The following is a 121,896-nucleotide window of genomic DNA, read 5'->3' as shown; positions in this document are numbered from 1 at the left end:
AAGACCCTGGTCTCAAGAAAAAAATACATAATTTCCAAGTGTATCAGAAGTTTGCCAGAAAAAGAACAAGTAAGTGCAACTCTTACATGCAAATCAAATGTAACAATTAAAGAGATAAATGCTCTCAATGATTAGTCTCACCAAGTCTGGTTACATGCATGACCACTCAGTCCAGGTTGATTATTCATATCACTTCGTCAATGTGCTCCCTTTTCTGAGTAATGCTGAATAACCACAAATTTTACTTTGGAAGATGTTCTTTTTCCAAAAATCCATACAGATCATTCCCTCCCTATAAATACCTATTTTCTTCAGACAGAGAGCAATTCCACTGATTAAGTTTTAGCTTTCATTGTCACAATTTCTTTCTAGTAATTTAATTTCATTGAAGATACAACCTTTGTACTTTGGCCAGACTCGGTTGTTCCCAAACCTCTTCTGCTACTCATTTAGAGATAATAAAATGTCTAGTTTCACTAGTTGTGTTTTCACTTTCAAGTTCGTTCTGACTTTCTTAAGCTTACATTCTAAAAACATGAAATCAGCCATAGATTATGTGGTTTTCATTCTTTTGTTTTCAAGGTGTGGTTCCCAGGCCACTATCATTGGCATCACCTGGGAACCTATTAGAACTGCAGCCTCTGGTTCTCCACCCTAAACCTATTGAATCTGAAATTCTGGAGGAGGAACCCAGTAACCTCTGGTTTAATGTGCCTGCAGCTGATTCTAAGGCATGCTAAAGAGCCACCATATTAGTTAAATCTCACTAGATGACTAAAGTGAATTTGTCTAGAGGGCTGTTGAAATTATTGAAAAATATGTAATCTGCTTAATTAAAAACAATATGGTCATTGACTGGAAATATTTTGTTGTGTATGAAAAATCTGTTAATCATGTTAATATTTGCTATCATTGGGAGAAGCTGGATGGACAATGCATAGTACCTCTCTGTACTATTTTTATTATTTATTTATTTAGAGACAGGTCTTACTCTGTTGTCCAGGCTGGACTGCAGTGACACAATCTTGGTTCACTGCAGCCTCAACCTCCAGGACTCAAACAATTCTTCCACCTCAGTCTCCCGAGTAAGCAGGATTACAGGTGCATGCCACCATACCAGGCTTTTGCTTTTTTTTTTTTTTTTTTTTTGCAGAGATGGGGTCTCACATGTTGCATAGCCTGGTCTTGAACTTCTGGGCTGAAGTGATCTACCCACCTCTGCCTCCCAAAATGCTGGGATTACAGGTGTGAACCACCATGCCTTACCTGTACTATTTTTATAACTTGTTGTGAGTCTATAATTATTTCAAAATTAAAAATTAAAAAACCTTTAAAATATATTTTTATTATTAAGGGAATTTGCTTTCATATAGGAAGAATTAAGGTAGCCTCGTGGCACATAAATGAGAAAACAAAGATGTTCACCTATGCTATCTGTGTTTTACTGAAATCTCCCTTATGCTTTTTTTCATCCTATCAGTGAGAGGGAAAGTGAGAAACACATCAGTTCTAAAGATCCAATGTCTACTTGGGCACTATATGACAAACCAAAAACAAGTTGATATTCCCCCCAAATTAAAAAAATTGCAGAATATGTAATTATATTCACAAAAAGTTTTGTAATTAATAAATATCAGAGTTTAATTCACATAAGTATAGGTGTTAAGTTTTACAGATTTTCAACAGGATTGTGCTTCAAAGGATAAAATTGACCACATTAAAGGTTGGATGATTTTTCTGTTCTTGCCCTCAAAGGAGCAGGTGCCAAATGGAATTAGACATGCAAAAACTATGCGAATTTCAGACATTTTTAAAGGAACTCTGTGTGAAAATTTTCCATCATATATGGTTTGAGACCAAAACATTCTAATATGGTAAAAATTAATAGCTTTCATACACACAGTAAAATACCCAATGTAATTTTTTCATGACTGTGCAACTCATGTGTACTGTATATTGCTGTATACTGAAGGACACAAAGCCCCAGCCCAGGTCTGGCAGTGCCTGTAAGAGCAAGGCTACAGACTCCATCAGAGCTCTCTGATGATCAGGTGTTCACACAGTAGCCATTAATGGCCTTTTCATTTGTTTGTTTTTAATTAATAAACTTTGTCTTAGAGCAGTTTTACGTTTACAGAAAATATGAGTGGAAAGTACAGAATTCCCATATACTCCCTGTCCTCACTCCGTCTCCCTACCCTCTACAGTTTCTTCTGTCATTAGCATCTAGCGTTAGTGTGGTACATTTAGTGAGCCAGTATTGATACATTATTATTAACTAAAGTCTACAGTTTATGACTGGGTTCACCTTTTTGTGTTGTACAGTCTATGGGCTTGACAAATGTATAATGACATGTATCCACCATTACAGCATCATAGAGATCAGTATTATTGCCCTAAAAATCCCCTGTACTCCACCTATTCCTTCCTTCCTCCCTTACTCACTCCCGCCTCAAACCCTTGGCAACAACTGTTTTTTGTTTGTTTGTTTGTTTTTTACTGTCTTCATAGTTTTGCCTTTTCATGTAGTTGGAAGCACAGTATGTAGCTTTTTTAGATGTGTATTTAAGACATGTATTTAAGCAATCTGCAGTTAAATTTCCCCCATCTCTTTTCATGACTTTGTAGCTCATTTCCTTTTATCTTTGCATGAATGTACCACAGTTAGTTTATCCATTTACCTATTGAAGGACATCAGTATTGCTACTCTGTGCCCCCTCCCCTTTTTTCTTTTCTCTTATTTTCACAGGGGTTCAACTGTGGCCCTTTTAAAGATCAAAAACAGCACTTTTATGAGGTATTACCAACTTATTTATTAAGTACTCCAGTGTGATTCTCACTTTATGCAGAAGGAAATATAGCAGGTAGGATAGGCAGAGATTTTCTCCATTCCAGACTCAAGAGAGTCCCAAATCTTTCTAGCACAAAACAAAGCTTTAATCATAGTAAGTAGGGATTTCTGAAAAGAACTTAATGTTTATGGCTGTTTCCACTTTAATCTCAGCTACTAATTAATACCCTTTCAGCAAGTAAACTTTGAGACTCAAGCCTGAATCAAACTTGTATTTCTAAAACTTTGTAAATATTGTTGGTAGTTTTCTAAAGAGATGTTCACTGAAAATAACAACAGAAGGTAACGCTGGATTGTAGGAAAGGTATTCATTTTCTTCTAGCTTTCCAGTAAATGGAGATAGACTTTTAAAATCCATTTCCGCCCCAAGAGAAACAGATGGTTTTCTCTTCCTAGCACACCTGTGTTACTGGTTACCCTTAGTCAGACAAAGCTTTAGACACAAAAGACTCGCACTGGTTTACTAAAAAAAAAACCTGTATAATTATAATACACATGTTCTTCTACAAAGTGTAAGAGAACTGAGGTGTTTTCCAGTTTTTTTTAAAAAAAACTACAATTGTCATTAATAAAAGATTTTACTTAAAAAATAAAGGGAGATCAACTGCCTTTTATTCTAACCACAAAAGTAAAACATGTTTGGTCAGGTGTGGTGGTTCACACCTGTAATCCCAATACTTTAAGATCTGTTGAACCCAGGAGGTTGAGGCTGCAGTGAGACGTGGCTGTGCCATTGCACTCTAGCCTGGGCAACAGAACAAGCAAGACCCGGTCTTTATATATATATATATAATTTCTAATAGTTGTTATCTAATAAATTTGGTTATTTAGTGGCAATGAAAATCAAGGCAAACTAAAGAGTGCAAAACTGATTTATTTTTGCATATACACTGCTTTCAGCTTATAGTCCTTGTAAATTCTTCTTCTGCAGTCTAGTAGTATACAATGTTGACCTTCTGTATCATTTACGGAAAACAAAAGGAACTCAAGAAGTGAAATAGCATAACAGTATGCTCCCTTTGTGAAAATTATGTAGCCACCTGTGTCCCCAGTTATAGTTTAGGTATTCCACATAATAGTGGGGATAGCAAGCCACTCTAACTTAATGCTTTTCCATTGTTTCCTGAGGAACATGGTAAATTCACACACCTACTCAACTAAATCTCCAGGTTTTGCACTATACCAGGGGCTCTAAAGAATGTGATGAACAGGCAGAGAAAAAACCTCTCCATATTCTCTCTGAGCAGAGAAAATAGGTAGGTGCCATCCTCACTATTTTGCAGAGAAGACTAAAAAACTAGATCAGAAGTATAGCATATGTAGGTTTATTGCCATGGTATAGATTTTTTTGGATTTTTATATTGATTTTCAAAACACGGAATTTTTTGTTAATTTTTTAATTCATCGGAGACATAATACAATATATACAGATTGTATATAAAAAGAATAAGTGGAAACTTAGGCTTAAGTTGCATCAATAAACAGACCTAACACAGTATTTTTTAGTCTTTATTATCTGTAAAAAAGAACACAATTCAAGAAGAGAAGAACGATCGTATTTAATCTAGCTCTCCTCTCACTCCCTTCTAGCAGAATAATCTTTTTACTTAATGTGTATGTCTGTGACACAATCTGCTCTTGTAAGACATACAATCATTCACCCAGATCCAGCCATGAGTAATGCAAGATGAAAAATACACACGTGAATTTCTTCTTCCTGTAACTTTAATTGTCTCTTAGAGAAAGAGTAGAGGATGCCAAACCTTTGTATAAATCAGAATAAAATGTGATTTTAAAAATGTGTATAAAATCCTGTCTTGTCCATATAGTTACTGCTTGGTTCAGGTGGATGTTTTATTTCCTAATTAGATTGTAAACTCCTTTTGGGGAGTGAATTTATCTCATCATCTTTTTTTATTCCCTTATAGTATATACAATGAATATTTGTTTACAGATTGCTTTGCAAGGCTTCAGGTAAATGAGCTAAAAGTGATGAGAAGCATGTAATAAAATATACTCATAATAAAAGTTAGTGCCTTGAAACAATATTACTCTATATTAAATAATTCTGAGGACAGGCTCAGTAACTCAGGCCTGTAATCCCAGTACACTGAGGGGCTGAGGTGGGAGGATACTTAAGGCCAGGTGTTGGAGACCAGCCTGGGAAACATAGCAAGACCCATCTCTACAAATAATAATAATAATAAAATAAATAAATTTAAATGTTAGCAGGGCATAGTGGTGTACATCTATAATTCTAGCCACTCGGAGGCTGAGGTGGAAGAATCGCTTGAGCCCAGGAGTTCCAGTTGACTGAGAGCTATGATTGCCACTGCATCCAGCCTGGGTAACAGAGAGAGACTCTACCTCTAAAAAAATAAAAATAAATTCTGGGGCAATGGCTCACACCTCTAATCCCAGCACTGTGGGAGGCCCAGCGGGCAAATCCTTTTAGCTCTCCCGTTGGAAGCCAGCCTGGCCAACATGGTGAAACCCAGTCTCTACTAAAAATACAAAAAAAATTTACCCGGGCATGGTGGCATGTGCCTGTAGTCCCAGCTACTCTGGAGTCTGAGGTGGGAGAATGGCTTAAACCCGGGAGGTCGAGGTCGAGCCAAGATCATGCCACTGCACTCCAATCTGGGCAACAATGTGAGACCCTGTCTCAAAAAAAAAAAAAGAAAAAAAAATATATATATATATATAAAATAAATATAAAGTTTAAAAATCTGAAAGACAGGGTTTATTTGAAAATAAAGACATTTCTAAGTTTTCATAGAGTGCAGTGAACCTCCACTAAACATAGGCCATTATATATTCTGCATATGTATATTGTATACATATATGTGTGTGTGTGCATTCCCTATCATGTTTGAAAATAACTTTTTGTCCCAAACATGATAAATAATCAAGAATAGAAATATACCATTTTATAACTGTTTCACTCTTAGGTAAGACTAAATTATTAAAAACTTTTGTTTTTCTTGCAAAAATAACAATAAAAATGGAAATTTGACCATCAGCTATTTGTTCTCCCATAAAAGGCTGTCATTGCATATATCTCTAAAGCTAAACTGGAATTTTAAGTTTTCTTTGCCTCCCTCTTTAACTACAACCCTTTATATTCAGAGGAGCAAAGAGTGTAGTGTCTGTTTCTGAAACACACACACACACACACACACACACACACACACACACACACAGCTTCCAGATGGCAGGTGATTAAAAGATATTTACTGCATGCCTTTTTCTTTCAGTGTTTTACTTAGATGCTTATACAAATCAGTAACAATTTGAAGTTTTCGTAGTAACTTATGTTAATACCACTATCCTAGATAGGCCTTTACTAATGGATTAAGATATGGAATGCTGTTAAATGCATAATAGTCTTAATTTAAAAAAAATATTTTTAATGCTATAATAACTATTTACAACAAATGCCTGGATTGGCCTACATAATAAACTGTGAGTTAATTATACATAAAATAGATTGACCAGATTTGAACACTGAAATTCTAAAATTAAAAAAATAGGCTGTGAATTTTATAACTACTGTAGTATGAGTATTTCAAACACATGTTTTGGTGGTCAGATTTTTTTTTAAATAGGAATCAACATAGCACACAGAAAAAAAAAGGTAGTAAGAAAACCAATGATTTGCATGATCTACTTTTGCCTGAATAGTCCATCCTCTGCCAACTAAACATATTCAATTTTTCTGTATCTTGGAACCAATCATTAAAATGATGATAATATTTACTAGGCACTTACATGCCAGGCACTATGGTAGTTCATTGAATCCTTAAAACAACATTATGAAGTAGATATTACTAAAGCCATTTTACAAATGAGAAACCTGAGGCCTAGGAAAAGGTTAAATAACTTGCCCAAGGTCATGGAGCTAGCGATTCAAATCTAGCTGCTCTAGCTTTACAGCTGACATTCAAATCTAGCTGCTCTAGTTTTATAGTCTACGCCCTTAGCTCCTGTTCCATTGCTTCAAAAATATGTATGGAGCAAGGACAACGTGTCAGGTACCCTGCTGGACGCTGAGGAAAACATAGCTGTGTATTTTCTGACCCCAGTGTAGCCTAGTAGGAGAGACAGACAACAAAAAATAAGACAAATGACTAAAATAATTACAGATTTATGTGTATGGCTACAGCACAGGCATACAGCTCCTAGGCTTGGGGTGGCGCTGAGTCAGATGGTTCTTCCTGACATCACTGTGTCATCTAGTTCCTGCAGTAGCATCTCTTTTATGTTCTTCTGTCCTGCACTGTCTCAGTTTTCAAGAAGGTTGAAGTAACAGAATACAGGAAAGCATTTGATTTGTGTCATTGACAAATGTGTCAGCTGAATTGTTGATCTAACCCATAACAGAAGCTAGAGGGAATTATGCCAGAAGGGATGATTCCAGTTCCATTACAGAAATTTACTGCCTCCCTCAGAAGTCAAATTACTAACCCTCAAAGTACCCCAACTGGGCATCAGGCCCACCTGGCATGTAGGGCCATGCGTGTTTAGTTTGTACCCTGGTATAGTGGCTTTCAGTTGATGTAGACTAACTGATTATTATCTTATTTATGGCTAATTTTATGATTTTATGGGGGCATCGTTTTGGAATAAGGTCCAATTGCATCTTATGGCAAGAGCTACACCTCTGAGGATATTGTCAATCAGATTTATAACTCCATTTAAGTGTAGGGCTGTTTCCACCATTGAAGTATGTACATGATTATTTAAATGATACACAGGATTGCCTTTAATTGCTTGACTGGAACAGGTTCCTTCCACAGTCATGTACCGCATAATGACATTTCAGTCAATGATGGACTGCATGTATGACAGTGACCCCATAAGATTATAATAGAGCTGAAAAATTCCTACTGCCTAGTGATGTTGTAGCTGTAGTACCATCATAGTGCAACACATTACTCAAGTGTTTGTGGTGATGCTGATGCAAACAAACCTATTGTGCTGCCAGTCTTAGAAAAGTATAATACATGCAATCATGTACAATTCATAATTCTTGATAATAAATGAGTATGTTACTGGGTTATGTATTTACTATGCTATACTCTTTATCATTATTTTAGTGTTTACTCCCTCTACTTATTAAAAAAAAAGTTAACTGTAAAGCAGCCTCAGACAGGTCATTCAGGAGGTATTTCAGAAGAAGGCATTGTTACCACAGGAGAGGACAGCTCCATGTGTGTAATTGACCCTGAAGACCTTCCAGTGAGACAAGATGTGGAAGTGGAAGATAGTCATACTGATGATCCTGACCCTGTGTAGGCCTAGACTAGTGTGTGTGTTTGTGTTTCAGTTTTTTAAAAAATGTTTTAAAATTAAAAAATTTAAATAGAAAAATGTTTATGGAATAAAAATATAAAGAAAGGAAACTTTTCGTACAGCCTGTACGATATATTTGCGTTTCAAGCTATTACAAAGAGTCAAAAGCTAAAAAAAACTTTAAAGTTTATAAAATAAAAAAAAAAACACAGTAAGCTAAGGCTACTTTATTATTGAAGAAAGAAATTTTTAAATAAACAGTGTAGCCTAAGTATACAGTATTTACAAAGCCGATAGTAGTATACAGTAATGTTCTAGGCCTTCACATTCACTCACCGCTCACTGACTCACCCAGAGCAACTTCAAGTCCTGCAAATTCCATTCACGGTAAGTGCCCTAAATAGGTATGCCAATTTTCTCTTTTATACCATGTTTTTACTGCACCTTCTCTATGTTTAGATAGGTTTAAATACACAAATATTTACTATTATGTTACAATTGCCTACAGCATTCAGTACAGTACATGTGTAGAGGTTTATAGGCTAGGAGCAATAGACTATATCATATAGCCTGGGTGTGTAGTAGGCTGTACCATTTAGGTTTGTGTAAGTGCACTCTCTGATGTTTGCACATGATGAACTTGCCTAACGATGCATTTCTCAGAATGTATCCTGTCATTAAACAATGCACATGTACTCACTGGCTGTCTCCCTACGCATGATCTCCACGAGGAATCTTAGAAATCGCCATACCAGCAAAGAAACAAATCCAGATGGTCTCCACATGTGGTCTAGGCCTTAGCGCCTCTGTAATACTTCAGGAAGCAAGTCAAAGCACTTATACAAAATCTGTATCTCTGAATGTTGTTCCACTTGAGAAATGTATTGGTTTTCTAGGGCTGCCATAAGAAAGTACCATGGAACATGTGACTTAAACAACAGAAATGCATTTTCTCACAATTCTGGAGGCTAGAGGTCCAAGATCAAGGTGTCAGCAAGGCTGGTTTCTTCTGAGGCCTCTTGGCTTGCAGATGGTTGTCATCTCCTGTGTCTTCACATGTCTCTCCTCTGTGTCCTAATCTCTTTTTTACAAGGTAACCAGTCATAGGGCCCACTCTAATGGCCTCATTTTAACTTAATTACTTCATCAAAGGCCCTATTTTCAAACACAGTCACATTCTGAGGTTCTGGGGGTTAGGACTTCAACAGATGAATTCTGGAGGAACACAAGCCAGCCTGTATCAGGAGAGTTCATCAGATGGGAGAGCATTCCCTGACCAACATGTCATTCAGTTATAGAGCGTAGGGGTTCATGGTAACTCCTCAATTCCTGAACAGTTTCCAAGGCTGGCCTAGGGCAACAGCCAGGTCTGCTCCCTAACGCTTTACACAGGGCAGCTTCCTCCAGCAAGTGTTTGCTAGAGGGGTGTGCATCCCGGGAAAGGAAGTGAGGTAGTAAAAATAATATCGAATCATATACAGAAAGTGACTCAATGTGCTTGCAGTTCTTCTGAGGAAGTCCTTGAACAGTACCAGTTTGTTAACGCTTTTAACTATGCTAAAATGCTAACTCCTCCTACCTACTCCCTAACCTTTTTTTTTTTTTTTCTAAACAAACAGAAATCAAGCCTCAGGCTCAAGAGCCTTTGGCAAGCAGCAGCAACTAGCCTTAACTAAATACTTTTTAAAATTGTTTTCTGTTTGTTTTCATTGAATTAATGAGGTTGCCTTGCATATCTATTTGTGGTAAATGATACAGTTTCTTAAAATTAAAATATTAATATGATTTTATTTAACAAATATTTACATTTTAAGAAGTGAATCATTTCCAAAAATATTAATGATAGCACAGGTGGTAGGCAGATATGGAAAAATCATGAAGGTAGTCTACAAGGGATCTAAAGTCTTGGAAATGCTGCTGTACCATAAAAACAGAAATACTGGTTTTAGTGACTCTTGAGTTGTCCACTAAGGGACACTTCTTAGAGCAATGGCACTTCCAGCTCTACCCTGAGCCACCATTCTCAGTACGGCAGTCAACACTTGTTTCCTGGGCCTGGTTGGTTTAAAGGCAATGTCAACTTCTTGCAACAATGACTGGGCCTGAGCAAGTCAGCTGTGGCATTCCCCTAGCCACAGGACTAGTTCAGAAATGAGCACGAGGGCCAATGAGAGCCAGTGAGATTCCAGCTGCTTGGAAAGAAATGTTCTTGCTTTTAGGAGAAAACTCCTAGAAGAGACATCCCCTCTTTCTCTGGCAGTCTGGCATGCTGTTGCAATGCCCAGGACTCTTACAGCCTGGCTTCAGGGAGGGAAGCTGACCTGAGAATGAAACAACTTAGAGAAGACAGCACAAATGAAAAATTTGCACTAATCCTAAAACCCTTCCTACTTCTAAAGTATCAAAGGCATACATTTTCTTATTCTGTAAGCCAATTGGGGTAAAGTTTTCCATGTCTTGCAGCTGAAAGCACACTAATACTGATACAATATATATAATATTGAAGAATTATTCAAAAATATATATGTATCATCTAACTTACCACACCATAGGTTTTGTGTGAATTGAGTTTCGCTTCATAGGTTGGAATGAATAAGAAAAAAGAAGTGGCTTTAGTCTATCTAGTCTTGATTGAAGTTAATTACCTAAAATAGCATCTTAAATATTAATTCTAAAAGTTTCCATTAAATACAGCATCATAACATGGTTAAGTTATAAGAGATGATGGCTTTTAGCAATCACAAAATGTCAATGATTTTCAGCAAATCTCAATAATAGGATTTATGCTTAAACTATGTTTTACCTGTATTATCCTTGGGATCTCATCTGAAAATATCAATGCTGATAAGAAGTGATTAAAATACATTCTTTGTGAATAATTTATGTATCACATCATCACGCTGAAGAATTACATTAAAGAGAGAGTTCAATAACTATAGCAACACTGGAAGAATAATCCTTATGTTTTTTAAAGTGGTGTCTTTTCAGATGGCTCATTCAGTCCTTTAAATTTATTGAAATATTTTAAAACAGCAACATTAACACTACAAAATTTAAGGTGAGTTCCTTTTTCCCTCTTTAGTAAAATTATGTTATATTCTATTTTGTAATTCGCATGTCTAGGAAGTCAGTACCTTTAGAGTGTGGGGAGGAGAGGAGGTGATGAAAAACAGATGCAAGATAATCACGCGATGATTTTCTAGGAGAAATGTAACTGCATTGAAAGTATATGTTTTTGAAGATTACTTAGGTGCCAAAATAATTGTGGCATACCTGTATTACATTTTGATAGAAAAATCATCTGACCTTCAAACATGCTTATTTGGGGGTTTCCAATTTCTCTTCATTAAACTCAGCAGTATTTATTTTGCAGACTGCAGATCCACAGGCATATTGCCACCCATCTTCCATTATTTACTTATATTTAATTTGCTAGATTCATACATTTCTACATATTATAACAGCATATGGCCACAGCGGAAATAAAGTATTCAAGCTGGCTGAATATTGATCATCGAGATTTAAATTGATTTCCATTTTGCTGACACAAGAAAGTAGGAAAAAAGATTGCTACACCAAAAGAGAAAGCTCTTAAATTAAGGAAAAATGCATTAAATTGGCTCTATTCTTTTTGGTTGCGGAGTTCATGTTTGAGATTTTAGGAGGGAGGGCAATATCTGAACTACCAACTAATTAGACAACTAATATGAGATGATTTGTAGGTTCTACTTCTAAAAATCTAAAACATTTGAATCCAAGGAGACTTTGTTTAGGGGAAGAGGGCTTGTAAACAAAATATCTTAATGAGTAAAGTTTTGATTGAAATAAATGCCATAGATGGATATATTATTAACTTTGAATAAAGCCACGGTCAACCTATTTGGGGGGGGGGGAGATGAAGAATGTAGTGAATAATTTTTCTCTCATTACTGGATATCTAGTTCAAATATGTTTGATTTAAATAGATTTGAAGTTAATGAACAAGAAAAACTGCTATGAAGTTCCACCTCTTTGTATGAAAATGATAACATTAGGGACCCATACTCATGAAAACCAGGTTGGGCAAGGAGAAAGGTAAATTGATCTAGGCAGAAACACTTTAGGGGAAAGAACAAGAAAGGAAACATGACCGCACTAGTAAGATGAGTGCTCCCTAAGCTCTACTCTTAGAAGTGGTAAGTTGACTATTTGCATGGGATGACAATTGGATCTATTGAGCTGCATTTGTTATACCATTTAATGCTTTTTAAGTGGAAGCAAACTCAAGCCCTGGAATGTCTGCTCAGTTTTCCTAAAACTTAGAAGCTTACTTTAATTTAAAAAAAAGAAAAAGAAAAAGAAATCACCAGCAAACTCTACTGAAAATAGGTATGTGATAAATTTATTTGATTCCCCTGTGTACATTCAGAGGTAAATTTTTCAAGATAAACAACAATGTGGATTGGGGCATTTGAAATTTGAGGAAACTCCCGGGAATCTTATGGTGCCTGATGGTTCTACTTTGGTCCAGTTAGGAAACAGGAGAAAGACCTTGAAAACCTCTGATTTCCACACAAAAATTGAAGTTTAAAAGTTTGACAAACGGAGAAAGCTACTAGCCAAATACAATAAAATATTATAACATTTTATTGTGAAGAAATGAATATTCCAAGAAAGTGTGTAATATTTTGATTCATTTACTTTACAAAAGAGGATATTACTCAAATATATCATGTCGGGTTAGATTTCACAGTCAGTCCATCTACTGGCTAAAATCTATTATGTATCATATTGAGCGCTTATTGTACTCCAAGCACTATCCTAGGCCCTGGGGATAGAATGTTAAACAGGTGAACAAACAAGATGCCTATCTCAGGTAACTTAATAGATTGTACTTCATTGGCACTTGTCTAGCAATATAATGACACTAATTTAAACAAGGATTTAGGATGCACTATATCAAAACTCTTAAAATTCACAACAAGGAAATAATAACAAACACATTTGATATATGTGTGTGTGTGTGTGTGTGTGTATATATATATTTTTTTTTTAAGACGGAGTCTCACTCTGTCACTCAGGCTGGAGAGCAGTGGCGTGATCTTGGTTCACTGCAACCTCTGCCCCTAGGTTCAAGCGATTCTCCTGGCCTCAGCCTCCCAAGTAGCTGGGACTACAGGCGCCTGCCACCAGGCCCGGCTAATTTTTGTATTTTTAGGAGAGATGGGGTTTCGCCATGTTGGCCAGGGTGGTCTCGAACTCCTGACCTTGTGATCCACCCATCTTGGCCTCCCAAAGTGCTTGGATTACAGGCATGAGCCACCACACCCTGCTAATAAAATATCTTTTTAACTTCACCCTGCTCAATAGACATCATTTTAGTGTGTTCATATTCCTTGATAGAGATAACAGAACCCAGTTTGTTAATAAATGCTGCCTGGATAGTGGACAAAACTATAATAGTCTCTATCTTGATCCTTTGTAAATGTTATATAAATAAGAAGTAGTAGAAGTGGCTGACAAATACATAATTTCAAAAAACATTCAGAAAATGCCACTCACTGTATCAGTGGGTATTCGTTTAAGTTCTTCAGATGTCTAGATTTTTAACCCCCCTCTCCTCCCCCTCCCTTCCCTCTCTCCCTCTCCCTCTCCCTTTCCCTTCCTTGTCTCTTTCTTTCTCTTGTCCCCCTCTCACTCCCTAATGGAATATCCTCTGGTTGTCAGGCTTCTTGTGGTACTGCCAATGAAAACACTAATATAACATATAAACTTAATATTATATCTCTCCCTTTTCTTTCTTTTGTTCAATTTTTCCTCTTTCTCCTAACACTTATAGTTAGACATATTTTCCAATGTTAACCTATTTACCCTTATCCCTGATATTCCTCCAAAATCATCTGTTTACAGTCACCTTAATATTTGAGCCTTTTCCCAAAGCATTACTATAAATTTTTCTCTTCTCCTCCAGTGCAATAAATAATTTCCTTTCACATTATCAAAAAGCTTCTGAAATCAAATAAATACATCATAATGTTTTTCTTAATGTATCAAAGAATGGCTGGCAATTTTCTCAAATGCAATCTGAGTAAGACAATCTCACAGCCACATTTCTTTATCTGCACTTAATTATGTATTCATTATTGTCTTCTACACATATAAGAATTATATCTCTATTACTCTATCACTGGTGTAAAGTTCTAACATAGTTATAAATTTAGCTTCATTTATTTATTAAATGGGAATTTATTGAGTCTTTACTATAAATTTATTCAAGACACTTCTAGGCACTAGGAATATGGTAATAAAAAAGACACTATTTTATAAGTTACTATAATTTACATTTATCAACTTTTGGAAGATTATATTTTTCTGGTTAATGTTAAGCCTGTAAATGTTGATATTACAGACTCTTAGCCAGAAACTTTTTTTAAAAGAAATCACTATTTTGTACCTCTGATTTCACTAATCTGGGATATTAATCAATTTTATGATTAGCAAAAGTACTTCACATTCATAACCATTTATAGAGTACACTAACATCCTGTTTTCACACTCAGCAATTATAAGGGTACCTCTCAGTTAAACATTCAGCCAAATGTATCTGGAGTACTAGAATATCCAAGTGAAACTTCCTAAAAATTTCATTCACTATATTGATGTAACAACGATTTTAACATGTAATTGGAATAATAACTTTAATCTTCTTCTACCCCATGGAGCATAATATGGAAGTAGCACATTACTTCCTCTTAAACATTAGGAAATGTTCCCCTTTTACTAATCCAAACAGCTTTTAATGTGATCTGGCTCAAGAATGTGGGTGATGAGCTTCTCAAAGTTTCCCCAAGTTACTTCTTAAGTGCAGAGGAGAGTTAACATGGACATGGTTTCTGTAGGTTGAAGGCTGAAGATGTAATCCAAAACAAATTTCTCTGAGGTATTATATTTTATATTTAAAAATCATGCAAGGCCATGCGTGGTGGCCAATGTCTGTAATCTCAACACTTTGGGAGGCCAAGGCAGGCAGATTGCTTGAGCCCAGCAGTTTCAGACCAGCTTGGGCCAGATGGCTAAATACCGTCTCTACAAAAAATCAAAAAACTAGCTGGTCATGGTAGTGCATGCCCATAGTCCCAGCTACTCAGGAGGCTGAGGTGGGAGAATCATCTGAGCTCTGGAGATTGCGGCTGCAGTGAGCCATGATCATGCCACTGAACTCTAGCCTGGCTGACAGAGTGAGACCCTATCTCCAAAAATAATAATAAATAAATCATGCAAATGTTTATTGTATCCGCATAGTTTCTATTTGTTTTATTATAAATACAATGTTTTAATTTCTTACCATTGATGAACATTGTTGCTCTACAACATGATATACTGTTTCTACTCCAGTTTCCTGGCACAGCTCCATGTTCTCAGGGTAATTTGAGAATAACTTGGGTAGCTTAACACAAGCACTCAGAAGACCTGAGCTCTGATTGTTATCAAATCGCTCAGGTTATCAAACTTCAGATTTTCTCATCTGTTAAAAGATGGTAAATCCCCTGCTTTTCCTCCCACAGTGTTGCTTAGGAGATCAAAAGGGGCAATATGTATGACTGGTTTATTCAACAATCTGAACTTGGGTCAAGTACAAATATGAAATAGTTCAATTTTTCTCCAAATATTGCTTTCAGCTATGTTCCACTGAATCTCTTTTTCCCATCCCTTAATCACAACTTTGTCAGATACCATAAGCTTTCTGATCACTTCCAACTATTAAAATGTCAGTTCATTCCATTTTGATCGAATTTAAAATTTCATCTCATATCTATTTGAAGTCTCATCTCCTCCTACCCCGCCAATTTCAGCAAAGTTTCTGTCTGAGGGACTTGGATTCGGGTGGGAGCGGGATCAATTTTTTTCACTCCTGTTTTTGGGAGCCTTTTCCTGGGGATCAGAGACAGACTACAAATATCCTTAACTTAGCCATGTGGCTGTGTTCCTCACTTGTCTCTTGCTCTTTTTCTGTTAAAGATCCATCAGTCGCTGATGCTAAGTGGATCCCAGCTAAATGTAGAGTCTCTCCTGGGACACGTGTTATTTCTGGGTTGATGTTGCAGAGTGGTGGAGTGGGGGGTCCCGGTGCCATATATTCTGTTCTGAGAGACCTGCATAACTCAGTGACTTCTGACATCTGCTCACCTCTTTTGAAACCAAATCAGTTCTTATTTTGGATTCTATACCAGGTAACGTTATGCTGCTTCAGTCTTCTCACCGGGTGGCCTGTCAACTTGGACACCAAAATCACTGAAAGTGACCTGCCGTTATATTCTTTTCACCCACAGGAATCTCACACATTTTTGCCACAACAAATTTGGACACAGGCTGCTAATCAATTCATCATCTCTCTCTCTCTCTCACACACACACACACATACACGCACAGTCTTTCTCTCTTTTCTTTCTACTCAAGCATTAATGGTGAATTGCTGATTAGCAAGTTCACTCATCTCTGTGAGAGGTTCCCTTTACCTGCCCTCTTCTACCTGGCTTGGGGTGAGAAAGGGAAGTGCTCCCACCTTCTAAACAGAAAAGACCTCAGGCTTATCACTCAATACTCCTCTGCTCATCATCTAGTAATATAAAGTTAGGTGGTGCTAAGTTGATGGCTGAGGGTAGCAAAGTCAGTGTCATCTCCTCTTACCAAGACTGGGAGTGGTATCTGTGCCTCAGTTTCCTTGGGTGTTCTTTAGAGAAGGGGGACACAACGCCTCTTTGTCATCCCTTGGGTCATAGGTGATAATGTGTCTGGAATTGGTGGGTTCTTGGTCTCACTGACTTCAAGAATGAAGCCGCGGACCCTCGCGGTGAGTGTTACGGTTCTTAAAGTGGCGCATCTGGAGTTTGTTCCTTCTGATGTTCGGATGTGTTCCCAGTTTCTTCCTTCTGGTGGGTTCATGGTCTCGCTGGCTCAGGAGTGAAGCTGCAGACCTTCGCGGTGAGTGTTACAGCTGTTAAGGCAGCGCGTCTGGAGTTGTTGGTTCCTCCCGGTGGGCTCGTGGTCTCTCTGGCTTCAGGAGTGAAGCTGCAGACCTTCACGGTGAGTGTTACAGCTCATAAAAGCAGTGTGGACCCAAAGAGTGAGCAGTAGCAAGATTTATTGCAAAGAGTGAAAGAACAAAGCTTCCCCAGTGTGGAAGGGGACCCTAGCGGGTTGCCACTGCTGGCTCTGGCAGCCTGCTTTTATTCTCTTATCTGGCCCCACCCACATCCTGCTGATTGGTAGAGCCGAGTGGTCTGTTTTGACAGGGTGCTGATTGGTGCGTTTACAATCCCTGAGCTAGACACAAAGGTTCTCCACCTCCCCACCAGATTAGCTAGATACAGAGTGTCCACACAAAGGTTCTCCAAGGCCCCCACCAGAGTAGCTAGATACAGAGTGTCAATTGGTGCATTCACAAACCCTGAGCTAGACACAGGGTGCTGATTGGTGTGTTTACAAACCTTGGGCTAGATACAGAGTGCCAATTGGTGTATTTACAATCCCTGAGCTACACATAAAGGTTCTCCACGTCCCCACCAGACTCAGGAGCCCAGCTGGCTTCACCCAGTGGATCCCGCACCGGGGCTGCAGGTGGAGCTGCCTGCCAGTCCCCCGCCGTGCGCCCGCACTCCTCAGCCCTTGGGACTGGGCGCCGATGGGACTGGGCGCCGTGGAGCAGGGGGTGGCGCTCGTCGAGGAGGCTCGGGCCGCACAGGAGCCCACGGAGGGGGTGGGAGGCTCAGGCATGGCGGGCTGCAGGTCCTGAGCCCTGCCCCACGGGAAGGCAGCTAAGGCCCGGCGAGAAATCGAGCGCAGCAGCGCCGGTGGGCTGGCACTGCTCGGGACCCAGTACACCCTCCGCAGCCGCTGGCCCGGGTGCTAAGCCCCTCATTGCCTGGGGCCGGCAGGGCTGGCCGGCTGCTCCGAGTGCGGGGCCCGCCAAGCCCACGCCCACCCGGAACTCGCGCTGGCCCGCAAGCGCCGCGCGCAGCCCCGGTTCCCGCTTGCGCCTCTCCCTCCACACCTCCCTGCAAGCTGAGGAAGCCGGCTCCGGCCTTGGCCAGCCCAGAAAGGGGCTCCCACAGTGCAGTGGTGGGCTGAAGGGGTCCTCAAGTGCCGCCAAAGTGGGAGCCCAGGCAGAGGAGGCGCCGAGAGCGAACGAGGGCTGTGAGGACTGCCAGCACGCTGTCACCTGTCAGTAACACTAAGGCAATAAATAAAAGTCACCATTCAACTTGCTGTTAACTGTTACACTTGCTAGAACCTGCTTAGAAACATACACATTTATGCAAATACAAAGCATTATGTTGGCAGCAGAAACACATACCATAATTCAGGAAGAACAGTTTTGTGGCTGATGCAATAGTCAAGGGATAGAGCTTTGTTATACCCCTTGTGAAATGGGTGACTCAGCTTACTAGCTGCTGGCTGCGGAAACTTCTTGTGCAGTTGCTTAATATATGATGGAGGCTTTTCTTTTCTCTGAACCCAGGTTGTATGTTTAGAACCTTCCTCTGAATTCAAAGGGGAGGGGGGTTACTATTGACTGTTGTTATAATTTATTTATTTATCTATTTTGTTCCTTGAAACACAGAGAAGTAGGGGATAGTTTTATAACCTTCAGGTGTACTTGTAATGTCAGCATTAAATAGAACTCTTCTGCCAGAGATAGCCTGTAGTACAGAAGATTCTGTGTTATCATTTACTGGGGTCAGACTTTTATGGGCCAAAACACTCAACCAGAGCCTGGGGAATTTCTTTAGCAGACAGCTGAGTAGGCCGGCACCAGCTCTTCCTCTGCTATTGGCTCCGGGGTGTCAAAAGAAAGATTTTTGGATGAAAAAAAATCCACACACATCAGACATTACACAATAAGTGAATCAAAGTCCCACAATGTCATATAATGTTCCTCAATGTCACAGTGTTACAGAGAGGGATTCCAGCATCTACCATCTGTTCCAATCTCTACTCCTAAAATGAAGCCCATTCACAAGTCATCTGTCTCTAGAATGTGGTCATTTTACCAATGGCATAGTTTTTTCAAAGCAAACCTGAGCAGCATTTTTTGTTGGCCTGAAACCCTTTGCTGTAGTTCCAGAATGTCCCTACCTCTGCCTTTCCTCCATGGAGTAGGGAGCATTCTCCCACCCTCCACTCTATACCTTGCCTCAGGGAGAGCCACTGTGACACACACCACAACAGAGTGGCTCAACGCTCATCTCAGTCTAAAGTAATCCCATGAAGCTTACAACACAAAGGACAGTGTGCAAGAAATGTTGCTTTTCTTTATACTCAAATTCAACCCCAATCTCCTTCTGCCAATCAACAGGAAATTCAATCTCAGTAATCACTGGGTCTTCCCTCTCCACATACAAAGTGCTGGGCAAAGGTGCTGGAGTTCTCACACAGAGCAAATATTGGGGGAGGCCTTGCTGGCTCTTGCCTTACTGGTCACTGATAAGCTAATACCCAAGCCAACCTGCTGAGTCTGTCAAATTAGGGCATAAGAATCTATGCCAAGGATAATAAACCAGGACCTATGGTCTCACTTCTCTAGGGTTCCCACGGGGCCACTTTCTGTGTCTGTTCCCTGCCCAAGGCTCTGCCAAAGAGTGGAATGTTGGTCCCCACTACACTTTCCTTCATCCTGTTTCTTCCTAGCTTTAGGCAATCTCTTTTATTTACTGCCGTCTTTTCTCTGCCCTGACATCTATCACAACCATCTCAATGAATTTGGCTGAAGGTAACTAACCTGTGGCTGGCAGAAGTGTTTGGTGATTTTTTTTGAGACAGAGCCTTGCTCTATCACCCAGGCTGGAATGCAGTGATGCAATCTTGGCTCACTGCAACCTTGCCTCCCAGGTTCAAGCAATTCTCATGCCTCAGCTTCCTGAGTAGCTGGGACTACAGGTGTGTGTCACCACGCCCAGCTAATTTTTGTATATTTCATAGAGATGGGGTTTGGCCATGGTGGCCAGGGTGGTCTCAAACTCCTGGCCTCAAGTGATCTGCCTGCCTTGGCCTCATAAAGTGCTGGGATTATAGGCATGAGCCACTGCACCTGGTCTGCTTTTTGTTTTTAAACTAAATTTCATTATCGGCATTTAAAATTTGCATGAGTTCACATAAAAATCTGTAATTCTATCTCCTTATGAAACTTACAATCTGTCTTATTGCATGGCAATGATCAGCGGGAGCAGAGCAGGGCTGCTCCTTGAGACAGCTGTGTGCCATACTTCTGCCCTCACCCTGCCAGCCCACTTCACTACTTGACCATACCTGACCTGCAGGATGGTTTGACTTTGGCATGCTCTATTGTGGTGTTTTCACAGAAGTCAGGGAGATATTATGCATTGCAGACCTGTATCAAAATATCTCACATAACCCATAAATATGTATACCTACTACGTGCCCACAAAAATTAAAAGAAGCCAGGGAGATAGGAGCTGTTTTGGGGATATCACCAGTAGAATATAAATATAGGCCAAGGTGAGGGAATATAAGGGTCTGGTTACCTTTGTAGAACCAAAGAAAGGGAACAAATTTCAAAATAATCCCACAACAAATTATCCCTCCATACTAACAATAAAACTAGCTACCACGTTTGGCGATTTCATCGTGTCCTAGGCCCCTCACAGAAGCAATCCCATTTAATTCTGACAAAAACCATGTGAGGAAAGGACTAATACCCTGTTTTACAGATGGAAAAACAGGTTCAGAGATAAGTGACTTGGCTAAGTCACAAAGCTAATAAGTCATGGAACCTGAAATTCAGGGACATATGACTCTTTGATACTGGGTTATCTTGCCTCTCTTATGATAGATGTTAGAGGCCCTTCTTCCAGGGATCAAAGATGCCTAAATTAATTGCCAAGTTAAATTACAGTAGATCCTGAATTGAAAGGGTTCTGTCTTCTTGACACTAAGCGATGAGGACTAGTTATCACTTTCATGCCCATTGCCTCTTTCTAATGGAGGCAATTTTAGAAGCACCTCTTGAAGTTGGGTCTGGCACCATGCTTTTACAAACTGCAGTTATTCAACAGATGGGCTAATTTTATTAGTCTTTGGGAGCTTGCCTAAAATTTTATGAAGTGTGTGTGTATTTGTGTGTATACAGTGGAAGAGGCTGAAGAAGAGAAACATAGCTCATCATTCCTCCTGTGGTGGTCCACAGAAGTGGTTGACGAAAAAAAATATAGAGAAATCCTACAAAGTAAAATGTTTTTCCAAAAGGTAAAACAACTACAGCAAAGAAAGTCTTAAAATATGTCAGAATGCTTTGTTTTATTCTTTTTTTGATAGAAAGTTATGGAAATAGAAAGCCACCTAATATGATTAGTTACTAGGTTGACAAACTAATAAATTCAGAATCAAGCCTTTCATCAATTCTGTCAGTTTCACCCAGGCGTGGTGGCTCACACCTGTAATCCCAACACTTTGGGAGACCAAAGCGGGTGAATCACCTGAGGTCAGGAGTTCGAAACCAGCCTGGACAACACGGTGAAACTTCATCTCTACTAAAAATATAAAAATGAGCTGGGTGTAGTGGTGTGCACCTGTAATCCCAGCTACTCAGGAGGTTGAGGCAGGAGAATCACTTGAACCTGGGAGGCGGAGGTTGCAGTGAGCTGTGAGCCAAGATCGTACCACTGCACTCCAGCGTGGGTGACAGAGCAAGACTCCATCTCAAAAAATAAATAAATAAAATAAAAAACCTGTCAGTTTAAATTTATAAGCTTATAGTGTAATGAATCTCATATTGTCTTATAGATAAAAATTACATGTTACTAGCATTTACTTACATATTTTGAAACAGTAATTGGTACTTTATTAACTTACAACAAGATTTTCCCTCATAAATTTAAGCTTAAATGTGATGATTTATACTAGAACTGAAGTTACTACTGTTTAATATCACATATGAAAGGAAATTAGATTATAGAAAAACAGATATAGATGATGATAGGATTATAATTCCATTTCTAGATGAGGAATTTCATATCATTGATTTTGTACATTCTGTTAGAGGAAGCACCAGGCCAACTAAATTGGTGACTTTTCAGTAGCTGTGCTGAAAGTGATTTTAGAAATGATGTTGTTCAGGAGGAAAATCCAAATAAAGGGAATCATGTGAAATTTACTACATGAAAAAGTTTCTTTGTTAATTTTAATAATCTGTCAGATTTTTTATGACCTAAAACTATTCTATGGCATACAGTAATGGTTTATAATCTAGGTGTGAAGCCCTGCTAGATATCCTAAAGCAAAACAACAAGGTATGCTGATGGACAGTTCCTGGCTCTTTTCACAGCTACTACTTAAAGTCTGAGATTGTTCATATAAAAAATAGTAACTAAGTGGCATTTACTACATTTAAGTCCTGCACTAAAGAACCATGCATACTATCGTTTTATAGCTGAAACTGAGGCTCAAAGAGGGAAAGTGATTTGCTTAAGGTCACCTGACATGCAAATAGCAAAGGTAGGTCCCAAACTCTGATCTTCTGGGGTACTCATTCCATCAGAGGTACTTGGGCCTCTCTTTGTCTATAATGCTAAGTACTGTCTTGCACCACTGATAACATTATACTTCGCTTGTGGTTAATTTGTTTCCTAATCTTTAAGTGTTGTTAATGTGTACATATTTATTAGACTTCTCAACAGAGGATATGTTAAACCACAACATTGGTATTATACCAACAAAATTCAGACTGTGGTAAACTCTGCAGACACGACCAGTTTCTTCAATAAAGAATTTCAAGAAAAAAAAAAGAAGGATTGGGTACCTCCATTAGTCCGTTTTCATACTACTATAAAGAACTGCCCAAGACTGGGTAATTTCAAAAGGAAAGAGGTTTAATTGACTCATAGTTCAGCATGGCTAGGGAGGCCTCAGGAAACTTATGGTCATGGCAGAAGGCAAAGGGGAAGCAAGGCACCTTCCTCACAAGGCAGCAAGAAGGAGAAGAGTGAGTGAGTAAAGGGGGAAGAGCGCTTAATAAAACCGTCAGATCTCCTGAGAACTCACTGACTATCAGGAGAATAGCATGGAGGAAACCACCCCCATGATTCAATTACCTCCATCTGGTCCCTTCCTTGACACTTGGGGGTTGTGGGGATTACAATTCAAAATGAGATTTTGGTGGGGGCACAAAGCCTAACCATATACATTAAAAAAGACAAGAGACATACCAACCATTGTATTTTGGAACTTGTTTGGATCCTGATTTGAAAAAACCGACTGCAAACAAATTATTAGACAATCAGAGAAATTTGAACAGTATATATTTAATGGGATTAAGAAATTTTTGTTAATTATTAAGTGTAATAATGGGATTGTGGTTAAATACTTAATATTTTAAGATTCTTTAAGAAGTCGTTATCTTTTTTTTTTTTTTTTTTTTTGAGACTGAGTCTTTCTCTGTGGCCCAGGCTGGAGCGCTGTGGCATGATACCGGCTCACTGCAACCTCTGCCTCATGATTTCAAGCGATTCTCGTGCCTCAGCCTTCTCGTGCTTCAGCCTCCCAAGTAGCTGGGATTTCTGGCTTGCGCTACCACGTCTGGCTAATTTTTGTATTTTTAGTAGAGACGGAGTTCTGCTATGTTGGCCAGGTTGGTCTCGAACTCCTGACTCAAGTGATCCGCCCACCTCAGCCTCCCAAAGTGCTGGGATTACAGATGTGAGCCACTACCACACCTGGCCAAAAAGTCTTCATCTTTTAGAAGTACGTATCCAAAAAGATGAATTGATGTGATGTTGGGGATTTCTTTAAAAATAACACAACAGATGAAGATGATTGGTCTTAAGTTGATAATCGTTGAAGCTGGGGTCTGGGTAACTGGGGGTTCATTATATCATTCTGCTTTCTTTAAAGTATGTTTGACATCTTCCACAAAAATAATGCATTGTTCAATGATGAATCCAAAGTAGATCATTACTTTGATTTTACATTGAATAGTGCTTCATTTTAAGAATGCCTGTGATAGGACCTGAAAGGGCCTTAGAAGTAATTAGTCCAATCTCTACATATTCCTCCTTTTCTTTTGGGCAGAAAGCAAAGAAGGAAGAATAAAGAAGAGGAAGAAGAAAACAATAGTGATATTATATTATTTGCTCTCAAAATAACTTCTAAATTTCCAAAACAAGGAAGCAATAGAAGAAAAAGAAAACAGCGAGATATTATATTTGCTCTCAAAACAACTTCTCAATTTACAAAACCAGAAAGTAATAGGAGAAGCCGCACTTATGTCCACTACCTAGTGCTATCTCTGCAGCTTTATTTTATTATGATTTACTTTTGTTTTCCGAAGCAGAATTTTTCCCAAACTTAATAGTGTCCACGATCGCTCCAACCAATTCGGTTATTTAAGTTTCAAGCTAGATAACCTCCAAAAGAACTTTGCCTTTGACTTGAATACATGCTTCTTGCAATTTGAGTAGTGTTTAGGAGGCCGTTCCCTTTACAAGTCTTGAACCGTTTCTTAAATCTGAATTTGGGAGACGTTAAGGGGAAAGGGTCGGCAGACAGCACCTCAATGCCTTGTTTATTTTTGGTTTTGAGTTTGCTAATAACTTTGTCATCGGGGGTGGAAGAACCTTTATATTTCATTGCCCACGTGACAGTGTTTTTGTTTTAGGGGTAATTTCTAAGGGACAGGAAATTCTCGGGGAGTTTACGTCAGCTTTAACAAGTACAGTAATTACCGTATTGAAGCTACTTGTTTTCAAAGGTCGGAAATTTGAGGTGCCGCGTGAGCACGATTTAGGGACTTTAGAGTTTAGATTTAAGTCATTATTTTTTTGTGATTTAATTTTTTAAGCAGTGTTGACACTGGGTACGTCAACTAAGCTAGGTTTTTTTGTTTTTTTAATCCCCACTAATATAACTCTCAGGTTGTGGCTGAAGCATAAAGCAGGTAATACGCTACACTCACGCTCCTTAAAGGCTACGCAGCTTCAGGAAGCGTTTACAGCAGTAGTGCGCTTGCGCAGCTGGTCCCACACCAAGTCGCCCGCCTCTCCTCGTCCGGCTAGCAGAGGGCGCTGTGAGGTAATGAAGGCGTCCTCCTTAGGGCTCTGGAACAGAGCGTAAAAGGGCGGGAGGCGAAGCTCGCTGACGGGCGTTCTAGCCTTGACTGCTCTGTCTCTATCACCCGTTGTCCTCCAACCTCCCCTGGGCACTGGGCCTGCGGGCCTGGTTGCTAGGCGGAAGCTGGGCGCGGCGGCGGCCGCTGCGGCCGCCCGGGCGTTTGAAAAGCGGCTACGCAGGCGGCAAAAGGTCCTCGGGTGGCGGGCTTGTCTCTGCTTGCAGACTGGCAGGGCTGCAGCGTGGCTTTTTCCTTGAGTCGGGGCACAGTTAGGATCTGGGCTGGCGGCCCGAGGCAGAGGAGCCGGGCGCGCTGCAGCAGACGGCGGTGGGACCTGGCTGCGGAGCGGGGTCCGGGCATCAGGGACCGGGGGCGGGCAGTGGGGGTCCCGCCGGGGGTCCCGGATTACCCGCGACTCAACTGGACCTCACTTCCCCCCAGCCGCCTTCGCCCCCGGACCGCTCACCGCAACCATGGTCTCCAAATCCGACCAATTGCTCATCGTCGTGTCCATCCTAGAAGGTGAGCAGCCTGAGGCTTGCTTTTGCAACTGCTGCCTCCCGAGTTTTAAAAGCTTAGTGTGGGACCGAGGCCTTGTTAACCTTAAGAACCCTGTCATCTGTGCTTTTGTGGTCCCCACAGACTTGTTCAAAGTTGTACGTAGTGAGGTCTGTTAGGCAATTGATTTAAAAATCTCTCCAGGGATATGAGCGCTATTAGGGATAAGTGATATTTAGCGTGACTAGCCGTAGCCCCAGAGAATCTAGAGAAAACGATTTTCATCCAAAGCAGCACGTCGATGGCTTTTATATATGAGCTGAACGTGGTCCTGAGAAGCGCGTTCTGATCAGCGGTTCCCAATAATAGCACTTGTAAGAGCTTTGACTTGAATACAGGCTTCCTGCGATTCCAGAAGTGTTCCGGAGGCAATTCCCTTTACACGTCTTGCTGGAGGACTCAGGGGACTACAGTTCTTAAGAGGGTGTATTATACATTCCTTAAAAGGTGTGTTTTGGATGAATGACATTGGTTTATTGGGACTCATTGAGTGTCAGACACTGTGCTGGGAATGTAAGAATGAAACAGTCCTGATTCTAAAAAGCTAAGGATGTAGCAAGGAGAGTGTGTCAGCAAATAATTCATCAGGATGTGGAAGACCCTAATGAATGACCACCTCTGTCTAAGGAAACTGCGGAAGTTTCACTAGAGGAGGTGGCATTTTTTGGGGTCCTACAGATGATTAGGAATTTGTCAGGTGAAAAAAGGAAGGGCATTCCAGGCAAAGAGAAGAGCAGGGAGCACTTAAAGTATGGAAAAGCAAGACACGTTTTGCCTTGCTTAATTAAATTCACTCAGTAAACATTGGTTAAATTCAGTGTGGTTGGAGAACAGATTTGCAAGAAAGTGGAGGGCATAGGAGATAACAGGTGAATTGAGGACACTTTACGAATAGTATGTTAAGAAGGAGTCATCTTGAGCCAGAGCAGAAGCCTGGCTGCATTTTTTCCCCCATGGGAGAGTGTTTTATAAAGGCCTGGCACTGTGTGAGGGATGAGAGCAAAGGAAACATTGTAATCCTAATCTTTGAATTTTGGAACAAGAGACTGACCAGAAAAGCCATAAAGATTTGGAGCACTATTAACTGTTAGTTTACTTATTGTTTAAAAACATAGGACTGAAATAACCTTAAAATTTGGTTAACAACAGTTTTTAGACTTATAACTGACCATGCTATGAGGAAACAAATACCTCCATTCCCTCCAAGGATGTAGAGGTCTGTCCACGTGGGGAGATCACAGGACACAATATGTTGGGGTATAATATTTAAAATATGTGATATGTACTGTAAATATAGGTTTGAGGGTAGGGTGGGTGGGATGGCTGAAGTTCTTTAAATAATAAGTGAGCTTTAGATATGTGACAATAGAATTCTATGGACAACCCAGGCCAGTCTGACAACCCAGGACATAAATGCAATTCATTTGGGGAAGCTAGTTTTAGAGCAGCAGAAAATGAGGTCCTGAGAGAGGCCTGTTAGTGCTAATTGGGAGAGCTGTGCGATGTGTGTTAATATTCCTAATACAGAGTTTCAAGTGAGAGCCTCAGGCTTAAACTCAAAAGGTTAGCAGTCAAGGTCTTTCTGACCAGCTTGATTCCCAACCAAGTAGCTTGTGCCGGGGTGAGCATGGTGGGTGGAACATTGAAAAGATCAGCAAGATGACCAGGGTAGAGGAAGGTGAATATTTAGAAATGTCATGGTAAGAAATGAGCTTGTACAACTGGAGCGAATAGGCCTCAGAGGATCTTGAAAGCCAGTTTAGAATTAATGTTCCAAGAAATAGGTTGGCAGCATATATTCCTAAATAGAATGCTTTTCTTGAGTTCAGTTTAGTAGCAGTGTGCAAGGAAGAGAACCTGGAGTCAAGGATGTCTGTTAGGTTGTTTCCACAAACATACCCAAAACTAGCATGTGGTCCTCCCTCCAAACTATTCTTCTCTCTTGTTCGTACTGTATTTCCATTCATCATAACCATGCTGTTGCCTTAAGCCAAGAACCAAGGAGTCATCCTCAGCCTGGATTCACTCTCCATTTCTAACTTCCAAATGGTCATCAAGTATAATTGATTTTATTTTCTGAATAATAATAGATTCTACATACGAGTTTTTGAATGAATGAGTTTACATTGTGAGTGCCTTGGTAAGGGGCCCTCATTATCCACCTAACTTACTGTAATAATCTTTTCAGTAGTCTGATTCTTCAATGTTTTCTTCCTTTCCAGAAACATCTAGACTTCCTCCTTTACTCCCTGGGGATGATCTTTCTGAAATGCAAATCTGATTTTCTTAAAGTCCTTCAGTGTCCTAAAGGATAATGTCTGTATTTCTTAGAATGGCATACATGGCCCTTTGTGGTAGACCTCTTGCCTACCTTTTCAGTCTCATTTCCCCTCATGTATTCTCATCCCTTTGGCTTGGTGGAGGACTCGGGGGACTACAGTCCTTAAGAGTTAACTTGCAATTTCTTGACTACACTTTTAGAAATGCCCTTTATTTAAAAGAAAATGGTTAAGCTTTTACCATGAACAAAATTTGGGCTATGTACTAGATTCCAAGGATGAAAAAGACCATTTCTGTTATCTCTGTATCATTGTCTGCAGCAAGGCAGGCATCTGTTTGTTCCCTTCACATCCTCTGTTCTCAAGCTTGTTGGAAGCTGCTAGTTATAATAATATGGAAAATATAGGTTCTTTGACATATATGACATTCATTTGGGGAAGCTAGGTATCTTTTGGAGCAGCAGAAAATGAGGTCCTGAGATGGGCCTCTGTTAATGCTAATTGGGAGAGCTGTGCGATGTGTGTTAATACTCCTAATACAGAGTTTCAATGAGAGCCTCAGGCTTTAACTCACAAGGTTAGCAGTCAAGGTCTTTTTAACAGCTTAATTCCTACACTTCCCCCACAAGTAGCTTGTACCAGGGTGAGTAGCAGCAGGGATTTCTTCATTAATCAATGGATAAAATTCCCCTCAATAAGATCCACCTTAACAGATTTATAAACAAGAGAACTAGTTGACTCAGTGCAAGATTCTTAGTGCTTCTTCGTTGATGTTCTTTAGCTTCCTATTTTCAGTTTTTTTTGGTTTGTTTCTCTTAACTAGATCCTCAGTTTTTTTAGAGCAAGTACTCTGTTTTACTCATTTTGTACCCCACCATCTGATAAAATACCTGACTCTGAATATGTCTTCAGTAAACATTGATGAAATGGGGTTTGGCAGTACAAATGAAAAGTGATGTGTAGATAGAATATTTGAATATTTCCTGATAGTGTACAGTGTTGTCCTTGAGAATAGAATGAAGGAATCCATGTGGCTATTTTTCTTTAGCTAATTTGGAAAGTATTCTGTTTTTTTTTTTTTGTTTTTGTTTTTGTTTTTTTTTGAGATGGAGTCTTGCTCTGTTGCCCAGGCTGGAGTGCAGTGCTCACTGCCACCTCTGCCTCCCGGGTTCAAGCTGTTCTGCCTCAGCCTCCCGAGTAGCTGGGACTACAGGCGCATGCCACCACACCCGGCTAATTTTTTGCATTTTTAGTAGAGACGGGGTTTCACCAGGAAAGTATTCTTAACTGAGTTAACAGAAAAATTAAGCTGCAGGCAAATTTGTTTTTACTAATTTATTTCCCAGCTCTTCAGATGACTGTTCTCTATTAAGTAGTGCAATAGTAGTACCTAAAATTCGTGTAATCACATTAAGTGTTTAATTCCAGATGTTGTTGAGATCATTCCTACTCAAAGTGTGGACCAAGGACAGCAGCATTCACATCACCTTGGATCTTGTTAGAAATGCGGAATCTTAGGCCCACCCTAAATCTACTGAGTCAAAATCTACATTTTAACAGGGTCCCTAGGTGATTCATGTGCACACTAATGTTTGAGAAGCACACATTTATAAATTATAGCTTTCCATTTGATTCATGTTTCTTATGAATTATGGAAGTGAGTGTATATGTGAGCCTGCATTAGTGAGGTAGCTTATGGAATGCATGTCAACCACACTTAACAGATCATTAGTTTTAAAAAAACACATGCTAGGCTGGGCATGGTGGCTCATGCCTGTAATCCCAGCACTTTGGGAGGCCGAGGCAGGTAGATCACCTGAAGTCAGGAGTTCCAACATGGCAAAACCCTGTCTCTACTAAAAATACAAAAATTAGCTGGGTTTGGTGGTGTGCACCTGTAATCCCAGCTACTTGGGAGGCTCAGGTAGGAGAATCGCGTGAACCTGGGAGGCGGAGGTTGCAGTGAGCTGAGATTGCGCTACTGAACTCCAGCCTAAGCAACAGAGTAAGACTCCATCTCAAAAAAAAAAAAAAACCAGCCAAACAAAAAAACACATGGTAAATGATCCTGTTTGATTTTTGTACACTTTTGATTAATCTATATATTCTGTTTCTCCAGGTCGGCATTTCCCCAAACGTCCAAAGCATATGCTTGTAGTGGAAGCAAAGTTTGATGGAGAACAGTTGGCTACTGATCCTGTGGACCACACTGACCAGCCAGAATTTGCTACTGAGTTAGCTTGGGAAATTGACAGGAAAGCGCTTCATCAGCACAGGTGATTATCATTTTCATTTTAGCTTCTTTATTGGTTTCTTATTTTTCAGGCTGTTATAAATAAATACAGTTTGAGTATTTAATACTTGGGACCAGAAGTATTTTCGGATTTTTGGAATATCTGCATAATCAAAGATACCTTGGGGATGGGACCCAAGTCTAAACATGAAATTTATTTGTTTTACATTATACGCATAGTCAAAGGTAGTTTTATATAATATTTTAAATAAATTTTCATAAAATGAAGTATGTTAAATGCTTGTGTGTGGAATTTTCCGTTTGTGGCATTATGTCAGCACTCAAAGTTTTAGAATTTGGAGCATTTCAAATTAGGAATGTTCAACCTATAAATTTTGTATCTGTCATTACGTTTAATAATTATAGTTATTGAGTGTTTTTTTAAATGTGACAGGAAATTTTTAAAGTACTTTGCAACAATAACAGTTAAACATCAGAACAACACTATGAAGTTGTTATTTTTATTTCGCCCATATTATAGATGAGGAAACCGAGGCCTGAGATGTTAAGTATTAGTAACTTGTTTTAAGTCTGTTAGCTTAGTAGTGGTAGAGCCCAGGCAATCCAGCTTCAGAGCCTAAGCTTTTACACTACACTTACACTGAGCTGTTTGGGTTTTTTTTTTTTCCTAATGTGTGAGACAGTAGATATTCTAGAAATACCTTGATGATACCTACTCATTATTAAATATGGTTGGAATTCCTTGTAATTTCTGTTAATTTATTTATTGTATATTTACCTGGCTTGCCAAGGATATATAGAGGGGTATCCAGTGAAAAGTTATGAAAGTAATTCTATCAAGGTTTCTTTCTAATTAATTTATATTTAATTTTAAACAAAACCACTTTATTAGTATATAAAATAGACTTAAAGTTATAGTATATATTTTTTGTGAACTCTGACTAGAAGCAGGCAACAACAATAAAAGCAATACTCTTATTTATTTAAGGATTAAAAATATATTTTCTTCTGGAAAACATGTTATCACTTTAATACTTGCTTGTTCTCAGTACTAAATTAAATCAAAATGGAAAGTTAAAAAAAAGGAAAGCAAGGAAAACTCTATTTACCTCTGTTGCTAGAGTAGTCCATGGATTTATTTGAAGAAGTATTGCATTCTTAGAGAATATCAATGTTGGATTTCCTTTCAGTGGTGTCTATAATGGAGTCCTGCTATGAGCTGTTAGGGCTTCCATTTTGTTAGTGCCAGGTTAGTACCACTCTGATTGTTGTAGGCTGAGAAAATACAGATAAATTGAATTTATAAGTGATGATTTTGTGCTAAGTGCAGTTCTATAATAACTCCACTAGATAAAAGCAGTGGCAAAATCCATTCAGCTTAATGCATGAGCCAGTTGAGGGGTTCCGAACTAAAACAGCCCATGCTAAACAAGCCAATATCATTCTTTCAGAACACTGTTATGTGTTATATTATTAATTTAAATTTTAATTTATTTTATATTTAATTCCTGTTTGTTTTTTAGCTACAAAAGAGCTATAAGCATGTATTTGTATTTGTAATTTTATGTATGTTACAGTATAAGAGAAATAAAATAGGTCCTGAAAATTCATGATAATTTTTTACTTTCAGAAAGTTTTACACATTACAGAAGCTTAAGAAACATTGACCTACATGATGGCTTCTTAGATGAAAGAATGTAAAATATGTTGACATGTTTTGTATAATATTTAGTTGGTGTAGAGGTTAGTAGATATAATTAATAGTTCTTACCTGTTTATTTTTTTTATTTTTATTTTTATTTTTATTTTTGAGATGGAGTCTTGATCTGTCACCCAGGCTGGAGTGTAGTGGCGCGATCTCGGCTCACTGCAACCTCCGCCTCCCAGGTTCACATAATTCCCCTGCCTCAGCCTCCTGAGTATCTGGGATTACAGGCGCGTGGCACCACACCCAGCTATTTTTTTTTGTTTTTTTTAATTTTAGTAGAGATGAGGTTTCACCATGTTGGTCAGGATGGTCTCGATTTCCTGACCTCGTGATCTGCCCTCCTCGAACTCCCAAAGTGCTGGGATTACAGGCGTGAGCCATTGCGCCTGGCCTAGTTCTTGCCTGTTGAAGAGTTTTTTAGACAATGTAAAATAGTTACAGTTTTATCCAACAAAATTATAAGTATCTTGATAATAGGAAATATTTTCAAGGCCAATAGAAAGTTTATTAAGCAAAAACCATTTTATTTATCACATGTTTTGTTATAGGCTACAGCGTACTCCTATCAAACTCCAATGTTTTGCCTTGGATCCTGTAACTTCAGCCAAGGAAACCATAGGTTACATCGTTCTGGATTTAAGAACCGCTCAAGAAACAAAGCAGGTATTGCCCTTTTGATGTTTTGCTAATGATTATGTTAGACAGTCGATTATTTTCAGTAGATAACAGATTGATGAAAAGGACATGAAATACTAGACCTGATCAGTCATAGACTTGAGCCAATATGGCAGTTCTTTTTTTTTTTGAGACGGAGTCTCTGTTATCCAGGCTGGAGTGCAATAGCACAATCTTGGCTCACTGCAACCTCCGCTTCCCAAGTTCAAGCAATTCTCCCTGCCTTAGCCTCCTGAGTAGCTGGGATTACAGGCACTCACCACCACGCCTGGCTAACTTTTGTATTTTTAGTGATGGGGTTTTGCTATGTTGGCCAGGCTGGTTTCAAACTCCTCACCTCAAGTGATCTGCCTGCCTTGGCTTCCCAAAGTGCTGGGATTACAGGTGTGAGCCACTGCACCCAGCCAATATGGCAGTTCTTATGTTTTAGTTTATGAATTAGATTTAGAAAATCTCAACATTTTAGTGATTTCCTTGACCAAGAACTGTCTTGCTCAAAAAGACATCTCTGAACTGACTTGTATCCAAGTTGCTATTACCGGAAGCTTAACATGCCTAGCCCCTGAGCTTTCCTTTTAAAGGTGGTTCATCCTCTTCTAATGTTTCCTGCTTCAGTGAATTGTCAGCATTCCCCTTTCAGTTATACAAGTTAGAAATACAGAAGTCTTCCTTGACATTTTTCCTTTTCCTTCCTCCATAACTACCTGTTCCCAGTTGGGTTTTTTCCCTCCTGATCTGTCTGCTATTCTGCTTTTCACTGCTGCCACCCCAAACTCAGCTGCTATTGTTTCTTACCTTGGCTATCATAATAGCCTCCCTGCTTCCTGCTCCTTGCATTCCTTGCATAGCAGTCAGAGCAAGTGAACTTATTGAAACACAGTTGATGTTATCTAACCAGTACCTCTCTGCCCCCCTACTCCCAAGAGAAAGAACTCAGAATCATCCTGATTCCTGTGATGGTGACTTTTATTATTTAACATGGTGCTGCTTAGGGCTTTTTTTTTTTTTTTTTTTTTTTTTTTTTTTGAGATGGAGTCTTGCTCTGTTGCCCAGGCTGGAGTGTAGTGGCACGATCTCGGCTCACTGCAAGCTCTGACTCCCGGGTTCATGCCATTCTTCCGCCTCAGCCTCCCCAGTAGCTGGGACTACAGGCACCCGCCACCATGCCCAGCTAATTTTTTTTTTTTGAATTTTTAGTAGAGACGGGGTTTCACCGTGTTAGCCAGGATGGTCTCGATCTCCTGACCTCATGAACCACCGGCCTTGGCCTCCCAGAGTGTTGGGATTACAGGCGTGAGCCACCGCGCCCGGCCGCTGCTTAGCGCTTTAAGTATCTTCTGACCTTTTTGTATGTGACCGACTTTAGAAATCTCCCTTGCAATTTTTCTGATTGTCTTGGGTCATAATTTTCTTAAGGGGGGAAAAAAGTTAAACAATTAAAATAATATCTTCTCTTTTATTTAAAACGCCATTCTTGATTTGAATCTTAAATTGGGATTCTGTGAAGAAAAACTTATCTTTTACTAATATTTTTGCTGCTGATAGCAAGGATATTTGCATATGATCAGTCAGCCTAGCCCAAGGTTGGAATAATTTAAAAGAAACTGAAATTTAAAAATGCTTTAAAAGAGGATTTGTTTTCCCCCCATCCTTGGTACTCACTGCCTCTCTGCCACTAGATCTTATTCTGAAAAGGTTTTTCCTTCTTTAGTTTTAGACCCTGGGCTTTGATTGGGCTCTTGATGTTTCTCTTAACCACCTTCTCTCATGTAGCGTGCAAGTGTCTAGAAGACACTTCTGCAGTCAGTTTAGTTGCAGAGAAGGTAAATCCTCTTAGGGGGGTATCTGAGGGATGAGGTCATGCCTCTAAATACTCTTGGCATTCTTTGTCCCCTTGTCCTTGAGAACAGTTTGTCAACATATTTGTAATCAAAGGGAGAAATGGCTCAGTTATTTAAACTAAATGCTGTATTGCTTATTCTCTCCTGTTTGTCAGCATAAATATTTGTAATTGGATAGTACAATATTTGAAGTTCAAAATAAATTGATTCTCTGTAAATAAATATAAACAGAAAAAAATCCAGATTTATTTTTCTGAGTTATATAACAGAAAAAGTCATCAATTCTCTGAGTAGCTGGAAATCTTTCTTTCAGGCTTATATTCAAAATTATAACATATTTGTTATAAGAAATACATCAACAAACTGTATTATGCATTTTTATCTTTAAAAAATTAGGTTGTTGATTTTTATTTAAAGCTTTGGCCTACTTAATTCTATTTTACTTATCAAACATGACTTGAATATAAAATAGCAGTATAGGCACCATTTATTATGTCTTTATATAACAAAGACAATATAAGCACCATCTACTATATCTTTATATAACAAATGATCAGAGTAAAAAATGCTGTTTCCAAGTATTGAAATGGTATTCCCACTGATCAGTGGTTCCTGCCCTAATAATATATGTAGGCATGATATTTTTCAGGCTATCTTGAGTACTAGAATTTCTGAGGTTGGTCTAGTGGGGATATTCAAATAATTTAGGATGCTTCATTCTGTAAGAAGGCTTTTGTTCGAGTATCAGTCAAGTACCTGGTTCATAATCCACCACTCTTCCATTAGGCCTTGACTTTAGTATTTTGTTAATGCTTTTTATTAACACTAATAAGATTTTCTTTTTTCTTTTTCTTATTTATTTATTATTATTATTATTTTTTTTTGCGACAGGGCTTCACTCCTGTTGCTCAGGCTGGAGTGCAGTGGTGTGATCATGGCTCACTGCAGCTTTGATTTATCGGGCTCAAGCAATCCTCCCATCTCAGCCTCCCAGGTAGCTGGGATTACAGGCGTGCACCACCATGCCTAGCTAATTTTTCGTATTTTTAGTAGAGACAGACGGGGTTTCACCATGTTGCCCAGGCTGGTCTTGAACTCCTGGACTCAAGTGATCTGCCCACCTTGGCCTTCCAAAGTGTTGGGATTACAGGCATGAGCCACCCATCCAAGATTTTCCTATGCTTATTGATATAAGCAGAACGAAGCAGGTCTATGGCAGAAAGAAAAGGTATAATTTAAAAACGTGAGAAGATAGAGGTTAGGGAATTAGAAAACTGGTAGTTTTTTTGTTGTTTAAGGGATGAAGTGAGATTGAGGGTATAAGACGAAAGGTAGAAAGAAATATATTATGCTTTCTTCCTTTTAATATTTTGCCTCTTGAAGCATAGGAAGACAAGCAAAGAAAACAATTTAAATTTCTACGTAGTTTTTCTAGAGGGAAATTCAGTTGATGGCTTCCTAAGCAGGATTGATTTGTTTTGAGAAAAATGTGAAAAAAAAATTGTTTATAAAGTACTGAAAAGCTACAATAAATTTATTTAGAACTGTATAGCATTTCCCAATATGTTTTTTCCCTTATTAACTATTAGGTGTTTTGTTATTTTATTATTCTCTAGGCACCAAAATGGTACCAGTTGCTGAGTAATAAATACACCAAATTCAAGTCTGAGATACAGATAAGTATTGCTTTGGAAACCGATACAAAGCCACCAGTGGATAGCTTTAAAGCAAAGGGGGCTCCCCCTCGAGATGGAAAAGGTTTGTGCATCATCTCTAAAAACATTCTCTGAGAAGTTCCATCTTTGGACTAGAGCTTTAGGAAGCGGGAGTGTTATAGGGACATATATGCAGGGTGTAAACTGTTCATCAGACAAATATTGTGACATTGTTACACATGCAGCACTTGTTGCTCTTAGCTCTTGTTTGCAAATCTTAGAAATAGGAAAATTTATTCTTTATTTGGTATGTAATAGAACAAAGCACAATTTTGTATAGTTTTAAAAATTTGCCACTTAGGACAGTTTTCTTCCTAGGATGAGTACAGGAAAGCCCAAAATGATCATGCTGTTCTCTATTTATTAACTCAACTGTAGGTTAACAAAACCTTTATATTTTTTCTTTTTTAATTAATAAACTTTATTTTTTAGAGCAGTTTTAGTTTCACAGTAAAATTGAGCAGAGAGAAATGAGAGTTCTCCTATATACTCCCTGTCCCCACATACTTGCAGCCTCTCTTGCTGTCAACATGCCACACCAGAGTGGTGATACTACAATGCATGAACATATCATATCATTCATATCAGTGTCACCCAAGGTCTATAGTTTACATTAGGTTTCTCTCTTGGTGTTGGACATTCTATGGGTTTTGACAAATGTAAATGACTTGTAGTATCCACTATTGTAGTATCATACAGAATAGTTTCACCACCCTAAAAATCATCTGTGCTCCACCTATTCATTCCTCCCTCCTCCCATCCCCTTGGCAGCTATTGATCTTTTTTACTGTCTCCATAGTTTTGCCTTTTCCTGAATGTCATATAGTTGGAATAATATAGTATGTAGCCTTTTCCAGATTGGTTTCTTTCCCTTAGTCATAAGTGCATGTAAGTTACTTCATGTCTTTGCATGGCTTGATAGCTCATTTCTTTTGAGTGCTTATAGTCAATTGTCTGGATGTATCACAGTTTATTTTTTCACTCAGCTCCTAAGGGACATCTTGGTTGCTTCTAACTTTTGGCAATTATAAATAAAGGTACTGTAAACTGCTGTAAACATCTGTGTGCAGGTTCTTATGTGGACAGAAGTTTTCAGTTCATTTGGGTAAATATCCAGGATTGCAGTCATTGGATCATGTGGTAAGAGTATGTTTAGTTCTGTAAGAAATATCCACACTGCCTTCCAAAGTGGCCGTGCTATTTGGCATTCCCACTAGCAATGAATGAGAATTTCTGTTGCTCCATATTCTTACCAGAATTTGGTGGTGTTAGTGTTTTGGATTTTGGCCATTCTACTAGGTATATCATAGTATCTCATTGTTGTTTTAATTTGCAATTCCTCAATGACATAGGATGTTGAGCATGTTTGCATATGCTTACCTACCATGTGTGTATCTTCTTTGAGGTGTCTGCTCAGGTCTTGGGCCCATTTTTAAATTGGGTTGTTCATTTTCTTGTTGAATTTTAAGAGTTCTTTGTATATTTTGGATAATAGTTCTTTATCAGATATGTATTTTACAAATATGTTTTCCCAGTATGTGGCTTATCTTCTCATTCTCTTGACATTGTCTTTCCCAGAGCAGAAGTTTTAAATTTTAATGAAGTCCGGCTTATGAGTTGTTGCATTCATGGATTGTGCCTTTGTAGTTGTATCTGAAAAATTGTTGCCACCACCCAAGGCCATCTAGGTTTCTCCTTTGTTATCTTCTAGGACTTTTATAGTTTTGCAGTTTACATTTAGGTCTGTAATCCATTCTGAGTTAATTTTTGGAAAGGTTGTAAGGTCTGTGTCTAGACTCACTTTTTGCATGTAGATGTCCAGTTGTTCCAGCACCATTTGTTGAAAAGACTTTCTTTGCTCCATTGCATTGCCTTTGCTCCTTTGTCAAAGATCAGTTGACTTTACTTATGTGAGTCTATTTCTGGTCTCTTTATTATGCTCCATTGATCTATTTGTCTATTTGTTTGTCAATGCAACACTGTTTTGATTACTGTAGCTTCAAGTAAGACTTGAAGTCAGTGTCAGTCCTCTGACTCTATTCTTTTTCTTCAATATTGAATTGGCTGTTCTGGTTCTTTTGCTTCTCCATATAAACTTAAGAATTTGTCAGTATCTACAAAATAATTTGCTGGGATTTTTATTGGGATTGTATTGAATCTGTAGATCAAATTAGGAAGAACTGACATCTTGCCAATATTGAGTCTTCTGTGAACATGCACTATCTCCATTTATTTAGTTCTTTGATTTCTTTTATCAGAGTTTTATAGTTTTCTTCATATAGATCTTACATATTTTGTTAGATTTATATACGAATTCTTTATTTTTGGGGGTGTTCATGTAAATTTTATTTGTTCGTTGCTGGCATATAAGAAAGCTGTTGACTTGTGTATTAACTTTGTATTTTATAACCTTGCTATAATCACTTGTGTGTGTGTGTGTGTGTGTGTGGTTTTTTTTTTTTTTTTTTTTGCTTGTTTTGTTTTTTGAGACAGGATCTCACTCTGTCACCCAGGCTGGAGTGCAGTGGTGCGATCTTGGCTTACCACAGCCCCGACTCCCAGGTTCAAGCGATTCTCCTGCCTCAGCCTCCTGAGTAGCTGGGACTACAGGTATATGCCACCATGCCTGGCTAATTTTTGTATTTTAGTAGAGAGAGGGTTTCACTACATTGGCCAGGCCATTCTCAAACTACTGACCTCAGGTGATCCGCCTGCCTCGGCCTCCCAAAGTGCTGGGCTTACAGGCATGAGCCACCACACCTGGCCTTTTTTAAAATTCTTTTTGTTGTTGTTGATTCTTTCCACATATTTTTTATGTAATCATGTCCTCTGTGAACAAAGACAATTATATTTCTTCTTTCCTCATCTGTATACTCTTTATTTCCTTTTCTTTTGCATTAGTAAGGCTCTAAGTATGATGTTGAAAAGGAGTGGTGAGAAGGGACATCCTTGTCTTGTACCTGATGAATTATATTTCTTCTTTCCTAATCTGTATACTTTTTATTTCCTTTTCTTTTCCATTAGTAAGGCTCTAAGTATGATGTTGAAAAGAAGTGGTGAGAGGGGACATCCTTGTCTTGTACCTGATCTTGAATGCTTCAGGTTTTTCACCATTAAGTATAATGTTAGCTGTAGGTTTTTATATATTCTTTATTAAGTTGAGGAAGTTTCCTTCTAATTCTGGTTTATTGAGAGTTTTTATCATTAATAGATAATGGATTTTGTCAAATACTTTTTCTGCATCTATTGATAAGATTATGTGATTTTTTTTTCTTCATTAGGCTGTTGATGTGATGGATTACATTAATTGATTTTTGAATGTTGAACCAGACTTGCATACCTGGGATAAATCCCACTTGATCATGGTGTATAATTATTTTTCTTTCTAAAAACCTTTTGTAGAGATGCAGTCTCCCTATGTTGCCAAGACTGGTCTCGAACTCCTGGGCTCAAGTGATCCTCCCACCTCAGCCTCACAAAGTGCTGGAATTACAGGTGTGAGCCACCATGCCCGGCCTATTATTCTTTTTATACACTGATGGATTTGATTTGCTAATATTTTGTTGAAGATATTTGCATTTGTGTTCATGAGAGATATTGGTCTGTATTTTTTGTTTGTTTTCTTTTCTTTATTGTAATGTCTTTGATTTTGGTATTAGGATGATGCTGGCCTCATAGAATGAGTTAGGAAGTATTCTCTATGTTTCTGTCTTCTGAAAGAGATTATAGAGAATTGGTATAATTTCTTCCTTAAATGTTTGGTGGAATTCACCAGTGATCTCTAGACCTGGTACTTTCTGTTTGGGAAGGTTATTGATTATTGACTCAATTTCTTTAATAGATAATAGGCCTATTCAGATTGTCTATTTACTCTTGTATGAGTTTTGGCATATTGTGTCTTTCAAGGAATTGGTCTATTTCATCTAGATTATCAAATTTGTGGGCCTAGACATCTTCATAGTATTCCTTTATTATTATTTTAATACCGGTAGGCTCTGTAGTGATCCCATCTTTCATTTCTGGTATGGGTAATTTGTATCCTTTCTTTTTTTTTTTTCTTATTGAGCCTGGCTGGAGGCTTATTGATTTTATTTATCTTTTCAGAGAACCAGCTTTTGATTTTGTTAATTGTTCTCTATTGATTTCCTGTCTTCAGTTCTATTGATTTGCTGTAATTTTTATTATTATCTTCTGCTTACTTGGACCTAATTTGCTCCTTTTCTGGTTTCCTAAGGTGGAAGCTTAGATGTTTGATTTTAGATCTTCTCTTCTAACAGACATATGCATTTAATGCTATAAATCTTTCTCTAAGCACTGCTTTCATTGCATGTCACAATTTCTGTGCCCAGCGAAATTATCCTTCAAAAGTGAAGGAGAAATAAAAACTCTCAGACAAATAAAAATTGCATCTCACAATTTTTGTTGTGTTTTCATTTTCATTTAGTTCAAGATATTTTAAATTTCTCTTGAGATTTTTTTTTAACCCATGTGTTATTTAGAAGTATATTGTTTAATCTCAAAGTATTTTGGGATTTTCCAGCTATCTCTGTTACTGATTTCTAGTTTATGTAGCCTGACAGCAGACACGGTTCTGTTCTTAAATGTGTTAAGGTGTGTTTTATGGCCCAGAATTGCTCTGTCTTGGTGAACTTTCTACGTAAGCTTGAGAAGAATGTGTATTCTGCTGTTGTTGTTTGAAGTGGTCTATAGATATCCATTGCATCCAGTTGATTGATAATGTTGAGTTCAGTTATGTCAATGATTTTCTGCCTGCTGGATCTGTCCATTTCTGATAGTGTGTGTTAAAGTCTCCAAGTTGGATTCAACTATTTCTCCTTGCAGCTCTGTTAGTTTTTGCTGCATGTATTTTGATACTCTGTTAGGTGCATTCACGTTAAAAATTATTTTGTCTTTTTGCAGAATTGACTCCTTTATCATCATGTAATATTCCTCCTTTCCCTGTGAACTTTCTTTGGTCTGAAGTCTGTTCTGTCTGAAATTAATATAACTACTACCATTTTCTTTTGATTAGTATAGCTTTTAATCTATATTTGTTTTTATATTTAAAGTGGGTTTCTTATAGATAACAACATATAGTTGGATCTTGTTTTTTGGTCCACTCTGACAATCTGTTTTTTAACTGGTGCATTTAAACTATTGATGTTCAAGGTGATTATTAATATAGTTGCATGAATAACCTTATTAGTGTTTTATATTTGTTTCTCTTGTTTCTTATTCCTGTTTTTGTCTGTAACTCTTTTCCCACATTTGTGGTTTTAATTTTCTCTTTCTTGCATATCAGTTATACTTTTTTGTTTTTTGTTTTTTTTTTTTTTACTTTTTTAGTGGTTGCCCTAGAGTTTGCACTATACATTTACAAATTTCAAATAACAGTATACTGCTTTTACTTTGAAGGTCCAGCTTCAAATAACACTATACTGCTTCACAGGTTGTTTTAGGTATTTTAAAATAAAATATTACTAATCCCTCCTTCTTGTCCCTTGTATCATTGCTTTCATTTCAGTTATACCTCAGCATACACATGTGCATGCGTGCACACACACACATAATAATTGAAGAACCTTTTATCTGTTAGATCAATTAAGAATAAAAAATAAAAGTTTTTATTTTACTTTCATTTATTCTCTGATGTTCATTTCTTTGTGTAGATCTGAGCTTCTTACCCATGCCATTTTTCTTGTCTGTGAAGAACTTTTTAATATTTCTTGCACACAGGTCTACTGGCAACAAATGCCCTCAATTTTTATTTGTCTGAGAGTTTTTATTTCTCCTTCACTTTTGAAGGATAATTTTACTGGGCACAGAATTCTAGGGTGGTGGTTTTTTTTTTTTTTCTCAACATTGTAAATACTTCACTCTACCCTTCTTGCTTGCATGGCTTCTGAGAAATTGGATGTAATTCTTATCTTTGGTCCCTTAGAGGTAAGATTTTTTTTTTCCCGTTTGGCTTCTTTCAGTATTTTTTCTTTAGCTTTGATTTTCTGATGTTTTAATATGGGATGCCTAGCAGCAAGTTTTTTTTTTTTTGGCATTTATCCTGCTTAGTGTTCTCTGAGCTTCCTGAATCTGTGGTTTGGTGTGTGACATTAATTGGGGGAAATTCTCAGTAATTATTGCTTCAAATATTTCTTCTGTTCCTTTCTCTCTTTTTTCTTCTGGTATTCCCAGTCTGTGTTTATTACACCGTTTTTAGTTATCTCACAGTTCTGAGATGTTCTGTTCTGTTCTGTGGTTTTTTTTTTCCCCCAGTCTTTTTTCTCTTGATCTTCCAGTTTTGGAAACTCCTATTGTCATACTAAGCTCAGAGATTCTTTCCTCAGCCTGTGTCCCACCTACTAATGAACCAATTCTCATAGTCATTCATTTCTGTTTTAGTATTTTTGTCTCTAGCATTTCTTTTTTATTCTTTCTTACACTTTAGCATCTTTCTGCTCCCATTATCTCTCTGTTCTTGTATGCTGTCTACTTTTTTCATTAAAGCCTTATAAGGCATATTAATCATAGTTAAAAATTTTTTCTGTTTTGATAATTCCAACATTCCTGCCATATCTGACTTTAGTTCTGATGCTTGTTTAGTCTCTTCAAACTGTATTTTTTTTTTCCTTTTAGTATGCCTTGCAATTTTTTGTTGTAAGCCGGACATGATGTATGGGACAAAAGGAACTGCTGTAAATAGGCCTTAGTAATGTAGTGGTCAGGAGTCAGGAAGGGGAAGCATTCTATAGCCTTATGGTTAGGTCTCAGTCTTTTACTGAGCCTGTGCCCCTTGGATCTGAACTTCACCATTGCTTCTCAGTTTTTTCTTCCCTTAGATGGGGCAGAGTGTCTGGAGGGGCTGGAGTTGTGTATTCCCTTCCCTTGCATGGAAGACCAGAGGCAGCTGGAGTTGGGTATTTCTCTTCTCCCTGGTCAGTTAGGCTCTGATAGAACCTCAACAGGTTAGGCTCTGGCAAATAGTTTCTCCGAGGGCAGGCCTTGTTAACAAGAACAGAATTGTCTGGCATGTTTCAGAATGGTTTCTTTTCTCTTCCCTATGCCAGAAGAATGAGGGAACTTTTCTCTGATATTCACTGTGAGGACCTGGTAGAGCTCCCTGGAGGTAAAAGTCACGAAAGTGTGGGGCTGCCTTGTGACTGGGTCCCCTGGAGTTTTTATCTCTCAGGCTGGTTCACACCAAGCTACTAGCAGTTCATCCCAGTTCACGTTTTCCTACTTACTGCATTGGCTCTTTCTGTTCCAAAATTGTGATTCTCCGTAGCTCCCTGTCTGTTTCCTTAGTTTTGGGGAGCAGCAGTTTTCCTGAGACCTCACTTCTCTGACAGATCTATGGAGAGTTGTTAATTTTTAGTTTGTTCAACTTTTTATTTGCTATTAGGGCTAACTGAAGATTTCTAAGCTCTATGTGCCAGACTGCATATTTCTTCTTCAATGTTTTACAGTCCCTATTTTCTTTTAGGTAAAATGATGGAGTTGGATGAGATAGTCTCGAAAGTTTTTTCCTACTATAATATTTTGTGATTACATCTCTTCTGTAAACTTTTTCTGTAGAGGAAGAAGGTGTCTTCTGGAAGTGAGAGAAACAAATAGTGAAATTGAAATCATACAATTGATATTCTACTATGCTTCAGTCATGTTGCATGGAATGTCCTAGACTTACATGGAAAACTAATGTTAATAGCGGTGTTTGTATTGGCACATATATTCTTAGTTCAGTGAATTTATAAATAGTTGTCCTAAAAGTTTAATTCTGAGTTGAGAATTACCTTTTGAATTGAGAAGATATTATAATTCAGTATTTTAACAATAACTTTTCTTCAGCTTCTTCTCTTACCAGTACTTCTTAACTTCCTTTTGGCCTTTTCGTTCTCTTCCCAACCTTTATATATTAAAGAAATTTCTTCTCATTCTGTACACGCTCTTCCAATGCAATACTATTTATTTACCAGGCATCAGTCATACAATCATACTCTTCTGTGCCGAAGACCCCCACTTAGGCCTTTGGACCCAAATATCACTTGCCTCCTGGACATCTTCTTTTGGATGACCTCTAGGCACCATAAACCCAAGAGATGGTTAAATTGAATTTCAGCGATGTGTTTGCCAAAATGGCATACATTGTACGTAGTGAAGTCAGGATGTGAGCTTGGAAGTCAGATTCTAGAGGCTTTATTATTTTTTCCCTCAGTGAAAAAAAATTTTAAGAATTTGTTTTCGTTGTGAAATAATCTCAGTCTTCCCCAAAAGTTGGAAATATGAAGAAGAATATTTTTCCCTGGACTGTTTGAGAGGAATTTACTACCTAATGCACCTGAATATTTGGAGTATTTATTAGAGCATTCTCCTTCATATCCGTGGTATATCCATCAGAACTGGGAAATTTACATCAATATATTAACACATGTAACCTTATTACATTAATGAAACATTGATACATTGCTACCACCTAATTTCATTTGAGTTTTGTTTTACCAATTGTCTTTTCCCAATAATTTCCTTTATAGGAAAAGGATTTAGTTTAGAATTAGATGTTACATTGAATTGTTATATCTGTGTATTCTGAAATAGTTCCTTGATCTTTCCATGACCTTGAAATTTTGAAGATTGCAGGCCAGTTAATTTGTAGATTGTTTCATGACTTGAGTTTGTCTGATTTTAGATTTAGCTTATGCATCTTTGGCAGAAATATCATCGAACAGATGCCACGTTCTTCCCATTGCATCTTATCAGGTGGTGCACAATTTTGATTTGTCCTATTTCTGATGCTAACTTTGATTACTTGATTAAAGTGTTGTATGTTAGTGCTCTCAACTGTAAACTTGCTCTTTTTTCCTTTGTAATTAATAACTCTTTTGTGGGGCAGAATTGTGAAATTATGAATATATTCAATTTCTCATTAGACCTTCAATTCGTTTATTTATATCAGTGTGAATTTACAGTTTTCTCTTTTTATTTAGTGTTTTACAATATTTAACTACGCTTAATTGTTTGTCCCAGATTTGGGCAGCCCTTTTAAGTTGCTTTTGTTTCCTTTTGAATGTCTCCATGATTCTTTGAACTTATCAACAAATATTTTCAGGCACAGCAAGATGTTCCAAGCTCATCTTGTGCTTACTCTGTCTCAGCTCTGGATTCAGCCATTTCTCTAAGGAGCCCTGCTTCCTTTCGGTAAAGAATGATTTTTAGAAGCCAAGATCTAGGTGCTAGGTATGTTAGCTGATATCGAGGTGTCACTGTTCCCAGGCCCTTTCAGTAGACAAAGTGAGGGAATTTGTGCATATATGTGTACACACACATATAAATACATACACACATTTGTATATATACATATGGTCTTACCTGTTTTGTGCTGCTATGATAGAACACTACAGACTGGGTAATTTATAAAGAACAAATTTATTTCTCGCAGTGCTGGAGGCTGGGAAGTTCAAGATCAAGGCACTGGCATCTGGTGAGGGACTTCGTCCTACATCCTCACATATTGGAAGGCTGAAGAGCAAGAGAGGAACTCTCTCCACCAAGCCTTTTTATAAGGGCACCTGATCTCATTCATTAGGGAGGAGCTCTCATGACCTAATCACCTGTTTAAGACCATATCTCCTAATACCATCACATTGGCCATTAAGTTTCAACACCTGAGTTTTGGAGGGGACACATTGAAACCATAGCACATATACACCATTTTGCTTATATTTATCAATATACATTGAACAGTGCCAGGTGCGGTGGCTCACGCCTGTTCCAGCACTTTGGGAGGCTGAGGCAGGTGGATCACTTGAGGCCAGGAGTTTGAGACTGGCCTGGCCAACATGGTGAAACCCCTTCTCTACTAAAAATAGAAAAAATTAGCCTGGCTTGGTGGCACAAGCCTGTAATCCCAGCTACTCAGGAGGCGGAGGCAGCAGAATTGCTTGAATCCGGGGGGGCAGAGGTTGCAGTAAGCCGAGATCCACTGCAGCCTGGGTGACAGAGCAAGACTCTGTCTCAATAAAAAACAAAAAACAGACCAAGAAGCAGCTTCTCCGCTCCTTCTAGGATCTCTGCCTGGTTCGGCCCGCCTGCCTCCACTCCTGCCTCCACCATGTCCATTAGGGGACCCAGAAGTCCTACAAGGTGTCCACCTCTGGCCCCCGGGCCTTCAGCAGCCACTCCTACACAAGTGGGCCCGGTGCCCACATCAGCTCCTCAAGCTTCTCCCAAGTGGGCAGCAGCTGCTTTCGGGGTGGCCTGGGCGGCGGCTGTGGTGGGGCCAGCGGCATGGGAGGCATCACCGCGGTCACAGTCAACCAGAGCCTGCTGAGCCCCCTTGTCCTGGAGGTGGACCCCGACATCCAGGCTGTGTGCACCCAGGAGAAGGAGCAGATCAAGACCCTCAACAACAAGTTTGCCTCCTTCATAGACAAGGTACGGTTCCTGGAGCAGCAGAACAAGATGCTGGAGACCAAGTGGAGCCTCCTGCAGCAGCAGAAGACGGCCGGGAGCAACATGGACAACATGTTCAAGAGCTACATCAACAACCTTAGGCGGCAGCTGGAGACTCTGGGCTAGGAGAAACTGAAGCTGGAGGCGGAGCTTGGCAACATGTAGGGGCTGGTGGAGGACTTCAAGAACAAGTATGAGGATGAGATCAATAAGCGTGCAGAGATGGAGAATGAATTTGTCCTCATCAAGAAGGATTGTGGATGAAGCTTACATTAACAAGGTAGAGCTGGAGTCTCGCCTGGAAGGGCTGACTGATGAGATCAACTTCCTCAGGCAGCTGTATGAAGAGGAGATCCGGGAGCTGCAGTCCTGGATCTCAGACACATCTGTGGTGCTGTCCATGGACAACAGCCGCTCCCTGGACATGAACAGCGTCATCGCTGAGGTCAAGGCACAGTACGAGGAGATCGCCAACCGCAGCCAGGCCGAGGCTGAGAGCATGTACCAGATCAAGGATGAGGAGCTGCAGAGTCTGGCTGGGAAGCATGGGGATAACCTGCGGTGCACAAAGACTAAGATCTCCGAGATGAACCGGAACATCAGCCGGCTCCAGGCTGAGAATGAGGGCCTCAAAGGCCAGAGGGCTTTCCTGGAGGCCGCCATTGCAGATGCCGAGCAGTGTGGAGAGCTGGCCATTAAGGATGCTAACGCCAAGTTGTCGAGCTGGAGGCCGCCCTGCAGCGGGCCAAGCAGGACATGGCGTGGCAGCTGCGTGAGTACCAGGAGCTGATGAACGTCAGGCTGGCCCTGGACATCGAGATCGCCACCTACAAGAAGCTGCTGGAGGGCGAGGAGAGCCGGCTGGAGTCTGGGATGCAGAACATGAGTATTCATACGAAGACCACCAGCGGCTATGCAAGTGGTCTGAGCTCGGCCTGTGGGGGCCTCACAAGCCCCGGCCTCAGCTACGGCCTGGGCGCCAGCTCCTTCAGCCGCACCAGCTACTCCAGGGCCGTGGTTGTGAAGATCGAGACACGTGATGGGAAGCTGGTGTCCGAGTCCTCTGACGTCCTGCCCAAGTGAACAGCTGTGGCAGCCCCTCCCAGCCTACCCCTCCTGCGCTGCCCCAGAGCCTGGGAGGGAGGTCACTATGCAGGGTAGCACTGGGAACAGGAGACCCACCTGAGGCTCAGCCCTAGGCCTCAGTCCACCCGCGGGGGAGTTTACTGCCTGGGGACCCCCCCTTTGCCCATGCCTCCAGCTACAAAACAATTCAGTTGCTTTTTTTTTTTTTTTTGGTCCAAAATAAAACCTCAGCTAGCTCTGCAAAAAAAAAAAAAAAGCCATATATATATGTATATGTATGTATTTATGTGTATATATATGTATATATATGATATCTGAATTGATGCTGCTCTATATATATGTATATAGACGCTTCAGTATATATATTGTCAATTCAGATTGACACCTTCAATTCCATTCCAGCACCGCAAGATTCTAGTTTTCATCTTCACCCTATTTGTAACTCCCTTCCCTGTCAGTGAGAACATGTCATACTTATTTTAACTTCTAAGCTCTATTGGCCTTATTGTATGACGGCTGCCTTTATTAAAGTGCTTAATGGGTCAGAGTCTGTGCTAAATGCTTTGCTTTCATTATTTGATTTGATCTTTCAACAACTCTATAAAAGCTTTCTAGAAAAAAAAAAATGGAGACTAAAAGAGATGGATATGGGTTCCCTGTGCAACAAGTCAAGGACAGAACTGGGATTGGAACCTTGGTCTATGCGACTTAGATATCTGTGCTCTTAATTATTATACTGTTTTCAGCCACTGCTACTGTAAGCACAACTCTTTAGGATTAACTCCTAGAAGAAGGATTGCTCGTTTATAGGGTATGCACATGTAAAATTTTGATAGGCCCTGATATATCACCCTCTAATTGGTTATTCTAGCATGTACCTGCCAACATTGAGAGCATTCACTTTCCTGCGTTCTCCTCAACATTGGATATTATCAATTATTTTAGTTGTGTATGTTTTTTGTTTTTTAAATCAATTTGAAAAACCTTGTCCCTCTTCAGTCTCCTCATACTAAAGCCTATTTGATTATGTCAGTTTTCTTCTCAAAACTAGTTTCATGATTTTCTCTTATTCTTAGAAAACTATCCAAAAATGTTTCTGGATAGCATACAGAAGGACTGTATGATATGGCCTCTGCTTATCCAGCCCCACCTCCCTCTGTATGTCGGTTCTCACTCTGTGATCTGGCACCCTATGCCTGTGTCAGTTTTCTCACACATGCTTTCTCTTGCTTCTGTGTTTTTGTACATACTGTCCCTTCTGTCTAGAACACTCTTTTTTTTACTCCCCCATTCCCTGTTCAGCTGCCCTTTTCTTCTTAGCCATATCTAGCTTATTCACTTTCCAGTTTAGATTCACTGTAAAACCTATGTTAGATGCCTTTTCTATGTGGTTTATTACCTTAAGGTTTTAAAAATGTTACTCCAGAATTTTACTTTTACATACAGAAAGACAATGCTGGTTAAGTAAGGTTTCTTTGGTGAGTATGTAAGAGAGTAAAGGAAACCTTATTAGATATTAACTGTATTCATGAAAATTACCAAGCAAATTACAAAATATAATCAGTTTTAAAAATCTTATAATGGTTTATGACAAACTACAATGTAGTTTAATCGTGTTTTTCTCTGTAAAGTACCTGCCATCCTGGCTGGACTTGACCCCAGGGACATTGTGGCTGTGCTGAATGAAGAGGGAGGCTACCATCAGATTGGACCAGCAGAATACTGTACTGACTCCTTTATTATGTCAGTGACCATAGCATTTGCTACCCAGTTGGAACAGGTGAGACTTTTCATGAGATTGGTGACTTACGAATAATTTGAAAACTATGTAAAACATTTTACCTTTCAGGTATTAAAAAGACTTGCAAGTAGACTTTTTTTTTTTAACTTTTGAAAAATGAGTTCAAAACATGTTTTCTTTCATACTGGAAAGAAAACTTCTTAATTTAGAAAAAATAGATTTTGATGATCTTGATTGTAAGAGAATAAATCTCTCAGGATTTAGGAGAATGGCCATCAGTTAACATTGTTTTCCATTGTACTGTGTGGCATTGTAAGGACTGACATGGAAGGATTTTTAAATTTGTGAACGATTTACTTTTTGGAGAAACTTACAATGTCAGGAATACTTTCTGCCACTAATACTTAATGCCTATAGAGTTTTGGGTTCTATTTTATCTTGTTTATAAACTAATAAATTAAGCTGTTACTGTCATGGATGCTAGCAGAAGACACAGGTTCTTGGATCAGAAACAAAAGAATTTATTACCCTTAGTAGCAGAGCAAGAACATGAATATTGGTATATTTCCTTCAGTTGCCCTTACCCCAGGTCCCATGGGGACTACACAGAGGGGCCCAGGTGGTTGCTCTACACATAGTGGGTTTTATCACAGCTGAGGAAACTGAATTTGGGGAACCTGCCACTTTCATTGTAAGCAGTAAGCAGGCCTAGTCTTTGTCCAGGAAGACACATTACCTTATCTCTCAAGCTGCTTAAACAACCCTGGGAAATGGGCTGAGTAAAAGAGTGGTCTGGGCCTTGCAGTCTTGCCATACTCTGCAAGAATGTCCAGGGATGCTCAGGGCTCATGGTAGATTGCCTTCCCAACAGCGGCTCAACACAAAACTAGCTGTTATTCCACTGTCCCTCTCAAGTCCACTTCCCTTTTTTTTTCCCTCCTCTGCCATCAACTTGGTTTTACAGATCTACTTTTCTTGACATTATGTTGTTCTGTAGTAGCTGAAATGAATTAATACTTACAAAAATAGATAATATGGTTTATAACTGTACAATTTTTATCAGAGTATTCCCCTCCCCACTTTTTCCCCTAAGAGACAGGTCTTTCTTTGTTGCCCAGGCTGGAGTGCCTTGGCATGATCATAGCTCACTGTAGCCTCAAGCTCCAAGAGTCAGTTGATCCTTCTGCCTCAGCCTCCTGAGTAGCTGGGATTATAGGCATGTGCCACCACACCCACCTAATTTTTAATTTTTTTGTAGAGACAGGGTTTCACTATGCTGCTCAGGCTGGTCTTGAACTCCTGGCCTCAAATGATCATCCCACCTCAGCCTCGCAAGGTGCTGGGATTACAGGTGTGAGCCACCATGCCCGGCCTTATTTACTTTCTTAGAGGAACAAAATGTCCACGTAATCCACATTCACAAATGAAATTTGCAATTAGTGGCCACAATTTTATTTGACTTGCAAGGTACATCAGGTAAAGATTTTTATCAGGAAATGTGTTTACTTTGTCACACTGAATTCATCCCCACTATATAAAGAACTTGGTGTTCTTTGAGCATTTACTCTTTCTCTCCTTATTTGGTACTGTAAATTTCCTCACTGATACATACATACTTTTGCCTTTATATCAGTTTCCGTATTTTTCTTCTCTTAAAGGTCTGCTTATGGATTGTTAATAGTTTAATATGCCACTCTAGTTGCAGGGAAAGCCAGATATCTATTGCCTTTTTATTTATTAACCACATCAGAACACTCTTGTCTATATGTCAGATAATTAGGAATGTACTGTATTTTTACTGTGTTGTTACCATATTTGCAAAGCATTTTATTTTTTATTTTTATTTTTTTGAGGTGGAGCCTCGCTCTTGTCACCCAGGCTGGAGTGCAATGGTGCAATCTCAGCTCACTACAACCTCTGCCTTCCCGGTTCAAGTGATTCTCCTGCCTCACCCTCCCAAGTAGCTGGGATTACAGGCACCTGCCATCACACCTGGCCAGTTTTTATAGTTTTAGTAGAGATGGGGTTTCACCATATTTGCCAGGTTGGTCTCAAACTCCTGACCTCAGGTGATCCTCCTGCCTTGGCCTCCTAAAGTGCTAGGATTACAGTCATGAGCCACCATGCCCAGCTGAATTTAAAATCACTGTTTTAATACTTTTATCCTCCTTAGGGAAGCATAATTGTTCATATTTATTGATTACTTACTGTGTAATGCTTTGTATAGTAGACATTGTGCCACCCACTCTGCATATTTTGTGTTTAATCCTACCACAATCTTAGAGTTGATCATTTTCATTTTAGAGATAAGGAAAGCAAGTCTTAGGAAGATCTTACAGCTAGTTAATGGCCCAAGTATTTCTGACCACGTGGTCATTTTTAATATTCTCTTGTTCCCATATAATGCTCTCTTGCCTCTTAATGAGTTTGGAATAAGATAGATTTGAGTTGGAATCTCATTCTGTTTTCTAGCTCCTTCAACTTAGGCAAGTTACTTAACCTTTTTGAGGCTTGATTTTATGTAGTCGTGATAGTTACCATCTTTTCAGTTGTGCATGAGGAATGAGGTAATATTACTAAGGTGCCTACCATGTTGTTTGTGAGAAGCTACATTTGTATGGTAAAGTTTCCTATGGGTAATTGACCTATTGAGTCCATAACTTTTAAAAACCAATATAATACAGTTCTTGGTAATACAGGTGAATTACTGGGACAAATTACTGTTTCAGTTTAGTTTAAAAAAAAAAACACACAGGTTGATGTCTGGCAAATTGTTTACTATCTCTATAAAAAATTAAGGCAGATAGATTCCTCACAAAGTTAAACAGAATTACCACATGATCAGCAATACTACTCCTAGGTATACACCCAAAAGTATTGGAAATAGGTATTCAAATAAAAATCTGTATGTGAGTGTTTATAGCAATACTATACATGATAGCCAAAAGGTGAAAACTACCCAGATGCCCTCAATAGATGAATGGATAAACAAACTTTGGCATATCTATACAATTAAATACAATTTAGCTATCAAAGTACTACCTGTGGGTGGTGTGGCATACACCTGTAATCTTAGCTACTCAGGAGCCTGAGGCAAGAGGATCCCTTCAGTCCCAACAGTTCAAGACCAGCCAGGGCAACATAGCGAGACCTCCATCTTTATAGTAAAAAAAAAAAAAAAAAAAGGAATGGAGACCAGGCTCAGTGGCTCACATCTGTAATCCCAGCACTTTGGGAGGCTGAGGAGGGCGGATCACGAGGTCAGGAGATCGAGACCATCCTGGCTAACATGGTGAAACCCCATCTCTACTAAAAATACAAAAAAATTAGCTGGGTGTGGTGGCGGGTGCCTGTAGTCCCAGGTACTTGGGAGGCTGAGGCAGGAGAATGGCGTGAACCCAGGAGGCGGAGCTTGCAGTGAGCCGAGATCATGCGACTGCACTCGAGCCTGGGTGACAGTGCAAGAATCTGTCTCAAAAAAAAAAAAAAAAAAGGAATGAAGTACTGATACATGCCACAACATAAAGGAATGGTGGAAACATGCTAAGTGAAAGAAGCAAGACACAAAAGGCCACATATTGTGTGGTTCCATTTATATGAATCATCCACAATAGGCAAAAGTTCCTACAAGCAGATTTGTGATTTCCAGGGACTGGGGGCAGGAGAGTATGGATGGTAGGGTGTTGCTGCTTAATGATTGTATTGTTTATGTTTGGGATGAAATTAGCTGTTTAATTTTTTCCTCTCAACTTAGTCAAAGGCAATGTGAGAAAGCATCTAGCAATAAACAGATTTACAAACCTTTTCAGATGCAAATCAGTGACTTAGCACATGTTACTATAAAGTTTTAATAGAATGGAGGATTGAGTTTGGAGCAGGAAGGCCGGCTAGTGACAATCTTGCTTCCTTCTTTTCTTAAATACTGAAAGTTAAGAGTAGGAAAAAAGTAGTCTCTAAATATCAGGATAATAAAGAATTTTTAAAGAATTTCTTCCCATAATGGGAATAATTCAGAATTAAATGTACTGTGAAATATATAAGGATCTTTATTTCTTAATGTTTTTATTGCTGTATGATCATGAAAGAAAGTAAAAGAAAATGAAAATCTTCTCTAAACCCCTCCAGAATAATCACTGTAATGGTTAGTGTGTTCTTCTCTAGGTATTTTCCATTCTCACATAACAACAGCTGTGTGCTAGGCATTGTTGTAGCAGCGACTATGTATCTCTTTTAATCCTTCCAACAACCCTAAAACAAGTGCATACACACAGTGATTAAGTAATTTTTCTAAAATTTCACAGTAAGTTACTGATGGAACTAGAGTTAGGGTTTGGGATCTGACTCCAGAATTTGTGATTGTAACAATTATAAGTGCATAGGTGCTCCTCTCAATGTGTGTAAGTCCACATGATTAAAATCTCCTCACTTAAACATGAATACATTTTAAAGTGCAGGATTAAAATAACTTACATTTATTATGTGTCTGGTACTGTGCTATTGTAATCTAAGTGGTTAGTACTTTTATTTTCACAAACTATACAAACTGTCCTGTAATTTTTTTAAGCCAACAGTGTATCTTAGAGAGGGATCCTCAACCCTCAGGCTGCGGACTGGTACAGGTTTGTGGCCTGTTAGGAACCGGCTACACAGCAGGAGGTGAGCAGCGGGCAAGTGAGCATTAGGGCCCGAGCTCTGCCTCCTATCAGATCAGTGGTGGCATTAGATTTTCATAGGAGCACGAACCTTATTGTCAACTACACATGTAAGGGATCTAGGTTGCGTGCTCCTTATGAGAATCCAATGCCTAATGATCTGAGGTAGAACAGTTTCCTCCTGTAACTATTCCCCCTATACCCTCCTGTTTGTGGAAGAATTGTCTTCCACGAAACCAGTCCCTGGTGCCAAAATGGTTAGGGACTGGTGTCTTAGATAACTTTCATGTTAATGTGTTATTATTTAGCAGCCATGGTGTATGATAATTATATGTAAGCCATCTCCTATTGATCAACACATTAAATGTTTATAGCTTATTGTTTAACAGTATGCTAGTGAACATTAAAGGTCTGTTAGAAAATATATTTTGTAGGACAAGAATCCCATCTCTTAGTCATATGTAGCCATGAAACTAGCAACTCTGAAAAGTAACACTCATAGTACAAAAGGTATTTTTTTGGTGTTATTTTCATAGGCCTCTAAATTTCGACAGAATAGCTAAAAACTTTATCGGAGACCTCAACTAAGATGTTATATGTTAGATAGCCTGGATTAAATTTCTTTAAAACCTTTCCTCATTCATAACATAGAGCCTCTGATGGCTGAGGAAGTATGAGATGAAATAAAATATGTGAAAATAAGGAAAGCTCAGTTTGAAATATTTAATCTCTTTCTTCTAAGTAGAACTTTCACATATTCTTTCATGGACCAGTTGAATGCAATGAAAACTTTAAAACAACATAAATCTATAAAGTCTTTTAGACTCTGCTTTTCTAAGACGACTCTTTTTTAAAAAAATAGTAATTTGGTAGTAATTTGGCAGAAATTCAGAAATTTTATTTGAGCGGTTAAGACATCAAATAAAAAAACATTTTAGCAAATGTTTTTGGAATGTAATAGATACACTAAGCATGTTCAGTAGTTTAGAAAGTAATAACTGTTTTCTTTTTCCTGAAATGTTTAGTTAATTCCATGTACCATGAAACTTCCAGAAAGACAGCCTGAGTTTTTCTTTTACTACTCTTTACTGGGAAATGATGTTACAAATGAACCCTTCAATGATTTAATCAACCCAAACTTTGAGCCAGAGAGAGCATCAGTTCGCATCCGTAGCAGTGTAGAAATTCTTCGTGTTTACCTGGCTCTTCAGTCTAAACTGCAGGTGAGTATTGCAGCAAATCGTTTTTAGCTGGAGGTGGTCTTTTAAGCATTAATTTAGTACCTAAACTAAACGAGAGTTTAGTACCTAAACTTAATCCTATTTCAGTAGTACAGGTTATCTTTCTGCCACATCTTCTAATTTTTTTAGGTACTATCCTGAGTCATGAAGTTGTTGGCATTACAATTACCTCAGAATTTTATGAGATAATACCTCTTTTCCCAGGAATTGAGAAAAGAGGTATATCAGTTATCAGTCCTTTGCAATAAAAAAAATTATACCTGGAGCCTAGGGCAGCAGGCACGAGCAAGATTTCATTATTGTTAATGGAGATATTAGGTGTAGGCACACAGATCACACTCTCGATTTCAAAATATATATGCCTTACTGCCGTTAAAAGCAATGAGGTAAGACAGCTTTCTAAAATCTGCCCTTGAGTTGAATATTTTTTATGAACTATTTTTGAATTGGACTCCATTTAAAAGCAAACATTGGTGGAGCATGGTAGCTCACACCTATAATTCCAGCACTTTGAGAGGCTAAGATGGGAGGATCACTTGAGGCCAGGAGTTCAAGAATAGCCTGGGCAACATAGCAAGACCCTGTTTCTACAAAAAATAAAAAATTACTTAGACATAGTGGTGTGTGCCTGTAATCTTAACTACTCGGGAGGGTGAGGTGGAAGGACTGCTTGAGTCCAGAAGTTGGAGACTGCAGTCAGCTATGATCACACCAGTGTACTCCAGCTTGGGCAGCAGAGCAAGACTCTGTCTCAAAAAAAAGATAAGTTAACCTTACCTAGTAAGCATTACTCTTCTGTCTTTTATGACACTTCCTTTTGATCAAACTGAAATAGGGTGGTGTTGTATACGCTTAGATACTCATTTGTTTAAAATAAAGTAATGGACAGGAGGTGAGAAGAAGCATTAGGAAATTTTAGTAGAACTAAATTTTAGAGATGATTCTGCTAAACCCAAGATATTTAGAAAACTGAAGACTATATAAAATGGTGACATGCAGGGAAAAGCAGTTTGAGTTTTATTCTGTATCTAACATATCAGTCCTTACCAAAAGTATTGATTTATTAGTTTCTAATGGAGGACATTTACATCATAAAAATACTTTTTTTTCCAGCCCATAAAAATATTACACCTTATAATAACTTTGGGACTAAGTTACAGGTCTCTCTTAACTCTTTCACTGATGATATTAGAGCTAAATATATTTTACAGCATGATTGCTTATTTATTATTCATTCAAATACTAAGTTTGCTAAGGCTTCAATATAGTAAGGGAAAACAAGTTATATAACATTTATCTGGAAGAGTCTTTTTTTTTGTACTTGTCAAAAGGTGATAATATTGAATTTTTAATTAGCTATCAGTGATTAACAGTATACTCCACTCCAGAGATATTCTTTTACTTACTGTTAAGCACTCTTTTTAATATGAGGTCTGAAAAGCAAGAAAAGAGAAATATTCAAGATATCTTATGGGTGAAAAAAACAAAACTATTTGAGGTTTTTAAATTCCAAATCAGGATTGATCCACTGACTTATTTTTTGAAACTGTGTTTAAATTAATGGTAAAATGGAAAAAGAAAAATGTTGAGGTATTTCTTTGTTTTTTTTGTTTAAATTCATGCATTAATTTTGTTATAGTAAAATATTAAAGTAGCTCACCAAAGAGACAGAAAAAGAAGCAATAACATATGATTATGTAATACCGAAAGAAGAAATGAAAAAGGTAATAGCTATTATTGAGTTTTTAGTAAACTTTGTGTTTTATCACCAGTTTTAACAGTTATGTGTGAGAATTCATTACTTCGTCACTTGAGGTCAATGAGGTATAACCTGCATAATATTTTCTTTCCATGCATCATTTTACAACTTCTTATTAAGTTTATGATATTTAGGAGAAAGGAGAAAGTATAAAGCCCTATTTTGATTTTTCCCTTTCATATTAGATTCACCTCTGCTGTGGAGACCAGTCACTTGGAAGTACAGAAATACCTTTAACTGGATTACTTAAAAAGGGCAGTACAGAAATCAACCAGCACCCAGTCACAGTCGAAGGTGCTTTTACCCTTGACCCTCCAAACAGAGCCAAACAGAAGCTTGCACCTATTCCTGTGGAGCTAGCCCCAACTGTGGGAGTGTCTGTGGCTCTGCAGAGAGAAGGCATAGACTCCCAGGCAAGTAGTGGCCCTCCTTCATTCCCCTGGCTTCACTAGTCCCATGCATGATTACTTACAAAAGTTGAATTTCAGAAGAGTTACCTTCATAAGGATATATTTATTAATCTTAATTAGTGACCTTTGTTATATGATACCTCCTTTCTGAAAAGTGCTGTGACTTCTGTTATGGTTTATAAGTGATTCTACCCAGAGCCCTCTTAGCCTTTGAGACAGTCTTTTTGTGTAGTGGAAACCCACTTATGGTCTCCCCCACCCCCAACTCCAGAAAAGGAACTCCAGTGAAAGAGAACATTTTTAGACCTAGTTTCTGGGAATCTGCATTACTGATATCTTTTTGGTTAATGCAACCTGAGCCAAAATAAAATCCTTGGTTCCTTAGTGCTTTGTAGTCCTCATACTCTCTTTAGTCAGTTTTCATGACACAGATGATCATTTATTTGGCCGTGTATTTTTTTTATTGTATCTATTCCCAGAAATCAACTTTATCTTGTTCTTTCAAAAAGCTGATCTTTATGCAGGTTGTGAATTAAAGATAGAAGAACCGAAATGAGTGTTTAAAAGATACATATACATATATTTTTAGTGGGGAGTGGAATAAAGGAGAGAAGGAAAGTCATACTAGACATGTGTTTTTTCTCTTTAGGAGTATAGTTCTCCATTGTACTGCCTTGGTAGGAATAACCATTCCCGGGGACACCTATGCCTGACTTCTTTTCTCAAATATCCCTTCTTACCCATTAGGATGCATTTTGGTATTCAGCTCTGGATATCATATTTCCTCTGTTCATCTTCCTTTTTCTGGTCCTAGATGCTATAAGGAAATTTGCAAATTACGAAGAAAAATAGACTAGGAATATCCAAACTGGGAAAGGAAGCTTATATTTTTAAAAAACAATGCCAAGTTTTTTGCTTAATTATGAAGGAAAGTTCTTTGCAAATTATACTTTATTTAAAAATTGTTTTTAGTCTTTAATTGAATTAAAGACCCAGAATGAACATGAGCCAGAGCATTCAAAGAAGAAAGTTTTAACCCCCATAAAGGAGAAGACACTTACTGGGCCAAAATCACCAACAGTGTCCCCTGTTCCATCTCACAACCAGTCACCTCCAACAAAAGATGATGCAACAGAAAGTGAAGTGGAAAGTTTACAGTATGATAAGGACACCAAACCAAATCCAAAAGGTAAGGTTTTTTGTTGTTTGTTTATAGATCTTTGAGGTATTGCATTTTGCAGCCATCTAAAAAATGACTATGAGAACTTTCATGAGTTATAAGTAAAAATTGTGGGTTTGTTAAGAACCAATAAGGCTGGGCACGGTGGCTCACGCCTGTAATCCCAGCACTTTGGAAGACCGAGGCAGGTGGATCACCTGAGGTTGGGCATTCGAGACCAGCCTGACCAAGGTAGAGAAATCCCGTCTCTACTAAAAATACAAAATTAGCCAGGCGTGGTGGTGCATGCCTGTAATCCCAGCTACTCGGGAGGCTGAGGCAGGAGAATTGCTTGAACCCAGGAGGTGGAGGTTGTGGTGAGCCAAGATCGCGCCATTGCACTCCAGCCTGGGCAACAAGAGCGGAACTCCGTCTCAAAACAAAAAACAAAACAGTAATGTGTGGAAATATAAAAAATTTCAATGCAAAGTCATTGCAATCTATCTAACTTCAAAATATAATTCTCTAAATTAACAGAATTTTTTATTTTACTTGTACACTGGAAATATCCTATTCAATAGACATTAAATAATATAGTTTTTGCAAGTAGATTTTTTAAATGATTAGATTCTTAAATATCTTGAAGTTTGGAGAAAACAGTTGTTAACTGCCTCTTATAGTAAACTCATAATAACCATTTTTGATCCTGAAGTTAAGAGAGAGTCTAAGAATGCATATTTATCTGATTTAATAAAATTTTTCCATCCATTGCAGTTATAGTTAGTAGTGTAAATAGTAGTGGATTAGGAGTTAGATGTCTTTGCTGTAAGTTACATCTCTGTCACTGAGTGGCTGTGTGACTTCGGCCACTCACTAAGTATCTCTGATCTCTAATAGGTTGGACTAGATATCTGTCTTTTTAAGTTTTAGCTTTCTGTTATTTTAAATATGCCTAAAATAACCAAAATTACTGTAAAAAGGTGATGTCATTATATCTCAGTAAGTCTCATATACAGCCCTTCAAATGTTAAGTTATGTGCCTCTTGGAAATAAGTTAGTGCCTTCTAGGCTGCAGTCATGTATATTTCTCTATTGGTTCTGTACGTTTTCTATATGTATTGAGAGTAAGCTCTTTTTTCACACAATTCTAGAATGGAAATTAAAACCTGGGTTATTTTTGTGTGAGTTACTTTTAAGATACTTATACCTCAATTCATATGTTCATGAGACAAAATAGCCCAATTCCTGCTTAAAGGTAAATGAGATGATAGCCTTAAACTATCTGTACAATTTAAGAGAAACTGTTAGCAAGTGTGATTATTTTGTTTTATTTTATGTTCATTTCAGCCAGTTCTTCTGTACCTGCTTCACTGGCCCAGCTAGTGACTACATCCAATGCTTCAGAAGTAGCTTCAGGACAGAAGATTGCTGTACCAGCAACATCACATCATTTTTGCTTTTCAATAGACTTAAGGAGTATACATGCCTTGGAGATTGGTTTTCCAATCAACTGTATATTAAGGTGTGATTTGATTTTGTTTCAAAGTATTATTTTCTGAAGAGAAAGGACTTTCCTGTGTTTGGGGAATTGCAGAGAGAAATGTCACCAAAGAAGTTATAACATTTGTTAAATCAGTGGACTAAAAGGGGGTAAGGCTATATCCTAATGATTTTGAATTCAAACAAGGGTAGCATAGTAGTAGGAGAGGTAACTGTCTTATTATTCTGATATAATAATTGTAGGCATTTATAATAACTTATTCTAAGTAATATAATACATGTATGTATTTTGATAAACATACATAATATGCCATATAAAGTACAGTGCCTCTTAAACTTGAAAAGTGCTTTTTTTCTGGAAAAAGTATTACTGGTCAAAATAATAATAATGGTCAAAAAAAAGTAATAATAATACTAGTCAAAGTATTACTGGTCAAAAAGGTAGTGTATTATCTGATTTTTCTATAAAACTGTATTATAATGGGAGCTCATATTCCTAATACCTCCATTTCATAGCTATGAATCTAAACACCATACTTAATCAGCTGTAAGTGGAATGTGTCTACATTGTTCTATATTAAGAATTTTATATAATATATATGTCAGTTAAGTAGTTTTACACAATAATTTGTTTTTAATGATGTTACATTTTTATAGTCTTTTGTGCCCGAGATATAAATTAAATATAATACAATAATGTATTTAGTTTGGGGTAGTTAGCATCTCCTCATAAATTTTTTGGGAACAAGCATTAGCATTTGCAAAAGTTGAGGAAATAAATTGTTACAGTCCACTTAACACTCTTCATAGAATTCATTTGATACGGACTAATAGTTCGGTCTTTGAATCATTTTAAGGCACTTTAAAAATGCTGGCCACTTAACTTTTTCTGTTGATAAATTTTCATACCATGCTCTGTATTGGTATGAAATTGTAGTTTGCAGCTGTGTCATGGAATTGGTTAGGTAACACTGGTATTTGAAAAGTTTCTTATCTGCATGACTTCCTTTATTTATTTTTCTTTTAATCACTAAATCCTGTAGTGTGGTGGTAAGCATAGGGAGCTGAAACTCTAGGGCATTTAACTTTCCTCGGAAATGACATGATTTAAATGGATATATAATTATATAGGAATTGGGTGACTACATAGAATTCTTCTTGTTGGAAAGCAGTTTTTACTAATAGTGTTTAAATTTTAGTTCTCATATATGAATAACAAGATACAGGATTAAATTTAAATGAACATTATAATATCTTTATATTTGGCTTTAAATACAAATTAAGTTCAGCAGTAGTCAGGCATTCTTCCATTTAATCTAGCATGGCTTTGTGATGAAAGGGAGAAACAGTGTTGTTATGTCACTCTCTTGATTCATCCATAATACATTCGAATTGTTTGCATCCTTGCAAGATTACCATAATTACCAGATTACCATGAATGCATCCTTTTGGAGTTGACTAAGGGCTTTTTATCCCATAAAAAATCAGGATACTATTGTATAAAATAAACCAGGTTTACAAATAAATTTAGGAAGCATTTCTTGAATATTTATATATGGCAGAAACTGCCTGTGTCCCTGGGAGTGCAGAGATAAAAAAGGTAGGACATGTGCCGTCAAGGAACTTCTTACACAGATGACAGATTGCTATGTCTACCATGTTTCTATTAAAAAGTTGTATTTGCTCATAATATTCATATTATACTTTTTTCTAAAAAACAGACTGAATGTCATCTGTAAACCATATCATTAAGGCTTTTTTTTTTTTTTTTTTTTTTAAATTCTAGGTACTCATATCCATTCTTTGGAAGTGCAGCTCCTATTATGACTAATCCTCCTGTAGAAGTTCGGAAAAACATGGAAGTTTTTCTTCCCCAGTCTTACTGTGCATTTGATTTTGCAACTATGCCTCATCAGCTGCAAGACACCTTCTTAAGGTAATGCATACAGTGTATGTATGATATTAATTAATTTAAGTCAATTCTTGAAAATTTGTATTTTATTAAAAAGGAATTCTTATAGGTTTAAATCCATAGCAGTTTATGCATTTGAGGATCAAGAAACAAATTTACTAATTATGTGTATGACATTTGTGCATCTGCTACAGGGTTTTGCATGGTTTATTATAAAGGCTCTTTTTTGATTTTCCTATCTTATTTACCTGAATTTAGATATTTTAACTTTGTTAAAACAAACTATATGTAATGAGGGGCCTTTGAAAAGTGGTCTTGCCTTTTCCTGATATAATGTGGGAAGATAAAAAGCTAAGAACTAAATATTTACTTTTTATTGTTGATTCACTGAATGAAAAAATTTGCTTTTTCTGTTTTTTTAAACCTATAACTAGAGATGTTAATCTGACTATCTGAAATGGATTCATGAAAAAATCTGAGATCTGCGAAACACCTTTTACTTTCTCAGAGTATCACAATTCAAATTTATACATTATTTTAAAAAGAATGAAGGGTAACTTAAATCTAACCATTTGTGGGAATTACAGCATTTGAAGGTTTTTATTGCATAGAAAGTGGTACAAAAAATATAATAGTAGGCCTGGCATGGTGACTTACACCTGTAATCCCAGCACTTTGGGAGGCCAACTTGAGCAGATTGCTTTGAGCCCAGGAGTTTTAGACTAGCCTGAGCAAAATGGTGAAACCCTGTCTCTACAAAAAATACAAAAATTAGCCAGCACCTGCAGTCCCAGCTACTTAGGGGGCTAAAACGGGAGGATCACTTGAGCCCAGGAGGTTGAGGCTGTAGTGAGTTGTGATTATGCCATTGCACAGCAGCCTGAGTGGCAGACCAAGACCCTGTCTCAAAAAAAAAAAAAAACAGGTATAGTCGTGAATTAAAGATAGGGATACATTATGAGAAGTGCATTATTAGATAATTCTATTGTTGTGTGAACATTGTAGAATGTACTTAAACAAACTTAGATGGTATAGCCTACTGTGCACCTAAGCTGGGTGGAATAGCCTATTGCTTCTAGACTGCGAACCTGCACAGCATGTGACTGTACTGAATACTGTAGGCAGTTGGACAAAGGTAAGTATTTGTGTATCTAAACAGAAAAGATACAGTAAAAATATGATATAATTTTATGGGACCATCATTGTATGTGAGGTTCATCATTGATGGAAACATCATTTCATATTTGGTGCCTGTGAAATTTAGCATTCAGTCTAACAATTGTGTTAGACGACATTCCAGGTAACAAAAAACATCTTTGACTCCATTGAGGGAATTCAAAGAATTTAGTTCAGAAAAGACTTTAGGTCAGAGTTGATAGGTATGAACACATGTTTCTCTCTTCCTTAGGATTCCATTACTGGTTGAACTATGGCACAAGGATAAAATGAGTAAAGATTTACTTCTGGGAATTGCGAGAATCCAGCTTTCTAACATCTTGTCTTCAGAAAAAACTCGTTTTTTAGGTTCTAATGGTGAACAGTGTTGGCGTCAAACTTACAGTGAAAGTGTGCCTGTTATAGCAGCACAAGGGTAATGCATTTCACAGAATTGGTATTTGCTTTTCTTTTCAATTCATGGAATGATTTTGATTAGTCAGCCACCACTTCACCCTTCCATAACCTCTTTTTTCTGATCCACCACTTCACCCTTTCATAACCTCCTTTTTCTGATCTTCTCTGACCTGTGGCAGCTATACCCCACTTTGCCCTTTAGCTTTCTGATACTGATTTCACCTCACAGAAGTCAAGAGTCTGTGTTACCATGGTATTGTAATATTCAGATGGCTAATTATTTTCCTTCCTCTCTCTAGCTTGAGAATTTTAAATGCAGGATCTATTTTTTTATTTTGTAATTTGAGGTTAAACTTTATAATGTATTTTATATTATTTTGCACTGGGAATGGCTAAGACTGTTTTTCCACTTAAAATATTTTACTCCTACCCCAAATCAAAAGTCTGAGGACATTATAGATATTTGGCAGTCAGAGGCAGTTTTTAAAATAATTATTGGTTTTTTGCCCTGAACTTCATTGCCACAAAGAAAAACTTGCGTTTTTTTAACATATTTTAAATACAGTAAAATATTTGTTGAATTATCCTTTCAAAATTAACAATAAAAATTTAAAATTTAACTTAACATTATATATCATATGCCCTTTATCATTAAAGATAAGACTAAAAAAAAGAGAAACAAGGCTCAGTGAAATTTTAGCTCTAAAAGTATTGAAATGTCTTTCCTTATTCCTCACCATTCATGGCCATTTTGTTTCAACTCCTATTATTGAAGAATCTTTCTTAAAAATTAGCATTTTTTTGTCGTAAGTAGAAGATAATAAAATCACTAATAATTGAAGCTATTTTAATGCTGCCCGTTTGTTATGAATATTAACTTTTATTGCCATACTTTGTAGACAGAAAGTTTTAGGAGATTTACTTAAGTGAGAACCTTAGATACTCTCAGGAGTTTCTGTCAGATACAGTAGTGCTTCATTTAACTTTATTCATTTCTTCTGAAATCTGTGAGATTAGAAGAAGAAAATACAAAAGTTGGTTAATTAAGAGTTCTAATTGTGTGAGAACCATTCATTCAAGTTTTGTTTGACCAGAGTATATTTGATTTAGACAAAACCATGGTTTTGTATTACTAGCATTTTATTTTCTTCTAATATTTTATCTTGTTCTCATTTGGTTAATGACAAATGCTGCATGCAGTTGTATGATACAAAGAGGTGCTCATTATGCTCATACTAACATATAATTATCCTAGAAGCATTGCTTATGTGCCAATTAGGCCTAGAGGCATTGCTTATGTCTAGTAAAATATTTATGAGTATGTACATCCCAGGAAAAGTAGAAAAAAGAATTCAGAATAACCAATATAATCAAGAGTAGGGGAATTGTTAAGTATATTTTACTACATAAATTCATTTGTATATTTTACAGGCAGTAAAAAAAAAATCACATTTTTAAATTAATGTTATGATGTGAGAAAATGCCCCTGATGTAAATAGGAAAACAAGACAAAACTGTATGAAGTCAGCATGCATGTGTGCATGTATATCTATATATAAATAAAACAGGAGGGAAATAAACTACATATTAGCAATAATTACCTGTGGGCAGTAAGATTTTAAATTTCACCTTTATACCTTTTAAAGCTCTCATAGGGGTCATTTTGTAGTAAATGTATGCGTGTATTTAGCAGGGTGTTTGTGATGATCAATTTATATATATATGGAAGGTGTTGAAGCCTACAGAAGTTGCTGCAGTTTCAAAAACAATAGAGTTAGGAGCAGAAAATGTTGCTTACTTCCCATTGCTAAAGCACTGGGGAAATAAAAGGAAAAATAATATAAAGTATTTCTGTGAATTTTAAGGTATTTCTTATTTTATTTGTAGATCAAATAACAGGATAGCAGATCTTTCTTACACAGTGACTCTAGAAGATTATGGACTAGTAAAAATGCGTGAGATTTTTATCTCTGATTCATCTCAGGTAAATATAATTGAATGTTATCAAATTTTTTTTAAAAGGAATCTAATGTGCATATGTGTGTGAGTGTTTAAATGTACTTTTTGGTTCATCTCTTAGGGTGTATCTGCCGTACAGCAAAAGCCGTCTTCTCTTCCTCCAGCACCTTGTCCTTCAGAGATCCAGACAGAGCCTCGTGAAACGTTAGAATACAAAGCAGCACTTGAGCTAGAAATGTGGAAGGAGATGCAAGAAGATATATTTGAAAATCAGGTTACTTTTTAAATGTTACTTTAAAAAATCTGCTTTGTCTGCTCTGTATATTTTTCCTTCTCCGTAGCAAGGTTTAATCTCTATGTTCTGTAGGTACCTTATCTAACTTCTTTGAATGTCAACAATGCTTTACTTAAAAAAATTTGAGAATCAAAAAATACCTGAAATGTGGCACCTTGGCAGAAGCCACTCAGAATTCTGTAAACTTTGTTCATGATTATTGGGTAAAATTGGGAAGTTACTCTTTAAATTTCATGTCCTCATTTGGCATGCCCTCCTGGAACCTTGCATCATTAGTCTCCAAACAAGAGTTAGAAAGCACAACCCACTGTTAGTTTTATAGTTTCCTGAAGTGAACTCAAATGGGCATTATTTGCCTCAGGCATCCTCCTTTTTTTTTTTTTTTTTTTTAGAATAAAAAAGAATGCCTGAAAAAATCATATTAGTGATCAGCATCGGTTATTTAACTGACAACTGATTCATTTATTTGACATATTTGGGGTTTTTTGGCGACTTTATTTTTCTTCCTTTTGTAGCTGAAGCAGAAAGAACTGGCTCATATGCAGGCTCTTGCAGAGGAATGGAAGAAAAGGGACCGAGAAAGAGAATCACTAGTAAAGAAAAAGGTAATAACTTGTGTAAAAGTGAGGAAGAGAAGGAAGAATATTAATGATAATATCTTGTATTTGCGTTAAAGACAGTCTCTGGAAGGAATAACTAATTTTAGTGGTGATATGTTGGCATGGAAGAAGTGAGTGGTGGCTCTGGATAGAGAAGGGAGGCGTTTCACTGTAAAGTATTTTGTGCTTTTGGAATATGCAAATGTATTACCTATTCAAAAAATATATAATATAGGCCAGGTATGGTTGCTCACACCTGTAATCCCAGCACTGAGGGAGGATTGCTTGAGGCCAGGAGGTTGAGACCAGCCTGGACAACATAGTGAGACCCCCATCTCTTAAAAAAAAATATGTGTGTGTGTATATGAATATACAAAAATGAATAGAGAAAAACCCTGCTGATGTATAAAAAAGAAATAAAAGCACATTTCAATATATATAAAACTACATATTATAATCTGTAAGTTAATAGAATGCCTCAAACGTTTAAGCTATTTTTAAGAATTATGAAATAAATTACATTTTTAAAAATGATAACATGAGACCATCTGATTTTATTCCTGAAGCAAAAGCTTAATATTTATCCATTTACACTGAAGTTATTAAATAAAACAACCCTAACAGACTTTCTTCAAATATTCTATTAATAATTTTAGGACTTTAGAAATACTCTTATTAGTGGTTAATCAGTATTCAGCTTCAGATTTGAGGGGATGGCTCTACAGGGCTCCAGTGCTCCTTCTCTCTATAACCCCCTCCTCTCATCAACTCTAGTTGCCTCAGCCTCTCTGGTCTCCATTCCGTTTTCTCAGCTCAGCAAGATTGCTAGTGTCTGTTTGGGTTCCCCTTCCTTGAGCTACTACAGTCTTCAGGCAGTAAGCTAGATATATTGTAGTGGTTGCCTCATTTATTTCTCACCTTTTAGGGATCATTGTCCTGTGCTGCCTGTTGCCCAATGTCTAAAAACAGTTGTTTCATAAATGTTGTTTAAGTTGTGTTTATAAAGGAGGGCCATTTGTCTTTTATGGGTGGAAACAGAAGTACACAGGCCTTTGATTTTAAAATAACCAAATCAGCTTTTTCTAACTTAATTCTCACCATTAAAAACTTGAATAACCAGTGAACTTTTAAAAAAGCTGAAAGACAAAAATAAGAGTATTTCAAAGTCTCTATTCTTTAGAAACGTTCAGATAACCAAAATTACAATAATTAGAAGCCCTGACATACATTTTAACATTATGCGAGTTATCCTGTTATTAAGTGAGTTTCATATTAAGTAATATTTACAGACCTCACCTATTAGATATTCATTGAATCTGGGGGAGCTGGAAAATACCATTTTAATTTTTAAAATTTTTAACCTAGCCTTTAAGACAAGATGAGTTTATCCTTGAATCATTTCTCTTCATTGTGTTGAAGAGTATTTTAGTATTGAGGTCTGCAAAATTCAAATCGGGAAATACTTGAAAAGTTAATAAAATTACTAGAACCGTGACAAATTCACTTTGTGCCATAATTAAACTTTCTGTGAAAACTCACCAAGTAATTTTTGGTTTGTTGTCATTTTGGTAATAATGATCTTTTCAGCTAAAATTTGTAATTGGTTTCCATTTATACACTTCTACCCTTTCAGCCTGAAATGATGAGTTCCTGGCTAGTTAATAACTCCAGTCAGAAAACAATATGATGCCTACATAATAAGTGTTTGTGCTGTTTATTCAAATTAGTCATATGATAAAGGTAGATCTGAGATTGAGATTTGCCATTTTCTTTCAACCTAAGTGCATTTTTGAGACCAAATACTTTAATTCATTTGTCTTAAAGTATCCTGTCTTGCATGGGATCAGTTTTTCTTTTAAATTTTATCAACCACTACAAAATCAAGTCAGTAGTGAGAAAAAAAAGTTGTTTTTCAGTATGATGAAATATTTTAAAGCTAAATACCCTGAGACTCTCACTATAGTATTTTTTAAATGTCAATTATATGTGAGCCTTTTCGTTTATTTACCTGATTTGTCTTAAAAAACGATGTATAACTTCTTTCACACTTTGAAAATTTACCTGAAGGAGTAGATATATACGTGGTTCTTGTTCTGCCCTCTGGAGCAACTGAGATATACTCTGTCTTACATATGACTGCCTGTCAGATAGCTGAAGATAGTCATTACCCACAGAGAAGGAAGACATCAGTTCTACATAAGGAAGTGTTCTGTAGATAAGATCATGCTTTCACTTTGGTGAAGATTAGTGGATATTGCCAGGTAGACTCAAAGGGTATTCCGGACACAGCCCCTTGAGGAAAAGGCAAAGAAGTTTGAAATACACTCTGCATTAAGAAAATTATATGTAGTTTGATGTTGGAAGAGGGGAGGAAAGAGTGTGCCTCAAGAAATAAGGTAAGAGAGGTTGATACCCTGGAGAATAAATGATCTCGTAAATCCATTATGTAGAGTTTAGACTAGATACTGTAGGCTTTTCTTAGCCAGGCCTTCCTGAGAGAATGAAGCCCTTAATACCCTAAGTGATCCATTATTGGTAATAAATTAACTTTATCCTATGCATCTAAAATGGTAGTTATGTACCATTTTAGGAGAGGATGGAGAAAATAATTAAATCATTTTCTGTGTTTTGTGGTTCAGATGATAAACCCTGGTTGAGAACGGTAGAAATATCAGAAATTTTTTAAATGAAGATTTTTATATAAAATAATTAGGTTTTCATTCTATAACAATAATTCTGATGGAGGTACAGTGGCTAGAATAGAGGAATGTGAAACTAAAGTCCAGGAGACCAGGAAAGCAATATGTATAAAAAACGAAAGCCAAAAACTAATAGTAGTGAAAGGTTATGGAGAAAAGATGGGTGGTAAAGAGATGATTTTAAGGAGGTTTAGGACCTCAAGCGCTAAGACGTCCTCACGGCTGCTCACAATCCTACTGCTTTCCCTAGTCAATTCATTTTCTCACTCGCCAGAACAGTTAGTTTTTGTCTTAACAAACAATCCTTCCTCATCCTTACCCGGTTTATCTCTGTCTTTGAAACACTTCCTCTATTTGGCTTCTTTGACTATATTTTTTTTTTGGACTACACTTTTCTACTGTTGTGTTCCGCTGTCTTCACTGGTCTCTCTTTCCTAATTTTCATGCTAGATTCTCCTCATGTTGGCTTTATTGGCTTGTCCCACAGCCCAGTCCTCAAATACCATCCTTTCTTCTCTCTGTATACTCACTCCTTGGATGATGTCATTCACTCTCTTGGCATTATATACACCAAGACACCCACCACACGCACCCCCATCCCTGACTTCTTCCCTGGACTCCACACTTGGCTATTTAGTTGCTTACACTACATATGCGTTTCAAATTTAGCAGTCTTTTGTTTCCATCCTCTGTAAATTTAGATTAAGTCTAACATACTAGAGGATGTGGAAATCATAATATGTGAATAACAGTTAAAATTTGTGTTTATCTTGGAGAAGAAAAAAGACCAAGAGGAGGAAATATGACCATCACCAGTCTCAAATTCATAAAAGCACATTTTTTTCTTTGAATTGGCGGATGTAATTTGTGACTTTCCTATTCTTAGGTCCTCTGTTTCAGTGAAATGATGTGTATTTTTGAATTTGTGTGTGTTTTAAGTTTGGGAGAAGGTAGGTAACTTTTTTTTTTTTTTTTTTACTATATTTTAGGTGGCTGAATATACTATTCTAGAAGGAAAACTTCAAAAAACTCTAATTGACTTGGAGAAGCGAGAGCAGCAGCTTGCTAGTGTGGAATCAGAGGTATGTCATTCGTCCATTGTATTTTTTTTCAGCATAGAGGGGTTTATTGCAAAGTAGAAATACTATTTTAAAAGTTAGATGCAAAAGAGTCCCGAGAGAGAAGGGACTCAGGATGGGCTGCTTATAAGAATGAGACAAGCAAAGACTGGAATAGAGGCACTCCATTTATGAGAGTCTTACATAATTATTTACAAAGAGGTGGAAAGTGGTGTTATTAGTAAGTATGTCATCTATCATATATCTTTATTTCACAGAGTCTATATATGAAATTCATACTGTTTATTACTTTGTGCTCTATATATTTCATGAAAATTGTCTTTTAGACATGCAGAAAACTGCTATTCAAACTGCTATTCAGCATATCTTATATATTAAGAATAGGTCGAAAAGTATGTCAGAGTGTTTAAACTTAATAGTGTAGATTTGTGCCTAATACCAAGGCTGTATTCTATGCGATTAGGCAAGAATCAGAAGTTTCTAAAAGAAGAAAAGAAACTTGGGCATATTTGCTTACACACTTAAAAAGGTTTTATTCAAATGGAAATGTTAAGTGCTTAGGGTTTTCAAGTGAATTTATACAAATTGTTTATGGATTTTTATATGTGTGTATAATAGTATTAAACAATGATTGAAAACTTATAATGGTACACTTGAACATTAACTCTCTAATAACTAAAAAAGATATGAAAATAAATTTGTAAATATCCTCAACATTTGAGTGTATAGAAAGATATTGGAATATCGAATAGTATAATGCAGCTAGCAATAAACCAACCTCTTAAAGATGCCTTTGTTTTAAGCTTCAAAGAGAAAAAAAGGAACTGCAATCAGAACGTCAGCGGAACCTGCAAGAACTGCAGGACTCTATCCGTAGGGCCAAAGAGGACTGTATTCACCAAGTAGAACTAGAAAGGTTAAAAATCAAACAGCTCGAAGAGGATAAACACCGCCTTCAGCAACAGGTTGGATAACGTACTTGTCATCTTTTTATGCTTAGTTTATTTGCATTCTAGTAATAAGAGAAATAGTTCACTAACTACTAAAAAGTGGTAAAATTCATAGTAATTTAGACTATTAATCATATTATTGCACTGAGATTCAAATATACTTTAAGTTGGATCTTTTTCTAACTATTTTGTATGAAATTGTGCATATTTCAGGTCATTTCCAACTTAAATCTTTTTCTGATAAGTCTTCTTTAAGCAAATATAGATATTCTTCATGTAGCACTGAACCAAATTCAGTTAAGGACCAAATTTAGTTAAGATCCAAATTTCATGAGAGAATTGTCTCTGTTCCTATTTCCTCTCCTCATACTCAGTAAAACTGATTGGTATCATCAACACTGTTGTCCTTGTTTTTGTATTTTCTCTTCTCAACTTCCACATCACCACTCTCCCTTGTTTTTCTCTACCTTTCTGGCCACCCTCAGGCTCTTTTGCAGGCTTGTCTTCCTTTAGCCGTTACATGTTGGACTTCCTCCAAGCTCAGGACTTACTTTCTGCAAAAACAATCTTATTCGTGATTTCATGCCCATGATTTCAGAGACAGTCTACATCTGGGACTTTCACATGCAGGGTCATATCCAAGACCTTACCTTTGCCCTCTAGACCCATATATCTGATTGGCTTTTTGGCATCTCTGTTCAGATGTCTTAAAGGCATTTAAAACCCACTGTGGTCCTTCTCTCCATACTTGACCTTCTACCTGTAAATGTTCTTTGTTTCAGTGATGGGCCCCTCTAATCTGCTCCTCATGTTGTAGCCAGAATGATATTTTTGAAATTGGGAATCTTGATACTCTCCTCTTTAAAACCTTTCAGCATTGTCTTGTTGCTCATAGGAAAAAGATCAGAATCATTGCCTTGTCCTGCAGGCCTCTGCATAGATCAGAGCCTGTCTCTCTGACTTCATCTCCCACTCTTGTGCCTGTGCTGTGTACTCTCTGCCCGTGCTTGTCTGCCCTCAAGTTCTCAGGCATGCCATGCTCACTTCAACCACAGGATCTTCATGTTTGCTGCATTATCTGGGCCTGGTGTACTCTGTTCCTCCTTCAGTTTTAAGCTAAAGCATCACCCACTCCTAGAAATCTTCCCTAATTCATCCTCCTCAAGTCTAGGACAAATTTTTATTTTATGGTCTCATAGGACATTATTCTCCTGTTCTTTTTCTTTATGATATGTCATATCGGTTTGTTTTTATTTTCATTAGCATGATAATTTAATCAGTATCAGATTGTTTGCTCCATAAAAACTGTTCTGGTTTATAGCTGTATCCCAGGAGTCCAGGCCAGTTGTCAGCACATAATAGGGGCTCAATAAATATTTGCTAAAAAAAAAAAAAGAATCAAGCTGTTAAAAATTAAGCTTATCTTTCTTGAAAAATTCCAATGTAGATTAGATATGTATGATGAATGCCTCCCAAGTCTTCAGTAAATTTTCTCATGAACAGTTTCCACAGCAGCACAGAGCCATTATTTAGGTGGTTGTAAAAATATGAATTTGATTGTTACCAAGTAGGGTAGTCTTGTTTAAAATACAAAAGATAAAGTTGTAAAAGTGGGCAATTATGATGGGATTCACCAGTAATGCTTCTCTTCTTCCAATTATCAGGAAGATTCACCCATCTAGAACAAAGGCTCTTAACACATATTAGAGTCACCAGGAGAGCTCTTAAGAAATACACATATCTGTACCTTGTCTAAGACTGGTATAAGCCAGGCACAGTGGTTCACACTTGTAATCCCAACACTTTCGGAGGCTGAGGTGGGAGGAGTGCTTGAGCCCAGGAGTTCAAGACTAGCCTGGGCAACATGGCAAAACTGCATCTCTTCAAAACATATAAAAATTAGCCAGGCATAGTGGTGCACACCTGTGGTTCCAGCTACTCAGGAGGCTGAGGTGGGAGCATCACTTGAGCCCAGGAGGTCAAGACTCCAGTGAGCCATAATCACAACACTGCACTCCAGCCTGAGCAACCGAATGAGACGGTGTCTCAAAAAAAAAAGAAAAAGACTTGTGTATGGTGTTGTATATGGTGTAGTTTACTTCTTTGTAGGAATAACTAACTTTGGTGGGAAGAACTGGTATTTTGGAAAAATTACTTGGAGCACACTTGTATTCTTGAAGCACTGTTCTAAAACCTGGGGGAAAAAAAGGGGGTAGGAAGGACAGGAGAAGTTTCCAAGATGCCCAGATTGCTAAGTCCATGACTGTATACATTTCACGTTTTAGGTGTGGAAAAGCTTTTTGGGTCCTTACCTTGACCATGTTACATGTATTATACACACAATTCTAACTAGACTGGTAGAAGGGACAGTTACACTGTCAGTGAGAGCTGATGAAGATGAAGTATCTGTACTCAAATAGATTATAGCAGTCACCAGAACTCAAATCTGTAGTTTGTGGATCACTTAGCAAAGGAAAAAGAGCCCAACATGCCTTAATAGCTTACTGCTTTATAGCCCAATTGTAACAAGAATTGTGTATGATAATGTTCTGGAATTGTGAAGAAACTACCAAATTTAATATTTTCTTAGCTTTTGTTTAAAACAGAAAAGTGAGAGACTTTAGAAAGGTTTCTGTTCAACTTTGGATGTTAAAAAATAGGTAAACTTCTGTCATATGGACAGTTCTCATGTATGGAACACTACATTACCTAAACATGCTAGATAAATCCTAATTATTACTGATGATTTCCATTTTTGCCACATATTTTCTTAGTATTAATATTTCAGATTTAGGTAAGTCCTATGCCTTAGGGAAGAGACAATTGGTTTATATAATGATGGATAGTCATAGCGGTATATGTTTTTGGAAAACATCTTTAGCAATCTTTGTTCGCATTTAAAAAAAAACTCATTCAAAAAAGAACATCTTCGTACCTTTTTAAAAATTTTTGAAACTGTTCTAAGAGAAATTTGAATGTTTAGTCAAGGCTATCTTGTCATTTTGTTTTTCAGGAAGTATTGACTGCTTTAATGAAAGCATTATTCAAGGGGATGAAAAGGTCTGAAGTTAGTTTTTGCCCCGCTACTGACTTAGCTCACTAGGTCTTTGACATTGCCTCAATTATTTAGCTTCTTTGACTTTCAGTTTTTGTTGTTGTTGTTGTTGTTGTTGTTTTTACCTATTAGTATGAAGGAATTGAACCAAATAATCTTTAAATTACATTAACTTGTAATAGTATTTGAATTTGTAAAATTCATATGGTACCAAACTGTAAAAACAAGAAATGCTACATTAAAATTGAGCTTATTTTTATTTACATGGATATTTATCTGGCATATCTGTAATGCTCAGTCTTTTTTTGGCAGGGGGTCAGGATTATTCATTTTTTTCACATTTTATTTTCATTACATTGGGCTGGGTAGAGTCATGCACCAGAGTACTGATGATTATGGTATTCTTTTGCTTTCAAACAGAATTGAGATCCAGGTTGTAACTGTCTCTAAATTCAAGATCTGGAGCAGAATCAGCAGAGGTTGACCACTGCTGCTGGGGGCTGGGGGTCTCTGGGAAAAAGGAAACAGGCATGGAGCTGACTGTGGAGGCCTTATAGTTCCAGGGCTCCATTGGGGTACCCGAGGATCTTCCATGTGGCTCAGAGGAGCCCTTCAAAACACAAGCCTGGAGTTAGAACTCAGGAATTGGAAGGACAATCACATCTGTAAAGAGAGAACCTGAAAAGATGTCATCCTTCCATCTGTATCCCAGAATCCTGTGTAGGCCTTCTCCATAAGTAGAGGGCCAGGGTTGGCTTGTTGGCCTCAAAGTAGTCTAGTAAAAGTCTGCAAACTTGTCACCATCTGGAGACACTCTTGCCAGCTCTTCTTTATGCTCCTGTTCTTTGGACACTGGGCAATTGCTCTAGACTATTCCTGATTGTTCGTCCTCAACTCTTCAAATTCAAGAAATTTCCATTCTTTTAGTAAACTGGATCTCCCGGTCACTCCTTGATTTAATTAATTGGGCTGATGGTTTTTCTGGTTTCTTTTTCCTTCTTTGTTTTCTGAGGATTTCTAGTAATTTTAGCCTGTAATCTCTTTCTCTGTTTTTATTCCTGAGTCTTCTCCTGAGATTCTTTTCACTGTAGCTGTAGGGCCTAATCCTGGGTTGGCAGATAACTTGCACTTACTCTGCTCTCATGGAATCCAGGAGAGACAGAGTTGCCTTAGTGTTGAAATGTGTTTGTTCCTCTCTGCTTCTGGTGGTCTCTTGCTGAATTTTTTCTTATATGCGACATCTTAAGAAAAGTGTAAAGAAAGTGTTAGGATTTCTGAAGGTAACTTTTACATTTGACATTTGAGTTTTACCAAAAACATTTTCATGATACCAGTTTGATAAGAAATTTCATACTCTTCAAAAGTTTTTGTAGAATCAGTTGATTTACTGAATTTTTAATTACTAAGGATCTTTATTTTCCTCATTGTACTTTATCAGTTTTCCAGATTTTCTACTATGAGCATGCTGTAGAATAAAAAAAAAGACCTTGTTGAATTGAATACTTTATTGTTAAACTTTGCATATCATTGTTTTGAAATGGCTAAACTTTTTTTAATACAGCTTAATGATGCTGAAAATAAGTATAAGATTTTGGAAAAAGAGTTCCAACAGTTCAAGGACCAGCAAAACAACAAACCAGAAATCCGTCTACAGTCTGAAATAAATCTTCTCACCTTGGAAAAGGTACACATGTTAATTTTGTGCAGTTTAACTAGTCCCAGTGATTAATTTATAAAATCAATCAATAATGTGTATACAATATAATAATGTTTTGCTGTAGTGTTCTGATGTCAAATAAGAATGCATTAGAGAATTAAAGGCACGTGACATTATTAGTACTTGAATTTCTTGGCTTATGTCAGTTGTAGCTTATACAGATTAGAGTCCTTGGTTGCAAACATCAGAACTGACTAACTCTAGTAAGGAAGGGATTTACAAAACTTTCAGGAGGCTAAAGAAGTAGTTTCAGAATATGGGCAGGATAGGGAAAGCAAGGCATAGCCAAGATCCTGTCAGAAAACAGTCTACTTCGGTTGCTCCTTTTGGTGCTGTCACTGCCATGTCACTGGATTCCCTACCCTCTGATTCTAATGTCATGCTGTTGAACTGTTCTGTGGTAGCCATTGTGAATATTCTCTCCGTGTATCACCCCTGTAGATTCAATGTCCTAGATAGGAGTATTCATTTGAACCACAGACTTGCACTCTAGCTCTCAGCTAGGAAGAAGGAATAGTTGTCTTATTTTGTTTTCTGTGGTTGGAAGCCATGTTCTTCTCATTTAAATTGAGATTCCTCCACAAACAATGTTCAGGTGCTAGGCATTAAAAATGTGTAATGTCCAATAGACAAGTTTGACCATATGTGTTCTTGCATTTTATGATTTAATAACTTTTAGGCATGATTAAAAAAATATAGCAGTCAGAGGAAAATAACACAGGTAATACATAGGAAAATTACCTTTAAAGTTTAAGGATTTAATTGTGCCAGCCATTCCCATCTTTTCCTACTCAGCTTTGTGTTGAAGGCTTCCTTTCCCTCATAGACACGCCACCAGGGGGCACTAGCGGAAGACCAGTGGGTGGGAGTTGGATCTATGTTGGGAAGTTTTTTCCATCTCTCTCTACTTCCTTTATTTTCGCTGGCAGTAGTTGAATCTTTTTATGGTTCCATGTCCCATCAGAGAGCCCTTCTCTCCAGCTTCCTTCAGGCCATCCTCCCTGTGGTTCTAGTTCACTGGACAACAGAGCTCCGGTGAGCATTTCCTTTGGGCACTGATATAGTTTGGCTCTGTGTCCCCACCCAAATCTCATCTTGTATCTCCCATAATTCCCAGATGTTGTGGGAGGGACCCGGTGGGAGATAATTGAAACATGGGGGCAAGTCTTTCTTGTGCTGTTCTCCTGATAGTGAATAAGTCTCACAACATCTGATGGCTTTAAAAAATGGGAGTTTGCCTGTACCAGCTCTCTCTTTGCCTGCCGCCATCCACATAAAATGTGACTTGCTCCTCCTTGCCTTCTACCATGATTGTGAGGCTTCCCCAGCCACGTGGAACTGTGAGTTCTCCATTAAACCTCTTTCCTTTGTAAATTGCCCAGTCTCAGGTTTGTCTTTATCAGCAGCGTGAAAACAGACTAATATAGGCATCATGTTACATTAAAAAAGTTTCAAATGTTGGAACATTTTAGATTTTTGGATGAGAGATGCTGAACCTGTAATAGTAGTTTATAAAATAGGGCTGATAAGAGAATGCTGGAAGTAAAGGTAATTTTTGGCCATATGGGGGAATGTCTTAGATGCTAAGTTAAAGAATTCAAATTTTATCTGGTAAGCAAAGTCAAATATTACTCCCAAGTTTGTAAGATTTGTGTAATGGATGTTAATAGAAATGAGTTTTGATGAATTGTAATCAGAAAGTAACATTGGGGACTGGGTATAGTGGCTCATGCCTGTAATTCCAGCACTTTGGGAAGCCACGGTGGGCAGATTGCTTGAGCTCAGTTCAAGACCAGCCTGGGCAACATGGAGAAACCCTGCCTCTGTAGAAAAATATACATATATAATATATATATAAAATATATATTATAATACATACATTATATATGTGTGTATGTATGTATATAGGTATATATGTGTATATATATATACACACACACACACATATATGTATATATAACATATATATACACTAGCTGGATGTGGTGGCACATACCTGTTGTCCCAGCTACTCAGGAGGCTGAGGTGGGAGGATCACTGGAGCCCAAAGAGGTTGAGACTACAGTGAGCCATGATCCCACCACTGCACTTCATCCTGGGTGACAGAGCAAGAACTTATCTCAAAAAAACAAAAACAAAAACAAAGTAGCATTAGGGAGTGATAGACTTCCATGTTTTGGAAAATGGACTAAGGAATAACAGTCACAGCCAAGAGTACTTTGAGAGAAGTAGTGTCTGGTGTCTGCTAAAGTGTGGCAGGGAGAGAAAGACTATGGAATAGCTTCAAAATCTTTTATTTAATAAATCCAGCACTCAAATCCTTAAAGCTTATGTTGAGATACTATAATCTGATAGTAGGCTGTGGAATAGATTCCTCTAGGAACTTTTAATACTTACTGTATACTTCTTATACTTATTTCAGAGCTACCATAATGCAACCTAGATTCTAAACTTTCCAAGGCAGAAACCATGTTATAGCTATTTTCATATTACCTATTCTTAAGACAGCACCCTGTACCTTATAGCACTGAGTAAACATTTGTTATTCATGATGATGAACCAACACCATGTATGCTACTCAGAATTTTCATATATTCATTTATTCAGCAAAAATTAATGGAGGGCATGTTGTCATCTTGGTACAAAATTGTTTTGAGATGTTAAGTTGCTGCTAATCATTTCACCAGCTATTTATTGAGTACCTTCTATGTTTCTAGGATTATAGTTAGTCTTGCATTGAACAAGACAGATTCCTCAGGGAGATCCATTATAGAGGAGAGAGTAAAAAAATAAATGAATGAGATCATTTTTGTTTATGTCAAACATAAAAGTAATAAAAAAGGTGATGTCATTGAATGTGGCAATGTAGGTGGCCTGTCAGGAATAGATACCACCCCACATAAGGTGGTTAAGGAAGGCCTCTTTGAGGAGGGTAACTAACATTTTAATTGGGATCTGTGAGAAGAGAAGGAGCTAGCAATGTGAAAAGTTATAGAAGGTGTGTCCTGGGAACAGCTGCAAAGGAACTGAAGTGAGGTTAAGCCTGGATTGTTTGAGGTTGAGGACGAAGGCCATCCTAGAGCATGAGGGAAGGAGAATGTACAAGATGAGGTTCAAAGTATGGGCCATTAAAGCCATGACAAGGAGTTTAGGTTTTTATTCTAATAGAGTTATAGTATAATAGTAGTTAACAGTATGAATATGAGCCACATCACCTTGGTTCAAATCCTAGCTCTGCCACTTAGTTTACTTCTCTGTACTTATTTCCATATCTTTTAAATGGAGGTAGTAAGGTGATAAGGTTGATAACAGAGTTAAATGACTCAATATTTGTAAAATGCTAAACATAGAACCTAGGACATTGTTTTACTTAAATTGTATGTTTGTAAATATAAAAGTTAAGTAAATAATGAGATACCATTGAAAGGTTTTAAGTAGGAGAGTAACTTGATCTTTACATTAAGGAAAAAAATTATTCATCTAGTGTGTAGAAAATATGTGTTAGAGGACAAGACCTGTCTCTTCGGCTTATGACCCATATATTCAACTGCCTACCCAACATCTTTTCTTGAATGCCTTAGAACAGTAGTTCTCAAACTTTTTTGACTCAGGGTCCCTTTATTGATAATCACTGTATTAGAAATGGGAAAAAAAAACCTAGGTAACATTTTTATGAAAAATAACCATTTTCTAAAACAAAAAATTGAGAAGAGTAACATTGTTTTACTATTTTACAAATCTCTTTAGTGTCTGGATAATAGACATCTGAATTCTTGTATCTGATTTTGAATTCACTCTGTTGTGATATTATACATCATGTAGCCTCTGGAAAACTCCAGTGTACATTTATAGAAGCATGAAAGTGGAAAAGACAAATAATCTTTTGATATTATGGAAATAGTGTCCATCTCCTGGACCCTTGGAAGTCAGTCTTCAAGATATCCCAGAATGTCCAAAACTAAACTCAGCCATCTCCCTGAAATATATTTTTCATGTAGTGTTTCTGAACTCAGTAAATGTTTCTGTAGCGTGTTAACTGCCAAGCTATCTTGGGGTACTCTTATCCCCACATTGCTTTAATTGCAAGTCTTAATTGATTCTTTTTCTTACATATTTGGTCAGTTTCTTCATTTTTCTACCAGTGAACTTGAATCCAGCTGGACATTTCCCATTTCTCTTTTGATAAAACCAAGTAGTAAAGTATTTCTGCGTTTATAAATATGAATTCTGTAGTGCCTACCAGAAATATTTGAAGCACTCATTGGATAATGTCACATGGATTCTCCCAAGTTCTATTATGTGGGTGTCTAAGAGTACTTCCATTTTACCCTGGGGAAATTTAAAGACCAGAAATCAAAATTGTAACAGAGGTGTTATCTTATTCATCCCTGAATACAGACTGGTTGACTAGGTAATATCCACAATAAAAATAAATTTTAAATGACTTTTAAAATTTCTTCCAACTATGCTTTTATCAGAAGGATAGAAATCATTAAACATATTAAAAGTATAAGCAGTACTGTGAGTTTGCCTTGAGAGAGAAAAGTACATAATTTAATTGCCTCTATTTTAGACTTAATACATTCATCCAGCATGTTTAAGTGCCTAGTGAAAAGAGGCTTTTCAGCTCTTCTGAAAATTCTTTGTAAATCTTTTTGGAGCCAGAAGAGGGCAGAATCTTATTTCTTAAAATAGTGACAAAGAGATAAATGCACAAAAAGAAAGACCCAAGTTAAAAAGTATCTGATTTAATTTGTAAGCTCTGGTTATGTCTGATTGAGAGTTTTGTTTCTTTTCTCATTACGTATTCTTTTCAGTGTAATATGCATATTCCCATTTTTTTACTGAAATTGTCTAAAAATAAGTTAACATAAACATATAGTTTTAGCAACTGTAATTGTTGATTCTTTTTACAGGTTGCATATCCCTTATCCAAAATGCTTGGGATCAGAGGTGTTTCCACTTTTAGATTTTTTGGATTTTGGGATGTTTGCATTGTATTTACCTGTTCAGCATCCAATTTTAGATTTTTTGGATTTTGGGATGTTTGCATTGTATTTACCTGTTCAGCATCGCTGTTCGGAAAATCTGAAGTCTGAGATGCATTTCTTATGTGTCATGTCAGTGCTGAAAAGGTATTGGATTTTGGAACACTTTGGATTTTGGATTTTTGGATTAGGGATATATATACATACATACATATATATATAAATATAGCTTCAATAATTGGGACTTTAAAAAATGAAATATTGAAGGCATGTAATTTAGTAGGGCCTACATAGGTGGAAAAGACTGAAGATATATTGAAAGAACATAAATATTTTTAATTAAGCTAAAATTTATGTATGTAAGAATATTTGGTGAGTATCTACTATATGCCACCCCTGACTTGGGGCAAATGGGAAAGATAAGAGAAAAATCAGAGACAGGAAGAGAAAAAGTACATTATCCCTTTGAGACTTCCTTTTGAGACTTCACTTAAAGAGTTCGTAAAGTAATTGGGAGATTACTCAGAGAGCAGTAAATGACCTTGAATAATCAAACACCAAGGAATGTGATAGAAACCATTTGGCGTTCGGAATCTAGTAGTTGTAAGACAGCTTCATGTAGAGGTAGAGTCTGAGCTGAGCCTTAAGATTTAGGTAAGCAGAGGAAAAAGAATTGGCAGCCTCAGGAAGTAAATTGGGCAAGGAGTAGGGAAGGCACAGGGGACACAAACCTGGTTGGAGTAGGTTTCCTGTTGAGGAAAGCAGGTTGAGCGGGTAGGACAGATACTGTATTTTGGAATGCTTTCAATCCTAGGTGGAGTAGTTTAGGTTTAATGCTGTAGATAAATAGTAGCTACTATAGATTTATTTAATAGTGGTTTTTACAAGATTAGTAGATAGAATAGATTTGAGGCTGGGAGGCTGGAGAGACAAAAGAACCTCATAGTCAAGATGAGTTGAGAAGAACCTGGGCTAAGGAAGTAGTGGTAGGAATATAAAGGAATAGAATTTGAAAATATTTCAAGAGAAAAATGTAGAGTTCCTTGTGACAGAATTGATCTGGGAATAGCAGATTAAGAGACAAAGACAATGCCATACTTCTAGTAAAGAACTAGAATTGTAGGTGTATCAAGAGTAGAAATAGGGAGATTGGAAACCGGTGAATTTTAATCTATGCTTTGAGTTTTCCTAGCCTCTGAATGGACTGTAGGTCCTGAGCTGAGTTTTTCTTTCAGGAGTATATAACTTGGCTTATGGTCTATTACCTCAGTCATGACCAAGAAAACCTGAAGAAAAATATAAGTACAAAGGTTTCCAGAAGTTTAAATCTACTTACAGTAAGGGCTCTTAAGAACCCAAGTCTTTGAATGCCTTGAAATTATATCAAAATTTTAGTTGTGTATATTTTTTCTGGGAATTGGGTCCATATATTTCTTTAGAATCACAGAGACATCTATATCTTAAAAAAAATAAGTTAGGAATCGTTGATTTGGGGATAGGAATGAATTAGAAGAATGAGGTTTGTGTCTCAGATTTACTTAGCTACAGGATTGTATTAAGAATAAAGAAATTATATCTATAACTATACATGTGTTTTAAGTTAGTGTGTTTTAAGTTAGTGTGACTATGCAAATACAAATTATTTTAATAATTATGGCAGAACAGATATAACCTATCCACAATTTTTTCTGATGGTGCATTGAGTATAAGTAATCCCTCTAGGTTCATCTCTGGCCTAACCCTCATTCTTGGGCTCATCTAATATACTAGACCTTCTCTCCAAGACCCATGGACATGATTGCTTGTATAATTGAATACTATCCTCTTATCCCACAGTGATAAAAATATTTTTTTCTTTTCTTCTGAGGTATGGCCTCTTGTTAAATTACCAAGTAGTAGGTATACATCTTTGGGGCATAAGTAGAAGAGATCATCTTCAATAATCTCAGCAGTATTATTCAACTTAAGATGCTTGAGTCTAGTTGTGAAATGTCAACACATTTAAATCCAAGCACTAGGGATTTGTAAAGCAGAAAAGACCTTGACTCCATGTAGTCATATATTACTGCAGAAGATGTTCTGCACTTTTGTGAAGGGAATTTGACCATCTGTTTTTCCTTTCATTTTATTTTCATATATTTATGGGAAAAACTAGACTTGATATAAAAATTAGACCGGTTCAGAGTAACAGTGTATTACTGTAATTCAAGCAGATTATTACATTATCACTTAATAGTAAAACTGTCTGTTGGCTACATGAATTTGTTTGGTACTTGGTTTGAAACACTGAGTACATTCCAAAACATAGCCAAGTTGGCTTCAGTTCATGTACAACAGATTGCCTGCTGCAAGTATAAATAATCATATTTTTTAATTGAATCACTTTAGTGTTTTCTTTATATATTTGAGGAAAAATAGAAAATAGAATGTGTGTTATTAAGGAACATTATTTTTCTTACTCTTGGCTTTATGTTAACATTCTTAAAATATTTTTGACTTTGTACTCTTTCTTAGTAAACTGCTTTCTGATAAAACATTTCAGTGTTTTCAGAGTTTCATGATTTTGCCAAAATATAGTTATAAAAGCATCTCTACTGGCTGTCTTCATAAGACAAAATTCCATATGAAGATAGGCCTCCAAAAAGAAAATTTGGCTTCTAAGATTTAGAGTTACAGCTAAATTGGAATGTTAACAGTTAGAACTGCTTTTTGTAAAAAATGAATGTATTTCTCACTCTATGATCTTTATATAATATATATGTTTAAATACATTTATAGTAACTGTCTGGAGGTTAAGACTAATTCAGTTCTTTTTAGGATAGACTGTTAGGCAATAAAAATAAGACTATATTTTAAACAAGAAAATGTTCATGTGCCATAATATTTATAGTAAATTATATAACAGTTTTAGATGATGTCGTATGTTACACTGTATAAACTCTTTTCTTAAGCCAGACTCTTTGTATATATTATCTTTCAGTGGTTGTACACAGTGGTATAGTGTTTCACTTGATATGATTTTAATCACTGTTAGGTTGAACTTGAAAGAAAGTTGGAATCTGCAACTAAGTCTAAACTGCATTACAAGCAGCAGTGGGGACGAGCTTTGAAAGAACTTGCCAGACTTAAACAGGTATGTAGTTTATAGCTTATTCTTTTTATATCTTTTTCCCTTGTTTCTTTGCAAATTCGTATGTTTGGCAATATCTGTTATGCTCTGATGTCTGCATTTGAATATTGCTATTTTTTGAGATTAGAGGCTTTTATAAAAATATGTTATAAAGGCAAGATCCTTCTTTTTTATAGTTAGAAACTGAAACAATTATGTCTTTTAAAAAAAATTGCCAGCTATCCCTTTCCTCAGAAGAAACTGGGAATAATTTATTTTACTTTCACTTATAAAACAACCACCCTTTTCTTTCTTAGGATTAAACTTTCCACTGGGAGTGCTTTTTAGGATGAAATTTAAGGATAACTTGAACATTTTCTCAAGTTTAAGAATATATTTTAAATGTTATTCTTAAGACACAGTAATTCAGTCAAGAAAGGGAATTATTGGGAATTTTTGCATGATTTTTAAAGTGTTTAAAAACTTTGATAGAAGTTTTCTGAATTATTATATTTTTTTCTTTCCTGCTACCAATCAACAAATGCTGTTAGCTTCAGAAGAAATTAATCTTAATTTTGGACACATTTGATCTTAATCATTTGAAGAAATTATGAATAAGATTTTTATTTTGAATCTAACCCTAACTGACCTAAATCTTTTAAAGATTAATAATGGTTAGTTTATTCTAAGTTCACTTTTCTTTAATGTGTCAGTTTTATTCTGAATGAAATTTCACACATAGGGTCTTTCAGGTTTGTATTTTTCTTAATATGTCTCCATAACTGTCAAATACTATTAAACATCGTTATGGTATTATACTAAATGCTTACCACTTTCATGGAGTACTACCAGTCTACATGAGAATTAAAAACTAGGGTAGGTAGTTTACCCTAACATAAATGATAGAGGAGTTGGGATTGTAAGCATTACAAATGAAGACAGGTAGATATATATGTAAATATAAAATAATGTACCATGTGACTATATTATATAAATGTTGACAGGACTAAGGATAGACATGGGTAGTACTAAGAGTCTCCTGTATTGAAAGCAGTGTCTTACATGTACAATAAGTATAAAATAATATTATACCAGGTGTAAATATATGCAAGACATAGGCCTTTCCATCACAGAGCTTGCAATTTAGTAATAAGGAAGAAACAACTATAAATATAAAATTTACTGCCTAATAGTAAGAGCCTTGACACAGGCCATATAGAGTACTCAGGAGGAGAAAGTACGTCTATTTAATAGGAGTTGGAAAGGTGTCATAGGAGAGGAGGTATTTGTGATAGACCTCTGGAGATAGATACTTAAGATTTTAATAGAGGAATTGGTTGTGATTTAGGAAAGTAGTGGGGGAAATGTAAATATAATGAACAGAATGATCATAGCAAAGAGGCATGAAGTGGGAAAGCATAGGCTGTTCTTATAAAACAGAGGAGGGCCCGTTTTCTAAGTCATTTCTGGTAATAAGGGCTGGAACTTAAGTAGTAGCAGTAGGAATGCAACAAGAAGATTCTTGTCAAAGATGATGCCAAGGGCTCAAGCTTCAGTGTCTGGTCCAGTTTTGGAAATACAGTTACTAAAAAGCTGTTTGGAGGGTGGGAAGGAGATAGGATTTGCAAATTTGGATGTTTTAATTTTTACAGAATGAAATTCGGCTACCAGTTAGAAATATGGATCTGTTGTTGGGAGAATGATTGGGCTTAAAAATAGACATAAAGGAGTCCTTTGCAGAGGTAGTGTTTAAAGTTGTGCCAGCTAGAACTTGGAATTCTTATGTTTAGGAAAGAGAAAAGAAAGCTAATGAAGGAAATAACAGCTAGAGAAAATGTGAAGATCACTATGATGATACTGTTAGAGCAATTAGCATGTCTGGAAGGCTTACTTTGTGCTAGGTGTAACACTGAGCCCTTCAGAATTTATCATTTAATCCTGACAAAGATCCCTACATAGCAGGTAATATTCCCATTTTATTAGGTAGGTGCAAAAGTGAAAGCGGCAAAAACCGCAGTTACTTTTGCACCAACCTAATGAAGAAACTGAGACTTAAAGAAGTTAAGTTGCATGTGATCACATAGGTACTAAGTGATAGACCCAGCATTGAAAGCTTTTGATGAATCCAGCCTCAGGCTCTTTCCCTTTTATGATATGGTCTTAGTCCATTGAAGTCAAGGAATGAAATAATTTCTAGGAGAAGAAAATTAGCCACTCTGACGAGAGTACTGAGGTAGGGGTCATCGTGAGTTGGTATATCCTAAGAAGGAAAATGCCATCATTGACAAGAGAGACCAGGTCTGGTAATGAGAATTAAAGTGATTTTGAGAGAGAAGCAGCTAATATATGGTTATGATGCCAAGATATTTAAGTGCATGTAGTATAATAGAGAGGAGTCCCTGTGGAATTGGGGCCAAGGAAATATGAAGAGAATGGCTGTTAAAGGTAACAAGATATAAACTCCATCAGAAGCAGCATAAATAGTAGAAAGGTAACAAGATATAAACTCCATCAGAAGCAGCATAAATAGTAGTTAAGAACATGGCCCTGGAGTCAAGAGAGCTAGGTTGAATTTTGGTTCTACCTCTCTGACTTTGGGAATTTCTCTGATTAGTTTCTTCATTTGAACAATGAGAAATTTTCTTCCACAGGTTATTCTGAGAATTAAATGAGTGGTTTTAAAGTGTTTAATACAGTGTTTGATACATAGTATGTGCTCAGTAAATGGTAAGTAACTTGCTAAAAAGAGATGAGCCATAAAGCTGTTCTGTGGTGGTGGTGCGTTCAGTCAGTGGGGACCTAATTGGACAGTAGCTTTCGATATTGATGAACAGAACAAATACTAGAGGGCTTTGTGACTGACAGAATTCTTAAGTGTGCATAATTGGGGGATATTGTTATGCAGTGATAGACGTTCTGTAGAAAACTGTACAGAAGCAAAAAGTATGTAAGGGCTAAATGTACAGATGTGCAAGAGTGTCAGTAGGTAAACTTCCCAAGTTTGAGTATAAAGGAATGTGAGTACATTGAGATGAAGAAACATCTGTAGTTACTTCATTCTTTCATTCATTCAGCAAGTGCTTATTGAGAGCCTGCTATGCACCTTGCACAATGGGCTGCTATGGATATAGCAGTTGTTCACCTAGGAGGACTGATACTTAGAATATAGCAGGGTGGTAAGAAATGTAAATGAAGTCAGCAAGTATTAGAAAAACAAAGGGACCACTGGGGGCTATCACCACATTTGTCACTCAAAGCTAAGGGAGAAATATCTCAAAGAGAAAATGATTCAAATAACACTACTGGATAGGAAATCATTTCAAGTTTTTAACTGGAGAGTAGATGGGGAAGAAGTGGAAAATAGTGCTTCCATTGAAGAAGCTGAGCAGTGAACAGTCATTACACATTACCCAAATCAGCTGAAAAGGGGAACAGTGTTAGCTATTGGTTAGGGCATTTTCTCTGGAGAATTGAATAATCATTAATTATTGAAACAATGTCATTATAATTGACATGTTTTTTATTGAGAAGTATCTATGCAAGAACTTTTTACTTTGTCATGTTCATATGTGTATATTATAGATTACATTCTTTAAGTTTTTCACCATTTGAGGTAGTTTCAAAAAAATAATATAAGTAAACAGTGTTCTGAATAGAATCCCCCAAATTCCTGACTTTTGGTTAGTTTTACACTGGGGTATTGAAGTAGTCTCCTTTAAAAGAAGATTCAGTGTGAAAGGCTCCACTGCAAGAATCCCTCCTTCCTAACACACGCATCCTCATACACTTTTCTTATCTGCTGGATCTTTTTTCCATTTAATCCATTTTCTATTTAACCTTCTTCTTTTGTATTTCCTACCCTCTTGCCCAAAAAGCATTGCAAAGTAATTTTAGCTATTTTATTCAAATAAGGAGAATATCACAAACATTCAGATACCTTTTGTAAAGAAAAGGAAAAAAAAAGTTTTAAATTACTGGTTCAATTCTGAAACTTATACTCCATGAAAGAAAAGTTCTTTGAGTGCAGAGATGCTCATTGCTTTTTCATTGCAAACCAATTTTAATCCTTATCCCACAAACTTTCTGCTTTAGAGGCAACACTGTAAACACATTTTGAGGTCACTAGGAATCATTGATGTTCTGCAGACTACACTGAGATGCAACACTTTAAGAAGAAAAGTAATAGACCTTGGGATTATCATAGTGAATTGTGCTCTGCCCCTGACTGTTTTAGTAAGATTAAAATTAATAACTTCATCAAATAGGCACATTTCATGTGTGTGAAAATTACTCAATTTCTTTTCCTTAAACTTTTTATTAAAAACACATTTATTGTGCTTGAATGTAATTTTGGAATCGTCTATCTGGTTTTGTTCAGAAGATTGTTTGTGCAACTTCTTGTTTAAATTGGATTAGTACCATGTTAATTTTACATTGCCTCTGGTGAATAGCCACGGGGCTGTAATCTCTGCCAGTAATTTGTCACATCAAAACCCTCTGGAGGGCCATACAAAACATTTGTGTAGTACGGATTAGATGGTGAAAGCCATATCTTAGATTGTTAATAAATGTTAATGACAAAACCCAGCTGGTAAAGCTTGGAAATAAGACCTAATGCTTGGTGCCCATTGCCAGAAGAATGTTTAAACAGAGATTTCCATTACTCAAAGGTGACCCAGGATAGTCTATTTGTGAATTAAAAATATAACCTAATTATTTTATAACCTTCTAATTATTTAGAAAAAAATCTTTTCTTTTGATTCACAACCGTACCAGTGGTAAGCTTTTTTGTTCTTTGGTAACTGGGAAGGCAACAGCTGTAAAATATAAATAAGCATAACATAAAATGAGTCCTGATTTAGAAAACGAGGAAGTGATACCCTTAAGTTTGATATCATGGGACAAAGTTAAAAGTTCTACTTGTTAGACTTGTAAGAGGTAATTTAGTTTGCTTTTTTTCTTCTTCAAGATATACTATAGAAATATTTTAAAACCAAAACAAATACTTGAATTGCATTGGTCTACAAATACTCAAGTGAAGTTGTCTGCTTTCCTACTTGTGCTCTAAACAACATATTTGCATATTTACTTAAAAACGTTTCTTGACATCTTAGAATATCATTAAGCAGAATAAAACCTACTTTTTAAAAAATAAATGAAGCATTGTTATGAAGTATGAGTTTGTTGTAGACAATTTAACATTTTTATGTCAGATATATTCAGAGTAGGTATGTTTGTTCCCAGGACAGGAAAGAGAATTAATGTTTTGGGAAGGATTGTGGGTCCCTTACCATATTTGTGCACAGTAGATCTGTTTAAAACTGAGCTGATATATTTAGTTAAAACAACACAGACTTCATTGGCTGACATCAGCACTATCTTGTCCAGCCTCCTGCTTATCCACTCTGAGTAATTAATTTGATTAATTTATAAGTAATTTAGCCAAGCATGGGATGTAAATCTTTGTTTAAGAAAACAGTTGGAGGTCCAAGTCTTGGTTAAAAACTGTGTCTTGAAACCATCCAGGCCCTCCTACTGACTTGTCAGCTCTGGGTTATTTTCAGAAAACTTTACTTGAGTTCCTTAGTTTAGTTGTAAGTTTTTTCCCACAGACTTACATGGTATGTGTGAGTGGGAGAGTAAGTAGTGGCCACTTTTTAGCCGCTGTTTAGTCTAGTGTATGTATGTTTACATCTCCTTTCTGGATTTATAGGCAGCCAAGGCAAAATAAAGATTATACTCACTTGATTGAGGAGCCTTTAACCCAGAGCACCTGGCACTGGAGAGGACTTCTTTCACTACCCTCTAACTTGTGTGTGTGTGTGATTATTATTAATGCCCTATACTTGATTAAAAATTCAAAGCATTTAAAGGATTTTCTTACGTTTTAGAAAATGTTAAAATTTATCAAAAACTTACTTTTATAGAGTAATCTAAAGCTAATAATCAACTTTTATTACTTATTTCCTGCTTGCAGTCATATTTACTCATTGTAAAAATTTTTTAAAAAGCCAATTTGCAGCACCATATAACATAGACACTACAGATCACCAGCAATCTTATCCTCTCCTCAGCCAAAGAAGACAGTTTGGTGTATTTTTGTCCAGATATGTTTTTCTTTTTAAATAACTTTAAAATGAAATATACATTTCAAAGAAGGTTCTTCTACTCTTTCCACCTGCCTCCTGGTTTAAGAAACAGAGCATTATGATGAATGCTTTGGAAGCCCTCTGTGTCCCTTTCTCAACTGTGTCTTCTCTTTCCAGAGGTAACCACTATCCTGAATTTGATATTTATTATTCCTTTGCTTTTTGTCATAATTTTGTAACATAAGATATATTAAAAGTCTTTTTGCAAACAACATTGCTTAGTTTTGTATGTTTTGAACCTTTATATACATAGAGTCATTCTCTATAAATATTGCACAATTTTATCCAGGATAAGAGAACACTGAATGTGTTAGTACCTGTAAGAGTTTCAGTAGTATTTATAGCTAAAAAGAGAATTTCTGGTACTAGGGGACATTCATTTCTTCAGCTTCACTAAATATTACATAATTATCTTTAAAGTGGTTATACTAATTTATAATTCCCAGTAGTAGCATATAATTGTTCTTGTCCTTCACATTTTTGCCAATAATTGGCTATTGTCAGATGTCTTAAATTTTTCAGTTTGGTTGGCCCCAAGTAGTGTCACATTGGGACTTACTTACATTTTCATTCCTCTAGTTACTAATAACTTTGAGCATCTTTTCCTACGTTTGCTTTTCAAACAAGGTCTGTCACCCAAGTTGGAGGGCAGTGGTGTATTCACAGTTCACTGCAGCCTCGACCTCCTAGGCTCAGGTCATCCACCTCAGCCTCCCAAGTATCTGGGACTACAGGTGCACGTCACCATGCCTGGCTAATTTTTGTAAAGACAGGGTTTTGCCACGCCACTTACATTTCTTCATCTGTGGAGTGCCTGTTTATGTCTTGTGCTCATTACAAATTAATCAACAAGTGTAATTCAGATTTTGGAATATCAGACAAGAAGTTTGAAATACTACCATTATTATACTCTAGAAAATAGGTGATATGATGAAGAAATGTATTAGAGAAGTGGTATATTTTGAGACTATCTTATGTGTAATTGGAGAAAGAATGGGGAGAAAGCAATATTTAAAGAGATACTGGCTAAGAATTTTCCAAAAGTAAAAAAGATATCACTTCATAGATTCAAAAATATCTATGAACTGCAAGCAGGATAAATACAAAGTAAGCCTACCTAGATGCATCACAGCAAAATTGACAAAAAGCAAAGAAAAACCTTAAAAGCTGTTGCAGGCAGGGGTGGACAGATACATTGCCTTCAAAGGAGCAATGATAAGACTGACAGATGACTTTTTAACAAAAATAAAGAAATTTGTAAGACAGTAAAATAGCATCCCTAAAGTACTAAAGAAAACGATTGCTGAACTAAAATTTTGTTACCCAGTAAAAGCATTATTTACAAATGAAAGACTTCAGACTGACAAAAATTGGCAGAATTTGTCATGGCAAATCTGAAGCAAAAGAAATACCTGGGTTCTTCAGGCAGAAGAAGAATGATCCCAAATGAAAGCTTTGAAATGCAGAAAAGTAAAGAACAATGGAAATTAAATATCAGGCTAACTGTAAATGGATATTGGTTGTAGGAAAACAACAATAACAGTATTTGTTGACTTTAAAATATACATAGAATTAAAATTTATGACAAAAATAGTGCAAAAATACAAAGAGAGAGAGTGAAATGTTTAAAGTATGTTGCATTATCTGAAGTTGAAAGGGTCCTAATTAGGTTCTGTTAATTGAGGGATACATATTTCTAAAAAAAAGAGTTAAAAATGATTTAGTAACAAGATTGAGGGTGAAAACTGAATGACAAATTATTTGATTAAAAGGAGAGAGAAGAAGGAACATAAAATAGGTGGAATGAATAGAAAATCATAAGATGGAAAGATTTAAATCTATATCAGCAAATGCTTTAAGTGGACCAAATGCTCCCATTAAAGACAGATATTTAAAAGCTGAATTTTAAAAAGCTAACAATATGCTTTGTAAGAGGTACACCTTAAATATAAGAACATAGGATGGGCAGTATGGCCATTTTCACGATATTGATTCTTCCTACCCATGAGCATGGAATGTTCAATGCCATTGCCATCAAGCTACCAATGACTTTCTTCACAGAATTGGAAAAAACTACTTTAAAGTTCATATGGAACCAAAAAAGAGCCTGCATTGCCAAGTCAATCCTAAGCCAAAAGAACAAAGCTGGAGGCATCATGCTACCTGACTTCAAACTATACTACAAGGCTACAGTAACCAAAACAGCATGGTACTACTGGTACCAAAACAGAGATATAGACCAATGGAACAGAACAGAGCCCTCAGAAATAATGCCGCATATCTACAACTATCTGATCTTTGACAAACCTGACAAAAACAGGAAATGGGGAAAGGATTCCCTATTTAATAAATGGTGCTGGGAGAACTGGCTAGCCATATGTAGAAAGCTGAAACTGGATCCCTTCCTTACACCTTATACAAAAATTAATTCAAGATGGATTAAAGACTTACATGTTAGACCTAAAACCATAAAAACCCCAGAAGAAAACCTAGGTAATACCATTCAGGACAGAGGCATGGGCAAGGACTTCATGTCTAAAACACCAAAAGCAATGGCAACAAAAGCCAAAATTGACAAATGGGATCTAATTAAAGAGCTTCTGCACAGCAAAAGAAACTACCATCAGAGTGAACAGGCAACCTACAGAATGGGAGAAAATTTTTGCAACCTACTCATCTGACAAAGGGCTAATATCCAGAATCTACAATGAACTCAAACAAATTTACAAGAAAAAAACAACCCCATCAAAAAGTGGGCGAAGGATATGAACAGACACTTCCCAAAAGAAGACATTTATGCAGTCAAAAAACACATGAAAAAATGCTCATCATCACTGGCCATCAGAGAAACGCAAATCAAAGCCACAATGAGATACTATCTCACACCAGTTAGAATGGCGATCATTAAAAAGTCAGGAAACAACAAGTGCTGGAGAGGATATGGAGAAATAGGAACACTTTTACACTGTTGGTGGGACTGTAAACTAGTTCATCCATTGTGGAAGTCAGTGTGGTGATTCCTCAGGGATCTGGAACTAGAAATACCATTTGACCCAGCCATCCCCTTACTGGGTATATACCCAAAGGATTATAAATCATGCTGCTATAAAGACATATGCACACGTATGTTTCTTGTGGCACTATTCACAATAGCAAAGACTTGGAACCAACCCAAATGTCCAACAACGATAGACTGGATTAAGAAAATATGGCGCATATACACCATGGAATACTATGCAGCCATAAAAAATGATGAGTTCATGTCCCTTGTAGGGACATGGATGAAACTGGAAACCATCATTCTCAGCAAACTATTGCAAGGACAAAAAACCAAACACCGCATGTTCTCACTCATAGGTGGGAATTGAACAATGAGAACACATGGACACAGGAAGGGGGACATCACACTTTGGGGACTGTTGTGGGGTGGGGGGAGTGGGGAGGGATAGCATTAGGAGATATACCTAATGCTAAATGACGAGTTAATGGGTGCAGCACACCAACATGGCACATGTATACATATATAACAAACTTGCATGTTGTGCACATGTACCCTAGAACTTAAAGTATAATAAAAATATATTTAAAAAAAAAACATAGGATGGTTGAATTCTAACAGAAGGAAAATATATACTACAATAATACTAAGTAAGAGAAAGCTGGTCTAGCGATACTTAATATTAGGCAAACCAGACTTATAGGGCGAGAGGCATTTTACTGTAGGTAAAGGGAGTTTTCATAGTTATAAAAGGGGGTTAATCCACCTGGAAGATGACAACAGTTCTACATTTGTACCTGGTAACACAGCAACAAATTAGATAAAAAAAATTAATAGAGCTAAAAAGAGAAATAGGTAAATCTATAATGATAGAAGATTTTACCATAACTCTCCTGAGAACTGATGGTGCAAACAGACCGAAAATAAGTAATAATGTAGAAGATTTGGGCAACACAACTAACCATTGGTATATTCTAGAACACTTCATCAAAAAAGTCCAGAATGTACACTATTTTCTAGTGCACATGGAACATTTAGCGAAGTTGCTTATATGTTGGATTAAACTACAATTCTCAACACATTCCAGAAGATTGTAATTTAGAATATGTTCTCTGACCACAGTGATATTTAGCTAGAAATAAAAAGATAATAAGAAATGTCCCCAAATGAGTGAATATTAAGTAGTATACTTCTCGTAACCCATGGTAAACTGGAGACCACAGTAAAATTAGAAAATACTTTGAACTGAAAAATAGTGCACATAAAACACATCAAAGTGTGGGATTTAGTGAAAGCTGTGCTTAGAGGGAAATGTATAACCACAGTTGTGTTTAGAAAATAAGACAATAAATCTGCTCTCTAAATATTCCTTTCAAAAACTCAGTAGAACAAGAAGAAAGTAAAATGGGAGCAAGGAAATAAGATGAATAGAATTAATGAAATGGGGGAAAATGTACAAGAAAAATCAATGAAGCCAAAAGTCATGTCTTTGAAAGGACCCCAACCCCGCCTTAGCAAGTATTCAAGGACAAGAATAGACAGTAACTACCCATATCAGGAATTGAAAAAAGAGACAAGACTATAGATCTCAAAGACATTTACAGAGATAAGAGGATAGTATGAACAATTTCATGTGAATTTGAAAGAAGAACTTCCAAAACTGATACACCAAGAAACAGAAAATAGAAATAGTCTTATAGCTATTAGAGAAATTGAATCTAATAAAAAACCTGCCCACAAAGAAGGCTCCAGACCCATATGTCTTCACATTTGAATTTTAGTAAACATTTTAGGAAGAAATAACACTAATCTTACACAAAGATTTTAGAAAATGGGAAGTGAAAAATGCTTACTTTTTTTTTAATGAGACTAGCATAACCTTGATCCTAAAAGCTTACAAGGACAAAATTAATTGGCCAGTCTTTTAAAACATTAAAGATACAAGTTTAAGATATTAAACTTGTAAGCATCACAACGAAGTTTATTTACTAAACAAATGCAAGCTTGGTTATTTACCACATTCAAAGATTAAAGGAGAAAAAAATCATATCAATAGCTGCAGAAAAAGTCATATTCATTAACAAACTAAGACTAGACAGGAAATTTGTTAATCTAATAAAGAGTTTTTACATAAAGCCTACAAAAAACATTCTTAAAATAATGGAACTTTCTTCTGAGATCAGAAATGAGAGAAACCTTCCCTCTATTACCGTTTCTTTTCAACATTGTATTAGAGGTGTTCTAGCCAGTGTAATAGGGCAAGAAAAAGAAATACTGTATCATTTGGAAAGGAAAAAATAAAACTACCCTTATTTGCAGATAACACAGATGTATTTAGAGAGCTAAAAAGTATCTACATTGACCTATTAGGAATAAGTGAGTTTAGCAAGTTTGCTGGAAACAAAGTCAGTGTGTAAAAATCAATGTTATTTGTCTACTAGAGGCAATTAGGAAGTGAAAATTGTAAAGCTCTACCATCTAAAATATAATCAAAGAAATATGTTAGTCTTAGCATATAGAGAACTATAAACTATTATCAAAAGACCTACATAATTAGGTAAACCATTCCATTGATTGAAAAATCAGTATTTTAAAGACACTGGTTTTGGCCAAATTGATCTGTGGATTCAATATAATCATCATAAAATCTCAGCAGGTTTTTTTTAGCCTTAGAAATGGAAATTTATGTGAAAATGTAAGAGCCAAGAATAGCTAAAATCATTTTGAAGAATAAGCAAATGTAGAAGAACTGTCGTATATTGAGACATTGTTACAAGAGTTACAGTAATTAAAACAGTGTAGTGTTAATGTAAGGATAAATAGATCAGTTTAGAGCATCCAGAAACAAAAACATACATATATGGACAGAGGTGATATGTGACAGGTGATAACTGCCAAGCAACAAGAGAAGAGGTGTTTTTCAATAAATGTTGCTAGGTCAGTTTGAGCTCTACATGGGCAAAAAGTGAAACTTCAAAAGGGTAACATAAAAGAATATCTTCAAGATTGAGACAGGCAAAAAAAATGTCTTAAATAGGAAAGAGCACGGTTAACCAAAAAGGAATAAACAGAAAAATCTGAACTATGTTAAAATTAAGGACTTCTCTTTATTAAAAAACATTAATGGAGTAAAAAGACAGGCCGAAGACTACTGGGAAATAGTTGTAATTTATATAATTGATGAAGGGCTTATCCAGTATTTATAAACATCAATAACAGAAGATGGACAACCAAGTAAAGTACCAAAAGCTTAAATAGGAACTTTATGAACAAAGATACCTAAATGTCATTAAAACTATTGAAACGTGTTCAACCTCACTGGTCTTTGAATAGTGCAAAATAAAATCACAATGAGATACTACTATGTAACCTGTCAAATGGCTAAAATGAAAAAAAATGACATTATGAAGTGTTGGCAAGAATATAAAGCATTGGAATGCTCAAGTGGAAGTATGAATTGATAAGACTACTTTGCAAACTGTTTGGAAATACAGGTTGAACATCCCTAATCGGAAATGCTTCAAAATCTGAACTTTTTGAGCCCTGACAGGACACCACAAGTGGAAAAATCTACACCTGACCCTATGTGACAGTTCACACAGAATTATTTAAAACATTGTGTAAAACGTTATGTAAAATTACTTTCAGGCTGTGTATACAAGGTATATGTGAAACATAAATGAATTTCATGTTTAGATGGTCCCATCCCCAAGATATCTCATTATGTATATGCAAATATTTCAAAATCAAAACACTTATGGCCCCAAGCATTTCAGATAAAGGATACTAAAACCTCTATTTACTAATGCTGTTGTAATTCTTATATCCTCTGACCACGCAATTTGAAGCCTATGTATATATCCAGTAGGAATGCATACAAATGTGTTCCAAAAGACATGTATAAAATCTTCACATCACCATTATTTATAATTCAAAACTGGAAACTGCCCAATGTCCTTCAGCAGTGGAATGAATAAATTGTATATTCATTCAATGGAATGCTGTATAATAATGTAAATGATTAACTACAGAGAACAATGAGTCTCAAAAACAATGTTAAATGAAAGAACCCTGACACAAATACATACTGTATAGATTCTGTGTTAAGTTCAAAACTTATTTTTGTTTTTAAAATTAGGGTAGTAGTTATTGTTGGGAAAAGGTGAATGGTTAGTGACTGGGAGGAGACACAGACTTCTGGGATTCTGGCAGTCTGATCTGGATGGTGGGTATGTGAGTGGTCTACTTTGTGAAAGTATATCAAAATGTACCTTGTCATTTGGCAGTTTTCTGTTTGTTACAATTCAATAAATACTTTAAAAAAATAGTTAACAAAAACCTATTGACTCAGGTCTCCCACTTTGGGATTCTGTCCTAAACAAAAGAAAATGACGTAAGGATTCCTGAGCTAACTGTGTGATAGATGACAAGGTGTCCTATTACAGCATTGTTTGTAGTAGCAAAAGTGTCTGTTATTGAGAAAGTGGTTGAATAAGTCATGGAATATCCATTATGTGGAATGTTACTCATTTATTTTAAAAGACTTTATCTATTGACCTGAAGAATTGTTAAACTTTTTTAAAAATGCAAACTAGAATGTATTGTTTGTTTTCATTTTTGTTTAAGAATATATGTGCATAGGTTTTTGTATGAGTCTGGAGAACAGAGTGGAAAGGCATATTTACTGAAGTAGGAGTGGAATTAGTGATTTGTATAGGGACAGTTATTGAATTTTTCTAGGTACATCTTTGTATAATGTTTTTCTCAGATGCTGCTCTTACCACTAGCCTTTTGGCTGTTCATTGTATTGACAGTTCATTGTATTGATAGCACCCTCTTTCTTGCCTTCAACTTCCGTTGTCCTGTGATAGTCAGCTAATATCAATCACTGATTGAAGGATTATGACTTATAGTAAAAGAGAATAGAGTGTTTAGAGAAAACCTAGCTGGGTATTTCTGGTTAATATATAACTCATAAAATTAGCAGTGCAAGGGTGGGCACACACCTTGGGCCCAGATACTCCTACTTGGGCCCAGAGGCCGAAGCAGGAGGATTGCTTGAACCTAGTAGTCTGTGGCTGTAGTGTGCTTCGTTGCTCCTGTGACTAGCCAGTGCACTCCAGCCTGGGCAACACAGTGAGACTCTGTTAAAAAAAAAAAGAATTGGCAGTGTGTGGCTATATCATGGGTGTTGTCAAATAGGATTATAATCACAAGTCAAAGTCATATAAAATATTTGTTCCTAATATTAAGGATATGACTTGTTTCTTTGTTTCTTTCAAGAGGGAGCAAGAAAGTCAAATGGCTCGTCTTAAAAAACAGCAGGAAGAATTGGAACAGATGAGACTACGTTACCTTGCCGCTGAGGAAAAAGATACAGTAAAAACCGAGCGACAAGAATTGTTGGATATAAGAAATGAATTGAACAGGTATAATAACTAAAAGTGTTTCTTTCAAAAGCCAAAGTTTGGTTCAGGGAAGGTACAACTTGAGGTCTCCCAAGGATAAAGTAGATCATATATAAAAATATATAAAATGTAGCAGACATATACAATAGAAAATCTATGCCAGCTGGGTACTGTGGCGCATGCCTGTAATCCTAGCACTTTGAGAGGATGGTGGGAGGATCGTTTGAGCCCAGGAGTTCCAGGCTGCAGTGAGCTGTGATCATGCCACACTGCACTCCAGCCTGAGTGACAGAGTGAGACCTTGTGTCAAATCTAAAAAGAAAGAAAAAAAGTCTATGCCAAAGACTATTAAACTTTTTTTTTCCTGTGAATACAGCTATGGCAAGTCCATTCAGCTCTTGTGTTTCCATTTATAGCATTACTACTTTAAAATTTATTTTTGTGTGATGATATCAGGATTATTGCTACTATTAAACTGAGTCTTCACTTATATAAAGTATAAGAAATTTCAAATTTTGTTATATTATTAATATCTGTAACAATAGCTCTTAATGAGCTCTTACTTTGTGCCAGGAGCTGTTTTAAATGTCTTATATTGCCCGGCCCTTTTTTTTTAAATCTTCAAAGCTACTTTGTGAGGAAGATATTTTCACCATTTTCAAGATGAAGAGATTGAAGATTAAAGACAGAGCTTAAACATTATTCAAGATCATGTAGCTAGTAAATCATGGAGCCAGAGTTCAGATCCGATTCCAGAGATTGCATTTTAACTACTGTGCTACACTGGGCTTCTCTGTAGTGCTGCGTTCATCTGAATCACAACTTCAAGTGTTTCATGTTAGAAAAGTAATCACTAGGAAGCAGCATAAAAATGAATTCTAGTCTTTTTGGAGGGTGGTTTTGGGGGAAGACTTCTTAGCTTAGTTTATCAAGGGTCTAGTATATTTTTCTTTGAGCAAAGTGCAGTTTTAGTTAACTTGGACTGGTTAAAAAAAAATACCACAGACTGGGTAGATTAAACAGAAGTTTATTTTCTCACAGTACTAGAGGCTAGAAGTCAAAGATCACGGTGCCAGTGTGGTTGGTTTTAGAGACCCACCTTCTCACTGTGTCCTCTCTCTGGTGTCTCTTCTTAGGAGAGCACTAATCCCATGATGAGAGTTCACCCTCATGACCTCATCTAAACCTGATTGTCTCCCAAAGGTCCATTTCCAAATACCATCACATTAGAGGTTAAGGGTTCAACATCTGAATTTGACAGGGACACAGTTCAGAGCCTACACATTACATTTAAAACAGTATCTTATTATATCTCCATGTATGAAGTGGAGAAAAATGTGGTCACTATATTAAGTGGGTTCCTAGCTGAATTAAATAACTATATTTAAAAGATAATTGAAGAAATACCAGTTGCAAAAGGTCAGCTTTAAGGACCGTGCTTAACAGCATTCAATCTGTGGTACTTTTATTCTCATTTATTCAGGAAATATTTATTTGGTATCTACCATGTTGTAGACTTGGAAGATATTACAAATTAATGAATTATAATATCCTTGCCTTCCAAAATATAGCACTTTCTTGGTTCTAGTTTAGCAAATATATATTTAGCTCCTGCTGTTTGCTAAGCACTGTTTTGGTGGGTTAAAGATATCCATGTTGCCTATCAAATTTGTAGATCATATACAATTGAATCTTACTAATGTCTTAATAAATTAGGATTCTGAGAGAACTGAAACCAACAAGATTAAATATATTAGAGACAAAAGCAGAGTCCTCTGTATAAGCTATAAGAAAAATCACTTAAGTGATAGATAAGATATAAAACAGTTCATGTGAAGAAGCCTAGGAGAACTTACGTGGCCTCTAATAATGGTGTGATTTGGCTACCGAAGAGTCAGTGCAGTTAGGGACGTTCATGGAAGTAGTGTTCAGTATTCAGTACTGGTAAATCACCTCTGGGGTGTTCTTACCACTGTGCAACACACTTTAAGGGAAATCAGCTACCTAGAGAGCTTCCAATGGCATGTGACCAGGACAGTAAGGGGCAATATATCATGCCATCCAAGAAGTGGTTAAGAGAGTGAGGGAGTTTGAGACCAGCCTGGAAAACATAATGAAATGTCGTCTCTAAAAACAATATATATATACAAAATTTAGCCGGGTGTGGTGGCATGGCCTATAGTCCCAGCTACTCGAGAGGCTGAGGTGGGCAGATCCATTGAGCCCAGGAGGTCGAGGCTGCAGTGAGTTGTGATCACACCACTGCACTCCAGCCTGGGCGACAGAGTGAGACCTTGTCTCAAACAAACAAAATATACTAAGTATTATTATTACTGCTCCAGTTTCAAGACAGTTTGATCAACAGTATTCTATTGGAAATACCCAAATCGCAGGTCAGCATCTACTCTCCTTTTCTTATCCCCAAATGAGATTATAACAAACATAACTTGAAGATATCCATACAAAACCTTAACATGCATATGCCCTTTGAACTAGGCATATGTAAAGAATTTCACTTTCTACAAATAGAGATACAACTCAACTCCATAATAGTAGGGAATTTTTTTCTTGGTTCACTGCACTATCCCCAAAACGTGTTTGGCACAAATAAATGTTTGTTGAATGAATTTTTAAAAATATGTTCAATACAACAACAAAGGTTTAGGAGCAACCTAAAGACCAATAATAAAGGATGACTAAATGATGATACCCCAAATGATGGAATATTATAAAACAATTTAGAGGAACATTTAATGATATTAAAAAATCTCTATATAAATGAGAAAAGTAGTATACAGAATTGCATATGTAGTATCAAGTTTTTCAAAAAATACATATTTTAAGTACATATATGCATTTTTTAAACTTGAAAATACAGAAAAATATTACTCAAATTGGGATCACATTACAGATGATTTTTATTGTCTTTACACAGCTCCAAAATATCTAGTTTTCATGTATTTTGTCACAGCTCCAAAATATCTAGTTTTCATGTATTTGTAATTAGAAAAACAAGTATTGTTTTTAAAGTTGCCTTTTATAAATGTGCAGACTCTGACTAGCCAAGTGGAACACTGGTTTTTTTTGGTTTGTTTTCTTCCTGAAAATATTACTAAAACCTTGTCTTACCATTGAATCATTTTGTTTTTAAATAGTGACATTAAGAAAACCAACACAGTTGCTACAGTGGCATTTGTTCTTGACTTCTCAGGTTAAGGCAACAAGAGCAAAAACAATACCAGGATTCCACAGAGATTGCAAGTGGAAAAAAGGATGGCCCCCATGGCAGTGTATTGGAAGAAGGTTTGGATGATTATTTGACTCGCCTGATAGAAGAAAGGGATACTTTGATGAGAACGGGTGTGTATAATCACGAGGATCGAATAATAAGTGAACTCGACCGACAGATCAGAGAGATTTTGGCAAAAAGCAATGCCAGTAATTAATAACATTTGGAAAAGCTTTATAGAGACTCTAAGTCTAAATTTTAATTTCTTTGTAAAAACCTCAAAAGTGAGGAAAATGGATGTTTTAAAATGGTATTTTCAATTTTTTATAAGCAAAATTTTGTATGTTATTGTATAGTATTTATTTGATCTTATTTACTTTATGCTACCTCTCCCACACTGGTTTTATTTGTAATTTGCATTTATATACTCATTTTAAATGACTTTTCAGTGTTTTTCATAGTTTATAATCTGATGGCTAACTAACTTTCAAAACAGCTTTTAACTAAGTTTGTTGTAGGAGAAATGACTGCGGTAATTTCCAGTTCTATAATGTTTCATGTTGAGCCAAAAGAGTATATCTTGCACTTTAAAAACGCTGCGTCCTATTCCATTTGAATGTAAATTCTTAAAAGTTGAGACCAATTGTAACCAGTTTAACTCATTTTAGATGACCTTTTTTTCTTATAATATTTGCAAGTGACAAGTTTGAAAACAAAGCAAGATCAGTGCAGAGAAGCCACATGACATGTTGGGTGACAGATTGGTCATTTATTTAAATAAAGTTAATACAGATTAAATTTGTTTCAAGAGCTATTGAATTTTCAAATTTTCAGTGTATTTATAACTTTTAAGAACATGAAGTATTAGCTTAATATAGTTTTCTCTGTTGGTTTCTTCCTCAAGTTTGCATTGTTTTCTTTTGTTAAAATTAGAGATTTCTTTTTATTTTCCAGTTATAGTAATACTAGCTGTCAGCTTAAACCCTCTGTAATAGAACATGGAAACAGACACATAAAGACATTAGCTGAAAAAATAGAGTGAAAATCAACTATTTTTTACTCCCGCTAATTTCAATCAATCGTTTTCAAAAGCGCACGAGATTCACTCATTGGATTTATGCAGTGCCCTGTCTGTATAAAAACTCTTAAGAGTTCCTTTATATCATATTCTTCAGAGCCAACATTTGTCCTCAAAGCAACGTTTCCCACCTCCTTTTACTGAGTACTGAAAAAGTTTTAGCAAAGTCACAGATTAGGTTGAATTTCAAAATATATGTACTTTAAAAAGTTCTGATTTCCAAATATAATAAAGTTAAAATTAAGTATATACTTTAGGAAGTTACCAATAACTTCCATCAAAGCAGAGTAGGATATATGGTAACATTAATTTTCGGTCATTTCAAATGAGGTATATTTCTTATTAGGGAAATTAAAGTCCCTATATTTATTATATATTTTTTCCTTATTAACAGAGTATTAATCTAGTAAAAAATAACCCAGCAGTAAATAATAAAGAAATTACTGAATGAGAGGATAATGAATCTGAATCATAGCAGGAATTTGCAATATTAATTATGGTTAGCTATTTTTCTCTCATTGATTTTTGTGCCACTTGAATGGAACAGAAGCAAGCCTTATGTTTTGGAAGGTCTGCGGTAAAATGCTGTGACTGTTTACTTTCAATTGCATTGTGTGTTGCCTGTGACTGCTTTCAAACGCTAGAGGGGGCCTCTGATTTAAAGAAATAAAAAGGACTTTTCTAAAATGGATGTGTAGTTTATTTTGCCTTTTGTAAAGCTCTTTTGGCTATTGTAACTTAACAAATAAAATCATAATTGTGTGCATCTCTGAGTTCTTGAGCAGCCTGTTACTTCTGTTTCTAAACAGAGTGGGCATAGTGTTCGGGTTTTCCTATTTCAAATGACTGTCTTTTTTTCTCAAGTGTTTACATACTATTTTTTGTCTTACAACTAGGGGAGTCTGAAATATTAACACTGTTTTGTAGTCCTTTTAGCAATACCCATTCCATTTGTAAGTGGCATCGAATGTTTTTACACTGATTTTGCCTAGGAGTTAATGAGTATGACCACAGTAGATAAATCAGTGAGTGGGTGCAGGCATGGGTGGGTGAATAAGTTTCCTAGTAACAGGAAAATATCAAATATTTTAGGGTAAAATCAGATTTACCTTTAAAATTTCTGTGGTTTTTCATGGAGAAAGTCTAGTTTCCATGTTTAATGCGGGCATGTACTGCATAGGAGGGGTGTGTAATCTACCAGGTATATCTAATACCATGTCTGTATAAACATAGGAGTTCCCTTGCAGATAAATCCTAGTAATTTCTATCTGGACCCGAATTCCTGTTGCTTCAAGCAGATGTGGGGGTTTGAGTGTGATTTAAGGACGTATTAGGGCCTCTGCTGATGGGGAGACAGTCTTGTCTGACCAGATGATTTTCTCCTCTACTTCCTGTCCAGATGCTGCCCAGCCTGAATCTGAATTCACAGATTGTCCCAGTATATACTGCTTGTTTGCAGCCACTTCAGAATGGACCGACCTGTTTTTTACAGTCCATAGGAAGGGCCCTCTGGTAGCTATATATGGACTTAAAAGATGTGTTCTCACTAATACCATTGTGTCTAGCTTTATTGAATACCTAAATTTTTTATTAAAATAATTGATATAATTCACACAACGTAAAATCACCATTTTAAAGTATAAAATTCAGTGTTTGATACAGTCACAAGGCTGTACAACCACCACCACTATTTAAGACATTTTTATCACCCCAAAAAGAAACTCCTGTACCCATTAGCAGTCACTCCTCATTCTCTTCTATCCCAGCCCCTAACTACTAATCTTTTGGTCCCTTTGGATTTGCCTATTCTGGGCATTTCATATAAATGGAATCCCAAATTGGATATTTAAAATAGAAAATATTAGAAAACCTAAAGCATATCTTTTTCTATCACTAGTTTCTATATGTTTTGTCAGATATTGAATTAAATGATACAGAGATCCAGAAGGCCAACATAAGGGCATAATATTCATCATAATATTCATCATCCATTGGGAATAGAGTTCAACTCTTCTTGTATCTATCACCTGTAAAGCACTGACCAAAAATAATAGTGAAAAGTAGATAATGTTCTAGCAATTCTGATGCTGAAAATGGGTTATTGACACAAGGCTTGTGTCATATCATTGGTATCTCATCAAAATTGCACACTCTTCCATGCTTTACAGAGTTTGGAGATAAAGTGAAGCAGTGTTAACCAGAATGTGAGGGCTGCGAGGGCAGCGACCAGGTCTATCTTAGTTTCTTCCAGAATTAAAAGAGTACCGGCCATAAGTAGGCACTCAGATAATATTCGCTAAATTCATAAAGAAATGAAAAGATTGTGTATGGTCTACCTGTCAAAATAGATGTAAAAAATTTGACGGCTGAAATGCAGGGGAAAGTAGGCCTCCATGGCCTCACTGACAGGTTTATGAACTTGTTGTCTGACTGCCCATGCCCTATAGAAGTGGAGGAGTTCTGTTTGTTGGATTGTTTTTTGCTTAAAAAAAATAATAATAAAAGTTTGCTTTAAATTCATAGATGCAGAAAGTAGACTAGCGGTTTCCAGGGGCTGGAAGGAACTAGGGGAAAAGAGGAAGGGGGAATTACTGTTCAATAGGTCCAGAGTTTCTGTTTGGGATGTGAAAAAGCTCTGGATATGGATAATGGAAATAGTTGCACAGCATTGTGAATAATTCCACTGAATAGTACACTTAAAAATAATTAAGATGGTGCATTTTATGTTCTGTATATTTTACCACAATTTAAAAGTTTGCTTCAAACTGTGCCTCAAATCTGCCTACCCAGTGTTCTTATGCTGAAAGTTTTCTGCACAAGAGTCACTTGTCAAGTCATTTCTGAAGATAACATCTTGTCATTTCTTGATTGTGGAAATGGATCAAAAATGCTTCATTAAATGCTTATAGCACCTTTACCAAAATCTGAAATGAGTGAAAACTAATGGCTACATTTATATCCTGAGTTCTAAAGATAAATTGGAGACTCCTTGAAACTTAGAATTGTAATGCCTTCATGTTTTATAAGATTATGTCTTGTTATTCTTAATGACAATTTAGAAAAAAAAATGGTTTTTAAAATTTAACAGATAGTCCAGACCATGGATGTAAATTGGAGAGAGAATTAAAAAAAAAAAAAAAACCCAACACATATTACTAGTACCCTAAAGTAGGCTTAGTATCTTTTTTTGGAGGTAGGTTCTCTTACTGTTGGTTCATGGTCTTATTAACGAATAAAGTGGTTTGTGTAAGAGTGTTAAAGTCTGGCTGAGTAATTTTAAATTATGACTTGAAAATTTAAATCCATCTTTGACGTTTGTGTTTTGGCAATTGTATTAACAGCATATCCCTTGGAGCCTAGACGTTTCGTCGTACACTTTTTCTGCCACTTGTTCTAGTGTACAATCATGCTTCTTCCTAGCTAATGCGCCCTCTGCTTCTAGGTCTCGGAGACACGCAATCCATCCATATTGGCATAAATGGGGAAACAGAGACAGAATTACTGAAGCACCTAAATGTTCTACTGAAACCAAAAGAACTAGATTGCTCACTGATTTTGTTACATAACCTCTGTTTGGCATCAAATTAGAATCTGCTGTTGTTAGGAATGTAACCGTAGAAAGGCTGCTATATACTTAATTCCCATTTTATTTGCTTCTCTGGGGGTTGTCTTAGTGTTTTCATTTGAAATGTTTTTACAGATGTAGGCTCTTCAGATATGAAGTTGCTGAAGTGGAGACTCCTCAGAAGTTTAGCTTTCAAATTGAAGGGGGGTGGAAATCTGTTTAGGAAGATTAATTTTTAGATAAATAATTTACTGACTGATACATTAATGTACAATAATCCCTAGAGGCTTTTAAAGATGTTATTGTATTCTTAAGGTTTCTAAGAATGTTAAACCTGTCATTCGTAATAGGAGAGAACTAAAATAGAGTCCATTTATAATTTCTTCTTGGAAACATTTCACTCACACATTCGTAGACAAATTTCTTTTCTTTTCCAAATAACTTATTTAATAGTTGGACGGCATAGCTCTTTTCTTGATTAACATGTTAACTAGTCAAAAACATGAAGATGCACTGGATGAATGCAGAATTTTCCCCAATAGTTTAGATTAAAATTTGGCTAAAGCAAATAAAACTTTACTATAAAATCTTGCTTTGACATAATTGTAAATTTTAGTGAATGTCAACCCAATAGTGAGAGTCTGTGTCTAGTAGGTTGCAGTATATTGCACAATTCTTCAGCAAGTTCTCATATTAGTGAATAGATTGAGCAGGATTAAAGATATTATTCAAGCACTAGTTTCATTTCTGTGACTAATTTGCAAAGAAGGATTTAGTTACTAAAATTTCTGTTTTCTTGAAATTTGGAATCTCAAGACTATTATCGCATTACTTGAATTCAGTTCATATTGTGAGCAAAATGTGATGCACTGCAGATGGTAAGTCAAATCAAGAATCTGAGGAGTTAATATTAGCATACATCTTTAGTCATTCTGTTTAGATCAGAGAAGATAGTATAGCAGTGTGCTTGGTGTATTCATTTAATTGTTGCCTTGAGGAAGGAGATTTCAATTCCTGATTTAGCTTCATTGTTGGCAGATGAGATTAATGGTCTTCTCTTGGTTTCTGGCAGAAGTTTATTTAGGTCACTGAAATTTGTAAAATTCGCACAAAGAAAAGTATCAAATAGGAAATAGATGTGTAAATAGTTTTCAGAAGTAATTTAGCCCGCAGACTTTTTTTCTTTTTGCCAATAAAAAATGTATTTGCAAGTTCACATTTAGCCTACCATCTTTTCGTCTATTATCAATCCTCATTTTTTATCTCTTCCATCTCCCTATCAATGTATAAGTATTTGCCAGGAACAATGACACCCCAAATTTGTCTTAAAAAGATTATTTAGAAAACTCACTCAGAGTGAGAGAGAGAGGCTGAGAGAGAGAGGGGCAGACAGACATAAAGAAAGAAAAAGAGACGGAGAAGAGAGGCAGAGCTTAGCGCCCAATTTTCATTTGGTCTATGTTTTCTTTTTCCTTCTAAGGTCTATAAAATTGTTATATGGTTCCACTGCTTCTACTATTATTTTTTGCCTCATATTGTCACTTGAACCTCAGTGTCATTATCACATCTATCTGAGCATGTCTATGATCCCAGCAGTGCAAATATGAAGAGACGCAATTGTCAACCTAGTATGTTTTGGCATGACTCCAGAATTTAAAATTTCCTCTATATGTGCAGTAGGCATTTTAACGCTACCCTCAGTGCATATACACACTTAGTATAATTCCCAATGGTGTGCCCTTCTACTAGATAAAAGAGAATAATCTGCCTATTTTACTGTGATCAAATACATTGAGGAATTCATTCAACCAAAATGTATATATTTAGCAACTATACGGAAGCTATTTATTTAGCCTAAAATTTTACATAGGTATGTATAAAGTATTACTATTGTTCTTCCCATTATGATATCTTGGAAAGAGATTTACACATTTCTTTGTTATTAAGAAATTATGAAAGTGTCAGAGGGCCTCCAATGCCTTCATGTAATCAATAGCAAAGAAAGAATAAGAAATAAAATAGATTTCTTCTTCTTTATCTACACTCACTGCTCTACCTTTCTAATGACAGCTTCAGTTGCTATGATGCACAGTATACAAAAGTTTCTAATCACAGCATTATTACTAAAAGCTCTAATTATACATGTTAATTATTTTATGTCAAGAGACACTTTCTCAGATTCAGTAAGAGGAGATACTAAATTTTAAACTACAAGTATTACCAAATCTATTTGAACCAGAGAAGCAATTTGTTATAAATTACATTAGATTAGCTGCTAGTCATAAGGGAACTTCAGAGGTAAGCCTATTGAGGAGACTAGAACACCCCAATCTATTTCTAGGCCTGTGCTCCAAGAAAGTTGGCTAGCAAAGGATGAGGGAGTGAGTATATGCAAACTCAGTTGGACTCTAAGGTACCCTTAAAATCCACAGGGTCCAATGCACTCTATGGAACATAACATTTTTGACATTTGGGGTACAAGTGATACTGTGGTCTGAATGCTTGTGTCCCTCAAAGTTCATTTGTTGAAACCTAATTACCAATGTGATGATATTAGGAGGTGGGGCCTTTGGGAGGTGATTATATCATAAAGGTGGGGTCCCCATTAATGGGATTTGTGACCTTATAAAAGAGGACCCAGAAAGCTGCCTTCATTCTTCTACCATGTGAGGACATGGCTATCAGGGACCATCTATGCACCAGACAGTGGACCTTCACCAGATACCGGGTCTGTCAGCACCTTGATCTTGGATTTCTTAGCCTCTAGAACTATAAGAAATAAATTTCTGTTATTTATAAGCTACTCGGCCTTTTGCATTTTGTTATAACAGGCCAAACAGACTAAGACAAGTGATATTAATGGTCAGTAAGAAAAAGCATTTGACAAATGGATACCAAATGGATATTGGTATCCATTCCTCATAAACAAACAAACAAACAAACAAAAAAACTCCCCAGTAAATGTAGAGGAACTTCCTCAATCTGATAAAGGACATCTATGAACAACCTACAGCTAATTCCCACTTAATGGTGAAAGGGAGATGCTTTCCTTCAAAGATCAGGAACAGAAACAAGAACATCTGCTCTATTCAATAGTGTATTGGAAGTTCATAACTATTGAAATAAAGAAGAAAAAAGAAACTAAAGGCATCTAGATTGCAAAGATAGGAGTCAAAACTATCCTTGTTCACAGATGACATGATTGACTGTCTCAAAAAATCCAATGGAATCTACAAAGTTTCTAGAACTAATAAGTAGATTTAGCAAGGTTGCAGAATACAAGGTCAATATGAATAATAACCAAAAATCAGTCGTAGTTCTCTATATTAGTCTCACACAGTAACAATACCATAAAAATATGCAGTATTTAGGAATAAATATAACAAAAATGTGAAAGACCTATGCACTGAAAACTATAAAACATTATTGAGAGAAATTAAAGAAGACTGAAGTAACTAGAGAGACATGCCATATTTATATGTCAGAACAGTCAGTGTTGTTAAGGGTGTCATTTTGTAATCCCTATCAAAATCCCAGCATACTTTTTTGTAAAAATTGAGAAACTGATTCTAAAATTTCTATTGAAACACAAAACACCTAGAATATCTTTATAAGTCTTGAAATCAGGTAGTGTTACTCTTCCCATTTTGTTTTTCTTTCAGAAAGAAGAAGTGGCAAGGCTAATACTACCTGATTTCAAGATTTATAAAGCTACAGTAATCAAGACTACACATACACAGACAGCTGATTTTCAACAAAAGTGCAAAGGCAATTCAGTGGAGAAAGGATGGTCATTTTGACAAATACTTCTGGAAAAATTGGATGTCCATAAGTAAAAAACTAAACTTTGATCCCAACTACACTCTGTATACACAAGTTAATTCAAAATAGTTCATAGGTATAAATGTAAAAGCTAAAGTTATAAAACCTCTAGAAGAAAGCCTTTGTGGCTTTAAGTTAGACAAAGATTTCTTTCATGTGACACCAAAAGCACAATCCATAAAGGAACAAACTGATAAATAGAACTTCATCAAAATTAAGAACTCTGCACTTCAAAGACACTGATTAGAGAATGAAAAAACCAGGCATGCTTAGAAGAAAATATTTGCAAATCATATATCTGATACAGGATTTATATCCAGAATACATAAAGAATTTTTGAGCGTCAATAAGAAAACAGCTCAATTTTTAAAAAGATAAATCATTTACATAAATGCTTCACTACAAAACGTATACGGATACCCAGTCAGTACAGGAAAAGAAGCTCAACATCCTTACTGATTAGGAAAATGCAAGTTAAAACCACAATGAGACACTGCTACACAGCTATTAAAATGGCTAAAATTAAATGGACTGCATAGACTGACCATGGACTCCTAGGTATTTACTCAGGAAATAAAGCATACATCCACACAAAGAATTGTACATGAATGTTCATAAAAGCTTTGTAGCTAAAAAAGAAATCAAATGTTCTTCAACAGATGAATGGGTGAACTATGACATATCCATACAATTAAATACTACTCTTCAATAAAAATGAGTTACTGATAACATGCAACAACATAGAGGAATTTCAGGATAATTACACAGAATGAAAGAAGCCCAACAAAAAGTACATTATGTATGCTTCCATTTATAGAAAGTTCTAGAAAGTGAAAATTAATCTATAGTGACAGAAAGCAGATCAGTGGTTGTTTCCCATTGGGATGCTGGGTAAGGAAATGAACAAGATGGAGGAATTATAAAGTGGCATGAGGAAACTTTAGGGGTAATGGATAGGTTTATTATTTTGATTCAGGTGATAGTTTTACAGGTTTATGCATGTCAAAATTTTCAAAATGCATACTTTAAATATGTGCCACTTACTATTTTGTGGCACGTATTTATCTTATGGCAATTAAACCTAAATAAAGATGTTGAATTTTTTAAAAATACCAGTACTAAAATAACAGCTGCCAACCCACCCTTGGTTGTCTTTTTGTATGTATGTATGTATGTATGTATGTATGTATGTATGTATGTATGTATGTATGCATGTATTTTTTTGAGACAGAGTCTCACTCTGTTGCCCAGGCTGGAGTGCAGCGGTGTGATCTCGGCTCACTGCAAGCTCCACCTCCCAGGTTCACGCCATTCTCCTGCCTCTGGAGTAGCTGGGACTATAGGCACCTGCCACCACGCCCAGCATGTACTTTTCCACATAAGTAGATTTTCCAGATAACTGAGGCTTAGTATTTACTCCATTGGAAACTGCTTATTTTAACCATTTTAAAAGTAAACCTTTAAAAAATGTATCACAGCCTCCTTTGAATGTTGAATCAAAGACTACAGAAACTGAGTTACCTTTTCTATATATCACAGACTACCATGACAGGCAGCTGCAGCAGAGGGGAAAAAGTATTATATTTGGAGTTATTTGATATTATGTTCAGGTTTATAGCTTGCTTCCTTTCACAGGTAATTTGAGGCGCTTTGCGAAATTATATTTAATTCAAAAGGAAAAGAACAAATTATCGAAGGAAAGAGAAAATACAGATTAGCAAGTACTAAAGCTAGGGAAAATATTAGTGAACTGGAATATTGTCATAATCAATGCTCTTATTGTAAGTGACAGAAATCCATTTTGAAATCGCTAAGCACCAAATAGAAAATAATTGCCATGTAAAAACGATGGCAGTAATGAAGAATGGTGGAAATGGTATTGAGATTAATACCATGAGGACCCTCTCTGTATGCTCTTGCTTCTGATTCTCTGTGTTTGCAGGCTTCTTTCCTTCACTGCATTAAGGGAGTGAGAAAAAAATAAGAACATAGAAGACCTAAATATTATTATTATTATTATTATTTTGAGACAGAGTCTTGCTCTGTCACCCAGGCTGGAGTAAAATGGCACGATCTCAACTCACTGCAACCTCCGCCTCCCGAGTTCAAATGATTCTCCTGCCTCAGCCTCCCAAGTAGCTGGGATTATGGGCACCCGCCACCATGCCTGGCTTATTTTTGTATTCTTTAGTTAAGATGGGGTTTCACCATGTTGGTCAGGCTGGTCTCGAACTCCTGACCTCAGGTGATCCACCCGTCTAAGCCTCCCAAAGTGCTGGGATTACAGGTGTGAGCCACCACACCTGGCACTAAATATTATTAAAAGGCATAATTTGCAGATATGCATTCTATAATCAGAGAACAGAAAATCAACCTTTACAAGATTACTTGAAATATTCAGAAAAAATGAGCATATATTAGTCCGTCGAAAATATTAAATTCTAAAAATATTGAGTAGAGGGTGGCTGGTAAGATGGCCAAATAGAGACAGCTCTGGTCTGCAGTTCCCAGTGAGATCAATGCAGAAGGCGGGTGATTTCTGCATTTCCAACTGAGGTACCTGGCTCATCCCATTGGGACTGATTAGACAGTGTCTATAGCCCACAGAGGGTGAGCAGAAGCAGGGTGGGGTGTTGCCTCACCTAGGCAGTGCAAGGGATCGGGGAACTCCCTCCCCTAGCCAAAGGAAGCCATGAGGGACTGTGCTGTGAGGAACAGTGCATTCCAGCCCAGATACTATGCTTTTTCCATGGTCTTCACAACCCTCAGACCAGCAGATTCTCTGTGGTGCCTATGCCACCAGGGCCCTGGGTTTCAAGCACAAAACCGGGCGGCCATTTGGGCAGACACCGCGCTAGCTGCTGGAGTTCCTTTTCATACCCCAGTGGTGTCTGGAATGTCAGCAAGACAGAACTGTTCACTCCCCTGGAAAGGGGGCTAAAGCCAGGGAGCCAAGTGGTCTAGCTCAGTGGATCCCACCCCCACAGAGACCAGCAAGATAAGATCCACTGGTTTGAAATTCTCGCTGCCAGCACAGCAGTCTAAAGTTGACCTGAGATGCTCCAGCTTGGTGGGGGGAGAGGTGTCCGCCATTTCTGGGGCTTGAGTAGGTGGTTTTCCCCACACGTTATAAATAAAGCCACCAGGAAGTTTGAACTGGGCAGAGCCCATCACAGCCTGGCAAAGCCGCTGTAGCCAGACTGCCTCTCTAGATTCCTCCTCTCTGGGCAGGGCATCTCTGAAAGAAAGGTAGCAGCCCCACTCAGGGCTTATAGATCAAACTCTCATCTCCCTGGGACAGAGCACCTAGGGGAAGGGGCGGCTGTGGGTGCAGCTTCAGCAGACTTAAATGTTCCTGCCTGACAGCTCTGAAGAGAGCAGCAGAGCTGCCAGCACAGTTCTTGGGCTCTTCTAAGGGACAGACTGCCTCCTCAAGTGGGTCCCTGACCCCCGTGAATCCTGACTGGGAGACACCTCCCAGCAGGGGTTGACAAACACCTCATACAGGAGAGCTCTGGCTGGCATCTGGCAGGTGCCCCTCTGGGACAAAGCTTCCAGAGGAAGGAACAGGCAGCAATCTTTGCTGTTCTGCAGCCTCCACTGGTGATACCCAGGCAAACAGGGTCTGGAGTGGACCTCCAGCAAACTCCAGCAGACCTGCAGCAGAGGGGCCTGACTGGTAGAAGGAAAACTAACAAACAGGAATAGCATCAACATCAACAAAAAGGACATTCACAACAAAACCCAATCCAAAGGTCACCACATCAAAGACTTTGGTATTTGATAAATCTTTGGAGATAAATCCATGAAGATGGGGAGAAACCAGCACAAAAATGCTAAAAATTCCCAAAACCAGAAAGTCTCTTCTCCAAAAGATCACAACTCCTCTCCAGCAAGAGAATAAAACTGGATGGAGAATGAGTTTGATGAAGTGACAGAGTAGGCTTCAGAAGGTGGGTAATAACAAACTCCTTCAAGCTAAAGAAGCATGTTCTAACCAAAAGCAAGAAAGCTAAGAAATTTGAAAAAAGGTTAGATGAATTGCTAACTAGAATAACCAGTTTAGAGAAGAATATAAATGACCTGATAGAGCTGAAAAACACAGCACGAGGACATCATGAAGCATACACAAGCATCAATAGCCAAATCGATCAAGCAGAAGAAAGGATATCAGAGATTGAGGATCATCTTAATGAAATAAAGCAGGAAGAGAAGGTTAGAAAAAACAGAATGAAAAGGAATGAACCAAAGCCTCCAAGAAATATGTGACTGTGTGAAAAGACCAAACCTATGTTTGATTGGTGTACCTGAAAGTGATGGGGAAAATGGAACAAAGGTGGAAAACACTCTTCAGGATATTATCCAGGAGAACTTTCCCAACCTAGCAAGACAGGCCAACATTCAAATTCAGGAAATACAGAGAACAACACAAAGATACTCCTCGAGAAGAGCAACCCCAAGACACATAAACATCAGATTCACCAAGGTTGAAATGAAGGAAAAAATGTTAAGGGTAGCCAGAGAGAAAAGTCAGGTTATCCACAAAGGGAAGCCTATTAGACTAACAGCAGATCTCTCTGCAGAAACCCTGCAAGCCAGAAGAGAGTGGGGCCAATATTCAACATTCTTAAGGGAAGAATTTACCCAGAATTTCATATCCAGCCAAACTAAGCTTCATAGGCAAAGGAGAAACAAAATCCTTTACAGACAAGCAAACGCTGAGAGATTTTGTCACCACCAGGCCTGCCTTACAAGAGCTCCTGAAGGAAGCACTAAACATGGAAAGGAACAACTGGTACCAACAACTGCAAAAACATACCAAATTGTAAAGACCATTGACACTATGAAGAAACTGAATCAACTAACAGGCAAAATAACCAGCTAGCATCATGATGACATGATCAAATAATAATATTAACCTTAAATGTACCTGCACTAAATGCCCCCAATTAAAAGAAACAGACTGGCAAATTGGATAAATAGTCAAGTCCCATGGGTGTGCTGTACTCAGGAGACCCATCTCACATGCAAAGACACACATAGGCTCAAAATAAAGGGATGGAGGAAAAGTTACCAAGCAAATGGAAAGAAAAAAAAGGGGGGGATGTTGAAATCCTAGTCTTTGATAAAACAGACTTTAAACCAACAAAGATCAAAAGAGACAAAAAGGGGCATTACAGAATGGTAAAAGGGATCAATGTAACAAGAACAGCTAACTATCCTAAATATATATGCACCTATTACAGGAGAACCCAGATTCATAAAGCAAGTTCTTAGATACCTACAAAGAGACTTAGACTCCCACACAATAATAATGGGAGACTTTAACACCCCAATATTTCTGTCAATATTGGAAAATTAACAAGGATATCCAGGACTTGAACTCAGCTCTGGGCCAAGCAGACCTGATAGACATCTACAGAACTCTCCACCCCAAATCAACAGAATATACATTCTTCTCAACACCACATTGCACTTATTCTAAAATTGGCCACATAACTGGAAGTCAAACACTCCTCAGCAAATGCAAAAGAAGAGAAATCATAACAAACAGTGTCTCAGAACACAGTGCAATCAAATTAGAACTCAGTATTAAGAAACTCACTAAAAACTGCACAACTACATGGAAACTGAGCAATCGGCTCCTGAATGACTGCTGGGTAAATAACAAAATGAAGACAGAAATAAAGATGTTCTTTGAAACCAATGAGAACAAAGACACAATATACCAGAATCTCTGGGACACATTTAAAGCAGTGCAGAGGAGGAAATATATAGCACTAAATATCCACAAGAGAAAGCAGGAAAGATCTAAAATTGACACCCTAACATCACAATTAAAAGAACTAGACAAGCAAGAGCAAGCAAATTCAAAAGCTAGCAGAAGACAAGAAATAACTAAGATCAGAGCAGAACTGAAGGAGATAGACAAACGAAAAACCATTCAAGAAATCAATAAATACAGGAGCTGGGTTTTTTTTTTAAGATTAACAAAATAGAACCCTAGTCAGACTAATAAAGAAAAGAGAGATGAATTAAATACATGCAAAAAAAAATGATAAAGGGAATATCACCATTAATCCCACGGAAATACAAACTACCATCACAGAATGTTATAAACACCTCTATACAAATAAACTAGAAAATCTAGAAGAAATGGATAAATTCCTGGACACATACACCCTCTCAAGACTAAACCAGGAAGAAGCCAAATCTCTGAATAGACCAATAACAAGTTCTGAATTGAGGCAGTAATTAATAGCCTACCAACCAAAAAAGTCCAGGACCAGACAGATTCACAGCCGAAATCTACCAGAGGTACAAAGAAGAGCTGGTACCATTTCTTCTGAAACTATACCAAACAATATAAAAAGAGAGAATCCTCCCTAACTCATATTACGAGGCCAACATCATCCTGATACCAAAACCTGGCAGAGACATAACAAAAAAAGAAAATTTCAGGCTAATATTCCTGGTGAATATAAATGGAAAAATCCTCAATAAAATACTGGCAAACTGAATCCAGCAGCACATCAAAAAGTTTATCCAGCATGATCAAGTCAGCTTCATCCCTGGGATGCAAGGCTGGTTCCACATACACAAATCAATAAAAGTAATCCATCACATAAACAGAACCAATGACAAAAACCACCTGATTATCTCAATAGATGCAGAAAAACCTTTCAACAAAATTCAACACCCCATTCATGCTAAAAACTCTCAATAAGCTAGATATTGATGGAACATATCTCAAAATAATAAGAGCTATTTATGACAAACCCACAACCGATGTCATACTGAATGGGCAAAAACTGGAAGCATTCCCTTTGAAAACCAGCACAACATAAGGATGCCCTCTCTCACCACTCCTATTCAGCATAGTATTGGAAGCTTTGGCCAGGCAATCAGGCAAGAGACAGAAATAAAGGGTTTTCAATTAGAAAAAGAAGAAGTCAAATTGTCTCTGTTTGCAGATGACATGATTGTATATTTAGAAAACCCAGTTGTCTCAGTCCTAAATCTTCTTACGTTGATAAGCAACTTCAGCAAAGTCTCAGGATATAAAATCAACGGCAAAAATCACAAGCATTCCTATACACCAATAACAGACAAACAGAGAGCCAAATCATGAGTGAACTCACACTTACAATTGCTAGAAAGTGAATAAAATACCTAAGAATACAACTTACAAGGTGAAGGACCTCTTCAAGGAGAACTACAAACCACTGCTCAAGGAAATAAGAGAGGACACTAACAAATGGAAAAAACTCCATGCCCATGGATAGAAAGAATCAATATCGTGAAAATGGGTATACTGCCCAAAGTAATTTATAGATTCAATGCTATCCCCATCAAGCTACCATTGACTTTCTCCACAGAATTGGAAAAAACTACTTTAAATTTCATATTAAACCAAAAAACAGCCTGCATAGCCTAGACACTCCTAAGGAAAAAAAAAAAAAAAAAGTAAAGCTGGAGGCATCATGCTACCTGACTTCAAACTATACCACCAGGCTACACTAACCAAAACAGCATGGTACTGGTACCAAAACAGATATACAGACCAATGGAACAGAACAGAGGCCTCAGAAATAGCACCACACATCTACAACCATCTGATCTTTGACAAACCTGACAAAAAAAAAAGCAATGGGAAAAGGATTCTCTATTTAATAAGTGGTGTTGGGAAACCTGGCTAGCCATTTGCAGAAAGCTGAAACTGGATTCGTTCCTTATACCTTATACAAAAATTAACTCAAGATGGATTAAAGACTTAAACATAAGACCTAAAACCATAAAAACCCTAGAAGAAAACCTAGGCAATACCATTCAGGACATTGGCATAGGCAAAGACTTCATGACTAAAACACCAAAAGCAATGGCAACAAAAGCCAAAATTGACAAATGAGACCTAATTAAACTAAAGAGCTTCTGCACAGCAAAATAAACAATCATCAGAGTAAACTGGCAACCTACAGAATGGGAGAAAATTTTTGCAATCTATCCATCTGACAAAGGGCTAATATCCAGAATCTACAAGGAACTTAAACAAATTTACAAGAAAAAAACAAACAACCCCATCAAAAAGTGGCCAAAAGATATGAACAGACACTTCTCAAAAGAAGACATTTATGCAGCCAACAATCTTATGAAAAAAAAGCTCATCATCATGGTCATTAGAGAAATGCAAATCAAAACCACAATGAGATATCATCTCATGTCAGTTAGAATAGCGATTATTAAAATGTCAGGAAAGAACAGATGCTGGAGAGGATGTGGAGAAACAGGAATGCTTTTACACCATTGGTGGGAATGTAAATTAGTTCAATCATTTTGGAAAACAGTGTGGCAATTCCTCTAGGATCTAGAACTAGAAATACCATTTGACCCAGCAATCTTATTACTGGGTATATACCCAAAGGATTATAAATACTTCTACTATAAAGACACATGCACACATATGTTTATTGCAGCACTGTTCGCAATAGCAAATACTTGAAGCCAACCCAAATGCCCATCAATGATAGACCGGATTAAGAAAATGTGGCACATATACACCATGGAATACTATGCAGCCATAAAGAAGGATGAGTTCATGTCCTTCACAGGGACATGGATGAAGCTGGAAACCATCATTTTCAGCAAACTAACACAAGAACTGAAAACCAAACACTGCATGTTCTCACTCATAAGTGGGAGTTGATCAATGAGAATACATGGACACAGGGAGAGGAACATCACATACTTGGGCCTGTCAGGGGGTGGGGGGCTAGGGGAGGGATAGCATTAGGAGAAATACCTAATGTAGATGACGAGTTGATGGGTATAGCAATCCACCATGGCATGTGTATACCTATGTAACAAACCTGCATGTTCTGCATATGTACCCCAGAACTTAAAGTATATTAAAAACAGAAAAAGAAAAATAATAATTCAACAAAGCCTCTAAGAAATTTGGGATTATGTTAATCAGCCAAACCTAAGAATAATTGGTGTTCCTGAGGAAGAAGGGAAATCTAAAAGTTCAGAAAACTTATTTGCCGGAATAACTGAGGAAAACTTCCCTGGCATTGCTAGAAATCTAGATATCCAAATACAAGAAGCTCCAAGAACTCCTGTGAAATTCATTTCAAAAATATCATCACCTAGGCCATAGTCATCAGGTTATCTAAAATCAAGGTGAAGGAAAGAACCTTTAAAAAGCTGTGAGACAAAAGAATCAGGTATCTATAAAGGATAACCTATCAGATTAACAGCAGATTTGTCAGCAGAAACCTTATCAGCCAGGAAGGATTGGGGTCCTATCTATAGCCTTTTTAAACAAAATAATTGTTAATCAAGAATTTTGTATCCAGCAAAACTAAGCTTTATAAATGAAGGAGAGATAGTCTTTTTATGACAAAAAGAAATGTTCAAACAATTTGTCAAAACCAAGCCTGCACTACAAGAAATGCTAAAAAGAGTTCTAAATCTTGAAACAAAACCTTAAAATACACCAAAACAAAACATCATTAAAGCATAAATCTCACAGGGCCTAAGAAACAATAACACAATGAACAAAAACAAGGTATTTAGGCACCAACTAGCATGATGAATAGAACAGCACCTCATATCTCAATACTAACATTGAATATAAATGGCCTAAATGCTCCACTTAAAAAGATACAGAAAGGCAGAATGGATAAAAATCCATCAACCAAGTATCTTCTGTCTCCAAGAGACTCACCTAACACATAAGGACTCGCATAAATTTAAGGTAAAGGAGTGGAAAAAAATATTCCATGCAAATGGAAACCAAAAGTGAGCAGGGGTAGCTATTCTTATCTCAGAAAAAAAAAAAAAAAAAACAGACTCTAAAGCAACAATAGAAAAAAAAAAGAAAGAAAGACAAAGAGGAACATTTTATAATTAGAAAAGGATTAGTCCAACAGGATGATATTACAATCCTAAATATATATGCACTTCACACCCAAATTCATAAAACAATTACTACTAGACCTAAGAAATGAGATAGACAGCAACACAATAATAGTGGAGGATTTCAATTTTCCACTGACAGCACTAGACAGGTCATCAAGGAAGGAAGTCAACAGAGAAACAATGGACTTAATTTGTTCTATACCCTAGAACAAATGGACTGAACAGATATTTACAGAACATTCTACCAACCGCTGCAGAATATACATTCCATTCATCAGCACATGGAACATTCTCCAAGATAGACCACACGATAGGCCACAAAACAAGTCTTGATAAATTTGAGAAAAATCAAAATTATATCAAATATCCTCTCAGACCACAGTGAAATAAAACTGGAGATTATCTCCAAAAGGATCCCTCAAAACTATACAAATACATGAAAATTAAATAATCTGCCCTTAAATGATCTTTAGGTAAACAATGGAATCCAGATGAAAATTTAAAAATTCTTTGAACTGAATGATAACAGTGACACAACTTATCAAAGCCTCTGGGATACAGCAAAAGCGGTGTTAAGAGGAAGGTTCATAGCATTAAATGCCTACATCAAAAAGTCTGAAAGAGTACAAATTTACAATCCAAGGTCACACCACAATGAACTAGAGAAACAGGAACAAACCAAACCCAAACCCAGCAGAATAATAATAAAAAAATAGCAAAGACCATAGGAGAACTAAATGAAATTGAAACAAAAAAATGGAAAAGATAAATGACACAAAAAGCTGGTTCTTCAAAAAGACAAATAAAATTGATAGACCACTGGTAAAATTAACCAAGAAGAGAGAAGATGCAAATAAGCTCAATTAGAAATAAAACAGGAGATATTGTAACTGATACTACAGAAATACAAAAGATCAGTCAAGGCTACTATCAACACTTTTACACAGACAAACAGAAAAGCAAGAGGAGAAGAATACATTCCTGGAAATATACAACCCTTCTCAATTAAATCAGGAAGAAATAGGAACCCTGAACAGACCAAAAACAAGTAATGAGATTGAAACATTAATTTTTAAAAATTGCCAACAAAAAAAGTCCAGGACCAGATGGATTCACAGCTTAATTCTAGCAGACATTTGAAGAAGAATTGGTACCAATCTCACTGAAACTATTTCAAAGGATAGAGAAAGAGAGAATCCTCCCTACATCATTTTATGCAGTCAGTATCACTCTAATATCAAAAACCAGGAAAGGACATAACAAAAAAAGAAAACTTCAGAGCAATATCCATGATAAACACTGATGCAAAAATCCTCAACAAAATACTAGCTAACCAAATCCAATGGCATATCTCAAAAAGTAATACAACATGACCAAGTGAATTTCATTCCAGGGATGGTTTAACATACACAAATCAATAAATGTGATACATCACATAAACAGAATTAAAAACAAAAATCATATGATCATCTCAATAGATGCAGAATAAGCATTTGACAAAATCCAGCATCGCTTTATTATTAAAACACT

General features: G+C 36.8%; 1 protein-coding gene and 1 pseudogene across 11 annotated transcripts, besides 3 other annotated features; both read left to right on the top strand.

Annotated features, from left to right (window-relative positions):
• Positions 371 to 480: a silencer, noted in NCBI's record as "silent region_16274". NCBI's record gives its function as "represses an Ori minimal core promoter by ATAC-STARR-seq in GM12878 lymphoblastoid cells {active_cell/tissue: GM12878}" and the evidence as "EXISTENCE:reporter gene assay evidence [ECO:0000049][PMID:35858748]".
• On the top strand, positions 24,874 to 103,824 carry CEP120 (centrosomal protein 120). 11 transcript variants are annotated; one of them, NM_001375408.1, is made up of 23 exons: positions 24,874 to 25,207; positions 25,686 to 25,766; positions 30,201 to 30,357; positions 32,592 to 32,706; positions 36,176 to 36,317; positions 44,976 to 45,022; positions 45,372 to 45,499; positions 49,432 to 49,580; positions 55,219 to 55,416; positions 57,379 to 57,606; positions 58,576 to 58,792; positions 60,110 to 60,284; positions 62,049 to 62,198; positions 63,583 to 63,765; positions 65,634 to 65,730; positions 65,827 to 65,979; positions 66,516 to 66,605; positions 70,288 to 70,380; positions 71,181 to 71,342; positions 75,944 to 76,066; positions 84,122 to 84,220; positions 98,627 to 98,772; positions 101,963 to 103,824. In NM_001375408.1, exons 8-23 carry the CDS (start codon positions 49,542 to 49,544, stop codon positions 102,195 to 102,197), a joined length of 2,388 nt encoding a protein of 795 aa, NP_001362337.1. In that variant the 5' UTR covers positions 24,874 to 25,207; positions 25,686 to 25,766; positions 30,201 to 30,357; positions 32,592 to 32,706; positions 36,176 to 36,317; positions 44,976 to 45,022; positions 45,372 to 45,499; positions 49,432 to 49,541; the 3' UTR covers positions 102,198 to 103,824. The 11 variants fall into 11 exon arrangements, 10 of the variants coding, with proteins under 10 accessions (NP_001362337.1, NP_694955.2, NP_001159698.1 ...); NM_153223.4 differs by lacking the exons at positions 44,976 to 45,022; positions 45,372 to 45,499; NR_164685.1 differs by lacking the exons at positions 24,874 to 25,207; positions 44,976 to 45,022; positions 45,372 to 45,499 and adding an exon at positions 90,271 to 90,464 and having other exon boundaries at positions 25,313 to 25,766; positions 58,351 to 58,792; positions 60,110 to 60,412.
• Positions 25,102 to 26,047: an enhancer, noted in NCBI's record as "H3K27ac hESC enhancer chr5:122758363-122759308 (GRCh37/hg19 assembly coordinates)". NCBI's record gives its function as "activates a minimal SCP1, AML or CMV promoter by ChIP-STARR-seq in primed H9 embryonic stem cells {active_cell/tissue: H9 hESC(primed)}" and the evidence as "EXISTENCE:reporter gene assay evidence [ECO:0000049][PMID:30033119]".
• Positions 25,613 to 25,772: a silencer, noted in NCBI's record as "silent region_16273". NCBI's record gives its function as "represses an Ori minimal core promoter by ATAC-STARR-seq in GM12878 lymphoblastoid cells {active_cell/tissue: GM12878}" and the evidence as "EXISTENCE:reporter gene assay evidence [ECO:0000049][PMID:35858748]".
• Positions 46,298 to 48,044, top strand: KRT8P33 (keratin 8 pseudogene 33; annotated as a pseudogene).

This window comes from Homo sapiens, chromosome 5 (genome assembly GCF_000001405.40).
Source record: "Homo sapiens chromosome 5, GRCh38.p14 Primary Assembly".
Taxonomy (NCBI): domain Eukaryota; kingdom Metazoa; phylum Chordata; class Mammalia; order Primates; family Hominidae; genus Homo; species Homo sapiens.
This window is presented reverse-complemented; position numbering and strand designations above follow the sequence as displayed.

Bases quoted from the DNA above. Each gene is read 5' to 3' on its own strand.
- CEP120 (NM_153223.4), top strand. From the start codon at position 25,718: ATGGTCTCCAAATCCGACCAATTGCTCATCGTCGTGTCCATCCTAGAA. The intron at 32,707-36,175 runs GTATTGCCCTTT...ATTATTCTCTAG, and splicing joins CCGCTCAAGAAACAAAGCAG to GCACCAAAATGGTACCAGTT. The intron at 36,318-49,431 runs GTTTGTGCATCA...TTCTCTGTAAAG, and splicing joins TCCCCCTCGAGATGGAAAAG to TACCTGCCATCCTGGCTGGA.